Raw genomic sequence first — 142,213 nt, forward strand, 5'->3', positions numbered from 1 at the left:
TGGCTCTCTGTAGGCTCGTGCGTTCTTGCGCGTAGAGTTTTTAATAACCTGATCGCTCGCGCTGAGATTGTCAATTCCCGTCGCTTGTCGGTCTCCCCAGTCCAGTGGGATTTCCTTCCTTCCCTCGAAATATTTTCCCCCTGGTCAGACTGATCTCCAAAATGACATGCTTAAAGTCTAAGTGGAGCTTTATATTGGACATTTAACGGTTTGTGATGTGGAAATGATTGACGCGTCTCCCCCCCCCCCCGGACAGAAAAGCAGTTGGCACCTACCAACAGAGGTCTCCTTCACCTGTCCGGAGCTGAGAAAGTCCGCCCAAGTGCGAGCAGACGCACAGCTGCAGAGGGACAGTGGATCCAGGACAGAGCTACAAAGACCGAGGGTAGGGCGCGCGCGCACACACACGCACACAATCATACTATCATACTCATACTTTTCATTGATTTATGCGTTTCAGCCTCTGTAATAATTCCTGTGCTGACTTTGTGTCTTGGCAAAGTTGTTTGGTTTGGTGACAGAGCAGGGATAACAACACTGGGTGGGGGGAATCTACATTTTGCATTCATCTCTATTTCGAGACAAATCCCCACAAGATATAATTTCTCCTTCTGTGTTTTTTTTTTTTTTTTTTTTCTGCAATGACTTCACACATTCCTCCAATTCAGACTATTTTTATCGTTTCCCCACCCTGCAGGTTTCCTACTTTTGTGTAATCTGGAAATAATCTGTATAATTTACACATTAAGGATGAAATCTAATGTCAGCTTTTAGCAAAATTCCTAGTTACTTTTGCTTCTACTCCTCCGCCTGCAGACACCGCACAACGGGAAGCACTGCATCGCTTCACAAGTCTAAATTCTGTCATAAATATTCTGCATCAAGGCTCTGAAGGATGGATCTTGGCTACATGTCGGCCATATGCGTTGAAACCGAGTCAGACTGAGTAAGTTTGGCACCCAAAAAAAGATTGTGTACCACAAATGAATTCAAGTCATTTTAGCCTCCAAGTTCAAGTATGTACCTGAGTTATTCTGGTTCTATCTGTGATTACCGCAGACGAAGCGACACATTCTAATAGGACATCAGGGCTCATTATAGAGACAGCCACGAGCAATTAATGTCCTACCTGTCAACATTTATCATTGTTAAGGAGTGCTCAATTAAAAATGATAAATACTTTCCATCCTTTGGTGATTTAATTCTGTCAGCATGTTTGCAAAACTGTTTTCTAGGGAACTGAGCTGTGGGCAAACATCTCGGTTAATCAGGGCTCTTTTTACTGCTGTGCATACGCACTTACGATAATTATACACATGCGGACACACACACTACTCAGAAGTTCTTGGCCTTGGTGGAGTGGAATTGTATTTCTGCTGTTTTCCAGTGCAGCCGTTTCTCGGGAACTGTAAGGGCTGTGAGGCTTCTGTGAATGTTCAGTGACGATGAAAGCTGTTACGGACAGAATAAATTCCCATCACTTGATAAGAGTGATGGGGGGGGATGATTGTTTCTGAAGGAGCAGTCATTATCACTGTTATTGTGATGGAAATTTGAAGCAGCATGCCATTACAGCGACGCCGCAAAAACCTAGATCTGTGCTTTTTCTCTTGATGATATTTCATCAGTGCATCATTTATTCTCATTGCCTGCATGCAAAGAGATTTATAATTTTAAAAAAAGTGGGGGTCTGTGTTCTGCTCGTGATATCTGCATAGCGAGATTAATTATCCCCTTCATCAGTTTCTGTTTTTGTTATATGGAAACTACCTCTGCTGCGTGCGAAGTTGAATCTCCAATACTGAACACACTTTTTTTAAAAAGACACTTGTGGAATGGCATCCTGATGCGCTGCACATTTTAAAATCCTATCCTGCCGCATGGCAATCAGTTCTAATGAGTAAAATGAGCTTTTTAGAGAGCGAAGGTCAATTTCCTGTCGTGCTGGTGTGTTTGTGGTTGCTACATTTAAATTTGAGCAATAAACCGACGTCTTCATTTCTTAAAATTCCATTACTGTGAAAATTTAAAAAAAACTCCAATGATGGAAAATTTTGTTAAAGGTTGCACATTTCTTTTCCTGTCTTTTTTCCAGGCCACAAAGGAAGACTGCTTTAAAGACTGGCTGAGCTTAAGGATTAGGGAAAACTCGTATTCAAAATTCAAATATCATTCATAAAATAATTACAGCAGGTGCTGCAAAACAATCTGGTTCGATTGGTCCTCCGTGTTCGAAGCGAGCCTGGGAAAACCATCGCCATGGAGCTGCAGCACAGCACCAATCACAACCAAGCCTCGTGGAAAGAGATACCGTGGAACTCGACCGAGGACTGCTCGCTGTCGGTGAGTGGCACCACGTTACTCATCATTGCTTACAGTACAGTCATGGCAGTGGGGCTCATTGGAAACTCCTGCCTGGTGTTTGTCATCACACGGCACAAAGAGATGCACAACGTGACCAACATCTTCATTGTCAATCTGTCCTGCTCAGACATTCTCACGTGCATTATATGCCTGCCGGTCACTATTATCTACACACTGATGGACCACTGGATCTTAGGAGAGACCCTCTGCAAGCTCACACCTTTCATCCAGTGTATATCAGTCACCGTCTCCATCTTCTCCCTCGTTCTGATCGCCATGGAGCGCTACCAGCTTATCGTCCACCCAACAGGATGGAAACCCATGGTAGCCCAGTCCTACCTGGCTGTGGCTATCACCTGGATTGTGGCCTGCATGATCTCAGTGCCTTTGCTTTCCTACAACGTACTCATTTTGCCTTTTCAAAACTTCAGCACTCCACTCCCAATAAATGACAACTTTATTTGCATGGAGCAGTGGCCGTCAGTTAAGGAACGGCGAGCTTACTTCACCTCCCTGCTCGTCTTTCAGTACTTCCTCCCTCTTGTCCTCATCATGGTCTGCTACCTGCACGTCTACCTTCGCCTGAGGAGGAGGAAGGACATGGTGGACCGCGGCAAGAACACCACTCAGAAAAAGAACAAGGGCTCCACAAGGATCAACGCCATGTTAGTCGCCATAGTCGTGGCCTTTGCCCTCTCCTGGCTCCCCCTCAACGTCTTCAACACGGTGTTTGACTGGCACCACGAGCTCATCCCGTCTTGCAGCCATGACATCATCTTCTCGCTGTGCCACCTCACTGCCATGATCTCCACCTGCGTCAACCCGATCATCTACGGTTTCCTCAACAGCAATTTCCAGAAACAGCTCAAGTCCACGCTGCTGCGCTGCCGCTGCTGGGGCGTGGTGGAGAGGTACGAGAGCGTGCCGCTCTCCACCGTCAGCACAGAGGTCACCAAGGGGTCGATTTTGAGCAATGGCTCTGTCAGCAACAATACGTAAATCCATGCCTCTTTTTCTTTCTTTTTTTTTTTTTTTACTGAAAGACAAAGAAAGCAGCTGGTGCTCTTCAGCCTTCATTGTGTCACTCTCCAGAGATTTTCTTTCTTTCTTGGTTTGACATTTGAAAAAGGTAGAAACCTCAGGACGGCAGTCCAGAAGGAGCAGGCTGAAGAGCCCTAAGCAGGATGGCAGGTTGCCCTCCAATCAGTATGAGTCCACATGTAAGAGGAAAGAGATAATGCAGTGATGGTGCAAAGGTTGGACAGGTTTACAGGACACTTACAGTACGTATAGTCTTTTCCCCCACGTGCTGTCGCATATATTAAAAAAAAGAAAAGAAAAAAAAGAGGAGATGCCTTTTTACTCTGTTACACCATGTTTTCTCTCTGCAATGATCTGCTTGGAAATCATGTTTAAATGCATATTAGCTGTCTGGCTTTAACACTTCCACCTGCTCTAAATGTGGCGAACCCCAAGAGAGTGCTGGAAGGACAAAAAAAGGCGGATGGGTCGCGGAGCAGCAAATGTTGTTTTCAGTTTTGCGTTTTGTTTGGTTTTTTTTGGTGTTAATAGTGATGACGAAAACATCGAGGGGTTGTGAACCGCAACGTGTAAATGATTATCAACAGAGTAGCTTAGAATACAACCGAAGGAGGGAACATTTGTGCATTAGATGTAGCTCTAGGCAGAGGACTTACCGGCATCATTTTAATGCATTTCTTATTACCTAAACCCGCCACCGTCGTCGCTTTAATGGTCTTTTGCAGAGAACCTTGGCAAAAGCTGCATGCATTTCATGTTGTTTGACACGTCCATACTCCCGTGTGCATATATACAGATGTTTAGGGGTGTAGGGGGGTCATAAAATGTGCGACACGGCCACCATTTCTCAATCGCAATAAAACAAAATAGAATTGGCAGTAAAGGACAAGAGCGGGCTCCTTCCGTTGTATATAAGATAAAGCACAGTTATAGCGTGTGGTGTGCAATAAAAAGCACTGTGTAGCATAGCACGATAGAAAGTATCTCTAGGAAACGTGTTGTTGTAATATTTGGTTCATGTTTAGCTCTTGTACTGACTTTTTTTTTCTCTTTTCTTTGTTTCTGCCTTGCTTTACATGCTGGTTTGAAGCTGTCACCTTGCAGGTCAAGTTACCCAGGAAAGTAAATGCTACCCTTTGACCAGAAGGCTGGTCAGTTAGCACTGGTTTGATATGATCTTTTTTGTGTTATATTGTGTACATAGGGGAAAAAACCCTCCAAACCCTTCAACTTCTAAATATTAAATATTTCAAACTCTTTGTTTCTTTCTGAGGTCAAATTCTGTGTGCTGCCTCTGTGTGCATTATTTAGGAGGGGAAGTCTGAGATCACAACACATTTTAGATGCGCTCGTAGTGTTGAATAAATCAGTGTTGTGTTTGGTGCAATAGATGTTAAACAGCACGGGGAGGGGAGGAAAGTGTATGAGAGATCAATGGGAATTAGTGCTGAATATTCATATTCGGGGAATGCCTGCTAACGCTCATGCTTCGTCCTGTCTGAAAGGAAGATCAAAGACCAACTGCGAGAGATGGAGAAGGGAGATTTTTTTTTAAATTTTTTATTAATTTTATTTTTGCTGCCAGGTGCCTTGTAGCTTTTATGATATTTCAGGAGGTCGAGTGTAAGATGTTTTCACACTTTACAAAGAGCCAAACCTGTTCACCTGCCAAGCTGTTTTCCAAAAGGCAGCTTAGCCCTGAAGAGAGCTCTCGGGTCCTTGTCAGCATAATTGACTGCATGCTTCTGCTGGCCTGTGCTGCCCTTTGCTGACTTCCAATCCCCTCTCCTTTCCCATATTTCACTCCTCTAGTCTGTGTTTCCTTTCAGAACACCAGCCGAGTGAAGCAGAAGTGTTCATTCCCCCCCTTGCAATAAAGGACCCAAGATGCCGGAGGTAGTTGCAAACTCCAGTGGCACTTGACAACGAGTGGAACCTAAATTAGCCCCCCCTTTTTTTTGGGTTACATTGTTACCCATTGTAACCCAGTCTACAAGCACATTACTGCACTATGAAATGAAGCTCAGCTGGAGACAAATACTTAATGAGTCCACAGGGCCAGTCTCTCCTTGTCAGTCGAGCTGTTCCAGGAAGACTGGGATCTTGGCTCTGTGCATTTTAATTTAGAGAGATTCTCATTTTTTTTTTTTTTTTTTTTTTTTTAAAAGGGAAAAAAAGAAAATCTCTCCAGATCACAGGAACAACGTGAACTAGTTGGCCAGAGATTTGCTCAAGCTGTTGTTTTGAGCATTTCAATTCTCCTCAGTCATATTCTTGCTTTCCTTTCAACAGTGAGAATGATGTATAATTCATCCTGCTTTACCTTGTGTCAATATTCATAGCAAGAGGATCAATATTACAGTGGAAATCTGAGGGGTTTGTGCTGCCTGTGCCAAAGGATTTGTGAAGAATTACAATATAGATGTGCTACAGAATGATTTTTCAGCTCGTACTCTTTGCTGCAATCTCATGAGACAAAGTCAATGACACCTCTGATCCCGGCTGAGAAAGAACTAATCTTTAGACTTAGGCAGATGAAAAGGTCAAAGGAAGACCAGCTGCTGACTTTCGAATCCCAGTCCTGGTGTTATGTAAATACCGACATCCGTTAGACATGTAGGCTACTCATTTACAGGTCAAACACATAGATCGGCTAGGTCAATATTTTCTTGTTCCCTTATCATTCTGCTGAATTGCCCTAATGGTCCTCCCACCTTGTGTTCATCAGATCTTGCAGGGAAGCTTTATCTCTAGTGACGGTTCCCAGTTTCATCTGCTTATTAGCACAGACACCATGACAGCGTGAATACATGACCACCTCCAGAATACAATTCTGCGTGTCTCCGGTATTAAAATACATCTGGAAATTTTCTTTGTAGACTGCAAGATATTTCTTGCCTTCATTTACCTATGTGTCTTCTGTACTATTCAAAATAACACACACAGTTCCTTCTTGCATAATGCAAGCAGACTTGACAGCTTGGAATAGCAACTCCCTGATTGGTGTCAGCCAGGTTGTCCTCACAATTTTCTGTTGCGTGCATGAAAAGATAGATAGATAGATAGATAGATAGATAGGGTCTTGGCCTCTGCGTCCGGCCTTCCATTTTCTTTGATTGAGAAAAAGACCACAGCCTCTTTTAGTTGCCTGGTTACAGCTTCCTCGGGGTAGTCAATGGGTCTCCTTCAAGCTGACACAGAGCACCAAGCTATTAAAGTCACTTTATTAAACACTGACAGAGGAGCTGCACCAGGTGGAAGCAGTTCAGTGGACCCATGTCAGCCAAACAGTCCTACGTAAGACATGATTGCTGAGGATGTTTGATGACGCACAGCAACTTTCCTTTTGACTTGCACTGGCTTGTGATAGTTACATCACGGCAAGCAGTCTTTTTTCTTTTTTTCTTAAAAGAGCATTTTCAGAAGTTGTAGCAGGGAAAGCACAGGCGTGTGTAGCTACAGTCATATTGGCAGTATGTCATTTGCCTGTGTCAAGGCCAGTTAATATTGCATGGTTTATTGCAAGGACACCGGGAGGAAAGGCTTTATTGAAGGAACAGTTTCATATTTTGGCAAAGACACAAGAGTCAGATTGGAAATTTCATTGCAATTCTCACGCCTGAAAGCAAATATGAGATGGAGCCAGGAGCCGAAGACACTTTAAAATCTGATCCAGATCACCAGAGACGAAACCTTTTTGTTTCTGCTTCACAGTCAGATCACATATTAGCCATGGGTTTGGTTTTGTTTCTGCTATTTTAAATCCCTTTATTTTTTTTTCCAAGAATGGATGATATTGAAGGGTTAATGTGCGTTCACAGACCATTCAGCTGGGTGAACAGTGCACCCTGGAGTAGTGCACTCCCAGCAGACAATATATAAGACCACCTGCAGAAGCTGTTTATAGCTTAAAGACTAGAACATTTGGGTCCTGTTCAAGATTGCCTGAAGTATAAAAATTACCTTTGCACAGAGTCAAGTCTTTTCCAGCCTTTATAGAAAAACATAGCAGATAAAACAGAGTTAGTTTCTTTTCTCTTTTCAAGATTAAAAAAAAAGAAATCTTACTTCACTGTAATTTCTTCGCAATACACTTTCTCTTTAGTTTCACATATAAAATTGGTCTCCAGATTCAAAGCCTACAGAGTCTGCCAGCTCCGTGACTTTAAGGCCCCCGTTCTCTCTTATTAGTTCATCTATTCTCAGACTGGTCTCAGTGAGACTAATTACAAGTAACCTGGTGGACCTCACAGCTGGTGGGGGGTCCATGCTCAGCAGCAAGGAGCTCATTTCCTTGTACAGTGTGATTTAAAATCTACTGCTGATGTTCCTCTTGAGGGAAGCAACAAGAATAATAATAACAGAAGTTTCTTATAGTCAGTAATGTTTGACATTTCAAATGGAGGGTGGTTACTGTACACGAGGGCATTGATCTCCGGTCGATATTTCATGTCCTGCTGCGCTGTTGCGTTTCATAGATGATTCAGCCCTTATCAAAGCTCTTTAAATAAAGGACAATACTTGACCCGTGTGGTGTGGACTGTATGCTCAACCAAAGTAGCTGCAATCTCATCAGTAACTACGGAGACGATTTTCTGTCGTGTGTGTGTGTGTGTGTGTGTGTGTGTGTGTGTGTGTGTGTGTGTGTGTGTGTGTGTGTGTGTGTGTGTGTGTGTGTGTGTGTGTGTGTGCTTGCCCAGTAACACCAGAGTGACAGACAGATTGAACTACTGTGAGAAAAAACAAAAAACACTTTCCACTGAAGATAAGAGTGCGGCAGCCCCACTCGCTCTTCAGCAGGATATTACAGGCTGCTGTATGGATGTCAAATCGTCGTGATGAATAAACTTCGATTTCTTGTGCAGTTTGTTTTAAAAATTCGAAGCACACATTGGCCCGGCGGAATAATTGTGCTTATCAAACCATAAATAAGCACTTTTATAATCCAGAGGAGATTGCGGAGTGCACATGAAATGGACCGAGCAAGCAATGAGCTGTTGCGATACAGTAAATTGGCTTCGGGCACATGTCCTGTTGGAAAGCAAACACAGTAATGTACAGTAAATGTCATTAAATGGTGCTCTTGACGGGATCCGGTGCAGTAGGGAGGGGGCGGAGTACAAGTCCACGCAGTAGATAAAACCGGAGAGAGCATGCAGACTTTACAAAGTTGCAGCTCAATTTGTGAACATGACAGCTACAAAAATATCACACCGAGACCAAAACATGGAAAGATGGACTCTCATGTTGTTGTCTAGTGCCCCCTGGTGGCTAGAGACGCTGCATCAGGCTCGTGTGTGCTGCTGGAGCCAAAAACAAGTATTTTTATTTTATTTGTTTTTAAATATATTTTTAACCACAAAACTACATTTAGAGTACACACGCCCTTATTTTTATTCAACCAACCCACACACACACACACACACACACACACACACACACACACACACTCCTGCTGGATGGTTTTAGTTGTGGCGTGGAAAGAAATGTGTACAGGAGGACCAACTTTTGTTTTAATGCTTACAAAACCTACATGCAAAAGCTGCGTGGGAACAAACTGTGTTACCACACCCTGCAATGCATTACTAGGACAAAAAAAAGACAAGTAACAGCGGAAGACAGACTGGTTGGGCTGGGCTCCTCCCAAAGAGAAATAAAGGTAGGCACACAAATGATGGCAGACCAGCACAGTCCTCAGACTCAAACCCCCGTCAAGCTTGTTTGGGATGAAGCAGATGGATGGGAGCAGCAGTACTGACTGACTGAACTGAAAGGTTGAAAAAATGAAGAGGAAACAGAAGATATGAGAGGGAGAATTTAAAGCTGAATAGAAAAACAAATGTATAAGAGTATGAAGAAGTAGGGTGAAGGAAAGGATGGTGAACTGAAGGGATGAGGGAGCAAAAAGACTGCTTAAAAAAAGAGAGAGAGAGATCCAGGTGGAGGACACAAATGTAGGAAGATGACAAAGGTAGTGGTGAGGAAAATAAAGGATTATGAAGATGAAGGAAAAGGGAATGATGAAGAAGGATAGGAAGCTTCTTCCCAAGCATGACCAATAAGGTATAATTTATACTTACATTTGCATATGTCTTTCTGAGATAGAGATATGTAAAGGTCAATGAGTGTAATAGAAAGAGAACAGAAAGTGTGGAAATTTTAATATTAATAAGGAAAAATATGCATAAAAGGGTTGAGAAAGACAGGCCGCTCAGTGAGAAGCACAAAGATGACATCAGTAGAAAGAAAAAGAAGATGGGTAGTAACTGGAGAAACAAAAGGAAACTGGATAAAATGGAAGAAGGATGAATGTGGAAAGAAAAGAACGGGGAACAGACAGAGTAGTCTAATCCACAGAGTAGACGATTAGTAAAACTGATCAGAGAGAAAGCAACTAGTTGGAGGGGTACACTCCTCCTCCTGAATAAAGATGAAAGAAAATTAAAGACAAAGTGAGAGAGAGTGTGGACAAGAGATATTGGAAGATTTTTTTTTTTAAAGCCAGTAGAAGAGAAAGACTGACAATAGAGAGGTCGAGTTAAAAAAAACAGAAACGAGTGGAGTGACAGGCTACAGGAAAATGGATGAAGATCTGTTAGATGGCTTGATGAAAGATTAAAAAAAAAACAAGGCTGAGTGGAAAAGTAAGAAAATCAAGATAGAAAGATCACAAAACACAGAACAGAAGGTGTAGAAGTGTGTCCAAAATAAGGATGTAGGATACAAAGTAGAGAGAGGAAGGAATGAAAGTAGACAGAAAAGGAAGGACACAGAAGCAAATAAGATGAACGCAGAAAGGCGGGGAGGGCAGAATGGGAAAAGAAAATGCTAGGAGACAGGAGAGGGTGTGACACAGAGACAGAAGAAGCTGGAGAAGTGTATTAGAAATACAGCGAGTGTGGGGTGAAGCTGGAAGAAGATGAAGAAGAGGACACGACAATGGCAGAGTGATGGAGGTTAGGAATGTGAATTGTATGAGCAGAGCAGTGGGGAAGATGAACAAAAGAAACAGAGGATGATTAAATGATGGAACAGAAGCACAGAGAGGAAAAAGTACAGACTGTGACTGAAAGGGAGATGAGGACAGGCTGATGGTTTTAGGATAGGAGATGGAGGTGCAGGATGAAGGAAAAGGTAGATAAAGAAGGTGAAGACTCAAGAGAAGGTGAAAGAGGAGAAGGAAGATTGCTGAAGGAGCACACTGGAGAGCAGTGGAAGTGTAAAGGAAATGGAGAGCAAGGCAGGGTTCAGAGGAAGAGGGGTGCCAGAGGCCATGACAACTTGATACAGGATAAGACGATGATGTCAAACAAAAATTGACAGCTGGATGGAAGAGAGAGAAAAGTCAAGGGGGTGGGGGATAGAGGGGGCTGGAAATATAAGAGGGGTTGCATAGATAAGAAGGAAAGTTAGAAATTTTAATGAAGGGAGATGCAAAAAGAGAACAATATGGCTGAGAAAGTTAGAGGAAAGGCAGATAGGGAGATTAAAGATACATCATGTGATTGTCTGTGCCAGAAAAGGAGCAATGTTGAGAGAGGGGAGCTGAAAGCAGGAGCCAAAGAAGACAGCCAGAGAGAAAGGCTGGATGGACGAAGGAGGGAGATACTGGAAAGAAAAGAGACATGACTCTTTCATGCTTTCCAGTTGGAGTCAGTCACAGCATCTACTACTATACACATGTACTAAGTCAAAAAAGGTAAAGAGGATTTAAATAAGGAAATATATATACATATGAAAAATATATTTTTCATATTATAATGCCATAAACACAAAGCCAGTAAAGCTGTTTTAAAAATATATATATATATTTAAAACAGAACAACTGGTAACATTTTATAGTAAGTTCCAAGAGTCAGGTGTTGTACAGTAATTAAATGGATTTTCAGTGTATTTTATTTGAAATTATTATTAAATTATTATTATATTTAGATTCAAATACTTAAAGGTCCACTGATGGGGTAAAACATCATGTGCACCAAAAAGTACAGCGTATTTACGATATTAGATGCAGAAATATTATTTTTAAGCAGAATTAGCAAGAAATACATAAAAAATACATAAAATTACTATTATATGTTTCTGAAGAAGAATTGTATTATGTCATTTTTAGTTGCCAATTTGTAACAATCTTCCAAATCCCTACACGACAATTCAATTAAATATCCCAAATTTAATGCATATTGCTGTCATTGAACTGTGGCTGTAAATTTGCTCCTTAGCCAAACTTGACTAAAAGAGAAATTTTCCACTTGACATCAAATACAAAGGGCATTTTTTCCTGGTACTGTTTGCTTGGATTTGGGTCATAAGATGAAAATAAAGAAATAAATCGAGGTGCTGTGGCATCAAACATTACAAGCAAACTTAGCAGAAAACAAATTCAGTGAGTTGAAAGCTTTTATTTATATTTTAGATAATAAAACAAGAGCAACATTCACAAAAAATGTTTTATGCTTATATAAAAAATGAATTGTAGAATCAGAGAAATCTTTCATTTCTTGAATGTCCGGTGTCCGTTTTCCCTTTCGGCCACACTCGCCTGAAAGGAAAGGAGAAAAATCTTTTTTTTAAAAAGAAGACAAAAAAATGAGGTCAGGTCTTTGCCTGCCTTTTGACAGCAATGACAGATGCATCAGTGAATCTAAACACTGAATTATTCAGGAGAAAAACTTACAAGAAGTCCTTTCACTCTGTACATTTTGGCAAAAGGTGATTCCTCTGCACAACCGAAAACACTGCAAGGTGCTTCGACGCGTGGGAACTCTTCAACCATCTTTTGTTGAGGAAAAATGAAGAAACATTGCAGTGAAAAGCAACAGCTGCTAATGTACAGATAAAGAGTTGCTGTTAGACTAATGCTTACATTGCCCAGTGTGTCTGAGAAGTTGTCCAGATCCCTCTTCCCTCCTGGGCTCAGTCCGTATGACCAGTGCTGACAGCAGCCCTGTGGAAACACCGTCCCTGCGAGCAGCAGCCACAGTGCCAAGATTTTTGCAGCCATTCTGAGGATAAAGCTTCACATTTTGCACGTAAGCATGTTAATGATAGAATTTTTCCCCCATTTAACTCCAGATATTGTTTCAGTCCTTATCACATTTCAGATAAGACCTTACCTTCTGTGCATTAGACGAGAACTTCTGATCTCTTCTGCTGTCCTTTGTGAAGTCTGCTGCACATGAATTTCCAAGGTTTATATAACTGTGCTTTGTTTCCTCCAACACTTCACTACAGGGGGTCACAAAGTGGGATTAAGCAACACTTGGCAACTCTGGCAACCCACAGAGCTGCTTGAACAATTGCACCTGATGTGTGATTTTTGCAGTTTCTGATCATTTTATGATGTACTTTGAACTGACTTCACAAGATATATGACAGTTATTCCAGAACTGCTTTGGTATGTTTTTTTTTTACCTCATGTGTACCCTGATGTACACAAACATCTGTTTTACAGAGCTGCACTTCTCTGGGCAAAAGTGCTATGTTGATGTGAGAGAATGGGCAGGCTGCTTTGAACGGACAGTAAGGTAACAGTAACCCAAATAACCAATTATAACAACCAGGGTATGCAGAAGAACATCTGCAGCAGCAGAAGACCACACCAGGTGCCACTACTGCCAGCTAAGAGGAGGAAACTGAGGCTACAGTTTAAACTGGCTCACCAAAATTGGACAACATAAAATTTGGAAAACATTCTGATTCACCAGTCTCACTTTCTGTTGCAACATTTGGATTGTAGGGTCAGAATTTGGTGTAAATAATGAAAGCATGAATGCATCATGCCTTGTATCATGTCCATTGACCATGTTCATCCCTTTTGACCATAATGTACCAGCAGGATTATGCGCTAAAATCTCCCAAAAGTGGTTTCTTTAAGATGAAAGTGAGTCACTGTAGTTAAATGGTCTCCACAGTTCTTTGTTTTGTCCCTAGCTGGCGGTCGGCAGGGGAGGTCGAAGCAAATACGTCGCTGTGGGTGCCGTAGGGTTTCCATCTTGGTCAACAATGCACTTCCAGTCATTGCGATCTGTGGCCTTGACCTTTGCTTGCTCGATGGTTAGACATCGTTGCTTAAGATTGTCTTCAATTTGCTTGATCCAAGTCTTCTTGGGTGCATCACACTCGATTCTCCAGTGGGCGGTGCGCTGCTGCAGCAGAAGGCGATATGGCAGGTGATGGTTGCTCATGCAGCAGACATGGCCAAACCATTGGAGTCGTCACTTCAGGGTCAGCTCTTCCATTTAGGGCTGCTGGTGACATTGACTACGTGTCATGCTGTTGCTGAGACGGTCACGTTGGGACACTCGGAGAATCTGACGCAAACGGCACATTTGGGAGATCTCGAGCTTGTTGAGGTCGTGCTTGAGGATGACCCAGGGCTCGGATCAGTAGAGAAGAATGGGCAGTACTAGTGAGCGGTACAGGCGGATTTTGGTGATGAGGGTGACGTTTGTCTTCTCCCAGATGCACCATCGTAAGGAGGGGAATGCCGCCGCCGCTTGACCGATTCTTGAGTACATTTCCGCTGTTGATGCCACTTTCTTTTCTTGCATCAGAGAGCCGAGGTCTTTGAATTCCCGCAGTTGTTCGATTTGCATGGTGGCCGCATAAGGTCTTCTCAGTTACCAGCTTTCAATCTAACAGAGCATCTTTGGGATGTAGCAGAATGGGAGATTCACATCATGAATGTGTAGCCGACAAATCTGCAACAGTGCGACACTACCACCCTGGTGCTAATAAGGTGTAACTAATAAAGTGTCCAGCGAGTGTATGTTTTCCTTATACTCACGACATAGACCATTGGTCGTTCCAGCTGTTGGTAGTCAGATGTTGTATTCTGCATGTGCAGACTTAATACATTTCAAAATATATTCCAAGTGTGTAAGAGTAGAACTATTCGGCCGATAGGATTATCCATTTTGCTCATAAAGACAAGTGCAACTAATGACTGCTCAAGCTGTAGACATCTGTGCTGAGTCATAGGCCAAAATGTCTAAAAACATTTGCAAATTCTAACAAAGAATGACAAATGCTCATTCAAATGAGCACAAGCAGCAGTTCTGAAGGATGTGACATGTCGTTTAGATGACTGTCATTCGAGAACTGAGCCAAAGCAACCGAGAAAGAAAAACAGATGACAAAGACTTTTTCTTCATAGCAGTTTATTTATAACAGTCATTTATGGAAACATATTTCCATGGTCGAGTGCAATATTCATAGACAGGGATAACTACACAACTCCCTGCCTCAAACAAATCAACCCCTGCCCCATATTGCATTCAGTGAGATGTATTAAAATAAATAACCATAGCTCTTCCATTGGTTTTCACACTCAGGGTGAAATACACATTATGATTGCCTTCATCATTCATTCTCACAGGCCGGGTACCTTCCACTTCATTGAGTGAATAATATTGCATCATTGGAGCAGCTTCGAGCTACAGCCAGAGAAACTTCACTGGTCAAAGACACAGCTTTCCCCCTCCCCCCTCACATGCAAACGGACACTGTGGAACAAGAACCGAAGTTAGATCCTTCAGAAAACAGCTGACAACACCTCTGTCTACTCTAAGAATGACTTTTTGGGGAAGTTTTGGAAGCACTGGATTTGCTTTACACAAGATTACATAAGAGAAGCACCAAACCTTTTTGGTGAAAGGATATACCACGTTACACGTTAACATATACATGTGCAAACAAGTTTAAAGCATGATTAAGTGACATACATAAATACATGAAGCACGTTTCCAGGCAAAGCCCACTTTAGCAACATGAAAATGGACTCTCCTGCCGTACTGGGGATTGGATAAATAACGGATGATGTGCATGAACGTTACGATAAGCTTTGCCACATCCGAATACATGCAGTTGTGGATCACTCACACCTCGGGTTAATAAGAGGTAGATTCACAGAGCACAAAACGAGGGAAAGCTTTTTTTTTTGTTTTGTTTTTTTAGGAGACAGAAAAAAAACATCAAACTAGAAAAACAAACCTCACAGCTATACATCTTGTATTGCATACTCGAGCTGTGTTTAAAACGAGCATGTAGCATAGTTTTATGTTGCTCTAACAGCACTTTTAGCCTGTTAGACTGTGCTAGTGTATGGCTTTGGCTTGCATTATTTCTTTTATAATAATATGTTGTATATCCAGCAATATTAAGTTACATACTTAAAGAAGAATATATATATTGACACAGTTATTGGTAATTAACCCCCTTCTATTTCTGCTACAGCAGCATGCAGTGAAGCTCAATGCTCTGAGCTTTACTGCTCAAAGGTAAGCTGACTTTGATTCCTATTAACATATCAAGTAATATGAAATAAAAGTATGAAAACTAAATGAGTATAGTCACTGGATTACATCCAGACACATCTACACAAACTAGGAACCTTTTACTTTTTTTGGTGATAAACGCAGCTGAACATTCTCAAAACATCCTACCATACAAACATACATAAGACAACCCTGGATAAATTCTAGTGCAATATATTTAAAGCTAACATAATATTGGTGGAATGCCAGGGGTGTGCATACGTATACCTACTGCACTGATAGGTATAGAGAGATTGAAAAGGAGCGACTTGGGGAAAGCTGTGGCCCGCATTGGACTTGCAGGTGTGGTGTTGAGTTATCTGACACTCTGTGACATGTGCAGAGGGGTCAGCATCTCTTCAAAAATGGCTCCCTTGACATTGGACCCTCTCAGGTTAGCTTCTTGTAGATCGCAGCCAGACAGATCACAGTTCTGGACAGCAGAAAAAAAAACAATAAAAATTCGTAAGTAATGAGGCGAGCCTTACCGTCTTTGGCCTGTGGTGTTAACGCTGTGTGGATTGTGACAGATCGACCGTGAAGCTTTTAATCAGCAGTTTAATAATTTACAAATGTGCTTCAGGTCAGTGTTTATTTGCTCCACAATCATTCGAAAAGCACAAAGTTTGAGATCTTCAAGTTAAAAATGAACAGAAAATGGAGAAAGAGCGATAAATTAAACCTGCTTTTGGATGTCATCAAGAAGTTTTAGGATTTCAGGAAACATAAGAAGCAAAAAACAAAAATTTGGGACTTTGCTTTTCGCAAGCTGCGTCACAAATTGGGAATTTTATTCAGATTTGCAGTGTCATTATTTCTGCTCCTGGTTTTGATGTCATAAACAAAACCTGCCACCTGAGCCCACTTTATTGTGTGCTTTTAAAGATAATTCTTGACTCACCTCGAGATCTGTCCCTGCTAAAGTAGCTCCCCGCAGATTACAATTCTTCAGCTTTGCATTTTTGAGAGTGGCCACACGCAGGTTGATACCGGTCATTTGGCTTCCTTCCATGTCGACTCCTTTCAGGTTAGCGCCTGATTTAAAAAAAATAAATAAATAAAAATCGTACAGTTAAAACAAAAACAAAAAATAAAAACTAAACTAAGGCTGCCTCCTTTTTCCATCAGAAAAGCTTTTATAGATTACCTTCCAGATTGGCCTTCAGTCCAGATGGATCTTCAAAATTGCATCCTTTGAGAGAAGCTCCCTCAGCATTGGAACACAGCATCTTCACCCCTTGTAAGTTAGCACCCTGCAAGCAGCAGAGCAAAGAGCAAAGGTTTTTATGATAGTCTGACCTAACCTCTAGAAATTATTAATGGAAAGATTATGGAGAAAAAAAAAAGTGCTGTTTTTTTTAAATAAGCTGAATGTGAGAGGAAGATCTGTAGCAGTATCTTTAAGATATTAAAGAACAGAGTAGTCCTTTTTTCTACACAAGTGAGGGGGCAGCAGATAGAGAGACCAAAAATCCTAAGACAAGTACATTTTTGCATCACCACAAGGCCAACATTTAAAAAAACATAACAAACAAAAAATAGCACATTAAGATACACGGAAGGAGGAAGCATTTACTCCTAAAGAGCATTTACAGACACTGAATGGATATGTAAAAGATTTAGCCTGAACAACACCAGGGCTGCCACGCTTACATCCAGGTTGGCTCCAGAGAGATCAGCCCGCTCCAGATTGGAGCAGCACAGGTTGGCGTGTGTCAGATTGCAGCGGCTGAGGTTAGCCATCTTGAAATTGATGTAGCGCAGGTCAAGTCGGGACAGATCGGCGCCACTGAAATTGAGTCCCTAGAAACATTAAGAGCAATAGGGTCAAGTATAAATTCGATCAGATGATATGAGAGTGAATTAAAACAGTTTCATCTAACCGTACCTGACAGCGGAGCTCTGACTTGGTCGGTGTTGCCAAAAGAAAACGGACAAACTCTTTGCGGGAAATAGGAGAGTGGTCCTCGGGTGGCTGCGAGTTCTGTTTAAAAAGAAAGCATGCAAGGGAGAGATCACATTTTTAACAACCATGTTTCCAAAGAAGCAGAGGTGATATGTAAAATTCAAAATTCTCAGTTAAATTTGGGCGTTCAGTGAGTTCCAAATGACTCCATACTTTTTGCATTTACAAAGACAGATTATAATTATAATAATAAAATATTAATGTTAAAACTAATTTTTTTTTTTTATAAATAATTGAAAAAATATACAAAAATATATTCCGATACTGAATTTCCCAAAAAACTGTGGGGGGGGGAAAAAAAAAAAAAAAAAAAAAAAAAGCAATCACGTGGCAGATCATAATATCAAATAAAGTTAACTGACAACAGCTCATTAGCATAACTGGGTATTTATCCAGTCCACTGCACACAATGGACAAGACCAAAAACATGTACTGTATTGTTGTGTTTTAGTAACACAGACATGGACTCAGGAACACGTCTGAAAACAAATGACGGTAAACTGTTTCCAGGTGCACCCATAAATGGAGCGTCAATACGGAGAGAAATCATGGGATTAGCCGGCTTATTAAGAGCACAGCTCAAAGTCAGCTTGTGTGGTGGTGGTGGTGCATTAATGCACATGGCATGGGTAACTAGCACATCTGTGAACGCACCATTTAAGATGAATGGCATACACAATTTGACGTGACATCTTCTACCTCCCAGTTTATTTGTTTCCTTTTCAAGGAAAGCCTACACCATTCATGTAAGACAATACCAACCACATTCTATGGCAGCTGTGACTCAGGAGGTGGAGCAGGTCGTGTATCAGTCAGAGCAGCGGTCTCCAACCTTTTTTGCACCACGGACCAGTTTAATGTCAGACAATATTTTCACGGACCGGCCTTTAAGGTGTCGCGGATAAATACAACAAAATAAAAATGATACAGACAAAAACTGTGGCATTATGTAAATATAATAATAAACGCGAATTCAGCTGTGTAATTGTGTAACTTTATTAGCAGCGTCCTCCTGAAATGCGCCAACAACATTGAGAGTAACATCCTCCTCTCTGCTTCTTGATGCTCTCTGGTCGCTATGGTAACACGTAAATATTTCTTTCAAAATAAGACACACGACTACAACACGGGAAAAGACCCAGGGAAACCGACTTAACGATAAAAACCCTGAAAACCATACATTTCACACCCGAGCCTCAACTCTCGCGGCCCGGTACCAAACGACTCACGGACCGGGTGTTGGGGACCGCTGAGCCAGAGGATTGATTCCCCAGCCGGGGGTAGCTGGGCAAGATACTCAACCTCGAGTTGCTCCTAATGCAACCATTGGTGTGAGTATAAATGCTAGACAAAACGCTTGGGTGTAAGAAGAAAAAAAAAAAAAGAAGTGGCTATATGGATATATGTGTAACGGGTGAATGTGGCTTGTAGTTATAAGCACTCTGCATGCTCAGTTACAGTTTACCAGCTTCACATATCAACATGGCTGCATAATAAAAGCATCTGAATGTGAAGCTGGCATGGACTGAAAGACTAAAAACAAAAACATGCACAAAAAGTACAACAATTGCTTTCCCAGAGTGTTGTTTCTTTAAAAAAAAAAAAAAAAAAAAAAAAAAAAAAAAAATGACATTACAGTCATCAAATTCAAAATGAGTATGCAATTTTAATACTTCTTGGTTTTTCTCTTCTTTGTACTGTTCTCTATCAAATATCGGGTTTAACTGGTTTACAAATTACTCTAGTTTGTTTTTATTAACATTTTTAACAGCATAAAACATGATTTTATTGTAAACTAGCTTTTTGACTTCCGCATTAAAAACTACCTTGATCGCTACTTCCAGCTGTTCAGCAAGCTGCTCAATTCCAAAGAAGCGAGCCTCCTCGAGGACACCTGGAAAACATTTAGGAGATTGCTACATATCCCTCCATTTTTTTTTTTAACATTTTAGACATTAGATCACTTGCATGCAGGTAGACCTCATCATTTAGGAAAAACATTTTTAAAAGAAGCCTCGTTACCTCGTATATTTATGCCTTCATTGATAATGAGCTGACCGTGTCTCAAGTAGTTGAGAATAGGCTCAAAGTACTCAGGGCTGCGGTCAATGAGGTAAGCCCCATGCTCGTCCTGTTTGTTTCCCCACACATCTGAAAACAGACACAACACAGAGCTTGACGAAACTTACTCAATAACATGGCTGAATAAGAACTGAAATGCTCATTGATCAGCTGGTCTCAGTACCCTTCTCTCGAAACATGTGAGCGAGCATACTCTCCGGCTCCTTGCTGACCAAGGTGCTCCTGATTATAAAAGAAGGTGCATTCAGCAACCAGAGAACAGAGAAACAACGAATGAGATATGGCATGAAAGCTGAATTTAAAGCGCAAATACCTGGTGGTGGTGAAAAGACGGCCACCAATGTTAAGGGTTAGCCAGTCAGTGTGAGCTGCCAGCGGATCTGATGTAATCTTGGCTTCATTTTGAGGGTCTGTGATAATAAAGTGAAGGAAGACAACAGAGACATTGAAACCTTTGGACACTCTGACAGTGGATGAGACTCCAGCAGCAGACATGCCAGCACTCACCAATAAATGGATCTCCTTCTGACACATACAGCACGTCGTCATCTCTGGGAGAGGCACAGACGCACATGTCAGAAACATAATGTAGAGAGGCGACCTTCAAGTTTGTTGTTACAGCTGAGCTTACCTTATAAGGGCAATGTCATCAATGAGACCACCTTTTCCATTGTACAAACAGGAGGCTTTGATTCCTAACTTATTGCTTGCTACAGATAGTAAGTCGGACAAGGTTCCGTATACTGCTACAACCTAAAGAGAGAGGGGGGAAAACGATGGATTAAGGACCGAAAGCAAAAGGGTCACTCCAGCCTAACACGACATATATGAGTCACGGTGGAAATGGTGGTTGACCTTAAAGTTCAACGGTAGTTTATTTGGGGAAAAAATGTAATAAAGTCAGAGATTAACCCTGTCATCATATGAGTACATGATGTGGCGTTTGAGTATCAGCAGTTAGCAGTGCATCCTGAAACACCTTAGGTACGTTCAGTGGAAAAAGCCAGTCATTCTGCGGCCCAAGCTCTCACACTCAGCAGCCTCACCTATTACCCACCTTGCCATTTTTACATGTCCCGTTAACAAATAACGTGACTCTTCTCATTCTTCACGCGCTATGGCTGAAGGTCTAGTAAGGCTAAAATAATAGGACAATGACGTATCCTCTCCCAGCTAGTCTCCTTTTCGTGTGCCGAAACAAATGAAGCAGGCTAGCTTGCTGCATCAGACAACAACACGAGACAAAAGATGCCTTCACAGCTGTCGGGAAAACTAGATATTCTTTGCAAGTGTAACTTGGAGGAATACTTATAGGCACAGCTGAACTTGGGAGTGTTATTATTATATTTAAATAGCTCAATGTGTTTTCTATTGAGTCAACTGTATTAATTTATTGTATCTGTGCTGTTGTCAAGCATTAAATAGAGCTGATGTTGTGATATGTATAAGTTTCAAACAGCATACGTAATTTTTTTGATGCTTATAAAATGATCATGTAAGCGTGAGCAGTTGCAGTCGCTGTAGAAGTGCATCACTGATAATAATTATGTCACCGCAGCTCAAAGTTAACCGCGGCCGCTAATTTGCCTAAACAAATCCATTAATGTAACGCTACCAAATCTGAGAGCATCTGAAGGGGCCTGTAAACAGCTCTGTAATTGGCTGAGAGGCTTCTACGTAAGCACGTTTCATGCGTAAGTTATTTGTAGCGCTAGCGTTTAGCCATCTTGAAGGTTTTCGTTTCGTGTGAAGAAAAGCGCCACTCATTCGCATCGCATCAGCCTTTATCTTATTTCAAATGTAACATGTCAACTTGTCATCGGGCCAAACATTCATTGGCTCATTAACAGCATTTTTGCGGCTTGTTTGTTGCGACGTAGTCCTGTTGGTGGTGGTAATGCGCCACAGAGCAGCCCAACAATAGCAGTAGAAGAAGAACCGTGTTACTGTCAACAGAGTAATGTTTGACAGCATTTCTGTAACTATAAACTAGCGTTCACCTTCAGGTTTGAATGTTTTCATTTATCGCGTTTTTAAGAAATGTCTGACAGACAGCATTGTTTGTGCTGCTCTCATCCCGTCTCCTCTGCTGGTGTTTACCAGACGCTGTACGAAATGGATTTTGAACGAGGTTTGCATTCACCTTTCAGGCATGTGGTGGTTGAGTTAAACCGCACTGCTATCAAATATGTAGACTAGGCCAAGCAATACTATTTTGTTCTGATTTGAAAGATGTGTCAGTGAAGTAGGGTGCTGTGCGTCCTGTGCAGGTATCTGGTCTGCTGCAATGAATGGAGACTTGGAGCGGGTAAAGTCCTTAGTGCAGAAGGGGACAGACCCTAATTTGAGAGACTCAGCTGGATACACCGCTCTGGTGAGTTTACAGAAGACACGTTTGGCTGCACAGCATGAGCTCATGTACCTAATGTACCCATGTACCTAAACCTATAATTCACTAATGCCGTTTTCCCTTTTAGCACTATGGAAGTCGCAGTGGTCATCTCTCTGTGTGCAAGTTTCTTCTTGAGAACGGTGCCTGTGCGTCTCCGCAGACGCCAGGCGGGGCCACGCCGCTCCATCGATCAGCTTACTGCGGTCATCTGAATGTGGTAAGACTCCTTCTGCAACACAGAGCAGATCCAGCACTCTGTGATGATGATGGCATGTCCCCTTTACACAAGGTACAGAATTTCCAGCAATAACACAGCCATTCTGCTGAGATATAATCATTTAACTTGTGCCTGCATCTTTTACTCTCTTACATGGTTGAGCAGGCTGCAGAAGGGGGTCACGAAGAGGTCTGTCAGCTCCTTGTTGAGCACTGCCCAGCACTCCGCAGCCAGATGAACAAGAGGCTCCAGCTACCCTACCAGCTGGCACAGCAGGGAGACCTGCAGGAGCTCTTAAAACCCCCCTGTTGATGGCAGATGCACTGAACCTGAGGCATGCTGTGTTACTAAGATCACACGAATGATCTCCCACATTTTCCTTAGCAAGCATCAGCATTCGTGTTTGGAAGAGAAAGTTACAGCTGTTGACGAGAACTGAGACGTGGTGAGGAAATGGATTCGGAAGTGGGAAGAATCAATTGAACACGCCCAGCTTTTGAGCTGAAGTGCTCTTGGTGGCTTAATGTTAAGATAACTGATGGTGCATTATAAGCTTTGATGTGTATTTGTGGAATTAAATTTATATCCGGACTCCTACGTTTGGTACAAGACCCAAAACAGTCACACAACTTAGCAATAGCAAGACAAGGACAACATGCCAGTGCAGAGATCATTTGAAAGGTGCAATGATGTCACAGAACTTGAACTCGGAGTGTATTAAAACTGTACGCCAAATTCTCGCCTGTTTTGGGGCACTTTTATCTAAAAATGATCCTTGTTGAACTTTAAAACTCTTAACAGTAGGGGGAGCTGTTGTCCTAAAAGGGCTGGACACTTTCCCTGGGACACCATCTGAATTAGATGGCAACAAGCACAAAGTGACCTCATTCAATCCTCCCAGCACATTGCTGGAGAACTAAATAGCGTAACTGTGAGAAAGAGGGAAATCTGTTACAGCTGATAGCAAGACATCACAGAAGGACACTAGTGTCCAGGCAGTTTATGTTTATGCAGCCGTACTGCTGATATATATTAGTGAACTAATTCCAGCAGGTTTTTTTCTGGTTTTTGGTCATTTAAAAAAACAAACAAACATGGGCCAGCTTAAAAAGGATAAATGGACTGGTACGTATGTCACACTTTTTAACCCGAACTGTGCCTTCAAAGTGTTGTTCACAACAAGCCACATTCACCCATTCCTACAGCACTTTATTCTGTGTATTTAAGTGCTTTCTAACTATAAGGCACACAATGGATGGCAATTTGGGTTTCGGTATCTTTCCAGGGATAATTTAACACATGAGCTGGAGGTGCTGGGACTCGAACCACACAACCAATTGACCGACTTGACCTCCTGAGCCACTGTGGGATGTTAGTTGTTTCTACTTTACTAGTTTTACGACTGTATTTGAGGAAGCTTGTGGAACCTTCTGCTTCTGGTGCAAAGCATTAACACTTTTCTGCACCGAGATGTTGTTAGTTGTGAGTCTCAGGATTTCAGAATTAAGTTAAACCATATGAGTGTCTCACATTCTTAACGGTCTGCTGATTTTTAGCATGTAAAGCTTCTAACAAAAAAATAGCAATTATTAGCTGTTTTTGTTTGTTTTGTACTGAGATTACTTGTTCATTTTTAAGTAATCAGACACAGGTCACATGACTGAAGGAGGCCCGGAGGTGAAAAACCTATGGAAGTATTTCCTTATACTGAAACAGATGGAAATACTTGTGTGACCATTATCTCACATGCTTACTTATTCAAAGCATGTACAATAAGTAACACATGCACATAGGAGAGATACATTTTCCTCTCAGCCTCCTACAGATGTGTGGGTATTAGTGCGGTCTGCACAGATACAAACCCACGACAGAAACCTCTCTCTGCAGTCTGAGGAACTTTCATTGGGTCCGCTGGTGGGTGGTGTTTCCAAACTACCTTCAAACCACATCCATGCCGTGACTGGAGGGGTGCCAGGCCACATCTGGAGCTGATTGCAGCTGACGCCACACAGCACAGAGAGATAGGGTGTTGAGGGGTAGATGGGGTGGGATTGGGGGTATTTTAGCTCCGAGAACTAAGCCAAGAGAGCTGTTTATGCTCAGTGACAAGTTCCTCCTTGCACACAGCTGAGGAACTGTATCTGGGATAACCCGTTTTGATTGCCACATGTCTGTAATAGCAGGGTGGTTGGCTCGCCTTTTTTTTTTCTTTTTTCTTTCTTGTCTGAATGGCATTAAGGAGGGAAAAAAAAGCACATTCTGCTCTTTAAGTTGAACCAGTAATTTTGACTGGCACACAGACTGTCGGACCCACCCACAGCACCCTGTGATTGCTCCCCTGCCAGGCTGTATGGAACACAATCAGAGTTGATGGTGATGCAGATTTGGTAGCAGTGAGTGAGCTAATGAAAACCCTCTGTGTCACTTGATAAAACTGGAGGAAACCTTAAGGGCCTTGGTCTTTAATTTTTCATGACCTGGTTTGAGTTTGAGAGTTGTTTATGTGAGAAAAAAATCTGGCCTGCATGAGTGAAAATCAAATGCTTGGTCAGGAAAGACCCATTTTTTGCCACACATTTTAAAAATCTCTTTGAAGCATCTGTGCTACTTCATTTTTCTCAGATTTTTTATGTTAAAGCAAAGGAAGAATGCAGCGTGATTTTAACGGCTGTTTTCTGAGAGGCTTCGCATAGTGTGAGGACTTGGGAAGGACTCCACAAGATGAGGAATTTGGACTGCAGCTCTGTTTAGCAAGATTTATTTGGAAAGCAATGAAACTTCCTGGCCCTGGAACCCACTTCCACCATAATGAGCCCAAGTTAAACCAGGACTGGATGTTATTTTCCTCAGAAATAGAAGGTGGTCTGTGTGAAGGATTTAAAGTTGGTGTTGGGAACTTTTTAGTCTAAGTATTGAGAGCAAATACTATTCTGTGTATTTTTCTGCAGATTGAGAATAATGTTAAAGCTGTAAAAAGTAGTGGTTTCAGTGGTTATATAAATATTATTTTTAATGTTTTTATTTAGATTTCTGTTTTCACAGATAAAAAAGGTCATCTAGTCCTTATCTTTCCTGTGTTCAGCTGAACAAAAATAATGCTATTCTCTTGCCTCGCAGCTGCCCTGGCAGAGCCGGACCTGTCTGAGCTATCCCAAAGCAATCAGGTAAATGGCTGGCAGATGGGCACACATTAGGAGGTGCAGTACCAGAGTCTGGCATGGAGGACAGCTCCATGTTATCTGTTGTGTGTCGCGGAGGTAGGCGTGTGGATGTTGGTTCAGGGGCCGTGTGTAATCAAATATATGGGAGCTGCTCCTCTGAGATGCTGCATAATCCAATTTAGGTCCACTCCCACTTCAAAGAAGCATGTTGTCTGCTGGTTGATGTGATGTTGTAGATCCTACGCTTTCACTTTCCAGGTCAGCGGGTGATCAGATCCATGAGTCCAGAGGCTGCAGCTTAGCTCTTCCAGGCAGTCAGCTCAGTGACTATGGGAAATGTCAGGGTTATCAGGTGATCACCATGTGACACATGCTTGCTAGCTTTTTATTTCTATCTGCAGGCCAGGTTGTTTCAACCACATCATAGATCAGATAGTCATTTTAATATAGGACATGTTAGCAGTGTTTTGGACTAAAATGGAGCTCTCACATCTGGACAATGTCAAAACTTCCTTGAGTAATTGTGTGCAGTGAACTGTGATTTTTGTGTTATTGTCTGATTTTTTTTTTCTTCTTTTTTATTCCCGGATGTTTTTTCTTTTGACTCTGGGATGGATGGTTAAATTTCTTTTTATTGATTATGGAGATGTAATCTTCTCAAAAGCATGGCCAGTGAAACAACCCTTAAGCTGTTTCCATATGAGTCAGAGGACAATTAATGAAGCTTGTTGGATCATATATCAAGGTTCTATCATAGCAGACTGTTTTGGGAAACCATATTGTAGTGTATCACCTGCCAAATCTACAAATGAGCTCTGTGAATATGCGGTATATAATTTTTTCCCCTTTCCAGCATGTTCTTCATTTGCACATGTTGGCTTGCTGTTGGCTCAGTGGAGGTCTATTTTCCTTTTTTTTTTTTTTCAGTTATGTTCAGTTTTATTTTTATAGTGCCAAATCACAACGACAGTCGCTTCAAGGCGCTTTATATTGTAAAGCTTTGAGTAAGCATTTGGCAACAGTGGGAAGGAAAAACTCCCTTTTAACAGGAAGAGACTTCTGGCAGAGAGGTCAACCACAGGTAATGCCCTCCACTGGTTAGAAACCATGTTTCTAAGGTTTTTAGGGGCGAGTACAACAACCTCAATTTTACCTGAATTTAGAAGCAGGAAACTAGTGGTTATCTATGTGTTTTAAGACAGCAGTCCCCAACCTTTTTTGCACCACGGACCGGTTTATGCCCGACAATATTTTCACGGACCGGCCTTTAAGGTGTCGCGGATAAATACAACAAAATAAAACTAGTACCGGTACCGAAAAAAAGAAGATTTATTCATAACACACGTGAAAAGACCCAAGAAAACCGAGTTAACGATAAAAACGATAACAAAATAACGCTGAAAACCAATAAAAACCCTGAAAACCATACATTTCACACCTGAGCCTCAACAGATGGAGCGTAAGTCCGTGAGTCGTTTGGTACGACTCACGGACCGGTACCGGTCCGAGGCCCGGGGGTTGGGGACCGCTGTTTTAAGACATTGCTGCAGTTGAAATAATTGGTTTGTGTCACAGTGGAATGGCACATGGCATGGCCTTCTGATGCTGTTGATTATCTCCTTCTAGGTTCATTGTGTTGCTCAGAGATGCTCTTCTGCATACCTTGGTTGCAATGAGTAGTTGATTGATTTACTGTTGTTTCCCTATCAGCTCAAAGCACTCTGCTCCTTTGACTTCTGGCATTAGCAAGGCAGTTTCATCTTGGGAACTGCCACTCACAGGATATTTTCTGTTTTGGACCATTCTATGTAAACCCTAGAGATAGTTGAGTGTAAAAATCCTGGTAAATCAGCAGTTTCTGAAATACTCAGACCAACCTGTCTGGCACCAGCAGCCATGCCACACTCAAAATCACTTAAAAAAAATTATTATAATTTTTTAAAGTAAATTTCCATGGAAATTATGTTTACTATCCTTTCAAATGAGGAACTTTATTCATAATTAAGCAGCATTGCTACTTATAGAAGCCCTTAAAGGACTTAATTAAAATTATAATGAGATCTGAAAAAAATGACAAGGTTAACTCTACAATAGAGCTACAGTTTCCCACATATGTTGTGGATTAACCTTTCAGTTTTCAAGTTTACATTATTATTTTAATTAAGTTCCTTGTAAGCCCTATTTTTATGTAAATCAATTCAGAACAGAAGAGCAGAAGCAAATGGTTGTGTTTAGTGGGGATCATCAGTCACAGCTAAAGCAATGGAACTGGCACATCATTTATTAAGCACCTCTCTACAATACCAAACAGCAAAAAAAGGAGTCTCAGTGGTGGTGACAACACTTCCTTTCAGTGTGAATGACCAGGGAACGCAACACCGAGCTGCACGTGTAATTGAACAAGATGGTTACGCTGATGAACTAAGACTCACAGAGGCACGCCGTTCCTCTGTCAGCAGGTGCCCTCCACACACTAACCCATTCATATGTGCATTCCTGTCTCTCTGCTCGCAGCCCAGCAGGTTCCTCCTGGCCACTCAGGACAGGGGCTGACACACACAAAGGGTCTTCAATCTGCCTCAGACAACAGCCAACATAAAGGCCCGGAAAGCCACAACAGCATTATGTCAAAGAGCTGGCTGGGGGTGGTGAGTAAGAGCTTGGGGGGCCCTGTGTAGAACAGGGGCAATGCTGACGGATGGATGAGGGCTGGACACAAGGCGCTGTAGTGGAAGGCCCGGCTGAGGTTTTTGTGCATAAAGGAGGATATTTGTACTCGCCCGGTAACAATGGAATGCAAACACAAAAAGCGAGGACAATAAAGCCCCACTTTGGGGGCGATGAAGAAGCTGCTAGGCAAATCATCATGCAAAGCACTGATATTATTCACTCGGTGGATTGCATGACTCTGTGTTTGTCCACATGCTGATGTGCGGCTTAGCCTGCCTTCAGTTTGCTTTTGCATAGGGTATTCCCGGCTTTAACAGTGTCCGGAACATTTCCTTACGCTGAAAAGAATTGAGGAGTGATCAGAAATGCCCCACCTCATCTTGGAACAAACTGTGTTTGGTCTGAGCTTTTGTCAGCTGCATCTAGGATCAACTGACTTCAAAACCCACACAGTCCTGGCCCTACCTCAGATAATAACTAATTTACATTATCTCCTCCTTTGTGAACAGCTTGTGAGAATTTCCTCATAGATTAAAAAAAAACTGAGATGTGTAAATCTTAATAAAAAAATAAAAAACCCATCATAAAGGATATGTCGTCATTTTATGGCGTGTGTGTTTAATCTGGATGGTGAGCTCGCCTATATTTATTGGGCTACTGTGGCATGTACACAGCACTGAGACTCGTTAATGATTAACGAGGCTTCTTTCAAATCAGCCCCACGTAAGAGTTCTGCTTTCATTCTCTTATGTGGTGCAGGGAGGTATATAGACAGAAAGCCTCTCCTACACTGCTGTAAACAATCAAACACCATCTTTTATTAGTTTCTAGTTCTATTTCCATTTTTGTCTCCTCCAAACCACTTCAGCTCACCCTGGGCTCGGCGTTTTCAACTCCTCTCCTCTAGTGAGTGGAAAAGAATAAAAGCAACCAAATGAATAAATGCTCACCATATGCTATGAATTCTGCCGAGGCCGTCCTCGTCCTATTTTTCTTTAAATCACTCACAGCCTTGTGTACATCTCAGAGGAATTCTTTATCAGCGACACAAAAACCAATGCCTATAAACTATCTGCTTCCAGACTGCTGTTGCATCAAAGATCTTCTGGCTCGTGTTTTGATGCTGAAATCCTAAGATGTGGTCTGATGGCAGCACGTGCATGTCTAACTCTCACTATTAGTTACTCTCATAAACATGCTCGGTGTTTCTCTGGTATGTAATGCAGTCGTCAGACTTACGCTCCATCTGTTTTATAGTTAACAGATCTCTTTGATGTCGAAAGCTAATTTGAGCTCAAAGTGCATTTGTCAAAAGAATTTAAAAAAAGTTTAGAAATAATAAAAGTAAGAGTGTCTGCTGGTAACATGAAGCTGCTGTGTCTCTTTTGATATTAAAGTCAGTCACTGTTACTTAAAGGAACAGTTGCTTTCATGAGAAGATGGAAACAACTGTGATGCCCGTATAGCTACAGCCTAGCAGGTACACTCCTAAAGATCTCGTTTTTCCTTTGTATAAATTACCAAGGTGTGAAAATAGCACTTTCTTAGCTGATTGTTTTGATTATTCCAAACACATTAAGTCTGCTAAATGGCCTCCAGTCCCCTGCTTGATGCCATTTATCAAACTCAACCCAGTTCGTTATGGAGACGGGCTGTATTGAAATGTTGCACATGTGGATTAAAGCTCCTGCGATCCTCCACACAGATTGTGATGTGTGACGTCAAAGGACAGTTCATGAAAACGGAACATTTCAAACGAATCTTTACACAAGTGACAAACATTGGGTTAACACCAACAATGAGGTGTACTGTCTGGATACTGGATTGAGATCCTGTGACTGTGGAGGCCATTTGAGTACACTGAACTCATTTTCATGTTTAAGACACAGGTTTGAGATAATCAAAGTTTTGTGGCATAGTGTTGCTGGAAGCAGAAGATGGGTACACATCTTATTTACACTTCATTCTGACCCTACCATCCAAATGTTGCAGCAGAAATAGAGATTCATCAGACCTGGAAATGTTTTCCAATCTTTTGTTGCCTCATTGTGGTGAGCCTGTATGAATTGTAGCCTCACTTTCCGCCTGGTGCGCTCTTTTGCTGCCACAGTCTATCTGATTCAAGGTTTGATCTATTGGGGGTTTAGAGGTGCGCTTTGTTTTTCTGAGTTACTGTTGCATTTCTATCTGCTCAAAGCAGTCTGGCCATTCTCCTCTGACCTCTGGCACCAAACTGCTCACTGGATATTTTCTCTGGATAATTTGGCTCACTGGATAATTTCTTTCTTTGGTCATTTTCTATAAACTCTAGAAATTGTGTAGAAAAATCCCAATAGATAAGCAGTTTGTGAAATACCCAGACCACGTTATATTCACAGTCATTTAAATCTGTTTCCTTCCCTATTCTGATGCTTGGTTTAAACTTCGGCAGGTCATGTTTACCATGTCTGCATGCCTACATGCTGCTGCCATGTGACTGATGGATTGGACCTGTACATTAACAGCCATTTGAAAAGGTTTACATAATAAAGTGTCCAGTAACACTTTACATGTCTGTAGTTGTGATCTCTTCTTGCACCTTCTGTCCTTCTCCTAAAATTTGAACTGTAATAACATAATCAAGAAAGAAAGCCTACATCCTTTAAAACCATGCCAAGATCCTCCTCAGTGTTACAATCAGTCCAATGGCTATAAGATAATGTTTGCTTTAACTCCAGAGCACAGGTAGTAAAACAGCAGAGAAGCAGAAGTACAGAGCCTTTGTATGAGGTGGGGTTTTTTTGTTTGCTTTTTAGCACTGAAATTGAAAAACAGATCTTAGGTCTCAAAGAAAAGATTAATTATAAAGTCATTAATTTCTTTTTAAAATGCCCTTAAACTGAAACAAGAATAACATTGCATGTAAGAGGCTAGCACATGTTGAAACACAAATCTGTTTCTTTGTCATCCCATTCTTTAATCTAGCTACGAAGCTGGGCTTCATGTGTCTCAGCAGCTTTAGTCGTCAATCATTTGTCAATTGTGATGTGAAATCAAAGACCACATGAGCTCTTTGGATATGAACTATGTGTTTGATCGGGGAGAACAAACTTTGCGTTTGTGCTGAGTTAGCAGACACATTTGAAATTCTGATGCTCTTTGAAATTCTGCCAAAGCATATGATCCCAGCACAATAAAGCTATTTTATAGTTTCCCCGAACAGGAAGTTGATGAAAGTGCTTGTTTTCTCTCGCTGAATTAGTATTCATGCTTGTTGTGTGAAATCCTGCAAGTTCTCTGTTCAAGAGCTCATGCTAAAGCCCACATTCAGCCAGCGAAAAACTGAGTAACCTTTCCCATTCCACCTCTACAATACAGCTTGTGCTGGTGTGGTGTCACCATAGATTTTATTATGCTTTTCAAATGCATTTAATTTTAAAGTTTACACCAAGAGCTCAGCCTTTTACACTGTTAATGTCACATGGGAAGCGTAGTGCTAAAGTACAGTCAGTGTACAATCAATACAAAGTCTCCCGTGGCTGTCAAACGGGCGTTTTTCATACATATTTCTAATAATATTTAATGTTTGTCATGTATTATTACATTGTTGGAATTAACTTTATTTTATTTAATCAATTGAGGTACTTAAACTGCAACACAGGAGCACTGTAGACGATGTATCGCTTGTGTCTTGTCTCCAGCTGTGCAATGCAAAGAGCGCAGTATGAGAGTTGGTGCTGCTGTGGAAGGCAGCGAGAGCCGGGAATCGACCAGACCTAATTGTCCTGCATCAAGATGAAAAGTAACAGCGCGGTTAACTACCGGAATTCCGTCTATTTGACTTTCGAAATAAAAGTTGAATGTCCTTTTTGGGGGGCTTTATAATGCGCAGAAACCTAGCATAAACGTTGAACGAAGAAATGTAGAGAATAGAAGCTGAACATGTCATGTGAAAAAAGTGAATGACTCAATAAAATCCGCAATTTTTCTAGGTGAAGACAAGGTGCGCCCCCCCCCCACACACACACACAGACAAATGCATTGAAGCTCAGCTAAAAGTCTAGGTATAAGCGTAGTCAGAGCAATGCATAGTACCTGCCCTGAGCATAACAACGTGACGTTTGCTCCCCGCTGTTGCTGCACTAGCACCCCCCTCCAACTCCTCCTTTTATCATTTCTAAGAGGTCTCAAAAGGGGTCTCACTTATTAGTCGACCTTCCTGGGTAATAACCAGCAGTAATAACGATCCCTGTTTAGTGTAGTCCAGTAAATGTACCCAGCACATCTTTTGATACCAGCACCAAGCAACCGCATCTACTTTCTGTGAAACGTTGCCGCTTTGGGCTTTTATTTTCTCAACAGCAGACCGGAAGCTCTTAGTGTACTGTGTGCAGTTTTGACAATGTTCCGGAGGATACGCATATTCTCTGATTTAAGGGGGGAGGTGTGGAACTGCTCGGACTCTCGTTGTTTAGCCGTACCTCTCCGCCGGGAACGGTCGAAATACTTTCTAGGATTGATTTAAGCGCCGTTCTTTTGTATAAAAAATAAATATATGTATAAGACTGGAGGATATTTCGTGTTCGGATATTGTGTTAGAGCGAGTTGAACAACTTTAGGACAGTTTTCTGAAGTGGGGAGACTGAATTTCATCGCAAGCGAAGCCTTTTGGGATAAAGGGACTGCTGGAAACTGCTGCATAGCCTGCGCTCTCGTAGTTTCTTCGGACGTGTTTACCCAGGTAAGAAAGGGAGAAAAGACGTTAGAAGTTAAAACTTCACAATTTAACACCATTTAAGAAGTTTTTCTGCTCAATTGATTATCTTTCTCTCTCTTTCTTCTTTTTTTTAGTTGAACTTTTCCCCCCCTCTTCTGTCAGAAAGTTTGTTTAAAAGAAGAAGAAGGGGCGAAAATATGCGCAAACCTGTTAGCTAAACGTCGAGCTTCGTTAGCGGGATAAGTCTGGATAAACAGTTTTCGGGGAAGTTTTCCTCCATCCAATCTCAGCTCATGAGTCTTCCTTATCTCACCGAGGCTGGCTGTTTCACGGCTCCCCGCCAGTAAGGTGAGCTGGTCGTTTTATTCCTTCACTCCTTGATTTAGCTTCATTTTACTGCTTGTTTACGTGCTAAAAGGGGGCTTAGCTGTTGTTTGCTATTGCGCTGTTTTAACGTTATTGGAGGACCCTGAGTGGAAGTTAATTAAAGAACTGGGCAAGCAGACATTTAACCACATGTTACACTTGAGTAAATGGTCTTTGGGCAAGAATTTAGTGTTTTGTATTTTGTTTTTTGTAGGCATGTTTCTCTTTGGAGGGAAGAACAGTTTTCATGGGGTGCGACACCCACAAAATCTCCAACCATGCTTTAAAATGTGAGAGTACAAGCGTTAAAAGAGCCAAAACGTTGCCTAGAGGCCTGCTAAAACTGGTTTGGGTTTCTGTCTACAGCCACAGCAGGCGCCTTTAATCACATTAGATAAGTTGCTTGGATAAATTCTAACCACATCAAGGAGAACCCTTAAAACAACAACAACAACAACAAATGCTCAAACTACATGTGATGCTATTATTCCTATTTAACGCGTCGAGTTTGGTTTAGCGGATACATAACACTTAAGTGTAATCTCCAACATTTGTTTCTTTCCTTTATTGAAAAAAGGTGTGACTTATTTAGAAATGTTGTTTGATTACTTTTTTATTTTGTTTTATTTCATTTTTAAAATTTTAAGGTTTTGCCCATCATTACTTTATCTGTCATGAAGGCTGGATCTGAAGGGGCCAATTAGATGCAGCGTAGTGCTCTAAATGTTATGTTATAAAGGCAGAGGGAGAAGATGGATGGTTTAGTCCACAGGGACTTCACCAGGGTGGAAAAAAGTTTTTTTTTCCAGAGCCCTTTAATTTACTAGGCTGCTGCTCTCCCTGGCAGAATTATTGTCACTTGAGCTGTATGTTTGTATTTGCCATAAATAAATTTGGTTGAGGGATTGCGGTGTTTACCTTGAAACATTTTTAAACAGTGACTTGCTCAACATCTTGTGTGGAATCTGTTGTACTCATGCTGCCATGGTTAGGAGTTTTGTTTCTCAAAATGTGTGTATGTGGAGGGGGTGGTGGGGGTGGCAGAGAAGATAAACAGTCACACATACTGAGCAGCCCTGAGAAGCAGTTTGGGTTAAAGTGTTAACCAAATGGCAGTGTCAGATTCAAATGGTCTTTACTTTTGACTGTAATCTCATGACACCTGATCTCTCGCCATGGTGGAGAACCTCTGAGTCAGATTGCATGGCTGCACAGAAAATGACGACGACGACAACAACAGCAAAAAAAAAAAAAAAGGCAGTCTGTGTTTTGTTTTTTGTGAAAACGGTAGCTTTAGGGTAATGGTCTGATGCTCTTCTTCCCCTGAATTGCGACCATGTACAGACTGGCCTGCTGCTGACTGGAAGTGCAGACTAAACTGGAAGGGGGCTACAGAATTTGGGAGCTGAGGAATTTTCTGCATGGATGGACAGTGAAATGTAATTATGGTGTGGGTCATGTTTTTAGGTTTGCCCCGAAACCTTTGTCTTAATATAATCAGAAAAGCTGTCTCGTGTGTGTTTTTAATTTGTTTAGTGTGAGTTCTCTCTGCGCTGCCAGTGTTCAGGGAAATGCTTTTATCTTTTAAGAGTGGATAAATCAGTTGGTGAACAAACATTTGGATATGTGCCTTTTCTGTAATGCCAGTTCTCCGGCTGTATTTATTTCCCAAGCAGTCCTTGTTTACAAGCTAAATGTCTTTCTGCATTCCTTTTGAATTTTGGCCTCAAAAGGCATAAAAACTGGTTATTGAATTAAAAGGACCTATGTAAAACCAAATTATTAGACAGGCACTAGTCTTTGCGTGTCAGTTAAATGCTGCTACTACCAAAGAGTGGACATTTGCATTTCAATCTTGATGTAAGATTTTAAAAAGAAGACGTTTATACACTTTCATCCACCCCAACTATTAGGCGAGTTTTAGTTGCAACAGTACAGGACTTTAGTGTTTGAGAGTTAGATATTTGATAGGTGTTTAAGTTTTCTTCATTTAGCCCATTGTGCCATCATTGAGACAGAGTTCTTCATTTTTATTTATTTATTTATTTATTAAATGGGGGAATAATTGACATGAATATACTCAATGTGTTCAAATCAACTTTATTTTTACCTGGAAATGATAATTTCTTGATTTGCAAATGTAAATGATGTGGCCTTTTTTTTTTTTTTCCCTTTTTTTCTTTTCTTTTTTGTAGGCAAATGTCATGTTTTTCATTCTAATGTGCACTCTAATATGTAACTAGCTCTTTTAAAATATTCACATACCAGATACAAAGTTTATTATTTGTGCTATTTATAAAATATAGTACCAGATGAACTGAAAAAGCACAAAATTGATGGATGGAATTCTTCAAAGGAGGAAAAAAAATGAGGTGGCATATTTTCCTATTGAATAATAAACTGAAAATGGTGACTTTGAGTCATTATTGTCAGGCTGCCAGTGTGTGGTTCAGTCTCAAATCACAACTTCAAGACCAGCATGCCTTGGGTGTGCGTAGTAGGACACAGTGCATGTCTGACTAGTGCTCCCAAGGGAGCGGACTATGACAAAGTGTCCTGTCACACTTTGAAAAAGCGATTTCCTCCTCCTTCCAAATATTGTCGTAGTGACGAGGGGCTGGGGAACGTGGTCGGCTGCTCGTTGCGGTTCCTTCTGTCCGGCAGCAGAAGCATTTTCTTGGAGGCATCCCAAACACTGACTCACAGCTTGGAGTAGAGATGACCAAGCTTCTTTATCCCTCTTGGACCCCCCTGACCCAGCTCAGCTGCTGGAACACTAGGCCATTCTTGGAAAGTGAAATTGAATTGGTTTTAGGAGAACACAATGACGGCTTCAGTCAGGGAACACTCATACAAGTGATTACCCCTTAAAGAAAACCACAGCTGCTTCTGTGCTGGACTTTGTGAAAATATTAACCAAGCTTCTTTTTCTTTTCTTTTTTTTCTTTTTCTTTTTTAATCAGATGTGACCCATCTCTTTGTGTTTTTACAGAACGATTGGTTTTTAAAGTTGGCAAAGCCTGTCATCCGAGTCTTGTCTTTGACACTTATTAGCAGGTTATGGGAGCAAATTGCTGCAGCGGGTGTCATTCTGGGTTTGGGAAACAAAACCAACTGTTGGGCGATAGATCTTCTCTGTTTCCCTCTCTGGAAATGATGGCCTGACAGTCTTTCTCAATAAGGGTGTCACATAACAGGCTGTAGTATGTTGGATCTTTTTTTTTTTTTTTTTTCTTCTCCCTTTTGTCTTTAACAAATTCTGTGAAGCAGATTATGAGCAAGTGTTAATCTGTGTGGCCAGATGCTGCAGAGGTGATGATTTAAGCAGATGTGCATAAGGGGGGTACAATACAAGCACCAAAAACAACAAACCTTGCTATGTCGTTGTCGGGGTACAATGGCAATCTTTAAGAGTTCAAGACTTAAATTGCTACTTTGAATTGTTTCGTAAAAACATTACATTCCTGTGAACTGAGCATGACACATCCAATATTTGTTCAAGTTATCAGTGGGAGTCTAGAGCACTGCAGTTTCTTATCACGGTTTTCTGCAAGCAGGCCTAAATACTGAATTATCTACCTCAAACCTCTTAAACATACAGAATATTCTCTACTCTTTTTTTTTTCTTTGTGGTCATGGAAATTCCTTGTCAACAAACATTTAATGTATTAGAGTTTATTTTGCTGTTCTCGCATCAGGTTTCGCTAGTTCAGTTTAGCTTCCTGAACTGTTTTACACTCAAATATCTTGGACAATGAACCGATTTTGATACATTTAAAATAAATAAATAAATATTCTTACTGAGAACAAACGTGTGAAGAGTTAAAGCTTGATAATGTCATGAATTTTATATATGTATTTTATTTTATTTTTTAAGCTGTGGACTGTGGATGCACTGCTGCTGATGTCCCAAACACCTGAATGGAGTTCCAGTCGCACAAAAGCCAACAGTCGTAGCTCCCTCAGCAGGATGCTGATGAGGCCAAGTATACTTCTGTTTCTGGCTTTATTTGCTCAAGTTTTAAGGACCCAGTGCCGGCCTGCCAGCACTGATGAAGGTAAGATGCCTTACTAAATTAAAGCTAGTTAGACTTGCGTTTTCTGAAGTTCTGGGTGTAGTATTATTAAAGATCGTGTAACTGTTTGAACTTTATAAACTTATTAAGTGTGACTTTTCCTGACTCTTGGCTTGAGAAGCAGTTCATTGATAAGCCAAAGCTTTGTTCTTTGTACAGGAATGTAATCCTAACACACTCCAGACTTTTGTGAAGCCTGTCCTTTACAGCGTCAGTGCTCCCTCACCACCCCTGTTTGCCTGAGTTTGAGTTGTTTAATCGCTCTCTACTGCGTCATGTGTAATACAACTGTTTCTTACTAATTTATTACTAATGCCTCTTTCTGCCTATTCAAACCAGTTCCTTCAATGTTTTTAGAAGTGGATTCACAAAAAAAAAATCTTACACACCACACTTAAAATGACACACACAAAAACAATCTAAACTGGAAACTATTACCATGAGACTTTCTGTGAAGAATTTAGCCCAGTCTTGCGGTTACACAAGCTCTGTTCTGAAAAGGGGAAAGAGGCACTGAAATCAAATCCTTAAAAATGTGTTTCTTGGACACAGTCCAGCGGTGTAATAGCTGCCTCGACTTGTGGGTAAATGGGTTTGGATGTTTACACTCTGAAGTCGGAAGTAGAGAGCAGCAAAAGAATATGATAAAGCCTAGCATTATAATGGAAGTAATTACGCACAAGGGTCTCTTTGGGGTTTTAAGCCCTAAAATAAACCTGGTGTTTCTATGTTTAAGCTAGCAATGGGACAGTGAGGACTAAATGACTTCCATCTGTATTCCAAGGGCAGCTCTACTACCTAGCAGTCCTCCTTTGTAATGAAAAGGTATTTGTTGTCACTGAAAGAGGAGTTAACTGCCAGGGAACTATAAATTAGCCTGTTTTTGAAAAAAGATGCTATGCTACATGAAACCCTTCCTCAAGGATGGGCTTTCGGGGGAGCATGTTTTTCTTCCAAGGTGAGCCATAAATTTCCACCAGGGTGTGGGGGGGTTTGTCTTTCATTTACACTCCACCCATTCCTGATCACCAAATGGCCAGGTACTATCTATGCGCCTCAGTGCTTTTCCTCTTGCTCACCCACTGACTTTTGCTTGGGTTTGGTTGACTCCCCCCCCCTTCCCGTTTCCCTGCTGGGTTAGGGATGGCTTCAGCTGTCGACGAACAATCACAGCAGAGGCATTTGGTTGCATTCCTTTTGTCTGGGGTGGAGAAACAAAATAGTTATATGGAAATGTTCTTTTTTTTTTTTTTTTTTTTTTTTTTTAAACGTATGCTCCATTGTTTGTCTTATTGTGTTTTGCTGGGTGTTGTTCACATAAGAATAGAGTATTCCCTGAACAAACTAAGTTCCTTGAATTTCTCAGGAGGTCATGTGAAGGACTTAAACTTTCCTTCATTTTGAGCACTTGAAGCAACTTTTACTGTTTTGTTTATGTTTTTAAACTATCTTTAAAATCATTTGGATCTTCTTATAATGTTTGTTTAATCGCTCTCTTTCTGACAGTTCACTGTCCGGAAGTTATGTCTTTCTCTGTGGATTTGTTTGACTCCATCTTGTGCTGTCTGTCAGAGTAGAAAAGCACTGACCCTTTAGCTTTTATAAACACGAGCTGCCACAGTCTTGAGTAAGACTCTTCTCAGACAGAAATGAAAGCCCAGAGGAGCAAAGCTCTGCTGACGCTAGAGTAAGACTAAAGACCAGTTTTCGTGTGAAGTTGCTTTGCATTCATATCAGACTTTTTAGGTATTCTGTTGAGACTGCTGTCCACCCAGGAAGTTTAAGGCTACTTCCACACTTAGCACCATTTTCAGTTGAATGTGTATATATTTTTTTGTTAAATAAAGAGCAATTGTACTGTTTCAGAAATGATCTGGCTCCATACTAAGAAGCCTCAAAAAGATCACGTGGTTGTTCATGTACATGCCTCTTGCTCATATAGACAATAGTAGCATGGTCAAATGCTGGATTTAAACAGCACAACAGCCACTAGCATACACTAATCCTGCCAGGCTTTGCCATCCATGTGTCATTAACCAATTTAGGTTGGTTTAGAAACTGCCAATTACAACTAACATGAATAAAGCTGTGTTGGAAAATATTAAACCTGTACTAACATTTACAAAATGTTCTGACTAAAAGTATACCTTCATTCAGCTTTCTTCCATAGAGCACTGCTGTGTGTGATGCAGATAAATTTAGGATGGTGTGATTTGCAGGGGAAAATAACTATGTAACTAAATAACTGGACTTAAAATTGGCACCACTCAATTTGTTTAATACAGTTGGATTTGGTAACTGGAATTTCAATGTAAAGATGGTAACGGTTAAATAGCCCAGTCCAACTTACCCTAAACCTCACATAAGAAATGTTTGTGGCCTTCATTACTTGACTGAAGTGTAATAAATAATTTTTCTATTCAGTATTGTATCTTGATCAGCTTGTGTGGGGTTTTTTCTTTTTGTTTGTTTGTTTGTTTGTTTGTTTGTTTGTTTGTTGTTGTTTTTTGTTTTGTTTTTTCCTCTCTCCCAATTGGGATTTAAAAAAACTTGAGCTTTCTTATTACATGAAGTTGGGAAAAATGCCAGGGCAGTTAAGTTCACATGCAGCATCTACTGGAAACCCCAAAAGTTGATTCTTTTCATCTGGACGTAGCATTTTCAGTGGATGAGTGACGAAACGTTTCTCCCACTGAAAATGCTACGTCCAGACAGTAATTTTGGGAATACTTACCTGGATTGAGCATGCATCAAGACACCTACTGGAAATACTAGAATTGGTTTAGGAGAGGGTACTGACTGTGTAGCACGCGCAGTGGCTGTCCAGTCACTAGCAGTGAATTTTTCAGATTGTCAGCTGTGCTATAGATGGACATCACACACACTTTCTACTGGGGAGCTGGCAGGTTAAACAATATCTGAGCTTAATGTCAGGCATTACCTCTGTAGGGTAATGTCTGAGGAAAGCAGTGATTCTGTGAAATTGCTTTTGACCTGAGTAAATTCATAGTGGTTTTTTTTTTTTTTTTTTTTTTTTTTTTTTTTTTTTTTTTGTTTGTTTGTTTGTTTTATTTTTCCTGCCAAGAGGAATTTTTGCCTCCCCAAAAAGGGTTCAGCCACCCCCATTTTCTGAAACAAATTATTCATTGAGAATATAAAATAAGCCAGTCATATCCTCTCTAGCAAGTGCTGAGCATATAAAACACTGACATAAATAACAATTTTTGACTTCTAGCAGTAAGTTCCCCCTCTCATTCACAGCTACTATATTTTAGCCACAAGATATGATATACTTGATAAGCTAGATAAGCTGCATTATTTTCTCAAGGCCTGAACTGTGAAGTTGGCGCCCGTGGAGTCTTTTATAATCCAACGTGAGGCAGTGCTGGAATTTCCCTGCGGTTTCAAAGGCAATCTCTTAATTGTAGTTTTCTTTCTGAGCTAAAACATTTGACTTCTTTGCTGATGTTTGGTGATAATGGTTTTGGATTAGATGCTAAAACAACCATGTCAGTCTTTTAGTCTTTCTTTTGCCTGCATGTACCCCAATTCTGTTTTATCATGTAGAACTTGTGTAGTCTAGTTAATCAGTCAAGCATGAAAGGAAAATGAATAGATCTCTCCAATGGGGGGGAAAAAAGAAAAGTTATGAAACCAGGGCTGAGATTTTATTTTTTTTATTTTAAAGGAAAATGGAGTTATAAATCCAAACCACTGATAAAAGACAGAACTGTGATATAGGAGAAAAGTAATAGTCCTACAAATGGGGGAACACAGCCTCCTTGCATTTACTGTACATGGACTAACCATGCTCACTGTCTTGCATGGTCACCCCCCAAAAGGCCCCTTTTAGAGCAATGGAAAGCCCTGCAAAATCTTTCAACACAATAGTAAAACACAGAAAATAGCAAGGTTCTTTTGGGATCTTGGGTTTTTGTGTTTTTCTCCTTTAAAGACATAATATGAGGCTAAATGTAGCTGAACTAATTTGAATGACACTGCACCAACTTTGCTTTGCACACAGTAACCCTTGTAGCCCCCCACCGTTAATCCATGCTGATTGCCAATGGTTCATTTAAGAATGAAGAGGTCCTCCACTGGAGTGCTTTAAGGAAGGACACTCACTCTTTGGGAGCTTGCTAATGGGCATTGTCCTATTCTTTTGCTTCCTGCCAGAGCTACTATTGTCTCTTATCAGTTCCCTCTCTACATCACCCACCCTTTCCCTCTGGTGTGGTCAAATCAGCAGAGGAAACTTACCATAGCCATTTCTGTCTGCCACTGCAGAGCCTCAACTAGTCTGACTTTCCTGCATTCAACCATCACTTCAGTGAGAGCAGGAAATCCCAGAAGTCATTCACGCGGCATATTGCTTCCTATGTTGTAGTCAGAGAAAGTTCCACAGACTGGCGCCAACTCGCCCCTTTTAGTTAGTTTTGCATGTTCGGGCTAGTGAGCTTTCCGCCCCTTGTTTAAACGCCTCTCGCTATGTTCTTCTTGACCAGAATTCCTTTCATGATTTGTGTAATTAAGCTGATTTTAAATGATGTCAGTCAATTTTTCCAGTTGGGTAAAAGAACCCATGGAAGGCTTTTCCAGGTGGGTTGCTTTCTGAAACTATGGCGCTTGATCCTTTTTAATCCAATCATAGTTGCAGGCAGATTAACTGAGATGAAACATCTGCAAATCCAGAGGTACTTACCTCTGCATGAAGAATTGAAACGATATTTTGTGATAGAAGTTCAGCTATGTGGCAGCAAGGCATTTACACAGAAAATAATGTTGGCTCTGACTTTATTTTTAGAAAACGACTGGGTTCGTTTGCTAAAAACGTGTTACATGATTAGTTTTGAGATGGTTGTCACAGAAGCACGCACTGTCCTGACCGTGCCCTACAATAAAACGAGTAAATTTTACAGCTTTATGGGTGTTTTACGATGTCTGCAGTCACATTAACAACTGGGATGTTGACAGTCTTATCAGTGGCATCTCCGCTTGGAGGGCAGGGACAGAAACGTCACACTGTGCAGAAACATTGTGTCCATGTGCAAAGCTGTAGCTGGTCACTATCACTATGTCCATATCAAACAATTTCCTCAGCTTTAATCTTTTATACAACCTAAACATCAAAATCTGTCTGTTTACAACACTGAATATTTTTCAAACATCAAAGACAACTTTCTGCTTGTTTCTTGGTGCACGAGCATACACACATAACGTTCATTTAAACTGACTGGGGATACGGCATCTATAGAGATGCTTTTCTTTTTTCTTTTTTTCTCTCTCGCCATTTGAGATTTATAGCAGGTAAACAGCTGGTGCCAATAACCTGGATTATAAAATCTGTATTGCATCAGTACTGTAGCGTCCTAACATGTCATGTTTCTGGTCTGTAATCTGGCTTTATACTTTTTCAGAAAAATGTGATTAAATTTGTTTGTAAAACACAGGAGCTGTGGTTGAAAAGCAGAGGAGCACACTTAACATAGGTGCAGTGGACTCTTGGCAGAGTAATGCACTGTGTGATGTTGGGTCTCAGACAGGCATTAGATAATGACAGTGGTAAAGCGTAGCTGCTATCATTAACACATATTTGTGTTGATTTTATCAGGCAACGTCCCAATTATGAAATGATCGTGTCAGCTGTGCCCTAATACATACTTGCTATGATGCCGTTTATTTAAGATAAAGAGTGCTATTTGTCCATGTTCAGTTTTGTCACTATAGAGAGGAGTCTCTACAGATCAACCTCAAATCACTTAAGGCAGGGCTCCAGCACATGAAAACATGCATAAACGTGCTTCTTTCCAATGTTGCAGTTGCTGAGTTTTCAGTAAGTTAGACATGTGACTTTCCTGTGTATAGATGGCTGAAAACAAGATGGTTTATAGCCAGATGTTGTTTAGCTAATATTATGCAACACCAACGGAAAAGTTCTGGAAATCCTCAAGTCTCCTTAGTGTTTCTGTCATTTTTGAGTGAGCTTCATTTCATTGATTTGTATCAGTCTCCTTTCACAAAGTTTTACAGTCTCCTTCAGAATAAGTAGTTGTGGACGCTTTACACCCAGCATTATGAGCTAAATGGTGATCTGACAGCCTATCCTCAATAGATGAATGCTGGTTAGCATATTTTTATTCCTGATTTATTGCTAAATGTCTTTGTTAAAATATATTGTGTACACAAACTAGTTATGGGGTAAAGAGGGTTAAAGGTCATTTTCTAAACTAGGCAGTTTATGAAGAAGGAAAAAGTTAGCTACTTCTGGGTCGTTCACATGACTCGTTGAGTGCATGCCACCATTGACTAGCCAATTGGTGGCATAAAGTCTGGCGTTAAATTTTCAGATAGTCTCAGCTAGCTTGGAACCTCGGACGAGCAGGTACTTGATAAGTAACTGATACCAGGAACTACCCCTAATAGAAAATGCTAAAAGTTGAGTCAAGCTGAACTGAGTAGGTACCAGTGGAAAAGAGGCATAATTCCTCTAAATCGGGGACAAGCAGTGCATTTTAGAAAAAAAAGATCAAATATTCAGCTCACTGCTGCTTTCATAAATTACATCGCAGTAATTTGCCACATATGCTCCGTAAGCAGCAACTATCTTCGTTCTCTCTACTAGCGTTTTGCTCTCTGAGATCTACACTTACATTAACTTGCATCGTTTTTTGTTCGCTCAATCGGATTATGGTCAAAGCTGCACTTTATTATGTCACTGTGAGAGTCTAGATCCCACAATGCAGTGGAAACCGGCTGAAGCAGCTACATCGTTACTGTAGGGGAAACGCGACTAATGTGAATGCTAATAGTTCTCACATGAAAACAGCATTTTCAGATTTAGCACGAGCTTAATGTGGACATAATCTAAATTTCTCCTCTGCTTTCCCCACTTCAGTTTTGTTTTTGAGGAGAAAGTTGATCCTACCCCCTGGCCCCTTTTCCTGCTGGGATTAAGAGCCTGTCAGACATATGTGATCCAGGAAATACCTTAACTAGGCCCAAGTGGGGTCACCATAGCAACTGGCACTAGAACCTGCCACTGCAGGCCCTCTCTTGCTCGCTCCTGTGCACATGCTCACTAGCCTGCTCTCTCTGCTCCCTCTTCCCCTTTATTGTTTGGAGTCCTTTGTTGTTATGCTGGGAGGGATTAGTCAGGTTAGCTGATGTTGTCCTGAGGTTATTCGGTGTAGATGTGCTTCCTGTTTTGATGAGTAGGTAGTGTTTATAAAACAGTGTGCTTTGAGAGGAGTAGAATAATCACGTCTTGAGGCGGGGGTCTTTCACCACTCTGGGATAATTCAGTTTCTGTCATAATGCGGAATGGACTATGTAGGAAATGGAAAAGCAGGACAAGTATGATCACTGTTTAAGCTTTTATTCTTCCTTAGATGGAAGGAGATGCTAATTAGAGATGCAGTGATTGGTCAGTTATTCAATTAGTCAATTTACATGAATTTAAAAGTATTTAAATAACTTAATGATTTTAATTTATTGTTTCACATGAAGAAAGATGGTAAGATATCATTTTAGGCTTTGAAAAATTGGTATTTACTGAGTCTGTGGATGTGAGAGGCTCAAATAATAAAGTTAGCTGTTTCACTTAGCTGATTTTGCTAGTGTACCTTTTGGCCAGGAAGTGTGATTCTAAAGTACGTTGGTCAGTGATGAGCTTTACCTCTGTAACTAGACAAACAACACCACACGATGGACAACATGTCAGCATAATTGGGTTACCTCCCTCCTCCTTGTGTACTATGTAGTCATTTAGAACAGGGGGGCTCAGGTGCCTTGCTTCATGACACCTCCCCTCTCTTCATTCCTCTAATTGAATTTCACCTTCCTCTTCCCAAGTAGCTCCTTGCCTGCCTCAAGATAGGGCCTTGACTGGGATGCAATTTACTTTGGGAGAGCGGTTGGGGAGATGCTATGATGGAAGAAAATCAACTGGTTGTATTTCTGAAGTTTACAGTACAGAGATGGTCTTTTTTTGTTGTGAGGGCTTTAAAATACTAATACATGTTACTTATTGTGACGTGCTGATTATTTTATTTTATTTTTTCCAATCGAAATAAACCATTGTTTTTGATTGGATTTGGGGGGTTTCAGGTGACAGTAGTTTTATTTGTTTTTTCCCCTCTATTCATGAATCTGTATGATTGAATGACTGAAAGCATAAAGTCACACAGTGTTGTATAGCTGCTAAGTAGAACTTCCTTCATTCCTCTGTAGTATCTGTGGAAACGCAAGCCGAGCTGTACACCATTTCCATTGGGGATCGTCTCGATCTCAGTTGCTCTGCCAAGGACTACCTCCATGCTGTCAACTGGACCAAAGACCATGTGGCTGTAGTGGATGGAGAACATACACGTATCCGCAATGGCCAGCTGGAGATCGAGTCTGTGGAGCTTACTGACTCCGGCCTGTACACATGCACCACCTTTGGCAACCACAGCATCTATTTCAACGTGACAGGTAAGGTTACCATTGTTCTGTGCAGAACGATAGAATGATGCCCCTTGGTGTGATAGCTGTTGTGACATATCCGCCAAACTACTAAATGACCAGCAAGCAATTAATGTTTTTGCATATTTTGTTTCAAGAGTTTTGTGCTGTTACATTTTACTACAGTGTAAAATGTAGTATTGAGTCACAGAGCAACAAAGCCAGGTTTCATTTGCTACGACTAGCAGATGACGTTTGACTGTATGTGTGACTTATGTGTCTTCATTAGGAACCCCTGGTGTTTATTCTGCATATGGCACTTTCACATGCTTTTACAATGTATGATATTAATACTATATATTAAAATTACAATCAAATCACTTAGAAAAAAAGAACTGATTTTATAACAAAGTGAAGAAATTGTACTGCACCACTTACTGATGCTACTTGGCATATGCCTTGTCTAGTGTAAACTGCACCCATCATTCCCTCTGTCTGTTAATTCATAAATGTGACATAAATGTTTAATTGCTGCTGAAGTGTTGTGATTAAGAATAAATTGAGTTGTTCTTAAATTACTTCCCGCTTAATAGTTCATATCTCGGCTTCATCTGAGGATGATGACGACGGTGAAGAGTCCTCATCGGAGGAAAACAAACTGCTGGGCAGTCAAAAGCTGATGCGTAAGTGTGCTGAGCTCTTTATGTAGCTAATGCTGCTGCAACAAATGGTCACTGCTGATTCACCTAAAGTCACAAGCGTATGAGTAATCGCCTGAAATGGTCAGTGATTTGAGAGCTTTAAAATTCAATTATCGTACCGCCACGTGTGTGGGTTACATCTGGGCAAATGATTTCACTCTGAATCAGAGGGTTTTTACTACCTCAGTGACAGCTTTTACACAAAAAATAGTCTCTGGTGACTAATCTCGGTTAACCTCAGATGTCCTCCAATTTGTCTATAGAGTAATTAAGACACTCTGGCTTCATTTTTTTGCTGCTGTTGCTGCTTGCTCTGCCCACAAAGAATGCAGCAGCCTCGAAGCGTGACAAGCATGCTGACCTTGTTTTGTACTCTTGTCTCCAAGAGCTTTATCTCCCAATGCAATTTGCACATTGTGGTGTAACAGAGGCAAGAAAAATCATTTAGGATTAAGAGTATCAAGAGTATTTTTAGATAATTTTTCAAATAATAAAATTCCTGCTAACTTTTTTTTTTTCTCCTCCTTATTTGTCTTAGCAATGGCTCCACAATGGGCTCATCCAGAAAAAATGGAAAAGAAGCTTCATGCCGTTCCAGCCAGCAAAACTGTAAAGTTTAAATGCCAGGCCAGTGGCAACCCAACTCCAACTTTGAAATGGTACAAGAATGGGAAGGAGTTCAAAAGGGACCATCGTATTGGAGGGTTCAAGGTTAGTAATTAAAGAATTTGGTGAATAGCTATTTCATGTCGATGTTGCTCTACACAGTCCTTAATATTTCTTAATTTCTCCACACTCACTCAATACAAATGGAGATTTTTTTATTTTTTTCAGTGATATCATCTTCACATTAGATCACCACCCCGTCCCTTGTACTTAAGCTTTTTCTGCTAGTAAAAAGGAGAGGCAGGTTTTCACATCTTGACCCGATAAACAATACAGGATGAAACCCTATGCTACAATAGGAACTTTTTGTCATAGCAATACTTTGAGGTGGGGAATCCTAGACATCCGTTAGGATATAGGAAAACATTGCCTGTCCTAATTCTGGGTATCATGATCTCAGACTGGCAAAAAAAAAAGTTCTTCTTATAAAACATCACTGAAAATAGTTTTAATTACAAACTATGGTATTATTTAATTACATGTCTTAACTGGTATGACTTCATTTTAAATATTTTCATGGTAAATTGTAATTTTATGGGATTACAGTTCCTTTTTAGATTACAGTGTTGGATTCTCTGTGAATAACTGCATTCAGTGGCAGTTTCCCTCACAGGTGTGGAATGTGTGCATGTTCAGACACTAAGAAACAGCTCTCCTCCTGTCCTACATCTGCTCTTCCCATCAAGGTGTGGGCTAGTCCAGCCTTGTCTTGTGCTTCCCTTGCACATCTCCCTCTCCAGCTGGGACACATTTAGGAGTTTCCTCTCAGCTGCCTGCTGCCATGGTCAGCCCCACCCCAAGTCCCCCACCTAGCCAGGCAGCACATTTAACCATAGGACTGCCATGCTGGGTTTTTTGTGCGTTTTGGTTTTTTTTTTCCCCCCTCCTTTCTTCCTTTCTTTTTCAGTCAAGGTGCAAAGGTCTGCATCTGCGATTGGGGACGTCTACCATATCTCCCACACTTCTTAATTTTATGGTCGGGCTTCTATTGTTCATATCGTCTGCATGGCGACGTGCAGGAGGGAGGAAATAATGTAGACCACATGTGTATGAACCCAAGCACAACACATCTGGCAGCAGGCAGCTGGACTCCCTCACCACGTTTTTTTGTTTTTTTGTTTTTTTTTTGCTAAATAGGGGAAACCGTCTGTATATATGCATGTTTGATGTTGCCATTGCCTTAGAGGTTTGTTGGCTAATCACACACTGCCGGTCTTGGCAGATTTATGGAAGAAAAATTATAACACGTCTAAGGAAAAAAAGGAGCCAGACATCATTTGGCGCTAATAAGACATGTTGGGGCAAAAATATACGCAAATAACCATTTCCAATGGCAGCTGTTGGGTAGGACAAAGATCTGCTGCATTAAAACTTTGTCACAGGAAGAGGGTGTAGTGTTATCTTATTATCATCACATCACACCTCATTATTAGCTATTGCTTTAAAATCAAAAAAAAAAAAAGTGATTTATGATCATTCATATTGGGAGAGAACAGATGGGGATTCAGATGAATGTTTTCCTGATAAACATCTCTGTTGCCTCATTTGTAATAATAACATTTTATTGAATATTTGAGTTTTGAAGTCACATCTTAGAAATTGTGGGATATCACATTATTTTAAGCTATTTTATGGTGGGCTGAAACTAAATCAAGCATTTACTGCAAATTAAAGAATCTCCACCCAGAGCTAATGTTTCAGTTACTGACTCATAAAGTTACTACTTCCTTCAGATTTACATTTTAGCCATCAAGTGCTATTGTATAGACATTATACTAACTTTTTTTTTCTCTAAATCACTTTTAGGTCCGTGACCATATGTGGACCATCATCATGGAATCTGTAGTGCCCTCTGACAAGGGAAACTATACTTGTGTGGTGGAAAACAAGTATGGCAGCATTAATCACACCTATCAGCTAGATGTAGTTGGTAAGATTCGTAGAAATTGTTAATTGTATGTAACTTTCCAGTAAAACTGCAATTGTTGTTTTAGTCACCTGTTGAACATTTGTGAATCTGAAGTTGGTGAGCACTTAGTTTTCTAACTACTTATCTGGAGCGTATTCCACTTGACATTGGGTGTTCCCTGGACTCGTTGCCCAGTCCGTCAAACCACCAGGCACAAGGAGATCATGCAAACTTAACAATCGTTGTCTCAATATAAAAAAATAAATAAATAAATAATCATAGGACTCATGAATGGCAGCAGGGTCTACAAATATTCCCTGCAGAAGTCTAAAACAGGCATTACTTGTGGCAGAAGTGATGGGTACAAGTAGAAGAGAGAAGTGATTACTCTAGGGCCTACTCTTTGACTCGCTCTTGCACCATTGGGCTTTATAAATCATGGTTCAACTTCCTCTACCACCGGCGTCCCCTGGGCTTTTCCTAGCCTCAGGCATCTGAGCCTGATGAACATTAAGATTGTTCCACAGTGTGGAGAAAGCACTGTCACAAGTGCTTTCAAAGTCCCCCATGGATGTCTCGGTAAGGAAATCCTCCACAGCTGATATCCTGCCAGGTTCTTGGCCTGCAAGTTTACTTTGGAGAGTTATTAGTCATCAAAATGGGTCTGCAAGAACATTTCACTTCACCGTAACTGCACCAGAGGAGGCATTTAACTTGCTTTCCTGCCTGATAACTCTTATTAATTACACAACCAGCATATAGCTGAGGATGCACTCACATTAAATCTCCATTATGGTGTGTAATTTAGAAAGTGTAGCCTGAAAATACAGCGTCAAACCAAATGAGTGAGCAACCTTCAGTCCCAGTCATCTTCCAGTAATAAAGCAGGTGACAGTAGTTTTATTGGCTTTTGTTTGAAAATCTGTCACATTTTTGTACACACAGCTTTTTTATATTATGCGCTTGCTTTACTGATGACCAAATGTCAAAAGTAACATTTGTCTGTTTTTTCCGGTTTTGTTGCAGAGCGCTCTCCACACAGGCCCATCCTGCAGGCTGGCCTGCCAGCTAATCGCACTGCAGTAGTAGGAAGTGATGTGGAGTTTGAGTGCAAGGTGTTCAGCGACCCTCAGCCCCACATTCAGTGGTTAAAACACATCGAGGTCAATGGGAGCCGTACTGGTCCAGATGGGTTACCTTACGTTCGCATCCTCAAGGTAGGAGATTAGTCTGTCATCCTGAAGCAACAGGCCAAATTCATCACTTAAAAAATAAAAAGTGAAGTTCTTTAGTGTGGAGTAATTTGTATGTTACTTTCTGTAATACTTTTTTATTTCCTCCAGTCATTTTCTATAACTGTTAAGAACTGTCTGTGAAGTTTTATTGTTTGCCATTTTAACTGTGAAATAACCCACACAAACCCCTTAGATATCCTGTGTCGACCTCCTTTTTCTTCTGTGTTGCACATAACTTGTTTTTGTTTCCAGCATTCTGGGGTCAATAGCTCGGACGCTCAGGTGCTGACCCTCTACAATGTGACAGAGGAGGAGAGCGGAGAGTATATATGTAAAGTGTCCAATTATATAGGAGAGGTCAGTCAGTCGGCCTGGCTGACTGTCATCAGATATGAACCCACAGGTAACCACCACGCTGTAGCACAGGGACGACACAGTGGAGGCGCTTCTAGGACCACCTGGAAAAACTAGACCCGCATAACTTGAGACAACCTCAGCTGTTTCTCTCCTCCCTCCCTTCCTCTATCCTTGGTGCTCCTGACTGTAAATGACGCTATGGAAAATTCCCAGCAGAACAGTTGAAAGTGTTTAGTCTCAGGTTTATGTTGGACCCATTCTCATTCTTGCCCCAATCCTGTGCTATGCCCTCCTAATAAGGGCCTCTCTTGCCATCTTCCATTACTCTCGCTCCCTTGCCCTTCAAAGTCCTCTGTACACGGTTCACCCCCTCCCCACCCCACCCCCAAATGTTTATAGTTTGTGTGATTGTGAATTTGTAGTGTGATTTATAGTCCTCTTTTAAATCTACGCTGTCTCTGCAGTGTAGTAGAAAACCGTATTGTTATCCTGCATGCACTGCCGCATAATGTAACTACATGTTGGGGTAATGTAGTCCATAATATCTGTGATTGGTATGCTTGGCAGCAATGCACTTTGTAAACACAGCGTATTGATCTGCAACAAGATACTGCTGTGAAGCAGACTATATGTAATGGGCTGTAGCTATATCTGGCAATCAGTTCTGATGACTTTCCATACTGCAGTAATTTCAGTTAAAGTACCATTGTTATTTTTATTAGTGCCAAATTGAGCACTAGTTTTGGCAGTTGTAGAGTAAAGCAGTCGCACCAGTCAGCAGGTATATATTCCCACAATGTTGCTGCAGCGAAGTAAACTATAACATAAGTTTAACATGGATTCAACACAGGGCTATAAATACATTGTAAGTGTGGTCTGTTCTGCTGTGGAGTTTCCATGCCCATCTCTTGCATGTAGAGATGAGACTAAGGTATTTGATGTGGTGATGGTGTGGCCCTGTGTGGGGTTCCACAGTACAAACTTAACATAACCATCTTTCCACTAACAGATACAGGAGGGCTCTCTCTGAGCAGTCCTCTGCAGGGGCTTTAGGTGTTACCTTTTGGGCAGATGGTGTTGGATCAAGGAGGAGAACGCTCCTCCATCCACTTTCGCTTTCAGAATCCTTTACTCGTGGTCCCCTTTCCTTCTTGGGCCTCTTATTGGGTGTGCTTCCTTTGTTATTTTCTAGACCGCTGGCGTTAACACCACGGACAAGGAAATGGAAGTCCTTCAACTGAGAAATGTGTCTTTTGATGACGCTGGGGAGTATACCTGCTTGGCAGGCAATTCTATCGGGTTCTCTCATCACTCTGCATGGTTGACCGTTTTTGAAGGTATCAGTGGTTCTGTCTCTCCTCTATATTCCCATTCCTTCCCTTTTTCAACGCAAGCCTGGCTGTCCACCTTCACATTTTTACCAGTTCTGGTAAAAGTGTAGGGGGAAGCCAGGGCACATTACAAATACTAAAAAAACTTCGCTCTCTCTCTGTGCTCAGCATGGTTCCTGCTCCATCTAAATTCTTTAGATGGGCGAATATGAATCATGCTCTACTGTTTCTTAAATGATATCAGAACATGCCAAACAATCCAAGCACTGTCCAGGGCCAAAGGTTTGGGTTTTTTGGGGGTTTTTTTTCTGTCTTCCAGGCAGGAATACATTTAATGATCACATTTTTTAAAGAAGGGTTGTTTGGCAGCTCTGATAAGATTTCACTTCAAACTGTCTCTTCTGTTCTTCCCTTTAATTGGTGTTTGCATTTGGTTTGCTGTTAAGCTGATTTTCTTTGACAAGCTCTACAAATGACATGTTTTGCTGATGTCATTTCCTGCTGTGAGCACAGCGGCTGGTTTTGATAATTGGCTGTAGTGGATGGTCTCATTCCTAAGGACTGGAATGGGCATTTGTCCAATTATCAAGCTGCTTGTCAGTCAACTTCTTCACACAAGTGTAGCTCTCTTGTGTTGCTGGTGTTGGCTAGGGATGTAACTGTACACTTCAGTCGGTATGGCATCTTTGGTTTGAGATGTACGGTTTAACATATGGCACAGATTATTTGGAGTGTTTTTTTTTTTGTTTTGTTTTGTTTTTTTTGTTTCCCCCTCCTCCTCCTAGCTAGGCAGGAGGAGGCATTTTTCATTGGTAATTCTTAACTTATCCGAATATAAATATTCATCTAAAATACAAAATTAAGCAATTTGGGTAGACGATGGGAAACTAGAGTAAGTCTTTCAAGAAATTATATCCACTATGAGCAAGCTGTCTTATTTTGAAAAAATAAAATCTGACATTAAATTGGCCCTTATTTTTATATTTATATTTCTGTTCTTTTATTCTACTAGAGCAACTTTTCATGCTGTAGCCCCTGAGTTCATCCTCTGCCTTAATCAAGCTATTTTAGCTTTCTCTCCCTTTAAAGGCCACCATTATTTTAAGCCAGCTGTATTTTGATTGGCTGTCCTCTGCAAATATCAGCCAAAGCTGCATGCCTGAGGTGACCATAGTAAGGATACCCCCCAAATATAAAGAGCCCAAGCAGTTTGAAGCCCAGGTTTTGGCTCCTAGAAATTTCTACTATAAGAAAAACAAACTTGGAACAAATATCCCTAATATCCAGCTCCTAACTATAAAGCTACATTCCAAACCAATGTATGATCAAACCGTTTTTTTCTCCTACTAAAACTGGAATCCATTACACCCCTATTACTGGTATGACTAAACGTTGGTGTTTTCACAGTTTGGGAGGAAAAAAACAAGATCTGAACCATAAAATTTGTTTTTAAGTTTTGCCTTTTATCTATTTATTTGCAATGTTTTTCTTTTCTTTTTTTCTTTTTTTTCTGTAAAAAAGTTGGCATTACCAGCACCAACACACAGTCTGTTAAAAATTGCATTACAGATGAAGTCACAAATACATTTTGTATTGATCAAGTGAAGCAGTTAAATTACCGCACTGAGCTCATGCTTTGTGGTTTGCTGCTTTAGGCCTGCAAATAGAAACAGACTTACTTTTTGATGTAGAAATGATGTGCAGTTTTGAAACATTATGTGTGAAGTGCTCTACTCTGTGTGAAAGTCTGAGTCTTTGTCACCGTTACTCTTACATAGTCATTAATACAAAATGGTTCCCAGCTAAATTTCTGCACTGCAATTTAAGATAAGATAAGATACCTTTATTAGTCCCACGAGTGGGAAATTTCATGTTTATGGTATATCCTCAATACACAAAGTATTTAAAGTAACACCCTGAGCTTGGGGGCGTTCAATTCCCATATGCCTTGGTGTGTAAGCCTCTGACTTTTAGACATAGACATGTGTGTGTGTGGGTTGGTGGGTGGGTGTGCGTTTGAGTAGACTGTTTGTTTTTAATTTGTGATGAATGGGTGTGTTTGAGTATGCAGTCAGTTTATTCATGACAGCTGACCTTTTCCCTCCCTGCTCCTTGTCACCCTGCCCCCTTAAACCTAGCGCCCCCACACTACTCTCCAGCCAGCCACACCTACCTGGAGGTGGTCATCTACTGTGTGGGCTTCTTTTTCATAGCCGTTATGATTGCAATTGCAATTATTGTCAAGATTCGCACCACCTCCTCAAAGAAGAGTGACTTCAACAGTCAGCTAGCCGTCCACAAGCTGGCCAAAAGCATCCCTCTGCGCAGACAGGTAACAGAAAGTAGATAGGGGGTTTGGAATATTTATACTTAACCACCATTTGTTTTATTTATTTATTTATTTATTTATTTATATTCAAAGATTTTCAGTGTTTATGTTTGACGTTTGTGACTTAATTGCACATTTTCACCGTACCCCTTTATCAGTACCAGCCTAACACTTAATGTATTTATGGAGCTTTCAGGCTCATTGTAGATCCTTGAATTCTTGTACATCAGGTAAGTTTATTTATTTAAGGAGTGCTTAGACTCTGGACCTGGCATGGTACACAATGCCTGGACCACAAGGGTGGTTTTTACATGGCACCTTTTTTTGTTTGTTTGTTTGTTTGTTTTTGTTTGTATAGCAGAGAACAGGATAAAAACTCCTAAAAGTGTTGGTTCCACTGTGAGAGGAGTAATGTCACTGTCTCTTACCTCAGGTTTCTGTGGACTCAAGTTCTTCCATCCACTCTGGAGTGATGCTAGTCCGTCCCTCCCGCCTCTCTTCCAGTGGCTCTCCGATGTTGTCTGGAGTGTCCGAGTGTGAGCTGCCGCAAGATCCTCGCTGGGAGCTTCCTCGGGACAGGTATGTCTAGGGCTAAACATTCAAAGATCAGGAACATGGAGTAAAGTAAAGTTGCTGCATTCACATGGACAAAAAAAAGTTACTGTCAAGATAATCTTATGCAACACACTTAAAACTGCAGGCCTCAGAGTTGAGGCAAGAGTTTATCTCACACACAGTCGATTTGGAGGCAAACTGCACTGTGTGCTAAAAACTGTCTGGTGCCTCTTCTCCCCCCGTAGACTTGTTCTTGGGAAGCCACTGGGAGAAGGATGCTTTGGCCAGGTGGTGATGGGGGAAGCGGTTGGTCTGGACAAAGAAAAGCCAAACCGTATTACCAAGGTTGCAGTCAAAATGTTGAAAGGTAAGTAAATTGTTCTTCAGTGGGTACACAGTAGATTGAGGAGAGTGATTTGCAAAACTGGAATAAGTTCTCCACTGTAGAGTTATCAATTTAACTCAACTCCAGGCAACAGGAATGAGAAGGCTTGAACAAAGTGATTAACAGATTCTGCCACTGGATTCCAGCCATTGTACAAATTGGAGAGTGAAGTAAAAATTTATTAGGACCCTTTACATCCTATATAAAATAGTTTCCTTTAAACTGCACAGCAGAGTGAAGATTCAGAGAAAGTATTGTTTATTCTCTCGTACTTTAGTAAGTGCTTTTCCCCAGGGAGTGTTTCACAGGCGGCAGCCAACTCCTTACGAGCTCCAGTGTTGGTGTATATACTTTGCAAGGTGATTATTGTGAGGCCTTTTTGGCCTTTTCACTAACAGAACATGGACTAATCATTGAAATTTATTTCCCTCATCTTACAGCTGATGCAACAGAGAAAGATTTGTCAGACCTTATTTCAGAGATGGAGATGATGAAGATCATTGGGAAGCACAAGAACATCATTAATCTGCTGGGAGCCTGCACACAGGATGGTAGGTCCAGTTAGGGGGCTGCAGCCAACCTGCCCTGTTCTGCTCACACTCACCCCTCAGATAACAATGTTGCTGTGAACCTTACTCTGAGGGATGTGTAGAAAAGCATGCATAAATGATTCTGACACCAGCTTCCGAGCTCGCAGTTTGAATCGACCGCAGCTGCTGTCATTTCTGTCCAATCATCCCTGACGAAAAACTAAAGGAAACTAGTCTCTAATGACCATGCTGTGCACATCGCTCTGTTGCCTTCACACTGCTACACAAAGCTCTTTGTTCATTTTACTCAACTTATCTCATGCTATAAATACACACTCTTGCGCATGTAGTTTATTGTCCTTACTGCCCTTGCTGTCATTAGTGTCGCTTTAATTTCTGTTGTGAAATCTTCATCTATAATTGAATAATGCATGGCATCGTTTTATGAATTTAATGATTATGTTTCCTTGTACAGGGAAGCTGTATGAACTGACCCTGCATAAAATCTGACTTGCGCTTGGATTTCATCCAATCATTTTTAGGTCCTCTATATGTGATAGTTGAATATGCATCCAAGGGCAACTTGCGAGAGTATCTACGAGCTCGCCGCCCACCGGGTATGGAGTACTGCTACAACCCTGACCAAGTTCCTGTGGAGAATGTGTCTATCAAAGATCTGGTGTCCTTCGCTTACCAAGTGGCCCGGGGCATGGAGTATTTGGCTTCCAAAAAGGTAACCACGACTAGTAATGCTCACCTTTTCAGAAATGAATAAATCTATTAAAAATATTTCATTGTATTATTGTCTACTTTTATCATTGCAGTGCATCCACAGAGACCTTGCAGCTCGCAATGTTTTGGTAACTGATGACAATGTGATGAAAATAGCTGACTTTGGCCTAGCAAGAGATATCCACCACATCGACTATTATAAGAAGACCACCAATGTGAGTGGCCTTATTTGTTTCATGTTATTTACATATGAACCCTTTGTTTTTGTTTTTTTAAATGGCAAAGTAATGTGCATATGTTTCCTAAAGGGTCGTTTGCCAGTGAAGTGGATGGCTCCAGAGGCTCTGTTTGACCGAATATACACACACCAAAGTGATGTGTGAGTATCTTGTGCCATACTCTGCTAATTCAACCTTGATGGAAAGTGAAGTTAACATTTAGTTGTGCAGAAAACTAAAATAGTCCCGCCTATTTCCTCCTGCAGCTGGTCATTTGGGGTGCTGCTTTGGGAGATCTTCACACTAGGAGGCTCTCCATATCCTGGCGTTCCAGTGGAAGAGCTGTTCAAGCTGCTGAAGGAAGGTCACCGTATGGACAAGCCTTCAACATGTACACATGAGCTGTAAGGAATCACCACACACAGAAAACCAGAATGTTCTGCAGACTTTTCTAGCATTTTCATATTTGAAAAGGTAAACCAAACAGGGAAATGTGAAATGGCACATTTATTTTATTTTCTTTAAATTAATAAATCTAAACTATAAAAATCACTACCTTCTTCCAGATTATAGCCCATAAATGTAACAAGGATCTGAGCTACGCTGTATCTGATCCATATTATTCATGTATCAGTAGCGTAGCGACTGAGGGCTGTGGGTTGTTTGCATTGCATTTTGTCCAATTTGCTTTGTCATTTAAAAGTCAAAGCCACTGATAAGTAATGCCTTTTAGTACAGGAAGGTGGGTGTTGTCTAACAAGTCTCTCACACAGCGACTATACCTGCCACAGTCGCCCAAGTGCATTTTTTATTTTTATCAGTAATAATAAGTATTAGTATTATTTTTTAATGGATGATTCCCTCACTCTTATTTTGTAATTTCAGTCATAGCTAACCAGCAAGCACTGGCCCTTCCCATCTCATGTTTCCCTACCGGTGGATGCATTTAGTACCCAGTTAGAATCTCTCCCCACAATCGAACAGACAACCCCACCCCTATAAGCTACTGTTGGTCACAATAGTCCACATTCTGCTTTTCTAGAACCCACAGAACGTGGAACTGATTCATAGCAGAAACAATGCTGTTTGGTATTTGGTAAAGTGGCGCAAAAGTGCCGCCTTTTGCGTGTATGTAGCCGTGCATATAAATGGACAAATGTAGTGTAATTGTGTGGGAAATGCTGTTTAAAGTAAACACCCTCTAACACTTTCCATGCTTGGTTTAAACAGTTAGGATTTATATTTACCTTACCCACGTTTTTGTATATCGGAAAAATCCTGGCGTGCCGATTGCAATGATGCTTTGTGACTTTTTATTTATTCTTTTGCTGTGCTGGTGAAATGAAACGCTTAAAGACTCAATTATCTCCAGCTAAAACATGCTGTCCAGCTGCGATGGACTGTCAGCTGCAGCTGAGTTTCAGTTAAATTGAATGAATTTTCAGTCCTTGAAAAGGTTTAAAATTCAATCTCGGATTTAGAGTTTAAGAATGTAAGGAGAAATGACAGACGGCTAGAACGATAAAACCAAGCGGTGTCATTTTTAAAATGTATATATTTTGCTGATTTCCACAGGTATATGATGATGAGGGATTGCTGGCATGCTGTGCCTTCTCAGAGACCCACATTCAAACAACTAGTAGAGGACCTGGATCGTGCTCTAGCCATGACATCCAACCAGGTCAGTAGTGGTCCTCTCCTCAGCAAGCACAGAAGCAGCAGATATGTCTGCCTTTTTTTTTTTTTTTTTTGGGAAGTGCAATGCTTCATTTTTTTTTTCTCCCTCTTACTGCAGGAGTATTTGGAGCTTTCAGTACCTTTGGACCAATATTCGCCCAGCTACCCGGACACCCGGAGCTCCACCTGCTCGTCCGGAGAGGACTCTGTTTTCTCGCATGATGCCGGAGCGGAGGAGCCATGCCTGCCCAAGTTCCCTCCTCACTCCAATGGGGCAGCCATCAAGAAACGCTAATACCTCCTGTTCTTTCAGACCAACACTGACACTTTCTCCACTCCCTGCCTCACGGGGTTGGACTCCTCCCCATATTCCCAGAGATGAAGCTAAAAAGAAGAAAAAAAATAAAAAAAAATTATTATTTTTTTTAAACCCACTGGTGCTTTGCGGAGAGGGAGCTCGGAGACACCTTGTTGAGCTTGCTTGGATCACATGAACTGCAAATTGCAGCAATTTCCCACTTCTTGTTGGTGACTGTGTTCATGAGCACTTTGTATTACCGGGACTGGCTCACAGCACCAGAAAGAGACTGACTTTTCTCATCACTCTGGGCATTCCGAAGTCGGGCAGGAGGATCGAAGGGACCGATTATGTTGGGGTTTTATACGTTTGGGTTTATTTGTTCGTCAATGTGTGTTTGATCAGAGGTGAAGGGCAGCACTCTGCTTTTCAGACCAAATCAGAGAAGATACTACAGAGAGATGTGCAGCACCGTGGTCCACTGCACCACTCATTATCATCTTGTACATACAGTTAGGAATTTATGAATACAAATATATATTTACACTGTATTCTTATTTTTATTACCATAATTGACGTACTTTATTTTGTACAAGGATGCTTCTGCTTGATCCATTTTTGACTTTAGTCTTTAGGGGCAGTTGTTCCATGAGGGTATTTTAAAAATTGATAACGATTACATGGCCATTTTTCTTGCTCACTGTGTCACAGTTCTGAGTTAACCCCCCCAGTATATTGGATGTCCTTCCAGCAGGTGTGTGTGTGTGTGTGTGTGTGTGTGTGTGTGTGTGTGTGTATGTATGGTCTTTTCATTTAACTTCAAGGATGGTCACAACTGTAAATATTTCTGGTTGTATGCCATGCTTGTTAATATCCAGAACAATTTGCTTCAGTCATGGACTCCCACCGTGCGTACCTTCTCATGTGATGAACTTGTTTCCTACTGTAAATGCTTTAACAGGGGTTACATTTGCTGCCATATAACTTCTGACAAAAGGGTTGCAGAACACGTATGTCATCGTAAAAAAGGATTACATTAAATAAAAATGCTGTTGATAAACAAACTAGCGGAGCTTTCAGCGTTTGAACTCTACTCCATAAAGCGCTCTATAAATATCAACATTTTTATGCTGGTGATGTAAATTATGTTTACAGAGATGGAACGATGGCCACTTCAATCTCCCACCCAGTTAACACGGGTTGCTGAGGTCTGATTAGATATGATAATGCGCTGCTGACATCAGAAGAAATGTTGGAAAGTGCAGAGAGCCCACAGCCAGCAGTAAACATGTTATTTATGGCGGTGTGAATGGCTTGGCAAGTGCTGTTGCTGGTCTTCCATCCATCAGCCGCACCAACCTTGGTGCCCGTGTCTGCCTCTGGCTTCCTGCCACTGGCTGATGCATCACCTGGATTGCAGTCTCCATGCAACAGGCTAAAATCAGCAGCACGGCACGGCTCATTCAGGCTTTTTAAAAGCCTGCTCTTACAGCTCGGGTCACTGCTGTTAGCCTCCATGGCAATACTGTACTACTGCAAAAATGTGGAGCAGTTTATTTGGTAATGGATTAAAAATCTATATTAGTTTTATTCAGATGCTTATTAACAGTTGAACTGAAATGCTGCCATTTATAATGGCTTTCAAGGATACCACCTCATCTTACTAGTGACGAGGTGGTATCCTTGTGTCCACTTCAAGGATTCAAACATCTCATTGTTTTTCTGACAAATTTCATTCACTCCTGGAAACCTGTCCTTGTATCCATGTGCTATGGCTGAGGTGATCCTGAAGAGCTGCATTTAAGAATATAAAGAACGTGCAAGGATTGTCTTTATAACCTTCTAATGGTGCTGAGTAAGGAGCAGGGGTGCCATTAGGTGAAGGGCATTATCGCCTTCTAACAGATGGCACAGGAAGAGTTTTGGTAAATCATCCATACTCTGGTAAAGCAACAGTTAAACTCTTCAGCTGATGACTGTGATTTACGATCGCCATTAGTGCGTGTCCATATTTTGCTCTGATGACACACGGGAAGATGTTTACTGCTAGTGTCACATTCTCCAGTCATAACAGCTAACATCTAATTAAATGGCTTCTGAGAGGAGCGAAGAAGGGGTTTGCTCTATCCTGTGTTTGCCTTCGCGGACTGATTTGGGGGGGGGGGGGATGCAAACTGATTTGGGAATACCGGAATTTAAACCATCCAAGCACTGCCCAGCTGGAACTGGCATGTTAAAACTCCAGCAACACTTTGCACAATTCTGGACAGCCTGATGAAATGCCTCCAGTTACACCAGCTGCTTATTTTGAAGACCTTATGCTGCAAACGTCCTGTCCTTCCACAAACAGATTAAGTACTCATTTACACTAACTGCCCTCCTCATTAGGTATACCTGCTCGGTCACTGATTAACACAAATGTTTAGCCAATCACATGACAGCAACTCAATGCATTTAGGCATGTAGGTCAAGACAACCTGCTGAAATTCAAACAGAGCATTTGAATGAGGAAGAAAGTAGATGTAAGCGACTCTTAACCTGGCATAGTGGTTAGTGCCTGATAGGCTGAGCTACTGAGATTTTTCCTGCACAACCTCTCAATCTCTATGGTTTACAGAAGATGGTCTGAAAAAGAGAAAATATCCAAACTCTGGGAGAAAATGCTTTGATGAGGTCAGAGGAGAATAGCCAGACTGCTCCAAGGTAATAGGAAGGTAACAGTAGCTTAAATAACCACTACATACAGCCAAGGTATGAAGAAGAGCATCTCTGAATACACAACATGTGGGCTACAGCAGCAGAAGACCACACGGTGTCTGTTAAGAACGGGCAGCTGCGGCTACATTTCACACAGGTTCACAAAAATTGTACTATTGAAGATTCAAAAAAATGTTGGCTGCTACAATAAATCTTGATTTCTACTGCAACATGGGGATGTTAGGGTCAGAATTTACCCTAAATGATATGAAATCATGGATCCATCCTGCCATGTATCAGTGGTTCAGGCTGGTGGTTGTGGTGTAGTGGGGTGTTTTCTTGGCACACCTTGGGCCCCTTAGTACCAAATGACCATCATTTAAACACCACAGCCCTATCTGAGTATTGTTGCTGACCATTCCCATCCCCTTATGAGGACCGTGTACCCATCTTCTCACAGCTGATGCCATAACGCACCTTGTCACAAATGTCAAATAATCTCAAACTGGTTTCTCGAACATGACAGTGAGTTCTTTGTGCTCACGTGGCCTCCACAGTCACCATATCTCAGTCCAATAGAGAGCCTTTGAGATGGTGAGCGGGAGATTCGCAAGTCAAGTCTGCAGCAACTGTGTCATGATGTCATGTCAATATGGGCCAAAATCTCTGACGAATGTTTTCAATGCCAAGTATTAGCACTACCACCCATTAGCCTTGTGTTAGTCGAGTTACTAAACTAAAACAAGACTTAACCCATTAGCCATGTAAGGTAAATCTAACTTTTTAAAACTGTGAACTTTAAATTTGATTCATTTTTAAAAACTGCAGAGTCTGTCTGCTCAGAACTTCTTTGGAACATTACATTTCTTTTACTTAGCTGAATACTTCAGTTAACAGCATACAGACACAATAATGGGTGGGCCTTTGTGAACATAGCCATCACATCTTGAAACTGTATACATTCTCTGAAAGTAAGTAATATAAGCAAGATGACTTTTGCGCATATTCCCTTGGTGGCCTGTTAGATGAATTGCTCCGCGCTCTTGTTTACCAGAGACGGTTTGATTTATTCCAGCTCGGGATTATCATCAGCAGGAGTGGGGGGGGGGTGTGTCTGATCATCGCCATTAATCTCCACCCTGTGTGTCCCTTCAGCAGCGACAGATGACCTGCCCTTCAACTCTCCGCCACCTTTGCGGAGGAGGAGATGCACCGTCGATCGGATCATTTCTCAGCTTTGCAGGGTTGGGTAAGAGGGTCCTGGGAGTCATGGCCCTGATGATGCATGTGTGTATGTGTGTGTTTCTGCTTTCTTAAGCCTCCGGGAAACAAGGGACTGTGACACATCAGGTTCTTCACAAATGAACTGATTATTTATGGGAGCTGTCAATGCACACGAAAAAAAAAAAAAAGACTGATAGAGGGGTTTCAGCAGTACAGTACTAGAACTCATGAATATCATTCTGGCCAGCATCCATATGCAAGGTGAAGGAGACGTGTCTCTTGTCCTGACATTCCTCCTTATGCCAAGTACATAAAAAAAGGAGCTAAGACAGTTCAGGCACTAAGTGTGTGGGTAACCGCAGCAGACAGGCTTAGCTCCAGAGCACCACAGATTGTTGATTTCAACATGGACGTGGATTTTAAATTTTCTTGTTGTTTGCTCGCTGTGACAGATTCCCCACCCTCGGAAACAATAGTAAAGATGACGTACAGCTGTTTTGGGTCTATATGTGACCGCTGTGGTTTCGGGTGTTGTTTGCTTTTTTCTGCAGAATCAGAAATCTAATATTGATGTAAATATTTTGTCAACAGATTGTGAAAGCACGTAAGCCTTCTGCTGGCCTTCTCAAGTAGAAATGACAGTCAGAGTCCTCATCCGTGCACTTTGGTTGTTGATGTTCCAGTATCCGCGGAGGATCGGGGCCTCTGTTTGTGAGAAGACTTGTCTTTATGACAGGTCCCCGGTGCCCCAGCTGCTCTCGGGGACAGACATGACAGACCGGGGTGAGCCCAGGGCACGCCCTGTCACTCACTGCGTGTTTCACTATTTTCTGTCTCTACATCATAAAAAACATTAGGAAAAAAAAGGTTCATGGGGAAGTATCTGTTTCCTACGTGGTAATTACAGTTATAATTATCTACTGCAAGGTATCATTAAAAAACTATTTCTCATCTGGTATAATAAACACAGGGAGAATGTCTAAAGGCTGTTTTTGTGTTTTGACTTTTCATTTAGTAACTAAGCATTCCTACTAGTACTAAAAAAGAAGGAAAACTGTGGGATAATATTGAGACAGGGCTTTTTAATAGCGTCAGTTATTATTTAAACACTGTTACACTTGAAATACTTAAATGTTGGCTAAATGGATGAATGGATTGATAAATGGACAGATAAGGAAATGATAAAAATAACAATATAATAAGAAAAATAAGTTAGAACAAAAAAAATGCTGGAAAGTTTTCAAATGTCAATAAAATGGCCTAATGATTTGTACAAATGGTACCATATACACAAAAAGACACAGCATAGAGATGTTTTATATGTAAATGAAGTGCAGTGAGAATGATGATATGTATCTCATAGCTGGTATTTATCATATGTGGATATTTTACAGTCTGAACAGGTACACCCATTTAACTGCTTGTTAACACAGTCCTTAATTTGCTATGCACAGCATTTCGGTGCATTTAGGCATGCAAACACATCAAGACAGCCTGCTGAAGCTCAAACAGAGCATCAGAATATTGAATGTGTATCCTAAAACTGTGAAACGTCCTTTCAAACCCAGATTAAGACAATTTGAAATACTAGCACCTTTGGGATGTGGTGGAAAGGCAGATTTGCATCATAGCAAACCTGCAGCAACTGTGTGAAATCTCTGAGGAATGTTTCCAGCTCTATGTTGAATTTTTGCCACGAAGAATTAAGACAGCTCTGGAGGCAAAAGGCAGTCCAACCCAGCACTAGCAAGGTGTACCTAATAAAGTGTCTGGTGAGTGTCGGTCTGTTGCCTCCTGCTCTTTAAGTATATAAATGTCCTGATAACTCTGGAGAAATACGCCTATAACAGCACTTTCCTGCAATTTCCAGTCTGACCTTTTGAACCAGCATTGTTTACATAAATGACCCAAAATAGACACTGCTGCGTGTAAAATTACAGCAACACACTGTATTTTAACAAAAAAATGTAAAACACTGACAGTATTCATTTAGGATCTGTTACAGTGTTTTTACTATATCTATATATTTCATCTATTTTTAACAGCTTCCTGATATTATTTTTAACTGCACACAGGCTGTAAAATAAAACCAGTCTCCTGTTAGCCCATTTTTCAAAGCAGTTATAAAGTGCTCCGTGTGTGGGCTACAGCACTTTATAATAATGCTGGTGATTTACAGTATCACTTTGATGTATGGATCGGGTACTTACTGGGTCCTTGGCGGTTGTTACTGGTACTTAAATGTAGGTGCAGAGGATCAAAACAAGACTAATGGCAACAAGTGGATGAGCGCAGGGTTTTATAAAGGTAAGGAGAGAGAATGTTGTAAGTACCGGGTATGCCTGCACTATGTGACAGAAAGCTGGGAAGCATTATTAGTAGTTTTTCAAGTGTAAGCGTTAAAGTCACTATGATGCGTAGTGACTTTAGTCATAGTGTATACTTTACCAAATAAAGCCTGCATTAAAAACAACTGAAAACAAACAAACAAAATGCAATGTTTTGTGTGTCTGTCATGATTTGTCCAAAGAATATTCATGGCGTCTTGAGGCACAGGTGTGGTCAGGTAAATGAGATGGGTGAGTGTGTTTGTTTGGTGTTAAGCTTGCAGAGGGGTGGAGAGGGGGTAGTGGCAGTGGTGCCTGCCTGACAAGATGTGTGTGTGTGTGTGTTGGCGTCCATAGAAAAACTGACGCCTACAGGCATGGTCCCGCCTCTTTCCCACCAGATCGACTTTCTTCAGCACAGGAATGAGACACAGACACCTCCTCCAGGCTGAGACATATAATCTGGGCCTGTCAGGGCCTTTATCAAGCAGGATCAACTGGCGTGCCGGGCCTTCCTCCACAGTCCCCACAGGCAGCAGGATACCTGCACACGCATTCCTCCGACACATCCCTGTCCCAAGAGGCGTATCGCTTGTCTTTTATGGCAGCTCCGCTCGAAGGGCGGGGGTACGGGGTACAGTTGCTCCTCTGCATTGTGACGAATGGAAACCAAGACAGTAGCACAGTCTTGAGTTTAAGAGGATTTTCCTGACGCTCAAGGTCTCAATATGACAGACTGATGATAAACTGAAACATATGTAGCTTTTTCTTGTCCGCAGCCGGTTTCCAGTGAGAAGACAATGACAACATGACGAGCTGATTGTAGGAGGTTAGCTCAGCAAGCCTTTTACGGGTCCACCTGAGAGAGCTTAGTTGTTTCAGCACCAAATACACCCCCCCCCCCACACACACACACACACACACACACACTGTGAGTGACCAAATGAAAGAGGGTATGAATCAAAGCTGCGGCGTCCTCGTACAGAAGACTCTAATCATATCACTTGCCCCCGAGCCATATGTCTTTGTACTCTCTTTAATTGAATTGAGCCTGGGATGAGATGGGCTGACATACCTTCCAGCGACTGTGCCTCACTTAGAGATAGCAGGGCAAGGAATTAGAGCAATTTGGAATGGTTGTTTTCTTGGCACAGTTTGGGAGGAAACCTTGAAAGTATCCAGCCTGCTTGTGCTCTGCCCCTTGCTTTCCATTTCACTGGCTTAGTTGGAGTAGTAACACCTGACTGAGAGCTTTAGCTTTATTGTCTTATATAAAATGATTATCAGTTTTACTGACATGTTTGCGACTCTGCGATTGGCCGTCGAAGACAAGTTCAAACGTGATACATTCGTGATCGGAAGTGGCCTGTTGTGACAGACACTTACTAACTTATTGAATTTTTGGTCACATGTGAATGCATCAATGGCTCCTGACTCACCAGGCCTGACGTCAGCTTGTCCTCAAGTTCGGCCAACTCAGTTACTGGCATCAGCCGACGGCCTCATGGAGACACCTGAAGATGAAGTTAATGATTTAATGCCTCAGAATCACCTGTTTATTTGTGCCCTTGTCTATCTCTGTTAATCAACTCGTGTAAAGAATTCAAGAGGAAGTACACACGCCGCGCCGTGTCTGCGTGTGCGCACGTCTGACTGAAGCCTTGGCAGTTTTGTGAATCCACTGCCTGGAGCGGCTCTGATTTTCCCTGAAAAGAACTGAGGTGAAGCAAATTTCACCTCTCCTCCTACTCTGTTTTTTTTCTTTTTGCTGTTTCCTGAACAGTCACCATGCCAAACCATGAAAACCAAACAGAAATGGAAACAGAGTGACAGAGAGGTCTTTTCAGGCTGCTTGGCACATAATCAGAATGGGATGTGGGTTTGAAACGGAGGAGAACGGGGACGCTGTTCAACAGAGTTGTGATGTAAAGTTCCAGTTGTCCAAATAGGGTTGATTCCCGGTAAGGCAGGGCTTTGGGGAGAAGAGGTGAAAAGTCTGGATTTTAGAACACCTTCGTGCCAGACAGGAGAGGATATAATGGGATGGTGAGAGTTTGGCAGACGAGAACACTTGTAATGTTCGATGACTAATTTTTGCCAAACTCAGCAAGTGTTCCTCTTAATGTTGAGCTCTCAGAGTGAGTGGTAACTTGGCTGAACTTTCCTTGATTGCCCAAAGGGCTGATATGAAACAAAGCAGTTCAAAAGGCACAGCTGTTAATTCCATATAATTCCTGACTGAGAGATGTGCTAAGGGTGCAGTGCCTGTATAAGCACAGTCCTCTAAGTTTATCCTTGGGGCTGTTGGTGCAGTTACAGAATAAGCCTTGGATTATTCATGTTCTACTCGTCTTATGAGAAAAAATATCAAATTATTTATTTCTGCTGGCTATAACTAACTAATTGAAACAAAACTATGAAGAATTAAAAGTGAAAATGATGCGACAGTGTGCAACTTTTTCTGTTTAATAATGCTTTATAGACAGTTTTTGCTCCGTGTTTGCTATATAGGCCACAAATGTTATGCACAGCTTCATTTGAACTGCTTTAATCGCAGCCAGAAACAAGCAGACAGGGATATATTCCTCTGGAATAGGTAGAGACCAAAAGGAAGGCTAAAAATGGGTAGAGATGCGATATTAAACAAATGATGACACACACACAAAAGCTGTAGTATTATTTGCTTCTTGTTGAGATTCACAGTGCTGTGTAACACTCTTGAGCCACCCCTCGTTTCTTTATATTTTGCTAGGGAAATAGGAAGTAGGTGCGGCTGTTTACTGAAACATGCAAACATACATGGATTTCCATGTATGTATACAGTATATACGTGAAAAAACAGAGTTTGCAAAGTTCTACTAAGCTTGAAAGTCAATAGTAGGTATGACCACGTTTATTCTTCAACACAGCCACACTGCTTCAATAATACGTGTGTGTATTTTTCTATAGGTATGCTTTTCCTGCATTAGCAGTATGTTTGGGATGATTAGCATGCTGAAGGATGAAACCACTGCCAATCTGACACTTATTGGTACTACATGGTTAATCAAAATCTGACTGCACAAACTATGACAGAGCCTCCACTGTGTTTTACATATGGCTGTAGACACTGCTGTACCTCTCCCCTGAACTCCTCTGTAAATACTGCTGACAATTTGAATGTTTTAAAAACACACTGCACTCCACCTTAAAATCCCGAGCCACGTTTTTGGCTAATATGTCCTTGTGAGTAATCTTGTTGATAAGAAAATAATATTTTAAAGCTGTCAGACTGTGTTATCTTTGGCATTTTTTTCATGGATTAAACTAAAGAATTTGGAAAAAATTATTTAGTCTGCTAATAACAAAGTGCCTAAAGATACAATTTAAATTTGCTTCTTTGCCAATCCCTTGATTTAGGTGCCTTTTTTAAATGCTTGATTGATCCACAGGTCAGTGTTAAGTGGCTTGACAAACAAAAAAGATTCCTTTGAGAAAGGGTCAGATACAAGGACCGGACTGACGATAGGTGAAAAAGCAGCCAATATCCAACGATCAACTTTGCAGTACACCTGGAGAACTATTGCTCAAAATCACTTCTCAAAGCAAAATATAAAGAAATGAGGGGTGACATTTTTTTTTGCACAGTACTGTAGATTGTAAGCTTGGTGCCACTTTGATGCACTTCTAAAACTGAGTGATACTTTGTTCTAAGCCGAACTAAAAGCCTGCTGCGGGTACACTCACATCATGACTAAAGCTGAGTGGAAGACTTCTCATCTATGTCTTGGCAAACAAAGCAATTCAGTGTTGAATTTTTTAAGGGTTCATTGTTTAAGACACTGAAATCATGCATGCTCTGATGTCATGATCGACTGAATTCACACAGCACATTTTTCCAAAACAGTATTTAAAACCGAGACCTATGATTTACTAAGTACACTTGTATGGGGAGAATTTTGTGGATTAAGCTCAGCGGCATTTCAGATTCCTCCACATGGGCCATGTTAGGGTTTCCAGCTGCTGTTTCATGCTCCCTTCTTTATGCCATGCAATTATACTGGTTCCCACCGGAGGTTTTGGATTGGGTGGAGCTCTGCAAGGACTTAACTGCTCCTGACTTGGCATAACTTGCATAAATCTACAAATACAGTTAGCACAAAAAAAAAACGAGACAAGTGCAAACACGCCACACGGAGTACAAAAGAAAATAAACAATAAAAATAGCTACTGTACAGGAAATGGCATTCCTAAACTGGATAAGGCACAAAAGAGACACCACCCAACTTTGTAACTGCTTCTGGAAAGCTGTTGCTGCAGCTTCACGGGTTTGAAGATGTCTTTTCAAAAACACTACACTCTTTAGAAGCTGCTCATAGATATGAATCAGACTGTCCCAAGGCAAAACATCTAACAGATTTCAAATGTATGCCCCATTCAGACATTTTTCTGTATTTTCTGCTCTTGGACATCAAATAATGGGTTTGACTGTGTTTCATACAGTAAATCAGAAGAGAATATGGGCATGAAAAAACAAAAGCAAAATCACACTTTTGGTTACACGTGTCTGTTAAGAGTTACTCTCTACTTAAAAAAAAAAAGTACAAAGAGCTGCTGCTTTGAATCAGATGATTAAAACCACATGCTGTGCGTCTGGGTTGGGAACAATGTGCTGAGACCTGGACAGACAGCACGTCGCAGGGTCTCTGCACTTGTGACAACAGAGTCGTTGTGCAGGAAAGCTGGTAATGCCTGGCACTGAGGTTGCAGCCCCTGCCACCAGCTACTTGGCCACAGTGCAGCTGACAGCCCTAAACATGCTGTACATTTTATTGACAACAGCACCACCTGGTGTCTGGAGGCAGTACTGAGCTTGACAGGGATTACGTCTAAATCACGCTGGCAATCTGATGTTTATCAGATATTAGATGATTATCTTCATAATACTGTTGCTACTTCTTTTGATAAACAAAATGAAAATATTTTAGAGAAAAAATATTTGTTTTTGTAGAAATGGGGCTTGTAGAAAGGCAGAAAGAGAGGCTCTTATAGCTCCCTTTGTGCATTTTATTGCATTTAGCAGTATTAAGAGCTTCAGATTGGCAAAAAAAGTGTTTTCAATTAAATAATAAATTGAAAACACTTTTTTGAAAATCTGAAGCTCACCTAAAAAATTAGGTGATGGAACTTACTTTTAGGGTAATTGTTGTGCAGACAGTGGTTTTAGTTGTGTCAACACAAAGAAATAGTACGCTTTTCTTATATTTTTAATTGATGAGTCTAAGAAGTGTCCAACAGTTTCATATTGAACATTTGTTTATTCTGATCCCCATTACCTGCATTATATATTTGAATATATTAAAGCAACGTGTATCATCATATAAACAATCTGTAGCAATAACACACAAAAAACAAGGGTTTGTTTTTCAGCCATTGATGTTACTGATTACACTTTTTCCTGTTTACTTACACATTTGACTGCCGAGACTGAGAAACTAATTTCAGATTATTTCATAATATAATAATACACTTCTGTATATTGGGCAGCATTCATATTTTCCTTCTCACTTTTTTCCTTCCTTCTTTTTGAGTCATGTTTATTTTAATACCTTCAAAATAAGAGAAATCTCAGCACCGGCTGCTGTTTAGAAACTGACAGAATAAAAACACCCTCCCACACATACAACCACTGACACATGAAGTCATGCACGCACATTTTGCCTGCGTCTTTGATGCCTCCTTGTCTGCTCTCCTGACTGCAGAAGCTTGACGGGATTCTGCACCTGATGAAACGTCTTCTACAAGCCCTAAAGTGAGACCCTCTCATCTTCATCCCGTCTCTCCCTGCTGCTGCCGCTGTTTTAGAGGTTTTCTGCATGCGTAATAGTAAATAATTCACTGTCAGCAGCACTGCAAACAGGTCCTGGTGGAGAGAAAGCAGCCTCGCTCATCATTCCTGCAGTGTGCATCCTGGCAGCAGCTCCTGACAGGGACACAGAAAAAGACTGCACAGATCCAGGGAGGCTGCAGAGCACCCACGCCCACCGAGGATACACAGGATTACCCTTATTCTCCCTCCTTTCTACCTTCCTTTCCTCTCTCACCCACATCCCATCTTATCTCTCTCTCTCTCTTTCTCTGTCTTTTGTGCGCTTGTGTTGTAGGCAGGCTGACCACCGCCTCTCAAACACGCCACTTGCTACTGATCTAAAACTTTAAGAAGAAGCTCACTCAGACAGCTCCCCTTTCCTCCCGACCAACGATGCTGGAAATCGGACCAAGATGGGTGAGGCTAGCCTGCTTGTCGGTTCTGTGTCTGTTTCTCTGCCTGCCGGGGCAGTCAGACAGCAGGAGAGCCCCAAAGATACCCCGCTGCCCTGCAACCTGTTCCTGCACCAAAGACAGTGCCTTCTGTGTGGATACCAAGGCTATCCCCAAGAGTTTCCCCCCTGGAATCATCTCTCTGTGAGTTCTCTGTTTATATGTTTCCCTCTCGCTCAGCAGAAGCATCTTTATCTTAACCTGTGTGAAATCTTGGCAGTCTGCAGGCTGGCACCGACGGCTACATCACTGATGTCACCCTGCGTTATGTAATGATGCATGAAAAACCCCTCGCTTGCCTTTTAGTTACTTTAAAGTGAACAAAGGTGCGTCTCCTGCTGATGTTTTCACAATGCAGCGCGCCTCTGCATTGGCAGTATTATGTAACAGTGACAATAATGTCCCTTTACGGCGAAGGCATGGTAAACTTAGTTGAGGGAGCACGGCAGTAAAAATCCTAGCAAGCTCCAGGGAGGAATACTAACAATAGCTCCCCTCTCTCACTGCAGGAGACCTGCTTCTCCTCTGAGAGATTTAATCTTGAAGAGAGCACAGAGAGCTGCTCGGTAAATGGAGCACAAGTAATGAGGAGTGAAAGCTTGACTGGGGCAAGGTTATGTTTCACCGAAAAGGTTACAAGGCACTGATGATGTTAACCCCCATCACTGGTGTTTGACTGTTGGGTCAAGGGAATTGAAGAGCACGGGTTGGTGGTGGTGCCCTCATTTAGTAAGAGAAAAAAGTAAAGTTGTGTTGGCCTAGTTTATCGAATGATGCAGCCACGACTGTAATTCAAACTGCAAGCACATGACAGGCAAAGATGACAGGCTTATAAAATGACAAAGAAATGCTGCAGTAAATATTAAGAATATGGCATTTTCAACCCTTAAACACATACATGGCGTGTGACACATCTGATGACATCTGCTGTTGTTTGTCTACACAGGACGATGGTGAACGCAGCCTTCACTACGATCCCTGAGGGAGCCTTCTCACACCTTCACTTGCTGCAGTTCCTGTGAGTTGCCTGACCGCGCTACACCCTTAAAACTGCACAACATCGCAAACTTTTGACTCACAAGCTCTCACGCAACCAGTGTACAGCTTTATAAAACGCACACACGCTGTCACGGCGCTTTGTCACACAGGTACGCTTTCATACAGCACGCGGGCATCTTTTGTTTAGCAGGGACAATGAAAGGACTTGAGCCACTGTACTAGAAATGAATGGTTATTGAAAACAGTGGTGACAGCGCAAGTAATAAGGGTTAAGTGGCTCTGTATCAGTGTCATTGCCAATGACTGACTCCCTTCACTTGTGCTCTTCTAAACAAAAGGGCCTTTATGTCCTCAGATGCAATCATAAGTAAGGCGCTGCATTTGTGCGTCTCCTTATAGTCCTACAGCGTTATTGTTCAAAACATTTGCCTGGCATTGAGATTTACACACTGAAATTGTGACAAATCGTTTTAGGATAGCAGGACATTGGCTTTTTTTTGTTGTTGTTTTAGACACTTTAAATGGCAACCAGCTGCTTTGTGTCTTCTGTTGTTGGACATGTAGAACTCTAACAGTAAGGTGATTTAACTTTTCCTTCTTTGCGCAGACTCTTGAATTCCAACACCTTCACTACTATTGCTGATGATGCTTTTGCTGGTCTGGCTCACCTGCAGTACCTGTGAGTGTCTCACTTTCCTCATTTGCAAATTACTTTTATTTAGTAATTTAGTCTTTAAGGCAATAAAACTCATTGTAGTATCATATTTTGCTTTTGATTAATTTTCTACTGTCTTATATGCACTGATAACAAAAATAGTACTGTACACTGTATACTGCATCTCCAGTCACCCCTCATTTCTGTATATTTTGCTTCCAGATTTTCTTGTGATTTCTTAAAGTGGTCTTGATCAATAGTTCTCCAGGCTTTCTGAAAGTCTTTTGAAAGTTTCTTTGTTTTTTTGGGGGGGGACATGGCTCCTTTTCCTCTCATTTTCAGTTCAGTCCTTGTACCTGAAATATTTTGTTTTCTTTGTTTATTATTTTATTACGAAACTCACTAAACTATTTTGCTGACCTTTATGTAGTTACTCACAAATATAATTTTTATTTTTATTTTAATCTTAATAAAGTTACTGATGCTTCTGGACAAGATTTTATTTTCACCCTGGATCGCTTTGATCTTTGTTAGATCTGTTTGAAAATGTGTTCATCTTCCTGCCCACATTAAGGGCCATATGCTCGATTTAGTCTGTCATTCTGGGGTCACATCTTTTCATTTTAATGCTGCGGAGTTTCCCATCTCAGATCAAAGCTTACCCTCTGTGACAATATTTTGCCTCTAAAAAATCTCAACAGAAACATGACACCTCCCCCTCAAAAGCATTAATCTCACCACACTCACCAGTTTAATTATTTCCTCACCCTTTATTTCTGCTGCTGCTTTGGTAAATGACTAGGATTACAGTTTAACCTGTGCATTCAACTCGCTGGATCTATTTAAAACCCTTTACAGAGTCTTCTTCATGATACACCTCTGAGCTCCATCAGCCTAAACCTGTGGGATGACTCAAATGGCTGTCTAAGAAAATTGAATTGCCTGTACATGTAGATTGGCTCAATACTTACAGATACTGCCTAATCAACAAATTACTCAGCTTGGATGAGACAAATGGTCTAACCTTATATTCAATAACCTCAAACAGCTCTTGTTAAAATCACTGGTGACCTCCTTTTTGGATTAGATCCCAGGCTTCTCATCATCCTCATCCTCATCCTCCTTGACATTCAGTCCCACTTTTGATATAATTTTCCATCCTCTGTTAGAATGACTACCAGCATTGGAATCCAGGACACAGGACTACAATGGTTCACATCCTACTTTTCTAACAGGAAACAGTTTGTTCAAGGCTCTCTATCAGTCTCATTCACACATGGTGTCCCTCAGAGATGCTGGGACTCATAATTTATAATAATTTCATAATTTATCTCCTTCCTCTCTTAAAAATTGTTTCTCATTTTGGAATACAGTTTTATTTCTATGCTGATGAAACACAACTTTATGTTTCCAAAAGCCCAACACCTATGTTCCCCCTTTTATCCCCACCACCTGCCTATAAGCCATCACCACTTGGATGGCAATCAATCAGGTCAAACTAAATGGCAATAAAGGTGAAGTTATCCTTATTGGCTCAAAGTAATCGCTTTCAAACATATACCCTTTTGTTGTCTCTATAGATAGTTGTTGGGTCCACACTTGTACAAGTGTCAAAAGTCTTGGATTCATCTTGGACAATACTCTGTCCTTTGCTGCCCACCTCAGTGATGATTTACTGTCAGCCTTCTTCCACCTGTGTAACATTTCCAGATTACGCCCTTTTCTTTGAATTATCTTTAATGCCATTCTCGTCGGCCTACCTAAAAAAAACCTCATTCATCAGCTCCAAATGGTACACAACTCTGCAGAACAGATCATCACTAAGTCTAAATTTAATGGATTGCCATTGAATTAAGCGAATACAATATTTTGCTCATTACTTTCAAAGCTCACAGTCACTTGGTATCCCAAAATCTCTCAGACCTCCTTTTTCTCACAAACCTTTCTATATTCTACTTTCCTGACTGGTCCCTGTGTCAGTCATAATACTGTGTGTTTCCAGTCATAACAGACAGTTCAGAAAAGAATTAATTTCAAAATATGACACTTCCAATGCAGTGAAAGCATACCTGGACAGGTAAAAGATACTGCAACAGTATCGGTCATGGATTGGCCTCCGCTGAACCTCAACCTTATTGAAGCAGCGTGGGATCGTGGTGACAGAGAACAGAACAAAAGGCAGCAAACATCCAAAGAAGAACTTTGAATGTCTTTCAAGAAGCCTGGAGAACTATTCTCATACCAAATATTGATTTTTCATTGTATAAATATATATTGTGTTTTCCTTATATACTCCATTTCCATATTACTTTTATGTTTGCCCATTTCAATAAATCGCTGGCCCTCACATTTCTTTTTTTTGCACAGCGCTGTATTTTTGAAACAGAAATAACATATTTTCCAAACTAATAAACTGAATCTTATTGTGCTACTGTTACATTATGTTTAAAAATAATTATTTCATTGGAGCTGTCAGGGATTCATTAAACTATGTCTATAAAGTAAGTGTATATGCATATGGAGGACCACTGCATAAATAACAAATAAATAAATAATTGAAAAAACCCAACATAAAATGTAGGAGACATTAACAGGTTTGTTTCAGTTTGTGTCTATATTTCTTTATATTTGTATTCATTTCCATATTTATTTTCACACTTTGATTAAAGAATTCATTTTTCTCTTTACATAGCAAAGCAAAAGTGTAAAAATAAAACACAGAAATACGTTTTATTAACAGTTTTGGGGAAATAAAAAGGCAATGTGAAAATAGTACATAAGTAGCTATGTAAACAAATTACTTTTAGATAATAATTTGATGGATAAAAGTAAATGGAAAAAATATATAGCTAAATAAATACAGAAGCAGTTTCAGTGTTATAAAATAATTAACTAATTCAATCACAAGTATATTCATTTAGTCAGTAACGGTCCTCCATAGAGGCAATCTTATTTCTCAGTGAAGTGCATAACAGTAATCTGCACAGAATTCCGCAGTATGGCAGAGAATGCCAAAAGTAAACCAGAAAATAAATTTGCCCGCGACAGCAAGTGTTTTGCTTCTGCAGTGTGATCAAGCTGAATATGCCATCTGTGAATCGATGAGCTTTAGAGAGTCGTTAGCTGATGCTCTGGGGTGTGCAGCTTTCCATGATGGCTATGCCTCAGGCTGCTGGCCTGCATCACTGCCACTACCATCGCTACCCGCTGTGAATTCTAATAAAGTAATAATATCATATCCAGCCAGAGAGTCTGCACATGATGTACAGCATGTCCTCGGATATCAATAGACAAAGACAGAACAGGATCAAATGATGCTGAACACAGAGCTCTCTGTAAGACTGTGTGGATTTTAATCACATAAAGCTAAGACGGAAATATAGTTTTTAACATTTAGTGTTTCAATTCCTTGCAGTTAATACAAGGACCATTCAATAAGAATACATCCAATACAAAAAATACAAAACAAAAGAAAAAGTCAGCCCTTGAAAAAAATGGACTAATCCCTGAAAACCCTGCTGCTGCTACAGCCTCCTTCCCAATGACGAATGGCTGAATTTCAGAGGTTAACATCACTGTGTGACATATGAATAATTTGTTCCTTCCTCAGGTTCATTGAGAACAACGACATCCAGGCTCTCTCGAAGCATACCTTCAGAGGACTCAAATCTCTGACTCATCTGTGAGTACTTTTCTGGTAACGCTTTCCAATAAAGAACCTGTTACTTAGCAACACGACCGAGCTAATAAGCTATGCATTTATGCAACTAACGCAATCAACTGCTTACTACACATCACGACACGATGACAACTCTGTTTTTTCAGCTCTCTCTCAAACAACAACCTGCAGCAGCTGCCCAGAGATCTCTTCAAACATCTAGACATCCTCACAGATCTGTAAGTGCGCCAAAACTGAAATCCGCCTCAACATCTCGAGTGCTTTGACCCTACAGTCTGTCAGTATGAACAGTGGTTTGCTCAGATTCCCCCGAGGCCTCAGTGGAGCGCCACACTCCGGCCAAATGGTCCACAGAGCTGTCTGACTGGAGCATGAGCTTTGTTTCTATTTCGGTTCTTGTTTGAAACACACACGTGTTTTTAAAAAATGAACTGTTTGATTTGCACTCTTTGCTGAAAGATTTAAGTTTGAGCTTTCAAGACTGAACTTCACATATTTTCCCTGATCCCCACCTGCTACTTAGAGACCTGCGTGGGAACTCTTTCCGCTGTGACTGTAAAATCAAGTGGCTTGTAGACTGGATGGAGAAGACCAACACTTCTGTTCCCGCCATCTACTGCGCCAGCCCCTTTGAATTCCAGGGACGCAGAATCCGCGACCTTACACCACGAGACTTCAACTGCATCAGTGCAGGTTTAACCTTAATCTTTTATTAGACTACTATGACTGAACTCCTGACTGACTACTAAGACTTCTCTTATGTCTCTGGCCATGACGCTGCCTCTGGTTTCTCCTCCTACAGATTTTGCTGTGTACGAAACCTTCCCTTTCCACTCTGTGTCAGTTGAGTCCTATGAGTTCAATGGAGATCAGTTTGTGGCCTTTGCTCAGCCTGATTCGGGGTTCTGCACCCTGTATATATGGGATCACGTGGAAATGGTTTTCAGGAGGTTTCACAACATTACCTGTAAGTTGCTGAGGATGAAGGCGCTGTGTTAAGGAACGGGTCCTGATGTTTTTTGACTTCCGTGTGTCTCTCTTGAAGCTCGTTCCGCTGTGTACTGCAAACCCGTGGTGATTAACAACACACTTTACATGGTCGTGGCTCAACTTTTCGGTGGATCTCACATATACAAGTAAGATTTGTTAGTTATTTCTCACATACCACTAGTGACCTGTAAAATGTCTCCAGTATATTAAATATGAGCAGCTAAGTACAGAGTGCTTTATTTCCCTTTATTTTTGAGAGAGGAACTCCACTCTAATATTGGCTGGGTAAATTTGAGGCTTGAGTAAGCAAAAATGATTAGCTTGGCTTAACATGGAGACTGGGTATACAGGGAAACAGGGAGAATCAATGGAGCTTTAAATAGTGCAGGAATGCCACAGATCCACACACACAGGTCAATATTGTCTTCAGAACTTTATGCCAGGTTTTTCTAACACTTGGATAAGAGTGTGAAAGGGTCTGTTTTAGCCCAAACAATGATTCGTTCTTAACCCTAATCAATAGTTTTGTTGCCTAAACTTATCCAAGTACTTTTGGTTCTTAAACTGTGTCTGAAAACTGAAACACAGATCTTTTGAAAAAAAAAATCAACACTAAATTTAGGTTTACTGTGGAATTCAAACCCGCGTTTGCCATTTATCCACTATAATGCCATCCTAATGTGGGCACATTTGTCTCTTTATGTACTACCTCTCCTGTCTTTGCAAAGTCTTTCTGGCAGAAAGTCGTCACACTAGTGAAAAAGATTTCTGAGAGGTAGGTACAAGGATGAAGCTTGATCAAGTTCAGAGTGCAAATGGAGTAGCTCAAGCTCCATTCATTAGACCCTGCAGTCCGCAACACTTGCCAAGAGGAGCAAACAGCTGACCCACCTCTCAATAGTGAGGTAGACCACACTGCCCCCTAGCTAGGGCTGCGGTTAGTAGCTTGTGGCAAGAAGCAGTCGTGTTAGCAGTAAGCTGTCAGTTACATTGAGCGTTCAGCAGTACAAGTTGCAGTTTGTTTGAAAATAAATACTGCTTGGCTGGTGTATTTTTACCTTTATAATGTAAAACAGACTCGTCAGATCACAGTGTGAAAGCTGTGATCTGCTGCCAGATGAAGCAACCAGTCACACAAGGTTTTATCAAAATATTTTCACCTCATAGCCTAAAATTACTGATGCTTTGCAGCTTTTCTGCAAGGCTAAGCTGACCTGCTGCTCTTAACTTTATCAAAGATGTGATAAAAGAGTCAGTGAACCACTCATCTAACTTTTTGATCTAATTGTTTAAAGTTTTGGGAATGCACTGACAGCATTTCTGCTAACACAGGTGGGAAGAGGACCCGCAGCGCTTTGTAAAGATCCAAGACATTGACACCAGTCGGGTAAGGAAGCCCAACTTTGTGGAGACCTTCCAGCTGGACGGCGAATGGTACTTTGTGGTAGCAGACAGCTCCAAGGCAGGCTCCACTAGCATTTATCGGTGGTACAGCAACGGTTTCTACTCCCACCAGTCCCTCCATCCCTGGCATCGAGACACCCACGTCGAGTTCCTTGACGTCGGGGGAAAGCCTCATCTCATCCTCTCCAGCGCCTCTCAACCGCCGGTGGTTTACCAGTGGAACCGAAGCCAAAAACAGTTTGCTTTCCACTCGCAGATCACAGAGCTGGCCGATGTACAGATGGTTAAGCACTTCTGGGTGAGGAAAGTTCTTTACCTCTGTCTAACACGCTTCATCGGTGACTCCAAGATCCTCCGCTGGGAAGGGCAGCGTTTTGTGGAAATCCAGACTCTCCCCTCCAGGGGCTCAATGGCAGTGTATCCTTTCATCGTGGGCCTTCGCCAGTACCTCATTCTTGGAAGCGATTTCTCCTTCTCCAGGGTATACCTGTGGGATGACCTCACTCAGCGCTTTCAGCCCTTCCAAGAGCTCAACATGAGAGCCCCAAGGGGGTTCAATTTGGTGTCCGTGGACAACAAGGATATCCTGCTTGCCGCCAGCTTCAAAGGCAACACCCTAGCCTACCAGCACCTGGTGGTGGATCTCAGTGCCAAGTAGACACGTGAGAGCAACAAGAGGTGTTCCTGGATATGTGTCAAACGTGCCAAATGAGTAAAAGACTGTTTTTGCCATGGAAATAAAAGTCTGCTGTTTCCTCTGATATTTTAAGCGAGGCAATTAATTAAATGAGTATTTAAACTATTTTTATGCACTATCCTTGATATCTGAATGAATAACATGTTCTTTGACTTAATAACACAAGTGTCATGTCATTGCTGCATCACTGCTTCAGGTAATGTTGTTTTTGGATTGCGTTGTATATCGTACTAATGTGACAATGAGATGCATGTGCATCTACTGGATCATTCACTGGTAATTGTACAACTGACAGTAAATCTTCAGCAGTTTTCTAACTTCCAACATCTTGGCTAGCTGATCTGAGTAGCTACTTGCATGACATTGTATATCTCTATAAAACAATGCAATAACATCAATCCTTGACTATCTTTATCTTTACAAATTAGATATTCTTGGATCTGTTTTGGAATGAGTGTTTGTTCCGCATTTATAACAAAGGGTCAGAGCAGATCTGAGGATGCATGAGAAACAAACTAAACACAGAAACTACGTAGACCTACTTGAGCATTGGTCAGTTCGATTTTCTTATGATGTTTATAAGATGAGTTTACACAGACATTCATTGATTTTGTTATGCTGCAGATTTCCCTGCTTTTCATGACATTGCTACTTAAATAATGGCCGAGTTGGAGGTCATGTACATAACTTTGGGATTTGTGGGAGCAATACCATACCGTCTCTCTTTCTTCTTCATTTGGCTGCTCCCGTCATCTGCCTCCATTTCATCCCATCCCTAGGATTCTCCTCTGTCACACCAACCCTCTGTTTTTTTCCTCTTTCACTACCTCCGTGAATCTTCTCTGCGGTCTGAACCTTTCCTCCTGGCCGGCAGCTACATCTTTGTCCAGTATACCCACTATCTCTACTCTGCACATGTCCCAACCAGCGTCGCCTTTCTAACTTTGTCTCCATGTATTCATTTCTAATTCTGACAGCTTGCCCTCCTGTCTTTCTGTCATTTCTTGTCTCCAAACTAACTGCCTCTCACACCTCCACCTACCTTCACTCTCTTCTTTACCTCTCTTGTGCATTGTCTGTTGCTTTGGATGGTAGATCCCAGGTATTTAAACTCCATCCTTTCACGTTTCCCAACTATCCAACACTCTCTATGGAACTATAACAAAATCACTGAATTATAAGACAAGGTCAAGATCCTGTCGCAGTCTGTGCTTTGAACAGTCACAAACTGTATTAATTCTTGCTGTGTACATCTGCACATGACTGGGATGGCTGTATAATTAAATCCTATAATTAATTAAATATGGGCTCCAAATAGTCTTGTGTCTTGTATTTTATGTGGTTATGCGTTGGGACACACCTTCATTTACACTGTGAAATCTGGTCAATGATGGGTAATGTCCATAGACTCCATTAAGAGACGTTGCGTACCTCTCGTATGCTCATAAGCTGCGCAACCGTAGCATTCACGAGCAAGTTGAAGGGGCGCTTGCTTTGTTGTTCGGGGTGTCTGCGTGGGTCGACTTGACGTTTTTACGCAGTGGAACGACTGTTGCCGCCTCTCCGTACGGCTGAGAATTGTGAACTCATGTTACCACACTTTGTTGTTGTTGGAATGTGAAACGATAGTTCGCGTTAGCGAGATATTTTTTAAATGGTTAAGCAGCTCAGTTTGCTGTGGCAGGTGGCATGTGAGTGGTAGGATTAACCCAGCAGGCGACATCTGGATTTACATGTTATTGAACGTTAAGCGGTGATATTCTGGCTCTTTTTTTAATAAAGGGATCCTGGTGGATGTTGCTAGCTAACCAAACGCTGCTTCGGTTTTAAGCTAGCTGCCTCAGCTGTCCGCTTGGCAACAACAGCAAGCTAGCCGATAAACAGGTTTACTGAAACTTTAGCTTTGTGTGTTACAAATGTCGAACTCCGCTGAAATTACGCTCCCCCTCGAGTGGGACGACGATGAGCGGATGAATTTTATGTTCTCCGACTTCAAGGAGAACCGAGACGTCAACACTACGGACTGGGACAGTAAAATGGACTTTTGGACGGCTCTGATCGTGAAGAGCTGCAAGGACCGCCGCACCGTGTGTGTCAATCTGCAGGAACTGAACAAAATCTTCAAGAGAAAAGAAAAGTCACCGCTTGGCTTGGCTACTGTCATCCAGTCCATGGCCACGTAAGTGAATCTCTGTCCCCCCTCACTAAGCCTGCCAGTCTGGGTCAGTCTACTTAGATTGTCTGTATTTTTCTTTTTCGGCGGCCAGATGCGGGAAGATCCAGAGGGAGTCGGAGTTTGCTGCTAATGTGGACTGTGGCTGGTTGTCCTGGGGTGTGGGTCTGCTGCTAGTGAAGCCTCTAAAGTGGACCTTCTCGGCTCTTTTGGGTAGCAGCCGGGTGCATTTGGAGGAGTCTTTTGTCATCATTGAACTAGTAAAGGTTTGTTGCACTCATTTAAGTTCACATATTCATAGCAGCTGACATCCATACATTCAAGCCACTGAGATCTTTACATTTTTAGTTATACTGTCAATAACTTCTCTAAGTTATTACTGTGCGCATTTCCTATCTTGATCTCCCATAATGCACTTTAAGTTTCATATTGCAGTAGATGTCAAGCCCTGATGCTGCATATTAGTGAGCCAAATTAAATGCATCTTGCATGTTTTGAATTGCAGCTAGGATGAGGGATTTCTCTTTCCGTTTCTCCAGTATTTGGCAGCCATTAAAATACAAAATTCTCTTTTTGTTCCCCAGGAGAAAGCAGCAGAATTACTCAGGGTCTACCGCAGCAGTGAATTTTCAAGCTGCTCCATTGTGTCATTTCAAGATCTGTGCACCCTCTCCTCTAACATCTGTGCTGATGAGAGCACCCTATGCATGGCGCTTCTGCAGCTGCAGAGGGACAAGCAAGTCACGGTCTCGTTGCACGAAGGCGAGAAGGTAAGTCTGCCCACCATTAAGAATCTGCACATTTGACATTTTCAGCGACATCTTTATGTAAGGAATCTCTCTGTCCTTGTGTGTTTTCTCTTACAGATTGTTAAGTTTTGTCTACCTGGACAGGACCGCGTGTCTGCGGTTAGTGACGTGGACATAGGCATCTATCAGCTGCAGCGCAGTGAGAAACTGCTTGGAGAGCGGGTTGAGAAATTGGGCCTCGAGGCTGACAAGTAACTCACATTTTATAATAAACGATTGATTCGGTTTGTGTGCTACTTCGTGTCATCAGATTTCTTTAAATTGTATTTTATTTGTTAGGAACAGTGACTCAGAAAGACAGATTGTTGCTAAAATTTCTTTACGTGATCTAATTGCAGGTGCAAAGAGGATGCAAGGATTCTGCTACGGGAAGGGAAGAAATCACAGGTTATTACTAATGTTGACTGTTTAAAAAAACAAAAAAAAGTCATTTAAGCACTTGCACCAAATATGCGATGGCAGTCACAGCACCTATTTATGTTTGCTGTCAATCCAAAAAGGCACTGAGGTGTTTGAGAGGCCGCAAGAGGGTAGAAAAGAGAGCAGACAACTTATTTGCCAAGCTGGAGTCCATCAGGGAAATCCTGGATCGAATAGCCCAGTCACAGAGTGATAAGATGGTAAGGGCAACACTAACAGGAGCTGCCACAGCCTTATTGTACAGCTGTTTATAACCAAGCTTGCTGTTGTCATGTCTTTAGGTTATGCAAGCATATCAGGCTGGAGTGGCTGCCCTGAGGCTGTCTCTCAAAGATGTGACTGTGGAGCGCGCTGAGAGCCTTGTGGATCAAATCCAGGAGGTACACGACTTCTTTTTATGTTCAACTTGCATGTTTTATTATTTTTAAGTGGGACTCATTATGATGTGTTCAGAATTTGCAAACTGATGATGACACACAGCTCTCCCCTACATAAGCTGCCTTTTATAGGTTAAAAGTAGTGGTATTAGTGCTGATATCAGATATATTTAGGGATGGGAATTAATAAGAATTTAGCGACTCTGATAACATTATCAGTTCTCATTGGCTCCACTTTGAGAGTCACCACCATCTCTAAAGCAGCATAACAAAGCACCTAAAAAGGGAACTGCTTCAAAAAACTCCAACAAAGCACAATTCCTGCTAAATATGAAAACAACAAGTAAATGTGTTTTCACTACACAAAAAACATCACTAAGTACAAACAGGCCATGGCGGAGGAGATGATAGCAACTGGGGATGTGCAATTCAAATGTAAACAAATTACTCCACCAAGCGCTGCCCGAGCACGCGCTGACTGCACTCCATATGACAGGAAAAGCAAATGGTGGATAGAAATTACTGATGTGATCACATGGTGCAAAAACAGGGCTGTAAGCAGCTGGTTAGAAAACTCGACCCAAAATACAACAACCCAGGTAGAAAATACTTTTCAGTGTTATTATATGACAGCATGGTTAAGTTACTTCAATTATTGTTGGACTAAAGTCTTAAGTGGTTATTTTATACTTTTTCTTAAAATTTACATGTGGACTGGCCTCATAACTTGAAACTTTAGTCATAATTAATATGAGAATGCATCACTCTAACAATATATGAATGACAAAAACATAAGGAGAAGGCAATCCACTTTAGTTATCTCCAGCATTTAACGATCTTCATGTATCCTCTCTGTAAACACAGTTATGTGACACTCAGGATGAGGTGAACCAGACTATATCCAGCGGTGTGACTGCTGCAGGTAAGTCATTCTGTTTGAGCTGTATCTACAAGATGCTTTATATCCGATTTTAATAGAGCTCTAAGTTAATCATGTCTTTTTGTGTTTTTGTTCTGTAGATGAAGACATGGATGAGCTGGAGGAAGAACTGAAATCTTTGTTGAATGATTCAAAGCCAGTTTCCGTCTCAGGCTTACCCACAGTCCCAGCAACCAATCTGCAGCCCTCTGCTGAGTCCATCCTTAGTTCTCTGCCTGACGTACCTCAACGCCCCTTGAATATTAGCACCGAGCAGCTGGAGGAAGAATTAAATCAGTTGACTCTTACAGATTCAGGTTTGCACTTTGAGTTTTGATCTCTGTCCAGCTCTGTTGTAAGTCTTTTGAAATAACACACAGTCATTTCTCTGTCCAGGCTTTCAACAGAAGAAATTGACATCGCCAGCCAAGATATTAGATCCTGCACAGTGACAGAGCAGGCAAGACGTGGCAAGCCTGAAGGTCTTCATCGCATATCAAGACAAAGTGAAGCTCTTAAAAATTAAAGCGAGTTCGTACAAGTTAAAATAATACTCAGTAGTGATTTGAGGGATTGTGAAGCCAATACCACGTTGATAACAAAGCACTTTCTGTCATTTGTCGTTGAAAAAAAAAATTTCCTTATTGTGGGGGCATGCCAAAAAGGACTTAAAAAAAAATTATTTTCCCCTCTGTGCACTTTTTAACTTGAGCGCTTTCAAATGCTCTCAAGTCAGGAGTGAACGTTTTAACCCCTTGAAACAGGCTCTTTGGTATGTCACCACCAGGACATAATTTTATGCTATTTTTGAGAAGAGTAAGAAAACAAACTGTATTTGTTGTTTATTGTGTGTTTATTATTGTGTGTAAATGTCCATCAATAGCAGTCCTGTAAAGTGCATTAAGTGGCCTTTTGGATTGTAAATATGAACCTAAAAGTAAAGAGAATGTTATGCCAAATGATTTATAAAAACTGCATTTAGTCTCAATACAGAGTACCTGTAAAGACTGAGAAAAGCCTACCTTAAGTGAGTTTAACCAAATATGCCATATCAAAAATAAAATTTATTTTAATCACTCATCTGTGGTGCTTGTGCGTCGGTTCCTGTGCTCAGGCTGTGCAAAGGAGACATTTACTTAGTAGTTGTTTGGAGCCACCTCTGGAATAAACAGACTTGTGGGCCAGTGTAATTTGAATTGGGCAGACATTTATCAAGCATTTTTCTATTAGAATTGACCACAAAAGCACTCTGGACTGGGTAGGGAAGCCCACACAGGCACAGGAAGGCCCACTAGGAAATTTACTTCTTGCATCAAATGTGACCCTAAATATAGTTGTACTGTAAATATTTAGGAAATTACTAGCTTTTCCAAAACGTCTGTCACACAGTACCCACTCATCAGCCACTTTATCAGGACCTCCTTTGAGTACAGTGAACCTGCTGGAGGCAGCCATGAGACTATAGGTACACTGTGTTACTGGTCAGCAACAAGACTCAGGATAGGCTGTGGCACTTAAAGGATGCTCAGCTGGTGCTAACGGGCCCAAGTGTGTCAAGAAATATCCTGCACATTTTCACACCACCACAGGCTCAATGGATATATTCATGCTTTCATGTCTTTGTGCCAAATTCTGATTCTATTATCATGTTACAGCAAAAATCTATGACTTATGTTTTTAAGGTACTGTTTACATGTATTGCAGTCTTTGTTTTCATACAGTGACCAATATCCCTTCAGTGACATTTTCTTTTAAAAATTGGGACACCTAGTGGTTGTCTGGTAGAAGTACATACACAGGTAAGTATAAAAAGGCATATTTTTTCCTGATGTGATTCAGTTTTTATTTTTGTTTAAATCTAAGAACAACAGACTCTGTAAGTGGATCTGGCATAACGATGGTATTGTGAGTTATAGTCATGTGACTGCATGGCTGCTGGTGTAGACAGGTGTGCAAAACAGCCACAGTTTGGATCATGGAGAACACTTTCAGTGTGGCCCATCAGCCACTAACAGAAACCCAGTAACCCTTTGAAAAAAAAAATCATTTATTGTTTATTGTACTGTTTTGTATAGTTCAAGGACAAGTGACCTTACAGTGAAAAGCAGATTATTTAGTGATTTTAATTACCGTCACATTGGTGGTGTAACTACAGTGAATATCTGAGGTGTTGTTGTACTTTCTATTGAGTCCTACAATCAATAATAAAAAAAAAAAAAGGAATTCATTACAAATGTACAGCTTTTATAAAGTACAATTAATAATATCACAAAAATCCTATTACAGCAGTGTTTTTGAAAAAAATGCCCTTGCATGACAAATAACATCAATGGATAAATGTTGAAACTAAAATTTAGTTGTCACAGTGGCTTACACTGTCTCTAAGAAACACGCACTCGCTTTCTCTCTCTCTCTCACGCCTATTGCTGTTTCTCCCAGTCAGCAAAGGAAAAGATGAGAGTCCAGTTTTCACCTTCGCAACCGGCAATCGTCTAATTGCATATTACGCAGCTCATACCTACAGGGCTGTTATTATACTGATATCACAAGCAGATGAAAGACATTCAGGGAATAATAGTTTAATTATTTCAGCTCTATCCTAAGCAGCTGCACACAGCTTGTTATACAGTTTGTTGATATGTCCAGAGAAGATGAAGCAGACAGAGCTATGTAAAGATAACTATTAGCCATGACTACATTACGCAGCTCGTGTATGGTGAAACTGGTTCAGCAGGCACTGATGCAGATATTTGGCTAAGAATTTGTTGTGTGCACCATGTAAGACAGAATGAAGTGAAAGCCTAAGCAAAAAGTCAATGTGTGATAGTACAAGGACTCACTGGGGTGTACAGTAAATAAACATTTGGCATGCTTTATAGTAGTCCATTTCTACTGTATATGAAAAAAACAAAAGTCCTAATGGAATACCATCACCAAATCATAATATACTTTCATAATTTCTTTTTTAATATTGCAGTGTTGCGTAAAAAGCAGGCTACAAAGTGGTTCAGGCTGCTTCTTGTTCTTGCAGTGTGGTGTGTATACAGTAGATGTGCATTTAAGGTGCAGGTTTGCAGTGCAGTGTTAAACTGTCCTGTCGGCTCCCGAGCGCTTCCGCACAACCTTCTCCTCGTTGACCTGGTCCACTGCCAGAGTCTCCACATCCGCCTGTGGCGGAGCCAGGGGAGGAGTGCCATGTGGAATGCGGTGTGCCACGCCCACGTGAGCCCTGTACTGACGGTCCCGTGCGGGGCTGTGTCGCGGACTTGCCGTAGCGCCCAGTGGAGGAGCATGCGAGCGCTCAGAGGCGATAGGAGGGATGACAGCAGGCCGCTCACGAACTACCTGTGGTTCAGGAGACTCTCTGCCTGCCTGCAAGAAGGGTGTTGGGTCAGGCATGGCATCCACTGTCTCCCGCAGCACCATCCGTCTACCGTCCGCTCCAAGGCGATACACCTCTGTCAACTCTGGATGTAGAGGCTGGGAGAGGCTCTTCTTCATGCGGCGACGTGGGGTTTCAGGCTGCCTGTCCTTGGCCGGTGGAGGCGTGGGCTTGTACGACGTGACAGGACTGGCATTAGGGCTGGCCTCAGAGGAACTGCTGGCTAACAGCTTTTTCTTAGTGGCGTGTAGTTGTGAGGTAAGGTAAGCAATGGTACTGGCTCTCTGCTCTAACTCCCCAGACAAAACAGCCAGTTTATGGCTCTTCATCTTAAGCTCCTCGAGGTACTTCTTTTCTCTTTCTTTGATGGTGTTTTCCAGGACAGAAATCATGGCGTTCTTTTGCTCCAGGTCCCTGAGAAGCTCTGTGTTCTCCTCCTCTTTCTTCTTCAACTGGGCCTCCAGCTCCTCACACCTCCTTTGCAGCTCCCTGCATCGGGCCTCGCTGCTGTCTGCACACACAGAAAAAACCCAACAGCTCTTACATGGAGTACTGTGCAAAAGTCTCAAGCCACCCAACATTCCTTTATATGTTGACAGGAAAATAGGAAATAGTGCAGCAATTATTGAAAGATGCAAACATACATGTAAATACAGAATAAAAGGAAAAATAGTTTGACAATTCTAACATGTTTGAAAGTTAATATTTGATATGACCACCTTTATTCTTCAACACAGCCTGAACTCTCTTAGACAAGCTTTCTTGAAATTTTCTTTAAGCAGTCTTAATAATGTTGAGGTCTGAGCTCTGATGAGGCCAATCCATTCTGTGTTTTTCTATCCAACTATGCTTTGACTGCATTAGCAATCTGTTTGGGATCTGAAAAATAAAGAAAATAAAGCTGTTGCTAGTACATTGTTACTCCAGATTGTGCTGCAATGGTATTCTACTTTTCTGCTTTCATAATTGCATCAATTTTGATGAGATCCCGAACTCCACTTGCTGAAATGCAGCCCCAAACCATGACAGAGCCCCCACTGTGTTTTACGGCTGTAGCAAATTTCTGTTGTCCCTCTATCCTGAATACCTCCGTACATACCGACAATCATTTGAACAAAAATAAATAAATAAATAAAATTAATTTTAAAGAAATTTCAAGTTTGGAATCATCACTCTGTAAAGACCTGTTGCCACCGACTATCAGTCCAATTCTTCAGCCTTTTGTCCTCATTTCCCTTGCTTAATAACAGCTTCTTGACAGACACACTTCCACTGACATCATTTCTGATGAGGCTTCAGTGAACAGAAGATGGATCAAATGAAGGGTCAGATGCATCTCTCAGGTCTCACGACAGTTCTTTCTGTTGGACACGACTTTCAGATACTGTTTATCTGGTGTAGGTCATTTTTAAAACCTAACATTTCTTCTATCTGCCCTCTGCTTATTCGGTTTTAAGGACACTGCACACCATGCTGAGACTTTGTTGGTGCAAAAATACTCATGTAAATCTTAACTCTCTTAAACTGTGTAGTCTTTGGCATTTTTCATTTACACAACTAAAGAAACTGGAAGAAATGTTGTGTTGTTGTGACTGCTAGTAACAAAGTGCCTAAAGATACAATTTAAAATAGCTTCTTTGCTGGTTCATCCCTTGACTTAGCTACCATTTTTATGCTTGAATGATTCATGACAAAACAAACAAACAAAAAATAACAAAAAACCACCACTTTAAAAAACTACAAGAAAGTCCGGCTCCTTGGAAGCAAAATATTAAAAATGACTCAAGACCATATATATATATATATATATACATATATATATATAAGCACAAAGACCACCAGACTAATCATTAGTGCATTAAGTGCAGACGCTGACTATAGGCTGATAGAGATGGTATGATCCTACAGAGACTCATCTGCAGTGGGCAGAGAGCTCCTGTCTCACATTACATCTCTGGTAGACAGCTAGAGTACTCTCATGTGATCTCCATCACTGCTGCCCCCACCCAGCCTTGCCCCACCCAGGCACAATCAATGTATAGCTACAGTGGCTTGCAAAAGTATTCGGCCCCCTTGAACTTTTCCACATTTTGTCACATTACAGCCACAAACATGAATCAATTTTATTGGAATTCCATGTGAAAGACCAGTACAAAGTGGTGTACACGTGAGAAGTGGAACGAAAATCATACATGATTCCAAACATTTTTTACAAATAAATAACTGAAAAGTGGGGTGTGCGTAATTATTCAGCCCCCTGAGTCAATACTTTGTAGAACCACCTTTTGCTGCAATTACAGCTGCCAGTCTTTTAGGGTATGTCTCTACCAGCTTTGCACATCTACAGACTGAAATCCTTGCCCATTCTTCTTTGCAAAACAGCTCCAGCTCAGTCAGATTAGATGGACAGTGTTTGTGAACAGCAGTTTTCAGATCTTGCCACAGATTCTTGATTGGATTTAGACACCAGACAGGTCAGGGATAAAGTTATTGAGAAATTTAAAGCAGGCTTAGGCTACAAAAAGATTTTCCAAGCCTTGAACATCCCACGGAGCACTGTTCAAGCGATCATTCAGAAATGGAAGGAGTATGGCACAACTGTAAACCTACCAAGACAAGGCCGTCCACCTAAACTGACAGGCCGAACAAGGAGAGCGCTGATCAGAAATGCAGCCAAGAGGCCCATGGTGACTCTGGACGAGCTGCAGAGATCTACAGCTCAGGTGGGGGAATCTGTCCATAGGACAACTATTAGTCGTGCACTGCACAAAGTTGGCCTTTATGGAAGAGTGGCAAGAAGAAAGCCATTGTTAAAAGAAAACCATAAGAAGTCCCGTTTGCAGTTTGCCACAAGCCATGTGGGGGGGACAGAAAGATGTGGAAGAAGGTGCTCTGGTCAGATGAGACCAAAATGGAACTTTTTGGCCAAAATGCAAAACGCTATGTGTGGCGGAAAACTAACACTGCACATCACTCTGAACACACCATCCCCACTGTCAAATATGGTGGTGGCAGCATCATGCTCTGGGGGTGCTTCTCTTCAGCAGGGACAGTGAAGCTGGTCAGAGTTGATGGGAAGATGGATGGAGCCAAATACAGGGCAATCTTGGAAGAAAACCTCTTGGAGTCTGCCAAAGACTTGGGACTGGGGCGGAGGTTCACCTTCCAGCAGGACAACGACCCTAAACATAAAGCCAGGGCAACAATGGAATGGTTTAAAACAAAACATATCCATGTGTTAGAATGGCCCAGTCAAAGTCCAGATCTAAATCCAATCGAGAATCTGTGGCAAGATCTGAAAACTGCTGTTCACAAACGCTGTCCATCTAATCTGACTGAGCTGGAGCTGTTTTGCAAAGAAGAATGGGCAAAAGGATTTCAGTCTCTAGATGTGCAAAGCTGGTAGAGACATACCCTAAAAGACTGGCAGCTGTAATTGCAGAAAAAGGTGGTTCTACAAAGTATTGACTCAGGGGGCTGAATAATTACGCACACCCCACTTTTCAGTTATTTATTTGTAAAAAATGTTTGGAATCATGTATGATTTTCGTTCCACTTCTCACGTGTACACCACCTTGTATTGGTCTTTCATGTGGAATTCCAATAAAATTGATTCATGTTTGTGGCTGTAATGTGACAAAATGTGGAAAAGTTCAAGGGGGCCGAATACTTTTGCAAGCCACTGTATGTTTGTATATGTGCAAAAAATATAGAATGAAGCACATTTGTGTATTTTTAGTCAGTAGAAATCCTCAATCCTTTGCAATTCCTTCATTCAGTCTAATCAAATACAGGGGTGGTTACAGCAATGATTACATCATTTTTTTCACTTTCTGAAGGGGGGGCTGGTACATTTTTGCTACAGCTAGAACAGCTGGGCCCTGCTAAAGTGAGCATTTAGCAATGTGTGCATTAGTGCTGTGACACATAATCTCATTTCCTGCACTCCAATCTCTGAGATGTCCCCCACTAACATGATAGTGCCTCTGACTGGAGGCCTTGACAATACTGATTGAGGCTGGGCCTTTAAGGACACCAACAACGTAATGTGCTCCTGGTGACATACTCACTTGCACACATCAGTGTGGCCATCGATAGTTTGTAAATAAATTAAATTGTATTCCGCCTATCAGGTGCCTTTGAGGCTGTGCTGTGGAGCAGCATGTGATTCAGACCAGTGATGTCACTCCATGTCATGGCCCTGGTTTTATGGGGGAGGGGCAGGTGGCAATGAGCAATGGGAGCTGCAATAAACAACAGGGAGGCCCACACTGCAATACTTCTTGGGTGGGAACAGGGAGAGTGCTGTGCTCCCAGGCCTGTCCACTGACACAGACCTCTATTTCAAAGGAAAAAACACTGATTTACAGCCTTTACTGCTGTGGGGGTTTTGTGCTGCACAGTTTGAAGTAGTTACAGAAAATGTAATATATCATTATAAAACCCAAAAGACAAAGAATAAAAAAATAAAAAAGCTTTTTACCTGGGGGAAGTGAGTATAATTTGAAACAGTTTTTTTTAGCTTCTCTTGTCAGAATACCAGTGTCATGTCAGAAGATTGAACCAATAAGACTGACTGGTCTAAAAAGAAAAGGGCTAGACCAAAGGGCTCACATTGGGCAAAACAGCATGTAAAGCATTAGCAGTAATCACCTTTCCACAACAAATTAATGGCATCTCTAACTCATGACAACAACGCTGAATGCATCAGTGGTATAACTGGTGCTGGTGTACTACAAATGATGCTTACCTGAGGGATCGGAGCTTCTGATAGTGAGCTCATACGTCAGGTCTATGAAAGAAAAAGAAGAGGGTTATTTACAATGCCTGCGCTACATGAGGCTGGAACAGGGCAGCTATCTAACAGCATGCTCCTCACATACTAATTAACAGCAAAGCAAGTTTGGGGAAAACATGTCTGTGCTTTCCATATGGCAGTGTTCATTTAATAAGATTAGTGAGAGTTCATCGTCAGCTTTAGTAAACAGGTTAGCCCTGGATACAGGAAGTCAGGGGTAGATCATGCTGTTTTCTCCTTTTCCTGGGCGACCATATTTATGTCTGCTGCGTGTATCTATTACTGCCAGTAAGTCGCCATATTTTTTCAGACATATTTAGCACTGGAAACGCATCATCTTGCTGACCTTTAGTTCCAGGCATAAGCTTAGGTTCAGCAAAAGCCTCTGTTTTAAATTCATGAGCACTCCCTACCACAGTTGAAATTAAATGTGTTGGTCTTCCACAGCAGCGTGAAGTCCTACTTGTGGCCCTTCTCACCTGTGCACTGCTGCTGTAATCTGCGGATCTCTGCGTGCAGCCCCTTCAGCGTGTTGGCGTGGTCCTGCTGGAGGAAGAGCAGGTTTTTCTGTGCACTCTGCAACTGATTTTCCAGTGTTACATTTGCTGACGCCATGGTGGATTTTGTTCGGACACACAACTGGCCTCGCAACCTCCAGGCGGACATGACAGAAAGGAGATGAGGCAGAGACAGAGAGAGTAAAAAAAAAAAAGAGAGACAGAGAAGAGGACCATAAAAAAAGTAATCACATCAGTTCTCACCCATTTGGCTGTAAACGTGAGATTTAGGATACGGTCTAACTTTGCTTTCTAAGCAAACCAGTCAATCTACATACGGGATGATACCATTAACCCCATTTACAAAGAAGGGCATTTCACATTTAAACTGATCATCCAAAGGCAAAAACGACAACTCTGTTTGTTGTTTGTTATGCACAGTAGCTGTGTCGGATATCATTATTGCCTGCGTCAATGCTAGAATAAGACCATAGCAGAGAAAGGCCAGGCAACAGTAATGGCTTGCTGTACTTAACAACCAATCACTGAAATTAGGCTATTGATTTATAATCCAGAGTGGGCCCTGCTGGCCTTAAAAAAGGCATCTGAAAGGTAACACTAATCTAATATGTACTAATCCAATTTACATATTATCTTGTAATTTGATAAGGCGAAGCAGTGGAAATATTTTTCCTCTGTGAGAGAGTCTTTCAAATTCAAAATATCTAACAGACCCCAACAGTGAAACAGCATAACATATGTCTCTATTACATAATCCTCTCATTAAGTGTCCATAACACCATCAGTCATAACACTAAATCAAAGCTGAACACATTAACAGATGTCACAGTGAGTGACACTGGGTGTGGCTTGCCCCACCTTCTTCCACACTCTCTTCACTGAGCATCCTTGTCTCCAGAGGCGAGTCTCAATATCTCCACCCTCTGTTAAACTGTGCTGAGGCTTCAGAGAACACTGATCTCTGCTAAAATCCCCTCCTGTATACAGAGGCAGCCTCTGACTGCAATCATAAGTGTGTTTCAATAAAACATCTCTGAGCTTCTCACTCTTACATCATCTAACTTATATGAATAATACATCCCATGCACCTGACCTAACATGCTCCCTAGTTTTAGCTCTCACGTGCCTGTGTGTTTTTGCCATGAAAACATGTGATAACCAAAACACAGCCTGGCACATACAGCTGGGGGTGTGTCACAAAGGCTGAGGAGATAATCTATTATTGATGAGTAATGTGCGGTCCTTCCGGTAAACCCTGCGCTGCAAGCATATCTCTCATCCCATCTCCTTCCTAGAATAGCTTTGATAGCTTTCCGCTTGCAAAGACGTGACCTCAGCCAACTTTAGTAATATGGCTCATGCCATAGCATGGAGGTGATTCAAAAAGTGTATGGATGCTCAGTGAATTAAAGAAAGACAGTTCCTCTAAGATGTAAATCCTTGCCATTTGAGCGTGTTTACTTGACTCTCTTTTCCTAATGTAGCAACCAGTATTTCCCCACACAGAGAATATAAATAATCAATGAACTGCAGCAGCAGAACGAAACATTAGCAAATAGCTACTATCCTCAGCCACAACTCCTTCGCTGTCACGCCCTGTAATGACGCTGAAACTGCACGCAAACGTGCATCCTTCAACCTTGGATTCCACACTGTAAACAGAAGCTTCCCTTCCAGCATCTTCTCTAAATCTGTTGCTTGTATTTTATGGAAAGATGCAGTCTGGGTTACTCTCCACAATAATCACGTCCTCACAGAGAGTCATGTTTATGTCATCAACAAAAGCATTAAAAGGAAAACAGAGGCAGCTAAAGCTTAAGCGGTCTAACTACAAACAACGCCTGCAACTGCAACAGGACAGATAACGCTACGTGTTATTAGACTGCGCTCCACGACACTTTTTCAATTTCAGCACCTGCATTGCGGACAGCACCCCGAAATGAAGCCTCCGCTGGTCCTAGCGGTAGCTGCCAGAGGATCATTGTTTTAACGTTAATCTTCATCCAGAGACTCAATTCTCGACTTGACCTTCTTTATCTTTACCGAAGAATAAGAGAAAGTCGTAAATCAGGCCTGGCGAGCGGTGGAAGTGAAAGGCTTCAAAACACCCCACTTTCTGTGGTCTTTTTGACTCCGCGTGCTGTTGGATGCCATTGCTGCGTTTCAAGGGGTCATTACAAAGGCTGTCCTTGCAACCAATGCTATGTGCGACTGTGGTCCAGGGAGGAGCTGACCAGTGTCCAGCAAATAATACATTTTCTTTCTCTGCTGGGTCACACCAAACCACACTTTACAATCACCCAAAAACAGCCTGCTACACGCACAAAGCAACCGACCAATCCTAGCATGAAGATGGGGTTTTATTTAGCTTTGTGGAGGTGGTCAGGTAAATTCGGGATACACTGAATACATCCAACAGGGCTTATCCGTACTTTCGATGAAAGTCCTGCAGCAATGCGCACACATTAGCAGGTGCCATTCCCTTATTAACGACATTAAGGCTTTTTCTGACGTGGAATAGACAAAACAATTTAAAAGTTAAAATGTAGTTTTATTGAGTCTGTTTAGATTAATCCCAAATAAAACTGAAGCACACATAAATTAGCTTCAGATAAACGAAACATATATTTTAATGTGCCGATAGCCTCCTTCGAATAAAACGGGGTAACTACGTAAGCTATGAGGCTTTCATTGATGCTAGCCTAGCTTAACTGCTAACAAGGCTACAATAGTACCTTGACGTTATATGGCGGAGAGCTTACCTTACAGCTAAAAATACGCGGCCGTCGAATATCTTCTAAAATATCGGGAAATGTGGATAAACAGACTAGCCACACCGGCTAAGCGCAGTCCGCCTTGTGGGGCATGTCAGGGATGCTGCTGTCAGGGGTTCGCCTCCGCTGGGTTAAAGAGAGGGGTGGCTCTGTCAGTTTCCTATCATCTCCCCGAGCTACTAGACAAAATAAAGCGGTGCATCATGGGAAACCTGAACGTTAAGCGATACAACCCTAAAATGTTCCAGACCGGTGACTTTTGACCAATTACATAAAAGTTAAAGGTTAGAATCACAGCTTGAATTTGCGTGAGCTCAAACTAAGCAGTAGAATAGAGTCTACTAACCTTTAAACGTCATTAAATGTGGAAGTAGCAGCTCTTAGGGACGTGCCACCGTTTACGGGGAGAGCGTCATCACCATAGCAACAGAAACTGTCACTTGTTAAGGGGTGAGGCGTACACGCCATCTAGTGATAGAGTCGAAGTAAGTAGTTGTTATGTCAAGTGTGACGTGTCATTACTTCTTGATGCTTATGATAGTTTATTCAGGCGCTAGGTTTGATGTTTTGTTATGTCAAAGCGCCTGGACTGCGTGAAAAAATAAAAATGAACGAAAGCTGTTGGACAGTACAGCTGCAGGGCAGCAGGGGGCAGTATTGCCCCTCAATTACTGTGTAGGCGGTAGTACAACAGCAACAGTTTTTTTCCTTCCACTTATCACATGTTTTGACATTCAACTCTCTTTCTCGTTTTCTCTGCACTAACAGAGTCACACTCTCTAATCAATAATTAAAATGATCACTACCCAGTTCATCACATTAACAAATAAAAACAGAATAAAGGTAAATTAACAAATATCTGTTCAAATTAGGAGAGAGCCATCAATATCAGATCTGATATAATGATTAGCAAAGTCAAAGTCAGTGCTTCATGTAGCTTTGTCAGTCAGAAATTCTGTCAATGAATACAATGAAAAAAACATAAAAAAGTATTGATAATTCTATAAAATATATTAAATAATAGTTAACCCTTTATTGACCATGGGCCCACCGGCGGGCCCATTTTACAGGTAAATTTGAAGGGCCGGTCAATAAAGGGTTAAATAATAATCTCTTTTTATCTTCAAAATTGAGATCATGTGCATCCTGTTTCTGATCATCTCTCAGATGTTTGAAAAACTTGATTGTGGTAAATTCAGTTAATTAGACATGATTTGGAAAGGCACACACCTGTCTTTCTATGGTCCCATAGTTGACAGCGCATGTCAGAGGGCAAACCAAGCCATGAAGTCCAAGCAGTTGTCTACAGACATCTGAGACTGGAGTGTATCAAGGCACAGATTTGGGGAATGATACAGAAAAGGCCCCAGTCAGCACAGTAGCCTCCATTATCTGTAAGTGGAAGAAGTTTGGAACCACCAGGACTCTTCCTAGAGCTTGGCTGCCCTGCCAATCTGAGTGATCAGGGTAGAAGGACCTTAGTCAGGGAGGTGAACAAGAACCCAGTGGTCATTTTGACATTATTCCAGCATCTGTGGAAAGAGGAAAATCTTCCAAAAGGACATCTATTTCTGCAGCACTCCACCAATCAGGTCTGTGTGGTCGAGTAGCCAGACTGAAGCTCCTCCTCAGTTAAAGGCACATGACAGCCTGCCAGGAGTTTGCCAGAAGACACCCAAAACACTCTCAGACCATGGTCACCAAATTTCTCTGGTCTGATTAAACAAAGATTAAACTCTTTGGCCTGAGTGCCAATCATATTTGGAGGAAATTTGGAGGCAACACTATCATCTGGCCATTGCAATCCCTACAGTGAAGCATGGTGGTGGCAGCATCATGCCATGATGTTTTTCAACAGCAGGAACTGGGAGTCTAGTCAGGGTTGAGGGAGAGATGAATGCAGGTTCAGCAAGACAACAACCCTACAAGCTGCTGCAGTGTGGGATTTTCATGAGCTATTTTTTCTTAATTGAATACATATTTAGGTCACTATGTAGGTAATGAGATTGGTGGGGAGGTTAATATCCACTCACTAAGGAAACAAAGAACTTTATCAGGCGGACTGTAAATAACAGCATCTGCAGCCGTGTCCAAACATTGGTGCTGCTTAGTTAGTGAATACCACACAGACGTAGCCTTGCCTGTGTTTCTTTGCTTCTGAAATGATGAATGTATTAAATCATCACCTGCATGATAACACTGCCCAGTCTGTCTGGTCTTGTCTTTCCTTTCTGTTTTTCTCTAAAAGGCATGCAGGGTGTGAGGCGGCTCTTTAGAGAAAGCATACCTATTGCCAGTTGGCTAATTATTTAAAAAGGCTTGGTAGCTAACATTCTCTCGTCTCCCCAGCAGGCAGGCATGATTTGGGTTTATTTTCTTTCTTTGAAAGGTCTAACCCACTGTGCATTTATCTGTGCAGACTCCACCAAACCCCTTCTATTGTCTGAACTTTGAGCCAGTTCATGACACCCACTTTTACTGATGTTTCTACTCTCACTAGCCACTTTATTAGGTACAGTTGTTCGGCTGCTTGTTAACGCAAATGTCTAATCAGCCAATCACATGTCAGCAACTCTAAATATGCAGACATGGTTAGAATGTGGAAGAAAAATCATTTAAGTGACTTTGATTGTGGTATGGTTGCTGGTGCCAGAAGGCTGAGTGTTTCAGAAACTGCTGACCTACTGGGATTTTCCCACTCAATTGTCTCTAGGGTTTACAGAGAATGGTACAAAAAACAGAAAATATTCAGTAAGTGGCAAGTCTCCAGGTGAAAATGCCTTGTTTCCAGAATGGCCGGACTGCTTCAAACTGCAGTAACACAAATAACCACTCGTTTGCAGAAGAGCATCTCTGAATGCACAATCTGTTGAACCCTGAAGCTTCAGCAGCAGAAGATCACACCTGGTGCTACTCCTGTCAGCTAAGAACAGGAAACTGAGAATACAGGCAGCAACTTGTTGAATTTATGGAAGCAGTGCTGAAGCTAAAAATCCAGCCCAGTACTGGTAAGGTGTACCTAATAAAGTGGTCAGCAAGTCTATATTATATTGGCAGAACTGGCAGAATTTCCATCAGCCTAACTGCATTTCAATATGTATGTTTATTTAATGTATTTTGTTTCATTCGTTAAAATATAATTTTCCAGAGGAATAAATGAACCTTGTCTAATCCCACGCGATATCAGCAAGTTTGACTTAACTTTGCCCAGGGTGTAGTGGGGAAACAGTAGCCTTTTCATTAGTGACCCCAAATATCACTTTAAATTATTTCTGGCTGGAGAAATTCCTCAATGACACAGCTACTGAGTGAAATGATACAAAACAAAAGCAACAATTTCCATTCCCGACCTGAGAATGAGTCTCGCATGTACAAAAACAAAATATCGCGTGGTATAACTGAAATTATTGTCCAGCCTCCAGGAATGTTATTTTTTCGGAAGCGGCCTTTAATCTCTCCCTGGCTTTGGCGTGTTTGCGATAGGGATTAAATTCTTCTCATTTCTTTATTTTTAGTGAGTTTGGCACGCTTCCCAGCTTCCCACAGAAAGTAACCAATTTAAAAGAAGCAAAGTTATCCTCGCACCAGCAAAAATAATGTGAAAAATAATTCCCCAACAGAGACCCCTATACCTTCTGTGTGATTTGTTTTACTTGCACATTGCGTGAGGCCTCCATACATCATAACTGGTAGTAAAGAAGCTCGTTGAGAGAAACTAACCAAATAAAACATGCAGGATTGACTCGGGACTCCTGCAATTCTAACCGCTGTTTTTCTTTTTGGCCTTTGCCTGCGGGGATCCACTGACCAAGGCGTCTCTCCCACATGAGGCGTCCACAGTGGCTTTTCCTTTAACAATCATCAGCTGCAATTTATTGCCGGGTTCTTTTTTTTTATTGATCATCTGTTTTGTTTTGTTTTTTAATGACAAAACCTAGGAAATGCATTCTTTCGAACACAGTAATATTTCCAAGTGATGGTGCACAGACAGTACTGGAAGGCACCCGGGCCCAAAATGGCATACTGATGGAAAAGCAATGAATGCGAGCTAGTAAGATTTTGATACAACTTCTTGGCACCAATCACACTTATGTTATTTTTTATACAGCGGACAAAAAAATGATACCATTCCTCATTCTTACACGTGTGTTGTTGGTAATGCCTCTGGATTATGAACAGATAGCGCCGCTTCTCATCAGAGAAATACAAATGAAACGTCAACCTGTCTCAAATGGCACCGTTTTACTGCCCCTGCTCTGACAAGCTGCCAACACCAACACTTCTCAGTTTGTAATAGTTTTACAGTTATTATATTGAGGTTGGCAAGGCAAAACGCAAACCTCTGAAAACCTAATTTGATTTTCCAGGACCCTTTTTTTTCTTTTTCTTTCTTTTTTTTTGGCCCGCTTAAAAGAAGACAGTCATGAAAGTGTGATTTATGTAAAAGCTTTCAAATGTGCCAACTGCAGTTTTATAATGCTACATTTAACGCTCGAGATAACAGCATCTGAACGTAAAATGCAACCACGCTTATAGTCAAAAACTAGTCTGCATGCTAATATATGTGGCCTTAAAAAAGCAGTGGTGCAGGCCTTTTTATGGGGCAGATCACTGTGTTTTACTCATCTATTCAGTCATTTAAAGATATTTGCACTGTTTTTTTTTTATCACTCGGTCATAGTAAATGGACCCAGAGGTTTTCCTGCTGATACAGAATGTACAGTGTGAAAGCGCTGGTAGCATCTGGACTTTATATGAGGCCATTTGAAAATAAAGTGGCAGAATATGTGAAATGAGCACTTAAAGTAAAGGTTATTTCAACAGCAATCAGCTTCTCTGACAAGTTTAACCGTCCAATTTGTTCATGACAAATTTACTAGCTGACAAAACACAGGTGAACACAGAGAGGAAATTATAGCCAGCATGTTACATAGGACCCTCATGGAAAGCCCTGCTATAGAATCATTACACAGCCACTGCCAAAATGTCACCGCCTTCATTCTAGTAATGAGGCTGGACTTCATAAAACTATGTTTTCTATACAACCTTTTTTTTCCTTTTATAGTCCAGAGAGAGCAGCGTACTCAGTGCCATTTAAAGTGATACTTCAATTACCAATGGTTAATGGACCCTTACACCAGACTTTGAAGTGGCTGTAACTCACAGTGCCAACTTCAGCAGGAAAAACGTGGGCCATGCATGGTTTACTCCTCCCACACACACACACACACTAGTATGAGACAGTGTGATAAGATACAGATGTGACTAAAATGAACTAATGTGATTGCGAGGGCTCACTGGACAAATCAGAGGAACGCAGTTATGGAAAACAGTTAAATTAATACACAATATAGGAGTATTTAAAGTTAAGGAAGTTTATTGTTTATAAAGCCACTTTATGGTCATATTTTTTAATGATAAACAGCAGAATCAGTTTTATGAAGCACTGAAATTTATTTAAATCCATTCATTTGTATGTAACAATGTACTATATTCCAAAGTTAGCATAAACTTCTTTTTTATCTGCAGTTCTCAGACAGGTCACAGTTATGCAGTGATTCTCTGTGAAAACACAGAATCGGTAGCTTCTGAAGAGTCTGTGGTTTTGTAGATAAAATTTAGGCTCCAGAAATTTTCTGGTTTATATTCATAGTTTGTTCGTAAAGCATTCATATTCGGGTAGACTTTGGCCGAGTGCAGATTAACAAACAGATGACGACAAAAGCATAAAGGGACTGCATTACCATGAGAAATCATCTAACGATGATGTAGTTCTTTTTTAGCTTTCATTTTATTCAGGGGTGTCAAACATCAGGCCCAGAAGTCAAAACTGATCCAACAAAGACTCCATTTGAGCCCACTGGACAGCTTTGTGCTTGTATGAATGGGTGAATTACGCATGTTGTGTGAAGTGCTTTGAGTGCACAGGTAGAGTAGAAAAGTTTTTATAAAAACCATTTATCATTTACTTTGGAAAATATGAAGAAGGACATACATTTTGGATATTCACTGCATCTTCACAAGTTTTCCAGCTTTTCTTACTGATAACAACCCTCTCGACAACCATTCATATCGACCATATAAATGTATGGATCCTATATGTTACACCTCTGTGATTGGAATCTAGAAATGGAAATCATGGCCTGAATATCCATTAGCTACAATGAAAGCTTCAGAATGCTGCACTGTGTTAAATAAATTCAAAAATATTCATGTAAGTCCAGCAGATAAAACAAAAAATACCCCCCCCCCCCCCCCAAAAAAAAAAAACAACAACAACAACAAAAATTAGAGTACTTAAATAAAGCTTTATCAAACATAGAATTTATTTGCTTTGTCACATATGAAGTAGCTGCTTAGAAAAAAATATAAGCAGTCTATAGGCTAACTTTTGTGGTGAGGTTATGTGCAAACCCTTTGTTTGTGGTGGGTACACACTGCTCAGATTATCGCAGTTTAAGTCAACAACAAAAAAGAGAAGCAGAAGCACACATGTGTTTCCTGTATTCAGAGCATGTAAAAAAAAATCCCCCAAGCTCATATTTCGACCACCTCAGCCATTCACTGTACCACCATAATCACTGCTCCGAGATAGAGCTCCGAGATTCTGTTTTTCCAGAGACATAGGAGACTGGCTGTAGGTTTTCCCTGTTTTCAATAGAAAATTTTTATCCTGGTCTTTAGTCACAATAAGGATGAGAATTGTGCTGACTTCTTCATTTCATGTGCCCACTTCTATCCATCCTCAAACCACTGCTGGGGTACGCCAAAGGAGCTCTTACAACACTGGACGTTTATATGCAAACATCCAAATCTTTACCAGGACTCAACTAAACACATCCCCAACACCTCACAGATTGATTTCACATGTTGGAAAGTGCACTTATTTGCTCCCTTGCTAAAATTTCTTGAGGTCCACTAAGGTCAGCTGGGGAAGAAAAGACTTTGTTCCTTTTCTTCGCACCCAAATTCAGGTGCATATACGTGGTTTTGAAAACAACTTTCCTCAGACAGCTGACATAAAAGGAATGACTGCAAAACGAAAGCGTAATTAATGTGAAAAGACATATGCAGACCAGAACAAAGCATTAAATCCATAAAAATGGATAAAATGGATTTCACTGGCCCATTGTCTCACCAATGAATATCCACTCCTTCTTCTAGTGACATATTTTAGCACTTTTTAGCACTGAGCATTTTCTCAGTTCCCTGGACTCTTGATAGGTCAGCTGTTAAAGTGCTTCAGTATAGACAATGGTGAAAACTTAGCAGCACCAACATAATGGCTAATTTGCAACCCTTGTTATACATTATAAAAATACAATCTAGGAAATGTCCGTTCATCTTCTTCCGCTTATCCAGTTTAGGGTCTTGGGAGGGGTGGAGGGCTACACCCGGGACAGGTCACCAGTCTGTCACAGGGTTAACAAAGCGACACAACCATTTGCATGTTTTGAGCCTGTTGGAGGAAACTCACAAAGATAGAGGTAGAACATACAAACTCCACACAGGAAGGCCCCAGACTGGATTATAAAACCCAGGACCTTCTTGCTGTGAGACACCAGTATCAACCACAACAGTGCCGCCAATAAGAAAAGTTTTTCTAAAAACATCTAAGGCAATAATTAGGACAACAAGCTGCTGAATTTGTTTTCCTTTTAGATCAACACTAAACAATTTTAAATGTTTTCAAAGTTTTATGTTACTCTGGAAACCACTGCATAAAATAGGCTAGCGCTCAACTTTAACCAAATAAGGAACAGGTGCCTTGCTTGCTGCAATGCACAGCTCATGCAATTGCCAGATGCTGTGGACTCGTAGCATAAAGGCTTGAAATGCAAAAAGACAGTTAGTCTAGCTCTACTCAAACATAACAAAATTCACCTAAGCACACCTCTAATGTTCACTATTTACAAATGTTGCTTGTCTAATCCAGTGAAGACCTCCATAAAAAAGGTTAGTTAGTTTAACAGGTTAGTCTGACTACCTCTCCTTGCATTGTACTAAGTGAGGCAAAGCAGCTGCTAGTTGTAACATTATTAACCTGACATTCATGTGTGATAGTGAGCAAATGAGCACATTTGCCAAATTGTCAAACATTCCTTTAATCTCCACGGACCCCGATGTTGGCCAGAACCTGGCTGCTTGACGTGCTTACATGCTATAACCTCGAAATCTGCAGTAAAATAAGAAGAGAGTGATCAATTATATTCTGGGGAAGTAAAATGGCGGTGATGTCTGTAAACCTTGCCCCAGCTTATGGTTTCTGCACGTGTTTCTTTACATTACAAAGCCTAGATATGTCAACTCCTCTTTCCAGAGTGTGGCGCTAAGCATGAGACACATGCTGAAAGATCAAATGCTGTAAATAAACACTGTCTGCTGTTTATACATCTCACATATGGATTTTAGTGCCTGTGTGATCTCAAAAGGCCTTGGGCTCTCTCCAGTCAAGCTGGGCTACTCATCCTTTAGTGCAGGACTCCAAATAAAACAGAGCTGCTTAGCCAAGCAAAACCCACTACAGAGCTATTTTCCACCATCTGTGTGGCCAGGCAAAATACGAGGAAACCATTTACCCAGGCCTTCTCAGATCAAGGAACGCTAGATCAGTCGGATTGACGAAAAGGCCCAATCAACGCACTGTCAAGGCCCTTCCTAAAGTTGTCCACTTCCTCTGTGGGGGTAAATGAAAAGCTTCGCCTATCCCTGTGCCTCTCCCAACAGGACAGCTGCTTCACCACGTCTGAGTAACCCTTCTGAACTAAGAATATTTGCTTTTGAACCAGCGTCTTTTAATTCTTCCCACCATTTGAGTCAGACACATTTCACCAATATTGACGACATCCTGAGTTCCCACGTTGGGTCAAGATGTTCCAGTCCACTTGCCAGATATTTCCCTTCATACTGGTCCTGCATTCACCTGCTGCCAACATCCCCACGAGTCTCCCAGAGTCCCTTTCTGCAGGCCTGTTTTTACATCCTTGCAACAAGGACATCTCTCCTCAGTGAGGCTGCAGTGGGTGTATTCTCAGGGCCTCATAGAGGGACTAAACTTGACTATCCTCTTTCAAAGAGGGCTGAAGGAGACCAGAGAACCCCCTTGCCCAGCTACTTGGACGGAAACTCAACAACAGCTGGCCTCTGTGAGACTAGTAAGCACATGAAAGTCATGGATTACAGCCTCCACTGCCACCACCGTCTTTACGAACGTCGCTGTCGTCCGTGGCTATCAGTCCACTTGAACCCAGGAATGGAAAATTTCAAGGTCTAAGTTAGTATAAACTGGGGGAAAAAGTGTAATTTTGCATTGCATGTAAGTAAACTATCTACTGAACAGAGCTGCCCTGTATAATTCTGATTGTGCCTCCACTATTCTACAGAATTGCTTTTAATAAGCCCCTCCAATCCAAGACTTTGCAGATGATTCCTCCAGTGCATAGTCTGCTGTTTAGTGGCAAAAGTGATTGAGTTTCATTCAGGAAATTCTTTCCATTCTGTATTTTCATTCAGGCAGGGGCACAGCTCTGCCTTCAAACTCTGTGACTGCCCTGCTCCAGTGCCCCAGAGAGTGCAATGAAAAGAGTCTTTATGTGCCACTCACTCAGACTCATTACCATAAGTGACAACATGTCAGCAACGCTCAGACAAACAAATGAATAGAGCATCTCTTTGGCTTAACAAATAAATGCCTTTAACCCGTTTGAAAGCATTTAAATGAGTCTTTAAAAAATTGGCTGTGATTTTAAATATGATGACGCAAGCAACTGCTATACACGGACAATAATTTTAGAATTCCATTCGATTTTTCCTGGAGCAATATTCCTGATAAACGCACCTTAACATAAATCACTCCGTTAACTGTTATGTTTTGTTTTTCTTGGAGGAAGAGCGCTCTTAATGAATCAAATGCTTGGCAGCGTCTCCTGGCTTCGATAACAGCACCATCAGATGGCTCAGTGTTCTGACTTGCCTCTCTAAATACCAAAACATGAATATGCCAGGGTGACATTGCTGCAGATCTGTATTGGAAAGAAAAAGTTCAGTAAGGTCGACTTAGCACATGGTGCAAGCACAACAGGATCTGTTATGCGGTGTGAAGCAACTGTGGACTAAACCGTACAAATCACTCCACAGAGGTGTGGAACTGTGACCGTCTGTGACCAGAGGTCTACTGGTGTGGCGTGTGCTGAAGGAAATTACACTGACATGGGTGACACGCATGAAATGAACTGCACAAACGTGATGCAGGGAGAAATTGGAAGTGGGGGTTTGTGTAAACAAAACTGGAGGTTGCGCTGTCAACTCAGTGCCGGCTGAGCAGCTGGTAGGCCGTCAAGGTGAAGTGAACGAGGCAGGAGCAACAACATGCTGCCAACCCAGCTCCTGCCCCAGGAGAGGCAATTACCAACAGAGCAAGGTTAGACCAAAAGTTTGGAGAACAATTTTTAAACATTTACTGTTTTTAATAATATATTTATTAACAATAAATTATTAACAATATGAGTCTTAAGAGTATGGTGAAACTGTAAAGAGTTAACTTGAGTTTCTGTTGTTGGTCCAAATTCTGTAGGAAGAGAGTACAAATAGGTTTTTCCTGCCCACTGTCGCCAAAGCACTTGCTCATAGGGGGTCAAATGATTGGTGGGGTTTTCTCTGTATTATTGTAGCGCCCTTACCTTACAATATAAAGAGCCTTGAGGCAGCTGTTGCTGTGATTTGGTGCTATATAAATAAAAATGATCTGGTGTCAAACAAGCCCAAATCAACCCCTCTCCACCACCATGCTTGACAACGGGTTTGAGATGTTTGTGCTGATATGCCGTGTTTGATTTTCTCTAAACATCTCCACTTTGCTCTCATCTGTCTGAACACAGTTGCAGGAGTCTTGATGTTTATTCAGATGCAATTTTTCAAATCTAAGCAGTGCTGCCACGTTCCTTTCGGAGAGAAGAGACTTTCTCTGGGCAACGCTTCTGAACAAGCCACACTTGTTCAGTCTTTTTCTAGTTGTATTTGTCCTGAACTTTAACATGCTACCTGGGGCCTGTAGAGTCTGAGATTTGGCTATTGGGTTTTTTGCTGTGTCTCTGAGCATAGCATGGTCTGACCTCAGGGGAAATTTGTTGTCTTTTTGTTTTTAGACTGTTCCAAGTTTATTCAAATTTGATTAATTTAAAATACTTTAAAGACTGAATAAAGAGAGTCAAGTGTGAGAGCGTTTTTCAGCTTAGAGATTAACTGACGGGCACAAAAGTGTCATTTCACTTAAATTACTTTCTTTTTTGTGTCTATTGAAAATTTGTGAACTTGAAAGGTGCTTCTGACTGATCCAGACTAAGCTATAATAGGACAAACTAAACTGTCCAACAGCTGGTTACTTTAGTCTTAAAAAGAAACCTGAAGCATGTATTTCTCCAAATGCTGAACTTTTCATGCAAACATCTTAGCACTAAATATTTGCATGCAACATTTTTCAACTCAGAAATATTAGTTTCATCTGTCAAATGTCTGCAAGCTGCAGGTGAGACAAATGCATTGAGAAAACGGGAAGAATCGGATGATACTGAGAACCAAAGCGAGGCGGAGTGTTTGCGCACATTCCTGAAAGCCACAACTCCTGTTGGCAGGTTGTCCTCCTGTGCCGGTTAGCCCTCCCTGCCCCACATGTTTATGTCTAGGGTTTCTCTCCTTCTCCCATAGTCTCCAAATATTTTCTGATGCCACTGAGGAATGCTCTGATGTTATTGAAGCTCAAACTCAATGAGCAGGATCCTTGTTTTTCTTTCAGAGGACTCTTTATAAAGAGGCCACACTTATCTTTTCTAAATCTAAGGACCAAAAGCGCGTGTGAAGAGGTTCTTTTTTTCTTTTAAACTGATGAAACACACACACCAGTGCAAGACTGTACAGTAGCACAGATGTCAATATGTGACATGGTTTATTTCTATAGCTCTCTGAGAAATATTTGCTTTTGGATTAACCTGAATGTCTTCTTTGTTGAGTTGAAGAATGCTTGCTAAAAATAAAAATGTGGTGTAATGGAGGTTTCTGAGGCCCAGTTGGTTCTCCAGCCAGTGGGCTCACAGTGGGTCTGCAAGACCTCTCTAATTCAGCCCACATATATTTCTGCATTTTTCATACATAAATAAACAGAAATCACGCAGTCTGGCAGCGATGTGACAGGGGAGGTGTAAACTACACAACCACAATATAGGGGCTAGTCTCACGGAGCTTTACCATGCCACTCAAGTTAGACTTGGTGGTAGCTGTATTTACAGCATGTAGAGGGTAATTACAGGTAAAGGAATATTTTCACATTGTGGAAAGAAAACACATACACTCTGCCACTGAAATTCAGCAGATCTATACCACTCTTGTATCTGTGCATTAAGCCATAAACCGAAGCCACAGATGCATTTAGCTTGGCACAAAGCAGAGGCTGGAGTCATTCACACATGTGCAACTCACAAGTCTTAACCTGACAGTCAGAGAGTCTAGCTGAGCTGCTGGAGCGCTTTCTCCTCCAATTTCCATACAACACAACTGAAATCTCAGTTATCCTTCCAGGTGTATGTATTTGATCTCAGATGATTTGTTCTGATCAAAATATCTTATTTTCATGCATTTCTGCAGTCCCGCCTTTTCAGGCAAGTAGTCATGTATTTGATAGGGCACAATCCTAATAACTCAAGAATTGGAGGAAAAGCTTCAAACATAATGCAATGTGATGTTCCCGTGTCGAAAAGGTAATAAATCAGAGTGCACTTTATTGCATTAAATCTTGCTTTGATATGAGCATGTACTGTTTTTGCTTTCTCAGTCTCAGTTATATATAGCCAGTGATAATAAGCACATTTTTAATGAATCAGTTAAACTTCATTAAAAGCAAATGTTCTTCAAGATTAATTGAAAAGTTTTGCAGGCTGTTCACATCTTTTGATATATACATGGACGTGCACATTATTGTGGCATCTAATGACGTGAATGATAAGTGATGGTTTACAGGTGCAGTACATAAATAGCCACAGCTATGCTTGCATGACAGCTGTTCAGCAGTGGGAACAAGTTTTAATATGCAAACAGGGCAAATCAGGTAATTCTGTTCATGGCAAGTTGCCTCTGCTTAAGTCTGTTTGCTGTGTTTTTAAACAGGACAACATGCTGGTGACATCTGCCCGCTACTCTGTCACATTATGTGTGTGCACACAACATATATAGCCATACCACCCAATCCATTTTCTTCCACTTTTCCTTTTCGGAGTCGCCAGAGACTTTCACAGCTTTCGCAGGTTACACCCTGGACAGATTGCCAGTCTACTGCAGGGCTAACACAGAGAGATAGACAATCATTCTCACTCATAGCCAACTTAGAATCACCAATTACCATAACCCCGTGCATGTCTTTGGACTTTTGGGATCACCTGAGAGATCCCACGCAAGCAAAAAACATGCACACTGTACATGGTTGGTGGATTCAAACCTTGGTACTTCTTAATGTGAGGCAACAGCGCTAACCACTGCACCACCATGCAGCCCATGTCGTTCCATAATGGGAATGTTAAATCTTTAAAAAAGAGACTTCATTGAATCCACGGATTTCCCATTCCCCATTCAGTGGAATAGGTACATTACAACATTTGATCACGTCTGACTCATCCATTTGATTGAAGTTTACGGTCACTGAAAGTCATGATTTAACTAAATAAAAAGAATTATGAGCTTTTCATTCCAGATGTTTTTCTTTATGAGTAACAGCTGTAATATCTGAAAAATTCAGATGATCTATTATCCATAATACATTCAATAATCTACTTAAAGTTTCAGTTTTCTCTCTGGATGTGTTACTGGATGTTATTTAAAAGACCCAGCAGATTTGCCTGCTTCAAACAAGCTTCTCCCTTTCCCACAGTAACTCTGTCTCCCCTAAACCAGCAGAGACGGAGAGGACACATCTGCTGCAGCTGTGCAGATACAAAGCTGCCTATTACGGCAGGTAAACTCGCTCATTACAGCGCTGAAATTGAAGGGCTGTGGCTGCCAACTACAATATTTCAACACTGCACAGTAGTTTCATCACTTGTGATAAACAACATAGAAATGTTCCAAAGGGATAATATATTGAGATATATAAACTGTGCATTTGAGGTTGATTGTATGATTTGTGTTTGCAGCTGGCAGAGTATATTTAGAGCTATATGCTTGGCAATTTGTACCAAAGGGTGTCTGCTCTGGAGTGTTTCAGGTGCACTAGGATATTTACCTTTCACCCTTAGGTCGTGGAAGCGAAAGCTACCATCCAGAACAAGCTTCTTTAATCAGGAGCTGTTTGGTCAGGTGAACTAGCCCCGACTGAGATGTTTTCTGTGTAATCAGTGAACTACTAATAAAGAGCTGTAAGCCTTTAAAGGCTAGTACAAAACAGACGATGCAAAGAAAATCATACCTGTAATGTTTTGTATGTGCAGGAAAAATTTGATCTCTCCAGCATTAGCAAGAAAAATAAGTTACATTTGATTTGTTTACAGTATTTATAGTTGCATCTCATTTATCCTTTGTTGATGCAACATAATGACCTGTATTTTTAAATTAAAGCTCCCTAATTAACTAGCAGTTTTAAGACTTTTAATTAACCTCTTTACGGGAGCTTTCTTTACGACTTTCTCTCAGTGAGAAGAGATGTTGAGACCGGCCCACAGGTCCAAGCACTTAAAAAAATCCCACAGAATTAAAGAAATGTTTTATGAGAACAAGCAGATTCATAACAGGCAAGCAGTCAGGGAGTTTTTCCACTCGGGGCATGAGCAACGCAGGAAACTGCAATGAGCAACAAAACAGCTGTTAAAGTTTATGGGCTTGGAGCAATTTATTCATACTGTGCATTAAAAGAGCAAAACTTTGAAGAGGGTGTTTACTTGCGGTCATAGAGGACAGCCCATGCAGTAAGAAAAAGACAGACATGGGGGAGAAATAGTGGGGAACCCACCTTTTCATTTTTGAGATCACAAAGATTCAGACAGTGTGAGTAAACATGTAAAAACATTTACTTTTACTAAGGTAAAGGTTTTAAAATCCTAACAAACTAGTGCCAGTCAAGATGCTAGCATACAATGCTACACTTACCAGTGAGTGACTTAGTTTCCTCCCACGTTTTAAATACGGGTAAAAAAAAAAAAAAAAAAAGCCATAATTCTTTTGCCAAAAGAAAAATGAGGCCCAAATTGAGATTTTCTGAACTTAAAATTTGTACATGCCACACATCAGCTGTTTACATCCACTCTTGTAACACCAGGGTTTCTGCTGATTGACCCCAGGTATGAATATGACCATTCCCCTGGTGTGATACTTTCCAGACCAGTAGACTTGTCTGTGACACCCACTGGTCTGAACCATTTGTTATAGTTCCCTCAGCGGTCTGGAATTCATCAGGCACTGTCCTGGAGTGTCTATCATCTATACTTACTTGTGACATTTAATAAACAAGCATTAGTCTTGCACCACAAGCAAGCCAAAATGTTTGATTTATCCAGTGGCACAACTTCACATCTACAAAACAGACTGGTACAAATTTTTTGGATGGACATTCACAGTTTCCAGAATATGACTCTATAACTGCCTCGAGTACAATCATCTGTTCAGGAATTTAATTTCCACAGTTCTTTTTGTATTTTTTTTTTAAATAAAACACATGCTGAACTAATGACATTACTATCACAGACTGTATATAAAGGATGGACATAGATTTCGAAACAAAAACGATGCATAGGGACACTGTTGTTTTGAAGCCTCAAGTGGAGTTCTTTCACATTCTCGGTGGTTTAAAGGTGAATCCATAGACCAAGTGCTGCTTTTTTTTTTCTTTTTCAAATGAATCAAATCAAAAGAACCAAAAGTCAACAAAACAACAAACATGTCCTGTAAAGGTGAAACTTAGCAGACAGGGACAGACTGCAACAGCTGTGTCAGCATTTATTTTCTAGTAAAGCAGCTACACCGGTAACTTAAGCATATATAATATTTTAACAGGTAAATTATATTAAAATAATTACCTTGGTATAGCTGTCATGAATGGGGGATTAGCTATGGAGAGAAAAACAGTTTTTATGTGCTCTAAACAGTTGTCTTCCATGGGGGCAAGCACAGCAAATACTGCTTGCCCAGTGAAATCTAAAAATAGAAATCTAAAAATCAATTAATCCCAGAGTGAAACCTCTCTTTCCATCTCAACAGTATTCTGTGCCATTAGCATCTTTCATTGAGTCCTTTTAATTGCTGCTATCGTGTGGCCACAGTTGGATATTGTCTCAGAAAGCAGGGTTAATTCTGCTTGCCTCCAGTTCCACTGAAATCTGCAGTGAAGGTTGATTTCATGGGCACATCCATTTCCTTTTAACAATGGCTTGAGGACTGAGCGAAGTATACAAGCTTGTTTACTAGCACAGGCAAGTAAACAAGAACATTGTGCTACAAATAATGACTTTTATTTTTGATCATTTATATACAATTTGCCAGTAATCCGTTTGTGTGCTGAGGCATTTCCATAGTGTTTTATGGTGCCTTTAAAATGAACAATTAAGTCAAATTCCTCTAGGATTCATCATTGTTAGCTAATAGCAAATATTATAAAAGTAAATTACAATTGTTCAGTCAGGAAGCATGTGGATGTTACCGTTTAGCTCGAGGCAACTGCTGTGCTTAAGCACAGCCTCACAAAGAAGCAACACAAATATTTTCTTCAAAGCAAGTTATATCTTGTTGCTCTTTAGAAAGACGTCTTTCATCGTCATAATTATCCTGTTTTTTCTTTGTGTTTTCTTCTGATAAAAGTGAAATGACTGCATGCTTTTCTTAACCAGTTGATGAAGACTCCTGCTTTGAGTCTTTTATTCTAATCAGACATTTGACACAAAATAGCATCCTGCTCCTTATCTATCTATCTATCTATCTATCTATCTATATATATATATATATATATATATATATATATATATATATATATATATATACATGCCTAAAAATGCATGCACAAAGAGACACGGGCCTTTTAGGTAGTAGCTTTTCTGCATTCATTAGTCGCAGATTGCTGAATCACATACAGCTATAGTCTCTGAACTATAAAGAGCTATAGCTGAGAACATAAATGCAAATAAGGCTATAAAATATACTACCACTGCGGTCTTGGCTTTGATGCAGGCAAGATCCTTCTTCTGTCTGACAAACAGGGCGGTTACTGCAGACTTTACCAAGTTCACCAGTGCAAAATTACAAATATAGAGGCTTTACTCATACAGCTGTCATATTTGGTATACTCTTTTATAAGTTCATCATTTTGTGTAGCTAAACGTGTAGCCTTGTGCTTAAAAATGTCCTTAAAATGTGGCTTGAATTGAATGTGGACTCTCCTCTGCTTTCCCTCCCTCTGTATGTTTGTACAGGTGCACGCGTGATGTATGCGTTGCAGCCACTGTGTGACTGTGCACTGACCCACTTCCAGCATTTGGCACACTGGCACTACTGCCTCTGTCCTGAGTGGAGAGACGTTGAGGCCCAGCAACAAACAGCCCTCTGTCACTGGGAAGAAGTCGTACTTAGTTTTAATGGCCCTAAATTCTGCTCGAGCTCCTAAATTTATAATTACTCCAAGATTTCTGAAGTTACTGTTCTGCTGGTGTGCACATGTATAAATTTGCACACATGCACAGAAGCTATAAATCTGCACTGTAAGTGTCCTATAGAACTACCGTTGTTATAATTAACACCTGCAGCTCTGCTGATGACCCACCATCACCTTTACAAACCATTTTACAGATTTAAAAAAAACAGCTAGAGTAAGGTTTGACAAATATAATCAGCATGGCAGCCATCAGCATGATGGGATCTGCGAGGTGAGTGGGGTGCATAGTCTGGCAGTAATGTTATTATAAAACTTGAACTCTGGGGTTGGGTAACATTAACTCCTGAGCCAATTAAAGCACATTAAATGCTGGAGACTCATCGGGCAAATGTACCCCTGTGTGTCCCATACTCTGGCTGTTATTCTCCAATGCTCCCCTGCAAAGTCTCTTTGCTGTTGGGGTTAATGGATATTAAGACATCTAAAAACAGAGAAGAGAAGAGAAGAGAAGAGAAGAGAACTTTATTTGACTCTGAGATGACGAAGATGTGTTTTCAGCTGTGATGTGTTTCTATGGTTAATATGGGCTTTGTATTAAATCCAAACAGGCCACTAGGTGTCTCCTGTCACTGCTGGCAAACACACTCAGCCTCTGGCGCTACATAAATACATGGTGAGTTTCTAACAAAGGTACGCCCAGGTCTAGTTTTACATTTCCCTCAATTCACAGACCTTGAAAGTATTGTTTGCTTTTGTTAAAATATATTTGCCATCCTTTTTTCCATTTTCTGGAACTTTATCCATGTCTCGCTGTGCCTCAGTGAGACAATTTTAGGGTTCATGGGTAGGCTTTATGAGACTTACACCACAAATCCAGTCACACAGTGTCACTTCTGGAAGAACCAACAAGTCTGACATGGCTGATACTGGCAGACATGGCCAAGTGACAAGTAAAAACGCAATAAAATATACGTATGCAAATAGATCAGCTAATTAGTTGGCCCACTGTATTGCTGTCTGAGTGAAGTGGAATCTGTTAGCAAGTCCAGCCCATCAGGCTGTCTTCACTGAAGCATCAGCCCACCTCAAAGCCATCTTCTCCTTGGCTCTTTCATGCTGGGAGCAGTGTGTGAATCTGTCCCCCTGCCAGTTCCCTCTACAAGAACTCTACTGCATCTTAATGCTCTGAATTACAGTCATGCATTCGATGGCTGTCTGGCAGAGAGGGGGTTCCCACACCTGGAAGCTGACAGGGCAGCAAAGCCGATTGCTCCTGGCAGAGGTTAGACTGCCACTACAAGGAACAGTCAGTTCTGTCATAGCTCGGGAGCTTTTTATTCAAGGTCATCTCTTCTCTTTTCTGGAATTAGACCAAGGATTTTGGGTGTGTGCCTGTTTTCATTACTTGAAAAAGCAATATTCTCCCAAGCTGGCATGCCTGTCCGAAACACAAATGACAGCTGGGCTCACACAAAGTTTGGTGGGGCTGTAGGTCTTTAGGTTGACTCCCTTTGACCTTAAACTGCAGGCATGTGGTAAAGCAGGTAAAGTTTCCCATCAGTTCTGGGTGTTCGCAGAATGTGAGGGTGCATGATAGGATTTTATTAGCAAAATTCAAATACGTTTGCATTTTAAAAATAGTCCCCTTAAACCTCAGCTCGAAACAACAGCAGATGTTGCATTTCATGAGGCAATCACAAGTTCTGAGAACGTGTCCAGTGGCTGAGATGGAGCGCTGCCACTGGACATTAGCACGTTTTGACGTGCACGGACTCTTGATCCCAGCTTCACAGATCCTGACTGCGCATTTGTATGAGCTGAAGAAAACTCTGCACTGGCACCCAAATTCTTGATCTGCATGCGGCTCGTCAGTGCAGCGACCAAAACCACCACCACTAGCTCTCCAGCAGATGGAGGTTCTGGATTGTCTTCACTGAAGCACGGGTGAGCCTATCCAAAAGAAGCTCAGGGAAATTAGTAGCAGCTGTTGAGATCCTTGCAGATTTGAGATGCATCTTCGAGGACTGATTTTAATTTGTTTAATCTACGTTTCTGTGTATTCTGTGTATTTGCTTCAGTCTGACAAGAACAGTGTGAGAAGTAACACAGCAGCAAAGGTTTTTCTGAAGGTTTCTGGAGCACAGATTTTGTCTGGGGCTGCAGTATAAGCAGAGCTCCTTCCTGTCTCTCACAGGATGTGGGGTATCCTGTCTGGCAGCAGCAGAGAAGGCCGCCAGGCTTCAAAGCCATGAGGAAGTGGTCAGGAGATGAGAAGAGGTAGGGAGGACAGGGGGAGGAGGCGCCAGAGAGCCCTAGCACTGCTCCGACGAATACCTCCAAAGCCCTCTGATTTGAATTCAGTATATTTCCACATGAACTCAATAAAGACACAGTATAAACTTCATGGAGAGGCTGATATAAATAGATGTATAATTTATTTTGCACACGGATGTTTAGCTTTTGTGATACTACTTGTAATGAAGACACACGTCCAACCTGCAGTCTAACAGTTCGGATATTCATGCGGCGGATACACACTATATTCTACTGAATGCTGTTAATAGCTCTAAGTGGAGTTCAGTTTCCTTCCTACAGACCCTTGTTCTGTTTACAAGTGAGGGGGCTGTCTGAAAGACTCTTCAAATCTTGACTTCAGAAGTATGTGCAGTTGGCTCTGGGAGACGCACCCTGTTCCACTGGCATCTCAGTCAGGCCATAGTCAGCAGCGAATGTGTCGAGAGGCATGCGTGCTGCACACACAAACACAAAGCAAGCAAGTAGGAGATAAACCCGGAGTGTCAAGAAAAACATCAAAGAAGAGAGGAGATTGAGAGTGAGATTTAAAAAAAAAAAAAGCAGCAAGAAGGGAAGGAGAGAGATGTCCTAATTAGACACATAACAGTAAAGTATAGGGTTTTTAACATCATTACACTCTCTTGTAATTTTATGCTTGTCTTGCAAGCTGACTTGCGTGAGATCAAAGGCTAATGCCAAGAAAAGCAGAATAGGAATCAAGTAATTATCACTTAAAAGATGAAGCATTTTTTTCTTCTCTCTGTAAAGCCTTTTCCTCTCCACACGTGTTTGACATTAGCCGTTCTGTGCCCCATATTGGTAAAGACATTCTGACACGACCATCGGGGCCTGTCTAAAAGGAGGCCCGAGGCACAGGAAAGACTATTTATAGACCTTGGTCAAAACAAGCTGCCACTAATTAGTCAGGTCCATCGTGGGACGGGAATATAGTGAAACACAGTGGGGGGGGGGAATACTCGCTGTAAGGAAGTCAGGTTGTTTACAATGTTGGATTGAATTTCAATACACAAAAGATAAATATCATGGCAGAGACTCTTAAATTGAAAATTTACAATTTATTTATTCATTCGTTATTGTTAGTAATCAAAAAAGTGGTAAAAAAATACTCAGAGTATACTGTAGGTATAAGTATGTTTTGAGCAACCCTTCATTTCTTTGTATTTTGTTAAGAAAATGGGAAATAGATTTATGGAAACATGCAAACATATAAAATACAGTGTATAAAGCGAAAAGAGGGTTAAATAGTTCTAACAACCTAGAAGGTCGATATTTGCTATGAACACCTTTATTCTTCAACACAGCCTGAATTTTATGAGCTAAGTAGTCTTTAGGAATACTTCTCCAGGCTTCTTTAAGGACTTTCAAGGCTCATCTTTGGATATTTTCTTTTGATTTTTTCCCTGTCAAGACGATCCCACACTGCTTCAGTGATGTTGAGACCAATCCATGACTGACTGTGTTCCATTGTGGGATTTGCTATCCAGGTATCCTTTACTGCATTGAGATCATTCAATTCAATTCAATTCAATTTTATTTATATAGCACCAAATCACAACAAAAGTCGCCTCAAGGCGCTTTCATTCATTCATTGTCATGTTGAAAAATGAAACTTTCCAGACGGTTTCTGTGAGAGCCTTCACCACGTTCTAAAGAAAGCTATAGACACTCAATTTTGCACCCCTCTCTTGACTTCCTCTGCACATCTTGACCGTCTGAACAAAAAAATGTCCAATTTGGGTTCATCGCTGCACTGTTGACACTGACTTTCAGTACAGTTCTTGTGCAATTTGGCGTACCTCAGCGTTTTCTTCCTGTTTTCCTTCATTCAGAACAGCTTCTTGACAGACACCCTTCCACTGAGACCATTTCTGATGAGGCCCCAGTGAACAGTAGACGGATCAGCTGAAGGTTCGGGTGCATCTCTCAGGTCCTATGTCATGTCAAGTTTTCAACTAATAGCTAATCACTTTCTTGGTGCAACAATATTATTAAAATGGAAAAAAAAACTATGTGTTTTGATTTTTGGTTTTTCAACAAGCTGCCAGTAGCCTAGATGCTAACATTCAGATGTTAACATCTGAGTGAAAACATCTGTATATTATCATATTTTGGCACATGTATGAGCAGATAAATGTCCAAGGTTGCTTATCTGCTATATTCTGCATACCTGTTAAAAGACTAATGCTTGCTGTCCACGCTATCTTGGCTACATGAGCTATAAGTTGATACTCGATTACCTTTAACTGCATTTAGCATGTGTGAATGCACTGTGAGAGTGAATTTGCTTGTCTTTGTGACTTACAGGGTATTTCAGTCAGTCCTCGCTGGAAATTTGCCATACACAGTCTGCACTGCAGAGATCTGTACCACAGTGAGGCTTTAGGCATAAATATAAAGAATACATTGGGTAATAAACTTGACTGAGCCGGAAAAGTAATAATATACGTCCTTTCACCAGCAGTTCCAAAATCCACTAATGTCATGTGGTGCGACTGAAATACTTGGCTGATTTCTTATTTGGTCTGTGGCTCTGAGATGGAGAAGTTAGTATTCACAAGAGCAAAAACGTTGGAATAACAAAATGCTGCTGATGCCAGAACCTCCTCATAGATCCTGCCAGGGTGTCAACATGCCCCGCAAAAATGTGCTGAGCTCTACTTTCACCAGGGGTAAGTGGAGTCTGTGTGTGTGTGTGTGTGTGTGTGTGTGTGTGTGTGTGTGTGTGTGTGTGTGTGTGTGTGTGTGTGTGTGTGTGTGTAGCACTTGTATGTGGATATATTTCTATCTGTGGGATTCACTATCTGTGCGTAAGCATGTGTGAGAGGGGTTTAGGATGAGTCAGCTGGACCGCTATTTGAAGAGAGGCTGCAGACGGGAGACAAGCAGCTCGAGTTTAAGAGGGTGTTGGAGGACAACCGCTGACCAACAGTAACCAATACAGTCAGTTGCACTTTAATGCAACATTGTAGCAGCTGTCACTACATTACAGGGTGAGATTTGTGTCAGTAGGCACCCGTGCCGCTGAAGTGTCCTCGAGAAAGCAATAAATCTTTCTCAGCTCCAAATCTGAGCTTTGACCTTCCTGTGGATGGGGAACATTTTCCAATTATTGTCAATAAAAACTTGCGGTTGAATGCTGAAGAATATAATCATCTCTAATGTGGGCATTTCAAGCTCCCAGATGCACCCTTTGTGGGTTCTTTAGGCATGCTAATTGTAGTTAAGTATTGTGCAAGCATGCACACATGTATCTGAAACACACTTGCCCTGCAGTAAGGTGTATAATTTTCTTCTTGTCTCACAATATGTAAATCACATCTTAGTCCTGTTTATGGGAATGGGGAGGTGGAATTTTTCAGCTCCATTTTGTTCAGCAGCTGTTGCCCAAAGCAGCAGTCGCGTCTGCCTGCCTGGCGGTGTCTCCGCAGGCCAACACGGCCCACACACTGTGTGGATAAGAAATGGCATAGTGAACTCGCTGGACTATCCCATAATCCCCCTTGGTAACAAGGATCAGTCACAGTAGATGCAGGAAAGGTAGAGGGATAACCTCTGTTCTTTGTGTTTTAATGTCTTAATGCCTGTGTCCGAAGTTTTCATTGCTTGGGAAATTCTCCCACAGTGTGAATTTTAGGTTCCCACTGGAGTATATGCACCCATTTTGCACCAATGCGGAGAGGGGAGGGGGTTGTTAAGGTGCTTTCAGTCAGATGGAGAGGTGGACAAGGTCAGTGTTTGTCACAAAGGGGGAAATACAGTTAACTGCTGTCAAGGATGCTGCTCAGAGACACAAAGACTGCTTTACAGGCCTAATGGGAACATGTGTGCAACACATGGTGAAGTTTGAACAGAGCGAGAGCCACGGGCTGGAGAGGCCCACAGAGACCTGGCTACAAACAACCACCGCACACGCACACACAAACGCGTGCACAAATAACCATGTTCTTGTACATTCTCTACTTTTACAGCAGGTCGAAGGTTCATCTTATTACTTTAGCTTCTAGGTAGGACTCGGTGTGAGTGCGTGTGTGGGATGTGGTGATGAGAGATATCCGGTGCCAGCGTGTGAAAGTATCGTAGAACACCCAGGGAGCTCAGAGGGGCTGATTACAGCTAATTGCCTAGGAAAAAGCACAACAGCAGGATGTACGCTGTCATTCAAAGACAATCACGCACAGACCTTACCTCTCCTGCACATCAGTGATCTCCCATGGTTTATATTTGGTCAGAAAAGAGCTCCCTCTTTGCACCTCACTCCACATTCACCTGGCTTTCTGACTCTTGGCAAAGATATGCAGCTCACAGAGAGCTCTGCGAGATGACTGAAAGGTTGTTGGAGTCGATTTGAGCTGGCCACGATTCAGACTGCTGAGCCTGCTTTTTTCAGCTGTGGGGTTTTCCCCCTTGCTGTGGTATTGATGGAATCCTAAAGATGCTTGCAGCCAGATGTCTCAAAGACACAGAGAAAATGGAGAGAACCAATCAGCGTGCACCCCACAAGGAGCCTGCAACATGCTTGAGCTCTCTTTGGACTTGCACAGCCAGAAAAGCACACATCTGGATCTTCTAGAAAATTAGAATATACATAGTTTTCTAAATGTTATATCATTCTTTCCTTTGAGAGACACAAATGCAGCAACAGCCAAGTCTGCTGCCATTGTTTGAATTATAATAATAAATGCTGGAATCGACCTGCATTCTGTTTCTGACAAAGTGTTATTGTTTCAGGAAGATTAGTGGTTCCAAAAAAGATGAAAAGAACAATTTGTTTATCGTAGCTTCAAGCAGATTTGGTTAATGTGTGTAATCACATTACATTTAAGAAAGTGATCACTAGCAAAGCTAATAAGTCATGCATCACATTCTTCTACACTGCTACGCTCTAAACCTCCTTTTTTTGTTTTCTCTCACATAAACACAATCTCGCTCCACATTTTCATGCCTCATCTACCTCCTCTTTCTGTCTCCCTGACCCCTTCATGTCAGTCCTCTGGTCTTTCTCCTGGAGAGTAGCCCTGGGCAGACAGGAAGTGTGGCCTCTTCTGGGCTGGGTCCATCACTGCAGTGTTTATTGTTCTAAGCTCAGAGAATTAGCATTGTAGACACCGAGTACAAAGTCAAGGGCATTGGTGCATTGGCTGGTGGACGTTGCAGGGGAGGTAGAGGAAACAAAACAGGGCCTGACTGGGTTGTATATTTGTTTAGTGTGGGGTGCAGGGCTGCTAACAGGCTGTGAGATGTTCAGGTGGTTGAGGAGGAGGTGGAATCGTGCAGGAGGGATTGCTCCTCCAATTGTGCACCTCATCATGTTTCTCACACATTTCCTTTACTAATTTAAAAATATCTTAATGAGCTGGGAATTTGTTGCATGCATTTTTCTGATTGCTGCACTCCTGATTTAAAAAAATGAATTGCCAGGTTCTTAATGACTTTTAAAACATGACTTTGCATCACTTTACATTATGTGCAAAATAGTCAGTGGACAGTAAGAATGAAAAAGCACTTTCTTTGCTACTTTAGTGGAAAGCTAGCACATGAAAGTGCCTGTTCCTCCTTTGTAAAATGCCAAGTTAAGCCGTTAAAGTTCTTCACCTCCTTATCAGCAGGGAGTAAAAGGCAACAGGAATGTGCTGTGTCCACACAAAGGGAAGAAAGAAATACGCAATACAGTGAAGGAGAAACCTGTAAGGAGATACCAGCTTCCACCTACACAAAGAGTGTAGAAGAATTCCTTCAATTCTTTTTTCTAAAGTCAAACATATATTTAATATAGCCTGAACTGATTCATATGCAATTTAAAAAACTGCCCAATATATTGACTAATTAACTAATTTAATTACCCTTAAAATCTTACAGTTAATCAAATAAAATTTTGTTGGTACACTACATTCAGTTTATACCAATTACATTTTTCTTAATGACTGATTATTTGCTAACACAGAGTTAGCCAAGAACCCAGATTAAGTGTATGCAGACCCCAGCACAGCAGCCAGAGCCTGAACTTTATCAGGTAACAAAGGCAGCTTGTCGCCTTTCTACTTATTCATGTTACTAAAGTAAAATCTCCATTCCAATAGTGCATTACAGGTCATGTTACAAAGTAATGCAAAAGTAATGAGTAGTGTAACAAAATATCTTCTGTAAAGAGTAATTATGTAAGGCAATGCATTTCATTTAAGAAAAGTAACAAGTATTGTGTAATGCATTAATTTTTTTGAGTAACAAATCCAACACTGCAGGTTGAATATCTACAATTTCTGACTTCCGCAATTTTAGCCCAATAGTTAACAATATTTGGCTAAAATAATATAAAAAATATATTACAACATAAAGCAGTCTCTGAATAACTAGCAGTTGCACATGCATTCTGATTGACTGATACAATGTGTACGCACTGTATATGTTTTATGTTATCTCCTATCTTATTATTATTATCTTATTATTTGACATGTATTTTAATAAATACACTATGTGGGTATTTGCATGTCCAGATGCAGACACAGACACATAAACAAACAAACAAACAAAAAAGGTCAGCCACAAAGGTAGGACTGAAAGAGAGTGAAGAAGCTGCTAATCTAAACAAAGCCCTTCAGAAAGCCTCAAGAACTATTGCCCAAGACCTCTTTTCACTAAAGTCTGGCTCACTGAAAGCAAAATTTAAAGAAAAACTTTTGGACAGTATTGTATACAGTTATATTGTTTGTTTTGTACATACATATTATTAATACTAATAGTTAATAGCTAAGCCATAATAATAAAGCTCCAATTATTAACTAGAAAAATTTAGAAATGAGAAGAAATCAGAGTAAATATTTTTATCAGAAAAACATTTCTGTCTATTCGGGTTCTTTCAGGTTCTGTTTAGCCTTCACAGTTTCCACCATGCAGTACATTTACTTTCATCATATCATACAGAGATTATTTTGGTTTTACCTCCTGGGGACATGTAAGAAGCTAGCAAAAAGCACTGTCATATGGTTTGTGTTGGCATATATTATGTATTTTGTTACTTTCAGCAGACCTGGTACAAGATTTGCATTCAGTGACACTCATATTTCTGGCCACCTGATCAACTTTCACTCTGCTTTTACAATAAAAACCTTCATTTTGTTCAACAGCTATTTATTAACTCTGCGCAGCTCGTGGTTTTTTCTTTTTTGTTTTTTGCTGGGCATGATGTGTGCGTCACTTTATCACAATCCAGCTGTTGACAATGGTTAAAAAATGAAATGCAAAATAAAAAAGAACTGTGAAAGGGTGCAGTAAAATAAACTGAGCTGAAAAATGCAGTGCTCGGTCACAAAATCCCCGCGGGCTTATTAGTATGAACAGAACTAATGAATACAATAATATAAAAAACTGGTTACTGCATCCTTAAATTTTCAGTTTGCTTTAAAAAGTTTATTTCGTGCTTTAAATGTCACATTCATTAACATATAACAGGATTGGCTTAAATACACACTTTTTTGTTTATTTACCTCAATGTGGAGGATCTTTTTGTTAAGAGACTGCCGATTCACACAGAACAGAGAAGCAAAGGAACTTCTGTGGTGCTTTATAAACCAAGTCAAATGTCAATGGCTTATGCAGTTAAAGCTAATACCCATAGTTTGTGGTACTGAAAAAACGCCAAACGTATGAAGCCAAAGTGGCCAATAAGACAGAGTTATCCACATTTCAGTGTGATCCAAGAAATTATCTGTCTCATTAGATGAAGAAAACTTGTAATGACTTTCAGAGGAAAAACTCAGTCGACCAAGCTCCTCTCTGGTGAAATAGAAAGACATTTTTCTCCCTGCAAAAATCCAAATGGAGAGTAAGCGACAGTGTAAAGAAGCAAAACACCGGCTATGCCGGGATTAGTTACGCTGTGAGCAGCCAAAGGGAAAGAAAGTTGGACGTACCATAAGAAATTAAGTGAGTTACAAATAAAAACCAGTGGGGTAATATAGAGGTAATGGGGTAATAGATTTGTCACCTGTTTCCAAAGTAAGGTGGGTAAAAGAGGAGTGAGTGCATGGATTTAATGAGGTGAGTTCAAAACACACAGCAGTGGTTTGGAGGTTCACTTGCGCCTGCTTCCATTCAGCCAGCTATGAAGGGAACGTGTAAGTAGATGAATTCTTTAGAGGTGATTGGGAAGTTGTCCTAATCAGATGTCACACAGAGTTTATGCCTGTGCCTTTGGATTTGTCAGGAAGGGAAAAGAAATCACAGGGTGCGCCACATCACTCCAATGTAATCAGACTCTAAGGAAATGAACGGACACACAGTGTGACTTTGGGAGAGACTTGTTTTGGCAGGATTAAAGCTGCAGTTGTTTTGCTTCAGGTTAGGACCACAGCTCAGTCAACCATGCATGACAAATCCTATAGATGTAACTGATAGAAAGGATTTAGCCGCATGGGGACCGAAGGTCTGGTAGTTGGTAAAAGCAGGAAAGCCTTGGCGATTTCAGTCACCGTGCTCTCTGATGCTAATCAGGAAAATTCTGATTTATTTACACAGCACCACATCACAACAACAGTAGCCTCAAGGCGCTTTACTGTAAGGGAAAGACCCTACAGTTTTCTGGAGGTAACCCCACCAATCAAGCAACACTCTGTGAGCAAGCAGTTTGAAGCAGTGGGAAAGAAAAATTCCTTTTTAACAGGAAGAAACCTCCAAAGAACCAGGCTCAGGGAAGGCCAGCCATGTGCCACGACTGGTTGAGGGTGAGGAGTAAGAGAAAAAAGAGTGCACACAGGGAGACTGGATAAAACCCACACTGAGAGAAGACAAAAATGTTACAACATGCTGCAGTGGTATATAAACACATTTGGAGTGAAGAGGTGAGTGGAGAGCTCTCAGTGCATCACAAGTCCCGGAGCAGTCGGAGCCTATTGCAGCGCAACTGAGAGATAATTCAGGGTCACCTGCTCCAGCCACAGCTAGACGTTTTATCAGGATGGAAAGTTTAATTTCTCCCCAAAGTAGAGAAATTAAGAAAAAAACACACAAAATGTTTGAATGGCTTGACTCCACGGTGAGAGCTGCTGTAAGGTAAGATATGGCAAACTGCCCCGAGCTTAATCTTGAAAGCAGAAACGGTTATGAGGGAGTGCCTGAGATAAAGGCGCTGATTATTGTAAATATAGGCTCCGGTGTCTGATGAATCAGCCCGTCTGGCTATCAAAACACAATTCTACGCCTGGGAAAAAGAAAAATCTGGCGAGTGGAGGTGGTGGTGGAGAACAATAACTCAGGACCTTTAAGCATGTGTGGTTCTGTAACTTTTCCCTCAGCTCTCCTACCACTTTCAAATCCCTGGGAGTTTTGGCCTTTGGGTTGAACTGGTGGGAGCATGCTTTAAAACTGCAGCTTGGGAGCTTGAGTCGAGGCATTAAAACAATTCAAGACATGATCCTAATTTATTTAAACTCATCTGTTTCCCATAAGGGAAAGCTAATTAATGAGCACGGCTGGTGGAAATGCTAGGCTGCACAAATGAGAGGCAGAGAGAGAAAGAGGGGAAAAGAAATGATTGTGTGGCTTGGGGAATTAGAGGACACGAAGATGCTATACATTACTCACTGTCCCATGTGTCAAATAGGATTACTTCTTAAGTTAGACAAGACGGCTGCATTCAAAAACCATTTGCACTTTCACAATGTTTTGATTTAGACCAATTTGGCACATTTGTTTGGCGACTGGGAAAGCAGGGTAAACAAAAAGAGGCCGAGCTTCTCTTGTGTTTACTTTAACGTTGAGGCGAACAGCGTGTGTCTGCGTACCACTCATGACAGCAATTTTCTCAATCCCTGCAAGACGCATGGAAATGATTAAAGGAGAAATTTGCACTGTGGTGGCCACAGTTATTCTGGCAACAAGCACTTGGCGAAAGCCTCGGCTGGTTGTTCTTGATTTTTTTCTTGCACCTGCACGGATCCTGTTTAATAAAGAGACGCTGAAGATTTTTCCTTTGTTCGTTCTTATTTCAATAATCACATCCAAGTGGAGAGAAATGCAAAATCCATCAGCTTCACATGAAAGCATAGAGCACCTGGAGATTTCCCATTCAGACAACCATCAGCCAGTTCTCATATCATGGCAGGAGGAAGTCTTCTTGATGCCATGTTAGATTAAATCTGCAGCTAAAGTCTGCAGAAGGACAGAGTCAGCAGTGCAAAGAAATTCAGGTAGTGAAAAAGACTCACACCCCACCTGCTGCAGGCTGCTCGAATTCTTGTTTGCACAGCTGCAGCTTTTAGACTTTCTCATACTAAACTATTTCATGCACTCCTATTGCATAAGAAGAGCATTACAGAAGCCTTCCCGCAAGTAACCGAGCTCCTGGATGACCACAGCCTGACCGACCCACCGGACGTCCGTTCTCACATTTGCACCGGACAGGCTGGTGTTGACAAAGAAATATGAGGACATCTTAACTGGAAATGTGGTTGTTTTTTTCCACCAATCTAATAAAAGGCTCAGATTCCTAGAAAAGCACTAAGTCTTGGTTGACTACACAGCTGTCAGCAGCACTTGATTTCTTACCACCCACCAGCTGAAGCACTATATATATAAAACCTCTACAAATAGACAGTTTTTGGTAGATGTGATGTACCGCATGAGATAAGACAGGATTTTAAATAGAGAAGAAGTTAGTTAAGTAGAAATCCATTTAGATTAACCCGTGTTTGATTACCTGCCTGTGCAAGTCTCTGAGGATGAAGTTTTTTTAATTGAGTAGCATGAGGTTTCAGTTTAAATATGCTGGACCACATCCCAGCTGTCAGTTTTGGTCTCCATCCATTCATCCGTTTCCTTCTCTTATCCAATTCAGGGTGGGGGCTAACAGCTAGGCCATCTTAGTGGTTAGTTTGGGTCTGTCTATAGCTAATTTCCCAGTTAAATTATTTTTATAAGTCAAAATGTACAAAGGAATGAAGTTCGAGCATGTGCAGTGTGAATGACAGCTAGGCGTTTGTAATCATCAACTCACTGAACTGGATCTTTCAACCTTGTTTGCTGTGTTGGTGCATTTTTAAAGCATTTGTATTGCAGTTATTTTTCCAAAAATCATGACTTTACATGTGGAAGCTTACATCTACTAACAGCATATAGAAGAAGTCTGTTCTCTGCGGGTGAAGTTTGTTGACCATGAGGGTCTTTTTGATGTTAACGTGTAATTATGTAAAAATCCAAACGCTGAGTCGGCTCAGACGCATCAAGTTGGAATCCTGTACACAAACACACTGGATAAGAGTGGGAGTGATCTGAACCCATTAAGATCATGCTTTTTCCATTAGATAGGTCATCTGCTGCAGGGTGAGATGGTAATGCCGACGATAAGACATATTGACATAAAATGTGCCAAATTGGATTTAAGGGTGTGTTTGTTGACTCTGGGGTTTTTTTTAACACGACTGTGCCACACCAGTTCAAGGTCATGGTGAGGTTAGGTTTCCCTCTCAGTCAACACTGTTGATAAGCCTCGGATATATAAACACAGTTTCACTCCCACCCTCACTTTTGTCTTTCTCAAACAAAAGAATGCTGATGCTATCGCAATAGACACAAAGGGCAAATATACAAATACAAAAAACACAAAATGTGCCAGTGTTTTGTAGCGCTGTTGAAATCTCTGTTTGATTTTTCTGTGCGAGATTTCCACATTTTACCAGGAAAAAATAGTTTTGGCAGTTTTACTGAACCTGTTAATAAACTAGAAGTAATCACATACCCACCCAAACATCAGCCGCATATTGTGCACTATGTATTTTTGGACAGTGCCACTGTTCCTATAGTTGGTGGCGTCCCAGGATATTTTTAGGGCAAGTCCCTTTAAGTATTTTTTTCTATCTCATATTGACCGGGTGTGTCCCATTGCCTTTTTTTTTTTTTTGCCTCACTAGCAGTCAGTTACAGTCTCCAGTAAAAGGCGGCAACACTAGCTATTACGGCCGTAATAAAGGTCCAAACTTCACAATTGGCAGTGAGCTAATTTTAGCCCACATGTGCTAGCAACAACCAGGGAGGCCCGGCAACAAACATATAGAGGGAAATGAATGTGACAGGGCGAGCCAGAAAATGTCTCTGTGTGAGAGTCAGAGACGTAGATTTGTCATCTAATCTGTCACCAGCCGACAGCTAACAGTGCTGTGCCACGCTATCACGTCTCAGTTTCTTTCTCTTTGCTGTTTAAAAGTGGTACATGTGACTAATATCCACTTCTGTCACTGTCTAGACACATTAGAGTACAATGTTCTGTGTCTGCGAGTGAAAACTGAGCCTGTGTTTTATTTTAGTTCAGTGCAAACACATTTCAAATGGCACAAGAGAGCGTGCAGCCTGTGAAGTATGGTTTCAGTTCAAGTACTTGCAGTTCATATGTTATTCTGCCATTTCTAGCCCACTGTAGTTCACTCAGTCACTCTGTCTGTCAACCCACCACTAAGATATTATCTCAGCACTGTACTGTGCTGAAGTTTGTGATGGTCTTACACAGCTAATCTAAGTTTGCACATTTTTATTTTTGCCAGTATTTAGTTGGATTGCTGCTTTGTTTGGGGAAGATTTTTATAGAGCCTGGTGTCGGTAACATGTCTGAGATTATTTATGAAGCGCACAAGTCTATGTCTTATACATGTCCTCACTGTTCTTCTAGTGTAAAGTTGACATTTGTGGTTTTGACTGGTTATCACATACAGCACTCACATTCACACCTAAGACCAATTTAGATTCATCAATTAACCCAACCACGTCTTTGGACTGTGAGAGGAAGGCGGAGTACTCGGACAGAACCCACGCAAACACATGGAGATGCAAACTCCACACAGAAAGACCCTGACAAGGTGGTGAAGTCAAAGTCAGGACCTTCTTGCTGTGAGGCAACAGTGCAAACCACAGTACCACTGTGCTGTCTGTCCTCTCACCCTATCGGTCTTTAAGTGATGACGTGATAAACCCTGCTTCTAAGTCCAAAATACTCTGTGTTTATTGAGGCTGTTGTGTTTTTAACATGTTTTAAAGCTTTGTAACTTGTTTTTTAAAATCTGAACAAGCCCCTAAAAAACAGTCAGTGATCACTTTCGATCTCTCTCGATTTTTATTACCACTATCATTTTAAATCTCAGTTTTTAAAACCTTACAATGTAACTAAAGCCCAGCCCATGCAGCAGTATATTAATGTATAACCTCGTATTGTGGATGGATTATCTCAGTTGTTTTCCTGACTGAAGTTTGGTCCGTTTACAGCATCCTGCCATGCAACTACATGTTTTCCTAACTGTCAGGAACCCTCGGGTTAACTTTTATCAAGTGGAAAATAGTTAGCATTCATCCTCGCACCTCGTGTGTTTATATTATGCTAACCATAGCTGTGTAGCTAGCCATCACATAGCACATCATTATATACCAGCTAGCCCAACATCAGTAACCCTACAAACATTATTACTGTTTAGTTATCTGTCTTCGTTTATGTCAGAAGCGATGGCAGAGCTGTACATTTTAATTTTTTCAGAAATCCCTCAGTCATAACATGGTATATTATGTTTAGGTGGAAACTAGCGAGCTAACTTCCTGCTAACTTCTAAATTTCATAAATTCTGTTTTCATGGATGCCTGGATGTTAAACTTAATTGTTACACCTGGTAGAGCAGCAACACTGATCATCCGATCATTTTATTAAACATGAAAGAATTTAGACAGTTTTTAACTCTCAGTGATGCCGCAGTGTTGCTTTGAATTTGGGACCTGAAGCGGAGGTTGGAACCAGAAACGACTAATGACGTCAGACTTAAAGACAGTAATGGACAAGGTCTAGCCCCACATTTTATTTGCACAGACCAACCATCTGGGATCCTGAGTCACATTTACAGCCTCAGTCAGAGAGATACCGGTGTTATGGAAAATATCCTGGACAGTTCCTGTACCGAATAAGTCGATGGCATCAGAGCTTAATGACTTAATGACCAGTTACCCTCACGTCACATGTGATGAGGTGCTGGAGAGAATCATTTCTTGACCATCTCATCCAATGTGTACATAGACCAAATCTGGAAGTGGATGATGCCATAACCTCGAGATTGCACATAGTTTGCTCCCATCTAGATAGCAACACCTTAACCATGAGGTCCATCCAAAGCAGAAAGTCAATACATTTCTTTAATAATGCAAAAGTAAGAAAATTCAAGCCTGAGTAGCACTAAACAACATTTTATCTGATTCTGGCATCCTTCCTGGCCTGCACTGTTTTGTTAAGTATCCTCCTCAAAACATCCGTCACCTCCTTTGTCTTCAGTCTTTTCACCTTCTCCTCCTTGCCTCACTTTTCCAAACTCAGACCTGCCAGGAATAAAGCAAAGCATTTATCGAAGCAGCACTCACAGCAAAGGATGAATGAAAAATATCACACAGAAATAAATCACTGGCTCAAAAATGTGGAAAAGAATTTAAAACTTTGACTAATAGCCCCAACTCTATCCTTACATGCAACTGTAATGAAAGTTTGTCAAGCTTTAAATGCATTAGTCATTAAAGATAAGAGTAAAAATGATTGTCTTTAACATGACTATTTAGATGAAATGCTCATTTTGGTTGCTTTAACCCTTTCGTGCATGGTGTTCCCTAAACTTCAAGTAAAACCACATTATTTAAAATAACGTCTCTAAATTAGCAGAAAACGTGATCCCAAAGGTTCACTGAGATTTTTCTAAAGGGTGCTTGCTTTACTCATTACATCATTTTTCACAGATTTCTAATTTTAAAAAAGGAAAACTTCATATAAATTAGTTCTTGAGAGTCTCTAGTTTTACAACCAGGATCCAAAAACATTCCAGCTGTATCTTCTCAGTTTGTGTTGTAAAAATGTTACTCACACCCAATATTTGATAAGTGATTTACCTGAATTGTGCTGTCAGTGTTGGTGGGGACAGTGAGATGTTATGAAGGTGCGGTTTCTCTTTCTTAAATTTTCTATTTCAATCTCTTTTTCATTCTGCTTCTCTCCCTACATCCCGCTGTCTGGCCCGAGAGCAGCAGTGCATGGTCTCTGCTTCCAACTTTGCGGGTCGAGTCTGAAACCCAACACTGGCACCAGGAGTCACCTTCCACATGGCTCAAATGCCCACCACCATCTTTGTGCCCCGCAGTCACAAGACTGAGGTGGAACAGGAGGTCACACACACACACACACCCAACATCCCCACCTCCCTTGTGGCGCTTGCATAACTTTAGAACTTGTTGGAGGTCGCTGGATGGGGGACCACCTCAAGGCATATGATCAAAGTACACCATGTTTGCATGTGTGATCAGTGCTGGGCCCGACCGTTAGGTGAGCTCTGCTGTGACCTTCCATAAACCTGCATGACCTCCCTCAAGCACTCTGCTCAGTCTCCCACTCCCATTCTGAGGATTCAGTTTCAGCACAACCATGCTTCAGATTCCTGCAATCCACACAGGGGCAAACTGGAGAAGCAGTGAGTTTTAGAAAGGGAATGGACGCAGTGACGGAGTGACTGAGTAAGTCTGGGAGAGCAGAGGTAAAAAGGTGTAAATAGGCAGATGAAGTGGCAGCAAAGACATCACACAAGCTGGTGCTTTTCCTGGAAGTCAGTGCTCCCAATTAAGTTACTGGTGCTCACAAGGGGCTGTCTTTAGGTAACATGGTGTCAGTGTGGGCAGAGGGTGTTGGGCTTGCTGACTTTGCAAGAGGACATTAGAACCTAAGCCTCGTTAGACCACCCACACTACCTCCAGCCTGTCAAAATGCTGGCCTTTAACAGAGTTGTGCTGCTACAGGTGGTCCCTTGAGCATTTCCAACCACGCCATACTTGCCCTAAAACGGTTTCTTTGTAACTGGGATTTATAATAAATTCCTTATTACCAATGTTTATGAGTGTACTTAACAAAATAGCTGCTGACATAAGAACTTGCTACAGTAAGGCCTGACCATGGAGGAAAAATAAAAGTCACATTATCGCATAACTGCAAAAAGCAGTTTACTTTATATTACCTAAATAACCTAATTTGGAGGTCCCTTACAACTACACCGAATTACTAAACGAGTAAGTAATTCTGTAATCTTTATGCTTGAGTTTACACCAGAAAGTCTGGGTAATAATCGATAGGCATGGGCGGATGGATCCAAATATCAGCAGTTTTGATACCAACCCTGGTATTGGATCGATACTAGCACGATTTGTTGCTGTCCTCTCAGTTCAGTATGTAACCCACTGAACTGTGTTAAATATCTATCTATCTATCTATCTATCTATACATATATATATATATATATATATATATATATATATATATATATATATATATACATATATATATATATATATATATATATATATATATATATATATATATATATATATATATATATATATATATATATATATATATATATATATATATAACAACCTCAAAGACTGCAGTATGAAAAATGTCTGAACCTTTTTGTGTCGAATGTCATATCTACTTTATATTTTTAGTCTTTACCACAAAGCTGACCCAAAGTGCTTTAAAGGTCAGGTCTCCAAAATTCCCAGCTACAAAATACATGAAAAATTAAACGTTGTGTTGTAAAAGTTAAAAAAAATCACAGTGATGTAGTGGTCCTTAGAAGTGTTCAGAATTTGCAAATTGATAATGAAATTGAATTGAAAATTGGCAGTATAAGCACAGCAGAGTTTGGTTAGGCTTTCTTTAAAGTGTGTGTGCTCATCTAACTACTTGGCCTTCTTGTATCTGTTAGCCACATTTTGTCAAATTAGCCTTTAACATAGTGAAAGCAGATCCAAATTGCAAAAAACCTCAAAACAAATATGTATAAAACTGGAATCTTGCCGTTATCATGTAGATGGTCACAAACACAAGTTACTGACCACACGCAGCATACAGCTGAATAAATACCGTATCACACATTTAGAATGAAACAAGTTGCTCTTTGTAATGTAAAAGTTATGATATAATAAATTATCTTATTATAAATGTTATAATTTTCTATACTACAGGAAACCAGAATACATTTACTACATCGACTCTTTATGTCACCTTATTGTGTGAACGCCTCGCTGTGTCTACATCATGTTGCAAACCTCTATTTACACACTCCAGTCACACACAAGCAAGCAGTAATAATATATTTTTTTAAACTAATTTCCTCTATAAACCTGACAGTAACTCACTTTGCATATATGGCTCACATAAACTGCTTTTATGCATGCACCCTAAACCTGCACCCTCTGTGACCTTGCAGCCAGTAAAGGTGACACACGCTGTCACAACATGAGATTGCACTCAGTCACAAACTCGAGCAAGTGGCCTCTGATGTAAGCTCGCGCACATTAAATTCTTGGTAACCAAATGCCTTGGGCAGCCATGCAGGAGCCAGCCTCCATGAACCCACAGAGAGTTATAAAAAGAGCAGAGTGCAAGCAACAGGGCACGCCCTCTTTGCTTTGTTTGTTTGTTTGTTTGTTTTCATTGTTTCGTCTCATGTTTGTCTGTTTTGTTTTGTTGGGTGTGAGTGTGTGTGGGGAGGGGGGGTACATTTGTTTCTTTCCTGGCCACATCAGCTTCCTCCACTCAGTTAATTATGATAACTGCTTACACATCTGTTTAAATAAATGTGTCATATCACATTACAGTACATGTATGTCTGAAAAGTTATCATTAACACTGTATCTCCACGTGTGCAGGAATAATTCACACAAAAAATATAATTTTGGGTTCAAGCTATATTTTTAATCTAGCTGAATAAATAATTAGAGCCACCCATCTTTTGCCCTTGGATCATCTTCCTCTGGTACACTGTAACACCTCTTTTTGGTCCCTTTGTATACATGAACATGCTTATTGTCTCAGTTATAATGGTTATCTTCTGAGTGTGCACAGATTTAACCTGCACTCTTTGTTATGGCCACCAGGGGAAGACACTGTAGTTTCAAAAAGAAGTCAGGTTGCATAGATGTCCAACAGAAAATAACCCTTTTTCTTACTTGATCCATGATCTGAGTGAACACCTTTCCAATATGTTTATGGCCTCAGTCACTGGTTTCAAGGCTTGTGTTATAGAGCAACTGTGTTTATGTCACATATCAACGTCTTGTGTATCCATCCCTCACCAAAACATTCAGCTGAAAGGTGAGAAAATGTTTAGGGATTATTTAGTTTAGTTTAGTTTAGTTTAGTTTAGTTTAGTTTAGTTTATATAACATAGATTTACTATCTAATCTAAAATTTCCTTTTTTTTTTAAAAAAAACAACTATTTTCTTGTACTGAATGCACAAAATCATCATGTGTTACACCTAGCTTTTAGCCAGAGATGATCAAACATAAACAGCTGTACTTCAAAACACAGGGTAAAAGAATGTATAGCGCAGCTTTAGCGAGGTGTTAGCAGTCCTGTTGGGATAGAGTGTCGAGGTGCTGAAACGGCCCATTGAGCCAGAATGTCAGCTATACAGAGCCGATAGGATGGAGCACCAGTCTGTCCACAGCTTAGAGCTGCTGCGCTGCTCTGCACCCCCTCCCACCCGCTGACAAATCAGGGTCAGTGGAAAATTTTGCAGTGCGCACACAAAATGCACATACATGCAACAATTCTGCAAAGAGGAAGGAAACAGATAAGTATGTAGTTAAAAGCTTGTAAAGAAGATCTGTATACCATATACTGTTTAACTGGGTTTTGAGCGTGTTATACCTTCGAAGGCCCATTTTGCAAACAACCCACACTTTGAAACACAAAAATCCACTGCCATTGTGACACATTCAAAGGAATCTGTTTCTCTGAAATGCCACGTCCCTAACAGAAAACTCATGGAAACCCTTCACAAAGCCAACATTGTTTCTCAGGCCTGTTAGAAATGCACATGGAGACAATGCTGAAGGAAAAGCACCCCCAGTGCAGCGCTCTGGGTAAAAGTACGGGCCACTGACTGATCACTGGAAGTGGGTGCACAACGATCCACTTTTATGTATGAGTTATAGTATTAGCACATACTTTAACAAAGTGACACTGTTGTATGTTGTTTGTAAAATAAATACAAATAAACTACTAAATAAAAATTACCTGAATAATCACTGGCGTAATATAAAAACTTTGTAAGTTATAAAACAAACCAGTCAACAGAGGATTTAACAGGAAAAAAAATTACTTAAGATAAGATGATAAGACAGAGCAGCACACACACACTGACACATTACTCAACCTAACACAAAGGGTTGTGTAACAAGTAAAACAGCCCAGGAGAAAGAATCCAAAGCCAGATATGAATGCTCTACTTAGCATTCCCCGATCATAGGTTGTGACATGATTTCTGGGTAAACAGAGATAACACATAAAGACAAAAGAGCTATCTGAGAGCTATCAACAGAGCAGCTATCTCTCAATCAGTGAGTGAAGGCATCACCTAAGCTCAGCATTAGGTCCTGTGGGTCACTTAAGGCAGCAGGAAAAAAACTTTGGGCAAAGCCCGGGTCCTGACTGTAAAGAAATGTAGCCCGTGCTTCAGAAAGACGATAACAGCTCCTCCCATGCTGGTTGTGTTTGCGGTGTGTCAGACCCCCACGGGTGTGAGCCCCCCACCCCCACCGGCACCATCCTCCCATCGGGAGACACAGACACGTCGACAGAGTTCACCTCCCTTTCAGTGCATTGGCAGAACAAACACAGGAACCACATCAAAGCAGCTGAGCCAGGCCACAGTGCCCCTGTGGACTGGTTTGTTATTCTCCTCCAAAGGTTAATTACAGTGGGGGATTCAAAGGCCTGGCTTGGCCATCTGTAAGGGATCTGAAAGTTAAAGTATGAAATTCCTGTCAGGCAAAATGAAAAAATAAACAGACCGATCAATCAGCACAGTGCTTACTCACACCCTCCTCCACTGTGGTCAGTGGTGGTGGTAATGATAAGTTAATGTCTTACTGAGAAAATAGCTTGCAACTATTAGGGGGAGCTCTGACACCTTTACCATCCAATCTGTAGAGAGGTTCACGTGACAGGGTTACATAAGCCCAAATCAATGTGTGCAAGCACCAGAAGGAGCAAAACACTGATGGAAAGCATCTTTGTCTAAGTGAAAACACCTTCATATTGAGGTTGTGGCACTGATGGACGGAGCAAAGTTTGTGTGAGGGGAAATTACAGGGTGGAGGAACAAAACAGAGTGTTTCTCTGTGCTTCTCTTTGTGAAAAGAGAAGCAAATACCTTTAAAAAAGAAGAAGAAGAAGAAGGGGAGACAAAAACTAAAACTCAATGGAAAGGAGAAGTTGTAAACAAATGCCTTTGTTTACCTAGCACTTCAGGCAGCCTCAGTTCCTACCCTGTCATAACTCCACAAGTGGCGATAGTGCATTTCAAGGCCCTCTGGTGTCCCTGGAAGCTCTCATTAGTGCTATGAATAGTCAGCTATTTGTGTTTGTGCAACTGAATCCTGGGTTATTTTATGACTGTTTACCATGGAGGGAGTCATCCGCGCTGTTGGTTGTCACAAATAAATGATACCCGCTGCCAGGAACGAGTGAGACTGCCGTTCAAATAAGCGTTTGTTTTACCCCCTCTTCAGAAGACCACATTGGTGGGGTGGGGGTTGTTATTGTATTGGCACTTTTAAAATAGAGGCTGGTTAATCGCAGGAGAGCAAACCAAAGTCAATTTAAAATGCACCTCTCCAAACTTTCTCACGCTGATTGTACCGCCAGGCACACTCATACTGTACAAACTGCTCCTGTGGTCAGCTTAAACAAACCACAAGATGTATGTGAGCTCGCCTTCAACCCTTTGGTCTGTTTGCCACTCGTCAACTTTTTCCCAAACCTGCACGCCACTTCTGTTTATTCTAATAAGGTACGGAGGGCTAAAAGAGACGCATTAACTGGGTATAGTAGGGCAGTACCCCTCAGTCTGTATTTATTATTCCAACATGGAGAACAGGCGTGCCTAATTGCTTGAACAGCTATGTGTGTGTGTGTGTGTGTCCCTTTTTTGGGCTGGGAGCACACAGGCTGAATTGAGAAGTGGGTCCCTTGCAGAGCGAGCGAAGCCAGGCTCACATGGTTTTAATGCTTCCTGCTTGTTGTTTTATGTGTCTGCATTAAATGGAGCCACATGCTATCAATAAACTTATACACATGTGGAGGAAATATTCATCCTTAAAAAAAGAAGAAAAAGAAAGGTGGGCCCATTTATTTCAACACATTTCTCAGGGTAATCAATAGATGAATCAGTGGAAACGTGGGCATTGCCGGTGCAGCCATAAAATTACATTTAAAAAAAAAAAAAAAACTCGTAGGCCTACAAAGTCTTTCTGTGCCTCGAGGGGCGGACAGGCAGGATTCATTTTCATTCATTTTCATTTGCCTCGTTTGCGTCAGAAGCTGACTTTTTTTGCGCAAGCAGGGTGTGTCTCGGTGACATGCGATGGCCCGGACAGTGCGGGTGTCATGTTCACGGTGTGAGTCACAGTCTGCATCCCTTACTGCACAGTCACTCTAACCCAGCGGCTCAGGTGTGTGTAGGTGTGTGCGCGTGTGTTTGTGTCTGTGTGGCTCAGCACCCGCTAATAATATCAGACCTGCTCGGCCCGCCACACTCCCTCCGTGCCTGTGCGAGCACGTTCAAATACGCATACTCACACGCCATCGGTGAGCAACAACAAAAGATGACTGGTACACAGTGTTTGTGTATTTTCAGTCGAATAATGTGTCATATTTTGAAATAACCAGACAACAAAAACAACTGTGCACATGCTTTGGTGTCAAAGGATCAAATTATATGTTATTACTTCCTGCTGGATAGAAGCCTGTGCCTGCTAACATACTGTATATGATCAGTTTTTCTTTATAGCCAGCAATGATTTGTTAACAAGACAAATGTCTCCTTGTAGTTAAGAAAGCACTCATAAATGTTCTATAAATGTTCGATCTGAGGAAGCAGAGATGTCACCTTCTTTTATAGGCCTCCAAATATTAGTGACACCTATTTTTATAAGATGGAAAGAATGAAAGTATCCTGTTTTTCTTCTGATCTCAACCTGATATGTATATTTAATATGTGGATTCTCAGTTAAGGTGCAGAAAGAATCACACAAGGAATAGGTTGTAGCTCCTATCAGCACAGCCTGTTCATACAGGTGAGTAGGTAACGATGCCGTTTACACATGAAGAGCCAGGAGTGATGGAGCCTCAGTATGAATAGGAACACCATATGTGCACACAGTGCTATACAGTAATATTTTGACTCACTATTTTCCCTTCTCCTCCCAAGTTGTGGCTTTGTGTGCTTTTGCAAAACATTATGATATCCAACTGAAAATGACCTTTGACCTTTCAGATGTAAAAATGCCTTCACTTCCTGCTTGAATCCTTTGAGACATTTGTGTGAAATTTTGCAATAATCATTGCATGGATTTGTGAGTTACAGCTAGAGATGTGTTTTGTATGGTCATCCCAAGTTCATCCCAATTTTTAAAAAAAGTTACCTCAGGGTGGATTTAAGAAACAAAACAAAGAAAAATAAACTGAATGGATAACGGACAAGCTAAAAGCACGATGCCTCCAGCTGCACCCGTCACCCGTGTGGCGTAAAATCCCTCTGCTCTCTGCTAGACTTCCTATCAGTTATCACATCGTCAGCTGAGTTTAGATAAATCCCTGTATGACATCCAACCCAAACATCATGTCACTCAGCCCAAGGAAGAGCCTTCACGATGAGTTGGCAATGAAAGAGTGATGGTTTTAAATATATCTGTCAGCGGCGTTGGTGGCAAATCTTCTTCATCGTGGATTTTTGCCTCCCAGTGCTGAGAGAGTAAAGAAGGAGTGTTTTGGGGAAACTGTAACGTGACGGATCAGCTGCAGAAGTTCATTCTGTAAAAACTAAAACCAGCACATGTAGTCTGAGAGCCAACTGCCCCCAAAGCAATTTTTTTACTCGACTATATAGGATATGTACAGCAATAAAGTCGTGGCAGTCAAAAATTTCAGCATTGTGGCAAATTTTATATATGTATAGCTCTAAGTGCAATATCTATGGCAACGGTCCACATCAGGCAACGGTAATAATCGGCACACTCAGGGCAGTAACCACTAAAATGGGATCCCAGGAGATCCGAGATCTCTGACCAGAAGAGCGCAGTCCTAGGAACAGCAAAGATACTGCACAGGACCCTCAAGCTCCCAGGCCTCCGGTCAAGCACCAGAGCCTAAATGATAAAGTAAAATAAGAGCAACAAGCTTTACAATACATATAAAGGTCTGAGGTTGAGGTGGGACCACCTCTGATGATAAGTGGCACCACTTTCCTTACAGCTGTCCACAAAAATGTTCACAAGGACTCAAAATTACAAAGCGGATGCAAATGAGGTGCTCCAAAAGTAAAAAAGGTGCCATTTTCAGTGAATAGTAAATAATTACATGCAGCAGGCAGGTTGAACCTTTCCCAGAGTTGACTAACAGGGCCAAGCTGCAGACTTTTAGACTCACATTAGCAGAAACGTGTGTTTAAATCTTCCTTCTTAGTCTTCATGTAACTCCCTTTGAACTTGATACGTTTTTTAAGCTGAAGAATATTTCTCTAAAAGAAAACTGCAGAAATAATTGGAAATAAAATGGACTCCACAGACCTCTCATCTTAAACCTTATGCACTATACAATGATAGCTCTCAGTCTATCAGCCTGAAATTACAACTGAAAAGCAATATTTCCCTACCAGCCCGTATGTAAAATGGTAAACACAGTCTGATGCAGTGGTGACGCAGACGAGGGAAACTAAAAAAGCGTAATAAGACGCCCGCAGGACCAAACAACCCAGAGTTCCCCTGCAACTATAAATCACTCGTACGTTTTAATCAGCCAAAAAAGCAAAATGAACATCCTATGCCAAAAACTGCACATTAAATTCATTAGCGGAGTCCTTACAGTAGGGCAGCACATACAGAGTGGCATTTAAAAAGTCATTTCTAATTCGTCTCAACATAAAACTTTTGAGCTGTCGTTTGAACTCCGCCCCGTCCCATTTTCCTTGCGGTATTTGGGCTTTGTGAAGGATAAAAGCAGCCTGTGAAAGTGGATCGGGGAAAATGGACCAGTTGGCTCAGAGCTCAGAGCAACGAATAGAAACACATCTCTCCAAATCCCTCCTATCCAACGCAAATACTGCTCCTGGTTTAGAGGCAGGCAGAGCTGCACTTGCCCCACCACTCACTGCTCTTTATAGCTTACATATGCACAAATCTCAGATCCCTGTTTTGGATGCTCAGGGGCTAATGGATGCCGTCAATGTGAAAATAAACCATTGTGGAGGGAAATGGTCCGTGACTGTCTGACTGAACAAAAATAAATAAACCTTTGTCACGTTTGTCTGACCTGCTGTTCCTGCTTGACGGCCTTGCAGGTCAGCTAAGGGAAGCCCGAGAGGCAGCTGCATGCTGTGCTGCTGTTGGCTGCGCGTTGGTCGGTTAGGGTGAACGTGGACTGGTGGGCCAAGCGAGTCTTCAGTCCAGCCCCGCACAGCTGAACAAACTCACTGCCAAAACCAGGCTGAAGCTCAAGTTTGAACCATCGTATCCTGTGTAAAAATGGGTCACGTAAAAACAGAGAAGCATCTCCAAGTTTTAATCACTGCAGGTGGAGTTCTAGGAAACTAAATTGCAGCGGCCTGTCTAGACAGGACACCAGAATATTTTGGGCTTTTCTTAAATCGGTGTACCAAATGATTTGCCACTGTTTGCGCACAATATACTGTACTACAGCAAAGAGCATACATTTGCATGAATGCTTGTGTAGAATATGTCTGACACTTGTTGAAGCCACCTGTTGACAGCAGGTTAAAAAAATGCATTGTTTCTACACTGAATCACAGTATCAGGGGTTGTGCTTAGACCATATCAGAAGCTTTGAGTGGCTCCTTTTAGGAAATAACATCGTGGAATGTGGCCCGCCTCTCTGACTGATCACGTCCTCCTGACAAAGTGGAGACACTTACAGGAAAGAAGCCGCCATGCTCTGTAATTGTATCAACAAGAACTGAGTGGAAAGTGATTACAGTGATAAAGGAAAATATTTTGAGGTGGCAGCTTAGTGCTACATGTGTTCAGGAAACTTGTTCAGTTTTGCAGGGAGTTGCTTTCTTTGTTTTTTCTACTTCACCTACTGACTTCCATTGTGTTACCCTGTTTTTGCTGGAAATACATTGTGATGATGTACTGAATTATGTCTGGATGGCACAGGGGTGAGGTGGTTAGCACTGAGAGGGGCCAGCTGGGGCTCTTTATCGAGTTTGGATGCTCTCCCTGTACCAGGTACGCGGCAGTAGTGGTGTGCGATACTGCATATTTTGGTATCGATCCAATACCAAGTAAATAGAAGCCAGTATCGCCGATACCGATACTTTTCAATAAATAAGGTGGATGCCTCATTGAATTGCTGAAAATTTTCATGACGTTAAGTATTTTTTTTGATGTTTCCTTTTTTATTATTAAATAGTTGAAACCCAGGACACAATTAGGACAAGGTTTATAATTAAATAAAAAATGCTTATAGAAAATGAATGTTATCAATTTTTTTTAGAAAAATCTTAAATAAAAAGTGCAAGCAAACTAGTTAACAAATTAAAACAAACAAGTACTGTTGAGAAGCTATTATACAAAAATTACAATTAAAATTCTCAACAACAAAAACAACAACTGGTGAAAATATAAATAATATGTAAACATATTACATAAATAATATGTAAACAACTAAACAACCCCCAAAGCGTCTACGTGACGGCGCAACATCTAAACACAAGAGGGGGGAGGGGGAGCAAAGTATGGGATACACTCCAGGGACATCCTGAGCTAGATGAGTAGTTAAGAAGATGGATGGATTGTCACCTCCCCAATAATGAGTCAAAAAACAATATTTGCTCCAGTTTAAGTCTTTAATAGCTGCTTGTTAATCTTCAGTGTGATATGAGCCTATGATGTGAGTAATGACAGAGTCACTGACTGTGATTAGAGCTGTCTGTAGGTAACATACTCAGTTGTGGTCTGTTAATATGATGGTCGATGTTAATATGTTACCATTTTAATTTGGTGGAATTATACATGGAAAGACACACACCTTGTTTTAAAGGAAAATTTTGATATTTTGATTTAATAGGAGGTCGCTGTAAAGCTTTTTCAGATATGCTAATTATCTTTAATGCAATTATTTTTACAGACTGTTCTGCAATGGCACAGTGTCAGTAAATGTATGAAACAGACTTTTCTTTTTCCCCTGTGTACAGTATTGCCTTTCAGTGAGTTATCCCCCACAAAAACGTCCTTAAATGATGTTTACTTTTTCCGCTTTCTGACATTAAGCTCTTTTAGCGAAACCGGCTTCAGATTACATACCACTCAGGATTAAACGCTGTTACTTTCTCTGCTTAGAAGCCCTACATCTC

The 142,213-nt window shown here is 41.2% G+C and overlaps 8 protein-coding genes across 17 annotated transcripts in view; 5 read left to right on the forward strand and 3 right to left on the reverse strand.

Annotated features, from left to right (window-relative positions):
- Window positions 1-4,677, forward strand: part of npy8br (neuropeptide Y receptor Y8b) — a 4,981-nt gene extending 304 nt beyond the window's left edge. The window contains exons 2-4 of one of the 3 annotated variants that reach the window (XM_063489617.1): window positions 257-385; window positions 817-946; window positions 2,096-4,677. In XM_063489617.1, coding sequence (XP_063345687.1) covers window positions 2,260-3,363 — 1,104 coding nt within the window. In that variant the 5' untranslated portion in view covers window positions 257-385; window positions 817-946; window positions 2,096-2,259 and the 3' untranslated portion in view covers window positions 3,364-4,677. The remainder of the gene's footprint in view (window positions 1-256; window positions 386-816; window positions 947-2,095) is intronic. The other 2 variants (XM_063489616.1, XM_063489618.1) reach the window with 2 other exon arrangements.
- Window positions 4,678-11,857: 7,180 nt separating this feature from the next.
- Window positions 11,858-12,577, reverse strand: LOC134638951 (progonadoliberin-1). The gene is made up of 4 exons (XM_063489929.1): window positions 12,522-12,577; window positions 12,272-12,422; window positions 12,083-12,181; window positions 11,858-11,947 (listed from the first exon to the last, which is right to left on the reverse strand). Exons 1-4 carry the CDS (start codon window positions 12,530-12,532, stop codon window positions 11,900-11,902), a joined length of 309 nt encoding a protein of 102 aa, XP_063345999.1. The 5' UTR covers window positions 12,533-12,577; the 3' UTR covers window positions 11,858-11,899.
- Window positions 12,578-14,559: 1,982 nt separating this feature from the next.
- kctd9a (potassium channel tetramerization domain containing 9a) lies at window positions 14,560-21,024 on the reverse strand. The gene is made up of 12 exons (XM_063489270.1): window positions 20,828-21,024; window positions 20,402-20,523; window positions 20,278-20,321; window positions 20,084-20,180; window positions 19,934-19,992; window positions 19,711-19,839; window positions 19,515-19,582; window positions 17,611-17,706; window positions 17,376-17,525; window positions 16,870-16,975; window positions 16,624-16,757; window positions 14,560-16,155 (listed from the first exon to the last, which is right to left on the reverse strand). Exons 1-12 carry the CDS (start codon window positions 20,873-20,875, stop codon window positions 16,039-16,041), a joined length of 1,170 nt encoding a protein of 389 aa, XP_063345340.1. The 5' UTR covers window positions 20,876-21,024; the 3' UTR covers window positions 14,560-16,038.
- A 451-nt stretch (window positions 21,025-21,475) lies between these two features.
- On the forward strand, window positions 21,476-25,297 carry ankrd39 (ankyrin repeat domain 39). Its single transcript, XM_063490133.1, has 4 exons — window positions 21,476-21,901; window positions 22,041-22,144; window positions 22,248-22,451; window positions 22,545-25,297. Exons 1-4 carry the CDS (start codon window positions 21,811-21,813, stop codon window positions 22,689-22,691), a joined length of 546 nt encoding a protein of 181 aa, XP_063346203.1. The 5' UTR covers window positions 21,476-21,810; the 3' UTR covers window positions 22,692-25,297.
- Window positions 25,298-27,638: 2,341 nt separating this feature from the next.
- On the forward strand, window positions 27,639-59,771 carry fgfr1a (fibroblast growth factor receptor 1a). Of its 3 annotated transcripts, XM_063490130.2 has the most exons (19): window positions 31,848-32,930; window positions 33,041-33,254; window positions 37,150-37,330; window positions 45,578-45,820; window positions 46,384-46,473; window positions 47,030-47,202; window positions 48,964-49,087; window positions 50,093-50,283; window positions 51,851-51,995; window positions 54,128-54,321; window positions 54,752-54,897; window positions 55,119-55,240; window positions 55,699-55,809; window positions 56,331-56,521; window positions 56,613-56,735; window positions 56,829-56,899; window positions 57,005-57,142; window positions 58,314-58,419; window positions 58,534-59,771. In XM_063490130.2, exons 3-19 carry the CDS (start codon window positions 37,177-37,179, stop codon window positions 58,708-58,710), a joined length of 2,499 nt encoding a protein of 832 aa, XP_063346200.1. In that variant the 5' UTR covers window positions 31,848-32,930; window positions 33,041-33,254; window positions 37,150-37,176; the 3' UTR covers window positions 58,711-59,771. The 3 variants fall into 3 exon arrangements, with proteins under 3 accessions (XP_063346201.1, XP_063346199.1, XP_063346200.1); XM_063490131.1 differs by lacking the exons at window positions 31,848-32,930; window positions 33,041-33,254; window positions 51,851-51,995 and adding exons at window positions 27,639-28,188; window positions 50,554-50,704; XM_063490129.1 differs by lacking the exons at window positions 31,848-32,930; window positions 33,041-33,254 and adding an exon at window positions 27,642-28,188.
- Window positions 59,772-70,646: 10,875 nt separating this feature from the next.
- lgi3 (leucine-rich repeat LGI family, member 3) lies at window positions 70,647-81,002 on the forward strand. 3 transcript variants are annotated; one of them, XM_063490489.1, is made up of 10 exons: window positions 70,647-70,752; window positions 71,105-71,405; window positions 72,208-72,279; window positions 72,868-72,939; window positions 76,526-76,597; window positions 76,741-76,812; window positions 77,118-77,287; window positions 77,397-77,561; window positions 77,640-77,730; window positions 78,917-81,002. In XM_063490489.1, exons 2-10 carry the CDS (start codon window positions 71,203-71,205, stop codon window positions 79,644-79,646), a joined length of 1,647 nt encoding a protein of 548 aa, XP_063346559.1. In that variant the 5' UTR covers window positions 70,647-70,752; window positions 71,105-71,202; the 3' UTR covers window positions 79,647-81,002. The 3 variants fall into 3 exon arrangements, with proteins under 3 accessions (XP_063346559.1, XP_063346558.1, XP_063346557.1); XM_063490488.1 differs by having other exon boundaries at window positions 70,657-70,752; window positions 70,849-71,405; XM_063490487.1 differs by lacking the exon at window positions 70,647-70,752 and having other exon boundaries at window positions 70,767-71,405.
- A 266-nt stretch (window positions 81,003-81,268) lies between these two features.
- chmp7 (charged multivesicular body protein 7) lies at window positions 81,269-85,461 on the forward strand. The gene is made up of 10 exons (XM_063489608.1): window positions 81,269-81,864; window positions 81,953-82,124; window positions 82,443-82,628; window positions 82,725-82,858; window positions 83,006-83,054; window positions 83,168-83,287; window positions 83,369-83,467; window positions 84,329-84,386; window positions 84,485-84,700; window positions 84,780-85,461. The coding sequence occupies exons 1-10, from the start codon at window positions 81,602-81,604 to the stop codon at window positions 84,833-84,835; spliced, it is 1,353 nt and encodes a 450-aa protein (XP_063345678.1). The 5' UTR covers window positions 81,269-81,601; the 3' UTR covers window positions 84,836-85,461.
- A 1,029-nt stretch (window positions 85,462-86,490) lies between these two features.
- On the reverse strand, window positions 86,491-96,219 carry ccdc92 (coiled-coil domain containing 92). Of its 4 annotated transcripts, none has more exons than XM_063490169.1 (4): window positions 96,202-96,219; window positions 93,043-93,215; window positions 92,516-92,557; window positions 86,491-88,276 (listed from the first exon to the last, which is right to left on the reverse strand). In XM_063490169.1, exons 2-4 carry the CDS (start codon window positions 93,176-93,178, stop codon window positions 87,468-87,470), a joined length of 987 nt encoding a protein of 328 aa, XP_063346239.1. In that variant the 5' UTR covers window positions 93,179-93,215; window positions 96,202-96,219; the 3' UTR covers window positions 86,491-87,467. The 4 variants fall into 4 exon arrangements, with proteins under 4 accessions (XP_063346239.1, XP_063346237.1, XP_063346238.1 ...); XM_063490167.1 differs by lacking the exon at window positions 96,202-96,219 and adding an exon at window positions 95,844-96,102; XM_063490168.1 differs by lacking the exon at window positions 96,202-96,219 and adding an exon at window positions 94,997-95,827.
- Between the last annotated feature and the right edge of the window lie 45,994 nt (window positions 96,220-142,213).

Source organism: Pelmatolapia mariae, linkage group LG12, assembly GCF_036321145.2.
Source record: "Pelmatolapia mariae isolate MD_Pm_ZW linkage group LG12, Pm_UMD_F_2, whole genome shotgun sequence".
Classification (NCBI taxonomy): Eukaryota; Metazoa; Chordata; class Actinopteri; order Cichliformes; family Cichlidae; genus Pelmatolapia; species Pelmatolapia mariae.

Excerpts from the sequence above, each read along its gene's own strand:
- LOC134638951 (XM_063489929.1), bottom strand. Across the intron at positions 12,182-12,271 it reads TCTCAGACACACTGGGCAAT|ATGGTTGAAGAGTTCCCACG; the intron begins GTAAGCATTAGT and ends CCTCAACAAAAG. Across the intron at positions 11,948-12,082 it reads ACAGAGTGAAAGGACTTCTT|GCGAGTGTGGCCGAAAGGGA; the intron begins GTAAGTTTTTCT and ends CTTTCCTTTCAG.
- kctd9a (XM_063489270.1), bottom strand. The coding sequence starts at position 20,875 with ATGAGAAGAGTCACGTTATTTGTTAACGGGACATGTAAAAATGGCAAG. Across the intron at positions 20,181-20,277 it reads AGAAGGAGATCCATTTATTG|ACCCTCAAAATGAAGCCAAG; the intron begins GTGAGTGCTGGC and ends TTATTATCACAG. Across the intron at positions 16,758-16,869 it reads ACTGAAGGCCAATCTGGAAG|GCGCTAACCTGAAAGGAGTC; the intron begins GTAATCTATAAA and ends TTTTTAAATCAG.
- ankrd39 (XM_063490133.1), top strand. The coding sequence starts at position 21,811 with ATGTCTGACAGACAGCATTGTTTGTGCTGCTCTCATCCCGTCTCCTCT. Across the intron at positions 21,902-22,040 it reads CGAAATGGATTTTGAACGAG|GTATCTGGTCTGCTGCAATG; the intron begins GTTTGCATTCAC and ends CGTCCTGTGCAG. Across the intron at positions 22,145-22,247 it reads CAGCTGGATACACCGCTCTG|CACTATGGAAGTCGCAGTGG; the intron begins GTGAGTTTACAG and ends TTTCCCTTTTAG.
- fgfr1a (XM_063490131.1), top strand. The coding sequence starts at position 28,027 with ATGTGCATTCCTGTCTCTCTGCTCGCAGCCCAGCAGGTTCCTCCTGGC. Across the intron at positions 54,898-55,118 it reads TGGGAGCTTCCTCGGGACAG|ACTTGTTCTTGGGAAGCCAC; the intron begins GTATGTCTAGGG and ends CTCCCCCCGTAG. Across the intron at positions 56,736-56,828 it reads ATTATAAGAAGACCACCAAT|GGTCGTTTGCCAGTGAAGTG; the intron begins GTGAGTGGCCTT and ends TGTTTCCTAAAG.
- lgi3 (XM_063490489.1), top strand. The coding sequence starts at position 71,203 with ATGCTGGAAATCGGACCAAGATGGGTGAGGCTAGCCTGCTTGTCGGTT. Across the intron at positions 72,940-76,525 it reads CTGGCTCACCTGCAGTACCT|GTTCATTGAGAACAACGACA; the intron begins GTGAGTGTCTCA and ends TTCCTTCCTCAG. Across the intron at positions 76,598-76,740 it reads CTCAAATCTCTGACTCATCT|CTCTCTCTCAAACAACAACC; the intron begins GTGAGTACTTTT and ends CTGTTTTTTCAG.
- chmp7 (XM_063489608.1), top strand. The coding sequence starts at position 81,602 with ATGTCGAACTCCGCTGAAATTACGCTCCCCCTCGAGTGGGACGACGAT. Across the intron at positions 81,865-81,952 it reads GTCATCCAGTCCATGGCCAC|ATGCGGGAAGATCCAGAGGG; the intron begins GTAAGTGAATCT and ends TTCGGCGGCCAG. Across the intron at positions 83,288-83,368 it reads AGTCACAGAGTGATAAGATG|GTTATGCAAGCATATCAGGC; the intron begins GTAAGGGCAACA and ends TCATGTCTTTAG.
- ccdc92 (XM_063490166.1), bottom strand. The coding sequence starts at position 93,229 with ATGTCCGCCTGGAGGTTGCGAGGCCAGTTGTGTGTCCGAACAAAATCC. Across the intron at positions 92,558-93,042 it reads ATTACAGCAGCAGTGCACAG|ACCTGACGTATGAGCTCACT; the intron begins GTGAGAAGGGCC and ends TTTCTTTCATAG. Across the intron at positions 88,277-92,515 it reads CAGAAGCTCCGATCCCTCAG|ACAGCAGCGAGGCCCGATGC; the intron begins GTAAGCATCATT and ends CTGTGTGTGCAG.